We start from the raw sequence: 142834 nt of genomic DNA, 5'->3' as shown, positions 1-142834 counted from the left end.
CTGTGCACACGCGATATATGCAAAAATACCTCTCTTCAGCGGCCCTACTCAGACCCGAATTCGTTTCACAACACAGCCATATAGCCTAACGGAGTAAACTCAGACGAACTAGGCATCAGGCACACAATCTCAATCAAAACAAACCATGGTATGACATAACAAGTTAAACCACCCTTATAACGCCACATAGTATTTTCGGAAAAATAAAGAGATTTGAAAAGAAAGCCCACCTCGTTCGCTTAACAATTCACAATCCAACTTATGGCAACTCTCGTTCCTCGAGTTCACGAATACACAATCACCCTTGTCAACGACAACACAAGTCAGCCTTCCACAAAAATCATACTACTATGCATGTCCTACTCTCTCATCGTTTTTCTCAATTAACCCAACCCAAAGTTCGTCACAAAGACGGAAAAACACACCGTAATATATTTCAACTTATCACCCGTGATCACATCATTAGGCACGTTCCTTGGACATACATACATCATATAATACTTTTAAACTTGAAAATAAGTGTCATTTTATCAAGGCAGAAAACTGGCAGAACTGCGCGACCGTTTTGTAAAAATCACCATAAATTCACCCAACCTCAAAAGATGCTAAATTTTGGTAACAATACAGAGGACACATTCAAGTTCATCCACGAAAATTTTCACACTGAAATCACGTCATTTAGTCAGTCATATCATATATTGAACTCTCTGATCGGAACATACAATTTCTGACAGTATTGCGCAGTTCATTTGAAAAATTCACCATAAATTTATACGATGCCCAAAAAGGCTGAAAATTTAACACAACACAGAAGACACTTCAAGTTTTCATATAGTTCAAGAATCACATCGATCGGAGGTCATTTGGTCAGTCAAACAGAAAACGAAACATTCATGGCGAGAACTCACGTTTCTGGCAGATTTGCGCAGTCAACTTCAAAAATTTATTAAAAATTCATTTTTCGATAAAACGGCCTGAAATTCACACGAGACACAGAAAACACCTTGAAGTTTACTCAGTAAAAGTTTCGTAGCAAAATTCGTTCGTTTGATGGGTCGAATACAGATCATAAGTCACTGGTCGTGCATCACAGATTTCTGGTTCAAATTCGAAAATAGGGTTTTTAAAACTTCCACAACACAACCACCGATTTTCCATGCTCGAAAACACCAAATCATGCTTACACGTTCCTCATACACAATTTGCATACAACTCATATTATTCACCAATTAATTCAAATTCAACTTCACATGAATTCAATAAAAAAACACATAACTATCAAAGTTCTTATGAAATCACACTTTCCCACCGATTAAATTTTCGATCTATCAATCCTACACCCTCTATATGCATGTAGGATTCAAGAATGAAGTTTCAATGAAGAAGATGAGAAGAAAGACTTAGTTATACCTTCTTGAATCAAGAAAACAAACGGTAGAAACAAACGTTGACACGATTCACCGGAAATTTTTGAAAAATCCACTCCAATTGAAGCAAGAACAATGGTGGAGGAAGTTTTTGGAGAGGATGTGGAGAGGGGGAGGAGAGGCACGAAATTTTATGAGGGAGGTGGGGGCTAGGGTTTAGTTTAGGTGATTATATAGTCCTAGGTTTAATCACATTAATTAATTAATTGTGGAGGAATAAAATAGAGGCCAATAAAATAAAATCCCACAATTAAAAGGAAGACAAGTATTTCGAAAATTATGGATAGAAATTCAATAAGGAAATTATTTAGTATTTACTTGGAGATAAATAGATTCACAATTTAGGAAATAAAACGATGTATATTCCATAAACAAGGGAACAAAATAAATTAAATCTCCAAGTAGGAAATAAAAGGAAGGGGCGAAAATTAGTAGGGTGCACAAGGAAATTATTTAAATCCTCAATTAAATAATAATAGGGTTTAAATTTGGTAATTTCTTTATAGGAAAATACTCCCATAAAATAGGTAACAATTAAATAAATTTCCACAAGGAAATTATTCAACTCTTAATTTAATTGGGGTGAGGGAATAAAATGTGACAAGATTTAATTGGATTTAATTTGGATAAATATCCCAAAACAATTAATAAAATCCAAGAAAGAAAATATAGTTTCCAATAATTGGAGGGGGCCGAAAATAGCCACTTTATTTGGCTAGAACAAAATGCATGATTTACTTAATTAATCACCCACATTGAATAATATAAATAACACTTTATTCCAAATCACTCATGACAATTTATTCCACATAGTCAACTCAATCAAGTAGGAACAATTAAATTTCATAAATGAAATTTCCAATCGACATATTAAAATAAAAGTAATTTTAATTTTAATTTTTTTTTTTGGGATGTTACATTTTGGCTGCACTGTCTTTGCTCACATACCCAAACATGATCGCGATAAATTCTCACCATGTGCAGTCAAATGTGTTTTCTTGGGGTACGGGAAAGGTCAGAAAGGGTAAAGATGTTATGACCCGTCAACAGATCGCATGTATGTCACTATGAACTGTGATTTTGTTGAAAGTGAATATTTCTATAGCCAATCTAGTGGTCAGGGGGAGAGTGAGACGGGTAATTCGAATAGTGACGCACTTAATTGGCTACCTCTATGGAGAGAAACCATTCAGGGGGAGAGAAATCTGAGGGAAACCGACCAAAATATGGGGGAAACCATTCAGGGAGAGAGAAATCTGAGGGAAACCGATCAAAATCCTATCCCAAGTGTGAGTCAAACAACGCCAATTCCCCAGGAACAAAACATGTCGCCTCAGGACACTGCCGAGCTATCTGACCAGTCTTTGACTCCTGAGGTAAAAACTTTTGATTCCAATATTCCTATCCTACCCGAAACTGCTGACAATGACAGGGAAAATATAAGTGATACAGAAAAGCCACCTACAGAACAAGAGACTGGGCATGGCAGATTACCCCACAGGAGTACGAGGGGTGTTCCTCCTCGACGATATTCTCCAGACTGGAAAGGACGGAAATCAAGGTACTCAGTTGTAAACTTCACCCAGGGACACCTTACTGAAATGGCTAGAGCATTCGAAGCTGCTCTTTATGAAGAAGAAGAGATTCCGCAATCCTTCGAGATGGCAATAAAACACAAGCACTGGAGGGAAGCCATGAAGAAGGAGATTGATGCCCTGAGAAAAAATGAAACATGGGAGAAGTGTACTCTACCTCCGGGAAAGAAACCAGTAGCATGTCGTTGGATCTTCACCATAAAACGACGTGCAAATGGTTCAATCGAGAGATATAAGGCAAGATTGGTTGCTAAGAGATACACTCAAGTGTATGGAGTTGACTATGAGGAAACTTTCTCCCCGGTGGCCAAACTAAATACAGTAAGAACCCTTCTGTCTGTAGCTGCGTGCAACGAATGGCCATTATACCAGTTGGATGTTACAAATGCCTTTCTTCATGGTGAACTTGAGAAAAACAAGGAAGTCTATATGGAGGTCCCACCAGGCCTAGACGAAGTATTTGGAAAAGGGCAGGTATGTAGATTGAGGAAGACCCTCTATGGGTTAAAGCAATCACCAAGAGTATGGTTTGGAAGATTCTGTCAGGCAATGTTCAAACATGGCTTCAAACAGAGCCATTCAGATCACACACTATTTCTGAAAGAAAGGAACGGAAAAATGACATGCTTGATTATTTATGTTGATGACATGATCATAACAGGAGATGATGTTGAAGAAATCCAGAATCTGAAGAAGAATCTTTTCAAAGAATTTGAAATGAAGGACTTAGGAGCTTTGAAGTACTTCCTAGGGATTGAAGTGTTGAGATCCAAGCACGGAATCTTTTTAAGGCAGAAGAAGTATATACTTGATATGCTCACCGAGACGGGCATGCTTGACTGCAAGCCGGCTGAAACTCCAATGATACCCAACCATGGGTTGAAAATTGTGGATGGAGCTAAACCTACAGATCGTGAAAGATACCAACGACTAGTAGGAAAGCTTATCTACCTCTCTCATACGAGGCCCGACATCGCATATGCCGTTGGAGTGGTTAGTCAATTCATGCATCAGCCTCAAAAAGATCACATGGATGCTGTCATGAGAATTGTAAGATATTTAAAAGGAACCTCCAGTTATGGGATATTCCTAGAGAAAAAAGAAGATTTGGAAATTGATGGGTACACCGATGCAGATTGGGCAAGCAATCCAGTCGATAGAAAATCAACTGGAGGATATTTTACCTTTGTTGGGGGTAATTTAGTCACTTGGAGGAGCAAGAAGCAGAAAGTGGTTGCCTTGTCAAGTGCGGAAGCTGAATTCCGAGGGATCAGAAGCGGTCTTATGGAGATACTCTGGCTTCGAAGATTATTAACAGAAATTGGATTCCCACCGACAAGGAGAAGTCAGCTTTTATGTGACAATAAAGCTGCAATTAGCATTTCAGAAAATCTCGTACAGCATGATAGGACCAAACATGTGGAAGTCGATCGTCACTTTATCAAAGAAAAACTTGAAAGTGGGATTATCGAGTTCCCATTTGTCCGATCCGAGGAACAACTGGCAGACATTCTCACCAAGGCGTTGAGTCCTACAAAATTCAAAGAATTCCTTGGCAAGTTGAGTATCAGGGATACCGTTACTCAACTTGAGGGAGAGGGTTGGAAAAGAAGACCACATTAATATGCCGCCCACATTCATTATGGAGAGTTCCTAATTAGTGTAGAGTTCCTAAGTGTTGTAGAGTTCCAATCCCATTTATTGATGTACTAGAACTTTCTCATTCACCCTATAAATACTAGGGTAATGAACATTTGGAGGGTACAACAAAAAATAAACATTGGAATATTTCTCTATACACTTTATCCTTTCAAATGTCTAACCAATTTTTCTCTACCTCTCTCGATTACCATATTTAAGAGCGTGATTAGATTTCGACTTCATTCAAACAAAATAACAGAATCAGTTGAGTCAATGTCAATTTTCACAAAATGAGCACCAATTATCCAGCTCCGATGACCGCCACGTCAACGGCCAACAACAACCTTTTCGCCGCCGTAGACATGGGCACCAACTCATTCAAACTTACGCTTGCCAAGGTCGATCCATTTTCCGGCCGATTCCTCACCCTCAGCCGCCTCAAAGAACCAGTCGTCCTCGGCCTCGACACCACAACTACCTCCCCCTCCTCCGCCGCCATCTCCGCCGACTCCCTCGACAGCTCAATCTCCGCCCTCCGCACTTTCCAGAATTACCTCCACTCCCACCGCCTTCCCCCCTCCCATCTCCGCCTCGTCGCCACGTCAGCCGTCCGCGAAGCTTCCAACAAATCCCAATTCATCCAAACCATCAGCGAAACCCTAGGTCTCGACGTAGAAATCATCTCCGGCGCCGAAGAGGCGCGCCTCATTTACCTCGGAGTTCTACAGTTCTTCCCGGTTTACAGCTCTACGGTGCTTACAATTGACATCGGCGGCGGCTCTACTGAATTCACCGTAGCGGAAAGGGGAAAAGTTCTGTATTCGAAATCATTGAGCTTGGGGCATGTCACATTAACTCGGAGATATCCCGATGTTGAGCAAATGCGGGAACATATTCGTAATGTAATAGAAGCTTCTGGATTGATCGGGAAAATCAGGGAGTTCAAACTCGATATGGTGATAGGCTCCTCAGGTACGATTAATGCTATCGAGAAGGCCGTGTGCAAAGGCTGTGCAGTTAAGGCAGAGGAGGAAACTGTTGGTGTGCCTGAGGAATTTGGGAAAAGGGAGTGGAGGTTTAATAGGCACGAGCTGAGTTGTTTACTGCAGAGTTTGTATGAGGAAGACAAGGGAATGGAGGGGAGGCTTAGAAGAATGGAGTTTTTCAAGAGGCGAGGTGCGTTCATCTTGGCAGGAACTGTTTTACTTGATGAGATATTTGGGAGGCTGGGGATTGAGGAAATGGAGGTTTCAGGGTATGCATTAGGGGAGGGGGTGCTTGCAGAGATGTCGGGGCGCGTTTTTGAGGGGTTTGATTTGAATGCCAATGCACGGTGGAGGTCTGTTTTCAGGCTTGCTTTGAGGTTTAATAATAAGAAAAGGATGAAAGTTGCTACAATGTGTGCAGCAATCGCAAGGGTATATAGGAATATTTTTTTAATAGTAGATCATTCATTCTGTGTGCAACCAATCTCCTTTCCTGTTGTTTACTAACTTAGGTTTTGCAGGATCTTTGTGAAGGTTTGAGGAAATTGAATGACAATCATGACAATAAGCTCTCAGTGTCCTTGGATCATAAGGATCTTGAATGCCTAGATGCTGCTTGTTTGCTTCATAATATTGGCCTATATACTGGCAAAAAGGGTTATCACAGGCAGTCTTATCGCGTTATAATGGTTAGTGCATTTTGTGTTGTATACTTCGTTCATCTTCTGGTTGGAGGTGCTTGTTACATCTTAATTTCAATGCATATATTTGTGATGTAGTATTATAGTATAGAACTTGCAACCTTGTTGGCTGTAACTTTATAAGTCTTGTCGATTGATGGCGCAAGAATTCTCTTGTTATCTAAGATTGAGTAAAAAATTACCGTAGTATTCGTTCCTGGATCAGCTAGATAGTTTTGACTCTCAATCTCCTGCCTGTAAATATTTTAGTTGGATGTAGCCTATATCTTTTCATAATCATGGTGTTCTGGCTCTTTGTTTTCAGAATGGGGATCACCTCTGCGGATATACTGAGGAAGAGGTTAAGGTATTTACTTTTTCTATGTGAAGTAATCAAATTTTCAAGGGCTTTGCTTTTAACTCGCTGTTCAAAGCTTTCAGCTGACTGCACTGCTTGTGAGATATCATAGGAAAAAATATCCCAAAAAAGATGCTTTTGATGGACCTGCTAAACAGGTATTTAAATCTCTGTACAATACATATGTGCATTTGATTTTGTGATTTAGGTCCTTGTTAGTTTACCTTTGTGTTTGGTAAAGCAGAAATTCAGAGTTCTCTGTACGATTATGCGGTTAGCTTATGCAGTGCAGCAATGTCTCCCTGGGGATATTCAAGTCGCAGAATTTGCATATTCTCCAGAAGGTTACAAATTGGTATGTTCAGTTTATATTTATATATAACTTTTCCCATTCTTTCTAGCTTTTAATATCCTGGCATGGGATTGAATCGAATTCCTTCCATCAAGCTATGCACTGATATAAGTACATTCAGGTACTCAATGCAGGTGAGGCAAGAAATCAGTCTGCCGAGGAGGTCCAAGCATTAGCTGACATCATCCAACCATTAGATGAGGATAACAATGTGTTGATGGAGAAAGAATTGGAACATTTTAGGATGGTAGTAGTACTTACTATTCTTGTTTCCTTTGAAATTCTAGCTCTCTCTTATTCCGACAAGGCGACAACCATATCCTTCTGAATCATCATCAAAACTTGTATGCCTTTGCAGGTTTTCAGGGAAAAATTGTCTATTTTAGTTACTGGAACCGTTCCTGGCGGCTAGGATGTGAAGTGAAGCCCTTAATCAGTTTGGTTGTTTACTATCCGGGTAGAGTTTGTAACAGGCTAAAGAATATGAATTCCTCAGCATCTCCACTCCATGCTATGATCAAGAAGCTTGTTAGGTTGATTGGTTCCTGTATTCTTTACTTGTATAGCCATTATAACAAATAGAAGTTCAATACCAAATAGAGTGTAGTCAATATTGTGTATCGGTACTTGTTGAACTCAGATCGATCAATTTAGTACAAGATCTTATTTTTGCTCATCTACACACTATTTACAATTCAAGTGAGGATGTGAACCTGAAACGCATCACATCTTTGGAGAAGCGAAATGATAATTTCTCTTACTTATTTTTGTAACTTAAGGGATCTAGTTTATGCATGCTCCAATTTCGATGATAAATTTGCTTCCTTGTTGCTGGTCATACTCATTTTATTAGATAAATAAATAAATAAGATTATTGTTATTATATGAAATAGGTCGTGTTATTGATTGGAATTCTTTTTCATGTTAGTAAATAAAATAAATGATAATTATGTTTCCTGTATATAGTATACTATTATTTTCTTATTTTTAAATGGGCTTGGTAAGTAAGCCCATCCAAACGACCCAATTAATGAAAATAAAATCCAATTTGAAAGCGCGGGAAGTTCACCACTTCTGAACTCTCGTCGGCGGGAAGAAAATGGACGGCGACGATTTGGAGTTAGAGAAGACAAGATTGATAAGCTTGGCTCTGGAATTCGGATTCGACGAGGATTCCGCCCATAGCTGTTTGGATCGTCTTGTTCAACTATATGGTAAACTATTTCCCCTTTTCTTTCACGCCCAAAACCCTTATGCTATCTTTTTCTCTCATTTTACTTTGCTGTTAATGCCTGACTTGCTCATGGACACCATGTCTCCGGATATTGAACTTTAAGCAATTTTTATGCGCTATTCTAAATTTCATTTCGACGGCATGCCAAATTTCCTGGTTTCATTTTTTAAGGTGATGATGGGCGAGATTTCATCAGTGTGGAGCATTGTGGTGATGACTTTATTGCATCACTTGCTGAATTTATGCAAGAGACTCAGGCTGAAGATTGGGATGATGAGCAAGCTATGGAATCAGAAGCTTGCGGTGCTTTGACTGAGATCCTGGACAAGGATCTTCCCAGTAATTATGATTCAGAGGCTACAGAAAATAGAAGCGAAATTTATGTCATAGAAGATTCTCCTGAATCTCAAAAGCATCACACTGTAATGCATATAAATTCTTCAAGTGACAGTGAAGAGGCAAGCGAAAATATTTCCAGCAAACGATTCAAGTCGTCCTCTAATATTAGTTTAAATGGAAATGGTTGGGACCCATCTCCCAGTTCAGTAAAACCTCCATCAATTTCTGTAAGGACTTCTTATCCTTAATATCAATTACTAGGGTTATGTATAAAGCTGTTGCTTTAGAATCCTTGATTCTTTGCAGCCACCCTTCCCTTCCACGGCTCCACCCCTACAATATCTGATATTTGTGTGGATAAATATAACTACTTACAATATCCTTTAAAGCAGCTCTTACCAGGGATGAAATAGTAGAATTATGAATAGGCCTATGAATCTTTAACCTGCCTTTGTGTTTCTTCAAAGCCCATCAATTTTCCTCTAACCAAAAGGAGTAAGATAGACAAAAGTGTTTAACATTCTCTGCTTCCAAGTAATGATGTGCAATTATTTTTGCAGGCCCATCGAAATGATCCTACTCGAAGTTTAGATTCATCAGTTTCCCATGAAACATGGAACTCCAGTTTATGTGAGAATAGGCATGGATCTCTCACATATGAGGAGCTGCAAAAACTAGATGATTTTGAATTGGCAAACAATGTTGTCTTTGGTAACAGAAGTTTTCGACACTTGCAGCATCAAGCGTGTAAAGCATTTGTTGCTAATCGCGATTGTTTTGTTCTTATGCCCACTGGAGGTGGTAAAAGCCTTTGTTACCAGGTGAGTGCCAAGATGGTACACTAGGCCTTCCTCTATGAAATTTATTGGACTATCATACTGCCTGCAAAACTACTATGATATAACCCAATACGATACCCATTTTGTAGATAACTTGCATGACATAATTATGAGAAATTGCCTAGTTTTCTTATGACTTGGTCATTCTTTGCCTGTGCTAGGATGTAGGCTCTGTTTTTTTCTGTCAACTTTCTAGGGACAAACCATCTTCATAGTATAAGTATTATTATCTGAGTTCTCCATCTTCATTGCCCTCCTTATAGTTACACATTTAGTTAGTCTGTTTGTTGACCAAACAGTTTATTTTGTAAATTTTATTGACCTTGTTTTGATCATGGGTTCTCAAGGATTCATTCCATTATTGTTGGAGAAGTTCATAAGCAGTAGTCAGCCACCCACCCTAGTGTCTATACCGTTGAGGGCCACAGTTTTTCAAGTTCCCAACTAGTGATGTTAATTGTTAGTATGTTCTAAGCTATTGTAAAATTGTTTTTCATAAATAAAACATTTGCTTTATAAAATATGAAGTAATAATAACAATTTTACTATCTAAAAAATAGTTCAATCAAAAAGAGGAAAAAAGTCATTTTTTTTTACAAAAGGCCAACTAGGCCTAAGGCAGGTGTAGCTGAAGCTCTGTATAGGAACCTTTCTGCAGTACTGCATTTAGTGACTATATTAGACTTGAAACTTTGCATGCCGTTTGAAGTAAAGTGTTTATCAAAGTCCTTATACTAATAGTGAGTCGAGTGCCATAAACCTGAAAAGCATATATTAGCTGAAGTTGAACACACTAGATCCAAGTGGCTGCATCCCTCTTTTTTGTTTTAGATGAGTATGATTTTAAATTCAAACAGCAGGATATTTCAGGCCCCTAGGACTAAGAATTATGGCTTCATCTATGCGCAGGCTAATTAATTGACAGTTACATTATGCATACAATAATTCTTTTTTGGTGATAATGCTTGTTCTATATCACAATTATGCTCTCTTTCATAACAACCGTACATAATACAAACATCAATGATCACTGATCAAGATTGGTTCCTAAACTGTATAGTAGGAAACATTCTGATATGATCCACTTCCTAATTCCTTACACATAGGGATTTATATTTGTTTTCTTACTTGGTCATACCATATAGTGCAGCTTCCAGCCATTTTGCAGCCAGGTGTTACAATTGTTATATCTCCACTTCTCTCACTCATTCAAGATCAGATTGTTGCACTGAATTTCAAATTTGGTATACCAGCGACTTTCTTAAATTCTCAACAGAAGCCATCACAAGCAGCAGCTGTGCTACAAGAATTAAGGTAAACGTAAGTGTATTCTCCATGTGTATGTTTTTTTATTCTCCATGTGTATTGGTGTAATATTACATGTACCTTCCACCTCCTCATTTGTCCAGTCAAACACTCCTCTCAAGCTGTCATTATCAGGCCAGTGCCACTTAATTTTTTCATAAACTTAGAATGTGTTTCCTACAAATCCAATATCATGTAGCAATTTCATGTCCAACTCATATTATTGTTTGAATGTAACCGTCATTAGTTTTACCATCCTATGCAACAGCAAACATCTTATACACCTGGAGGAAATGAAAGAGTTAATACGAACATAACAGGGTCCATATTATTTGCATATAATAGAGCATTTTATTCTTTTTCTTTCACTTGATTGCCAAATGATCTAAATAGTGATTAAATTTATACTTAATTCTTTTACTAGCCTGTTTATTACTGTGACTTTGTTTAGAGTGCAAGACATATTATGCCAAAATTATGGATACTTTGGTCTTTATGGGATCAACTGCTGGAAGTGTACAAGGATCTCAGTCGATTTCTCAGATTATTACTTAACATCAGAGTTTTTATGTGAAATCACAGGAAAGTGGTATTACGTGCACCGCATATTGATATAGCTTCAAATTGAAGTGCAAACTGCAGCTACTCAACATAAATACATTGATTGTTCATTAAATTTTCCATCTCACATTTTGCATTTTGTTTGAATGTTTTAGGAAAGAAAAGCCTTCCTGTAAACTTCTATATGTAACTCCAGAAAGGGTTGCTGGAAATATATCATTCCAAGAGATCCTAAGAGTTCTGCATAGGAAGGTAAATCCTTTCTTTGCTGTGGGATATCAAGGCATTGTTTGATGCTTGACTCTTTCAACTTTTCCGATGCTTTCTTCATGATAATGAGTATGAAAATATTAGCATCAATGCAGGGACTTTTATCAGGATTTGTTGTTGATGAAGCTCACTGTCTGAGGTATGCTGTTCACTGAGATTTTCTAGTGACAAGTTCTAGCACGTTAAAGAATAAGGGAAAGAACTTAAAAAGTAGTAAATTTTTCGAATCAAGATAGTTATCATGGATGGCATAAATATGTTCTGAGTCCACAAAGCCTGTGCTGCATGTCTTTGAAATCGAGCCTACATGATAAAGTGTTGGATTAATGATGCGGCTAGTTTGAAGAGGAGGGTTTATTTTTTGTAATCTCTTTGCTTGGTTTCTCAGCCAGTGGGGCCATGACTTCCGTCCGGATTATAAAGTACTAGGATGCCTCAAACAGAACTTTCCATATGTTCCTGTGATGGCTTTAACTGCGACTGCAACCCCTGTAGTTCGAAAGGTTAGATTACCGGCATTTGGTTACATCTGAATTAGCTAATAGTATCTCTTAACTGTCAAGCTCTAAAGTGATCTTACGGCCAGGATATCATCAACTCGTTGCGAATCCCCCAGGCAATGGTGCTTGAAGCAAGTTTTGATAGACCAAACTTGAAGTATGAAGTGATAGGGAAAACTAAAGAACCGCTCAAACAGCTTGGGAATTTACTGAAGGATCGTTTCAAAAATTTGTGTGGAATTGTATACTGCCTTTCAAAAAACGAATGTGTGGAGGTTTCAAAATTTCTAAATGACAAATTCAAGATCAAAGCAGTGTATTACCATGCTGGTTTGTCTGCTCGTCAGAGGATTGCAGCTCAGCAAAAATGGCATAGTGGAGAAGCCCATGTTGTTTGTGCTACCATCGCTTTTGGGATGGGAATAGACAAACCTGATGTTGTGAGTCTTACTGTCTGATCTTTGAATTTTGTGTCTATTGTTCTTCATTTCCTTTCTAGGATTGAAGTTCGAAAATACACGAAAGTGAACTGTCAGCGATTAAGAGAGACATTTTCTACATTACAATTGCTGAAGGGCCAGTGAATCTGTGCATTATCCCAAAAGTCATACTGAATTTTGAAATCTTATTTTTTCAAGAATTTATAATGATGAACTTGATTTCATTGTCCCTTGTTTCAGCGTTTCGTTGTTCACAACACCATGTCCAAATCAATAGAGAGTTATTATCAGGAATCTGGAAGGGCAGGAAGAGATAATCTACCTTCCAAATGCATTCTTCTGTATCAGAAGAAGGATTTCAGTCGGATTGTATGCATGCTTAGAAGTGGACAAACTGGTAAAAGAGAAAGCTTCAAACTAGCCATGGATCAAGCTCGGAAAATGCAAACATATTGTGAACTCAAGGTACAAACTGCAACTCTATGGAGATGCCAAGATCATCTTACTTGAATTTTCTTATAAATGTAAAATTTAAACCGCTGCAGGATAAATGCCGTAGGAAAGCTTTACTAGAACACTTTGGAGAATCCTTTGACCCCAATGCCTGCAGAAATGGCTCCAATCCTTGTGATAACTGTCTCAAGTTATCTTCATGATCAGGAATGCCACATATTGAGAGATATGTGTTTGGAATATATGAAACAACTCATGCTTCATGGAGAATATTATCTTCTATACAAGCAGGTCTCTTTCTATTTCCTATCACTTGTAACCGCCTTAATTATTTCTCATGATGTATGGAACATATTTTCTAAGTAGATCCATACTTTTGAGGTGTTAACAATTATGGAGTAGAAATTAGTCAGCAATATGAGAGTTTGGTGTTGGATTATGTGGTGTGGATGATTTTTCCATTGTGTTGAAAGCAATCTGAACAGCCCAACTCCCATGTGCCCAAAAAACAGAAGAATGGGAAAACGTGTTTTGACTAATCATCTAGCAGTGTCTGTTCAAATTAATGCTAATAAAATACTCCCTCCGTCCCCGGACTACTTGTACTTATTTCCTTTCTGGGCGTCCCAAGTTATTTGCAATATTTCCATTTTTAGTAAAAAATTTCACCTACAGCCGTAATATTTGACTTTGCTATACACTCATTCCTTAATCTCCGTGCCGAAAATGAAACGTGCGAATAGTGCGGGACGGAGGGAGTATATAGGGATGGGTCATTGTTATATACTTCATCCCTCCGCTATTAGGAGTCTTATTTCTTGGCGGCACAGGTTTTAAGAAATGTTAAGAAAAATGGGTGGAAAAAAGTTAGTGGAATAAGGGTCCCACTTGTATATATTAGAGCATCCTCATCGCTGCTTGATGGGGCGGACGACGTCCGTGCCGACGGCGAGACACACTCGTGTCCGCCGCTGTGCTCGCACCGACGGCACGACGCTGCTCGATATATCGAGCACGTCCGCGTCGCTAAGCAGGGCAACGTGGCAGCGTGCGATTGGCCAAAGACAATGTTGTTGTAATTTCCTTTTTTTTAAATCGAAAATAATACCAAAAATTTAAAAAAAATCGGATTCCCAAAAAATATAGCCGTTTATTACTGTTTTTTTTAATTTTTAATTTTTTAAAAAAATTTTAATCCCAAAAACATCTATAAATACACACATTCATCTTCCATTTTTTCATACAACACATTCATCATCAATTTTTTCATACAGCTCATCTACATCTTCCTCTCTCACTCAAACCCTCTCTAAATTCAAAAATGGATCTCAACGATATCATTACGAAAGCGGAGTGCAAAGACCAAGAATACTATGAACAATATCGGGTTGCCTATGAAGCCTATGTCGCTGCCGCCACCTCCGCCCCTCCTCCTCAACCAACTAGATCAAAACGCCGCTACATTCCTCGTGACTGGGAGGGAGCCCATGAAAGGCTCTTTGCCGACTATTTTTTCGACCCGAAAGATTACTATCGGCGCCATTTTCGAATGTCAAAACGGTTGTTTATGCGTATTTTCAACACATTGTCCGTCCATGTTGAATACTTTCAATCACGTAGAGACGCAACCGGTCGACAAAGTCTCTCGGCGTTGCAAAAGTGTACTTGTGCCGTCCCACAACTTGCTACTGGAAAACGGCTGACCTCTTCGACGAGTATTTGCATGTGGGTGAGTCAACTAGAATCCTATGCCTCAAAAATTTTTGCGACGGCATTCGTTCTGCTTTCGGTGAGGAATTCCTTCGAGCTCTCACCACCGAAGATTGTCAACAGTTGCTTCATCTTCACGAAACAGTCCACGGTTATCCCGGTATGCTTGGCAGCATTGACTGCATGCATTGGAAGTAGAAGAATTGCCCGAATGCTTGGAGGGGGCAACACTTAAGCGGCCACAAAGGCGGCGGCCCAACGCTTATCCTTGAAGCAGTCGCCGACTACCGCCTATGAATTTGGCATGCATATTTCGGTGTTGCCGGATCCAACAACGACTTGAACGTGCTCTATTCTTCACCACTCTTCAATGATGTTTTGAATGGTGTAGCACCGGTGGTCGACTTCACCGTCAACGAAAATCCATACCACATGGGTTACTATCTCGCCGATGGTATCTACCCAAGGTGGTCGACTTTCGTGAAGACGCTCAGCAATCCGCAAGACTCGAGACGGATTCTTTATTCGCATCGTCAAGAGTCTGCTCGGAAAGACGTCGAAAGAGCTTTTGGGGTCCTTCAAGGCCGATTCAACATTGTGAAGACCCCGTCTCGGCTGTGGTACTCTAAGAATATTGCCAACATCATTTACACGTGTATTATCTTGCACAACATGATTATAGCTGACGAAGGACCGATGGCGGCTAACTTTTACGACGAGAATGAAGCCGGAAGCTCAACCGCAAGATCTCCCCCACACCGAGGTGTGCATACGACGGTGCGATAGAGGATCGAAACAAGACACAAAATGCGCGATACCAAAGCCCACATTGACCTACAAGAAGACCTAATCAAACAAATTTGAGCGAAATTCGGCCACGACTAGTGGGGTTTTTTTAATTTTATGAATTTAATTATGTAATTTTAAATTTTTAGGATTTAAATTATGTAATTTTTAATTTTTAGGATTTGAATTATGTAATTTTTAATTTTTTTAGTAATTTGTAATAGTATTCCGGGTATTTTTAATGCATTCTAATATTGTGGAAATGATTTTATTTAAATTGAATAATAGAATGGTGGGACCCTTGATCATGTCCTTGCGGAAGAGTATGGATGTGGGCTCTTTGGCAAGAGCATGGATGGGGATGCTCTTAATTTTAAATGAAATGTGAATGGAATGAGTTAGTGGAAGGTGAGACCCTATTACCATTTATGGTAAAGAGAATCGGGACTCTTATTCGCGGACGGACTAAAATGGCAAAACGGGACTCCTATTCTCGGACGGGGGAGTATCTAATTAGTATAAATTGGGTTTTCCAGTTAGCATCTTATGATATGGGCCCTCAATCAGAGATCTAGCCACAAGGATTTTCTTGACTATTTGTTCTAGTATGATTTTAATTTTTAATAATAACACCCACTATTTTATTTATTTATATCTTCAATATTTGCTCCCTGACCCAATTCTGCTAATCTTAGAAATCACTCGCCAAGATTTAGGGATTGGCCTCTGTTCATTCTTCAATCAATTGCTACAAATTTAACCCCTTCCCTTTATTATTGAGTTTTTTCAATATGAAAGTATATAGGAGTAATTATAGTGATTGAGATAGTGGTTGAAAATGAAGAATGGTGCCAAATAATAGATTGAACAGAATCGTTGGCCCCCAAAACCCCATTGATGTTGGCTACAGTTTGAATATTTGCCTATAATTATGGTTGGAGGGGGGCCTTAGTCAATCATGAATTTATATCCAATATCAATATGCCTTAAATATGCGACATGATGCAATTTCATTCACACAAAAGTGTATATTCAGTCAATTTTAAGTTAAAGTAATCCGCACAAAGAGAACATCTGATCGAGTATAAATTTGTACACATACCTCTATTAAAAGAATCTTCATTTGTTGTCCTATTTTATTCCTATATATATACACACCCAGTTTAATGGTAATAGCGTAATATGTAGTAGTATTAGTAGTATTTATTCTTTATGTATTTTACTGTTTCAAAAGTGTTTTCATTACAAAATTTATAAAATATTCGTATGTGTGTTTATTCTTTATGTATTTTACTGTTTCAAAAGTGTTATCATTACAAAATTTATAAAATATTCTTATGTGACTAAATCTATTGTGGTTGCATGGAAAGGATGGATAGGTATTAAATTTGTTTGTTTGTTTGTTGGTTGGTTGGTTGGCTATTCTTCCTCTCCTCGACCTTGAAAAGGGAAATCTTGTTTAGAGCATCCACAAAGTAAAAGAACACTTTAGTTACAAAACCAAGCAAAGTATGGAATTTGAAATTGCAATAAATATGGGAAATTCTCTGTCAAAGCTTTTTTATTACTATATGCGATAATATCTAACACATTTTTTTATAATAAAGTAAAAGTGTAAAACTATCCATCTTATTATCTTTATTCTGCTCATTCATATACTGAAATACATGTGAAATAACAATACGTTTACAATTGAAATTAGATAAAAATATCAACAGCAAAGATTAAAATTCGGTTTTGTTTCTCTCTCGTCTCAAAAGATTTGGTATCTGCAGTGGTTGAGACTTGAGATGATGATGAAAAGGACATGAAATAAGAATAATACGTCTCGACTTCTATGGGAATTGGGAGCTATAATGATATTCGCCGCCTTCAAAAAACATCCAAAATCCAAGGATAGGGCGACAGCCAGGAGAATAAATTTTAATTCTACTTCTTTATCCTTACCACAGTTATTTATAGAGAAAAAAATATTAAAGTATATTTAAATTTTGAAGAAAGACATTTTCATACGCCTTATCTTATTATATCTTGAATGATATTTATCTATATGAGTATACCGAAAATCAATACGAAGTATGCATATGATCAACCAACTTAATCTATTATCTATCTATCTATACATATATAAAATACGAATTTTGGGCTGATTTTGAATAATTCATAAATTTTGGATGCCATTGCAATTATTCTAAATATATATAATAATTATAAATAAAATTTAGAAATTCAATACGGCAGTTTTTATATATATAAATGCACTCCACTATGTAAAATATTAAATATCCCAATAATTATTTGTAACTGTCATGCAACATTCGCAACAATGGAGTGTGTCATTTGTCATGTACAAATTCAAATTTGGCGTTTAAATAGCAGTTAGTGTTTAATTAGCTGTTACAAACCCATAAACCTAAAAATAAAGCCAGTTATTATTTTTTTTCTTTCTTTCTTTATAATGCAACATAACGATGATATTAATAGCTGTTGACGTTATAAATTCATAAGGACTAATGATAAATACAAGAACCTCAAAATCGGTTGAGGCTCAACTCCGTCACTACCGGACATGCAAAATCGAGGTAGAGTCTCTGTTGATTATTGGGCTGGTTAATGGGTGGACTATTATTTGTGTTGGGCCTTGGTTTATTTCGGCCCAGGCAGTTTGGGGCTGTGTGTTGCCCTAGCCCACACCACTTGAAATATACTCTCCTCACTCCATCCGCCGTTTCATTATTCTCTCATTCTCACTGTGTGTTCTCTCTCTTCTCTCTCGGGTCTTTTGATTTCCCTTGAGTTCTTCTTCTCTGATGATTCTCTGAGTGTTACACGATGGTTTATCCCAGGTGTTTGAGTGTGTAATCGTGTGAGTGGGTTGCGATTAGCAACTGATTCGGTTGCTAGGGTTCTAGAGAAGGTTAGGGTTTTCTGGTGAGAGGTTTCTTGTGAGTGTAAGGTGTGAGAGAGGTCAGATCCGGTAGTGTGGAGTGGATTGGAGTAGTATTCGTGGTGTGTGAAGTATTTCACAGTTGGATTCAACGGTGCTCCCTTGGATTGTTGGTTTGGTGAATAGATCTATACTATTAGCGGGTGGCTGAGCCATAGCTTGTAGATCTATGTGATTCCTTTGTTATCTCTCTTATTACTGCATGTTTTGTGTAGATCCGAAAGGATCTTTCATTTTATACTAACAAGTTTCTTAGTGTGCAGGGTTCTTGGTGATTCTTGGAGCTTCCAGTTCAGGAAGGCTCTGGTTGTTACCTTAGCTACTTACTGTATTGTAAATTGTAATAGCTAGTGATCTCTAATTCAGTAGCTTGGTCGATGGTTTGACTGAGTCATCTTGTAAACAAGACCAAAGAGGTCTCGGTAAATAGTGAATCGGATAGTCTGATCCCTACAGTGGTATCAGAGCCACGGGGGGACTATTCCGGCACGCCGAGTCGCTAAAGGAGGTGGGCAAGTGGAACCCTCCCTCGAGTGGGGGTTTGCTCTGGTAAATTGGCTGAATCTTTTAGGATATTTCTGTTTTCTGTTTAGTGCCAACTATAGGTTTGGGATCTCGTTGCTGGTAGACAGTCTTGGCAAGACTTAGGTTTCCTTGGTGTGTTTTCTCTGTGTTTCTTGCTTCCGTGGTGTGTTCTTCCTTTGTTTCTTGCGCTCTCTGCTTGAAAATCTCTTATTGCTTGACCACCAAGCATATTGTGCTGCCTAAGTGACCCCCTGCGCCCTCCAGAAGTGAGTGATTGCGAACTGGGATAGCCTTAGCCGGCCCTGCTTGTGACAGTCAAGGATTTAAGGTTCTTTGTGTGAAAACGTGGTGAAATCTGTGAATCTGTGTATTCTGTTGCCTTGGTGATTGTCTGTGTGTTGGCTGACTGCTTGTTGTGTGTTTTGTTAGTTTTCTTGTCCTCTGTGTTGCTTGAAAACTTTTCTTGGTTTCAAAAATGGCTCAACCTGTCAGCTTGGTTCCTTTTAATGGCAAAAACGATTTTGTTATCTGGAAACATAAACTGAAGTGTGTTCTTATTCAACAAAAAATTTCCAAATGTGTTGATGGTACTGTGCCTACTGATACCCCACAAGATAAACTGGATGAAATGAATGAGTTGGCTAAGGCTACTATTATTCTTAATTTGTCTGACTATGTGATTAGGAAGGTTAATCACATTGAATCTGCTTCTGAAATGTGGAAACACCTTGTACTTTGTATACTGAAACTTCTATGTCTTCAAGGATGTATTTGCTTGAAAACCTTTTAAATTCAAGCTTGATTTGTCAAAAGATATTGATGACAATGTGGATAGATTTCAAAAGCTGGTTCAAGATATTAAAAGGTCAGGGGATAAAACAATTTATGAATATACCAGTATTGTCTTGATGAATGTCATACCTGACTCTTACAGTGATGTTAAAGCTGCTATTAAATATGGTAGAGATACTGTTCCTCTTGATTTGATTATTAGCTCTCTTAAATCTAAGAAACTTGAAATAAAGGAAAGAGCTACTGATAAATCTGCTGCTAACAAGGTGTTTAATGTTAGGGGTAGACTTAATTCTAGAGGGGGTTCTGAGTCAAATGGAAATTCTGGTTCCAGGTCCAATTCTAAGAAGAAGAACAGATCTAGGTCCAACAGTAGGGACCCTAGATTTGTGAGAAAATGCTATAACTGTGGGGAACCTGGGCACTTTAAGAAAGATTGCAATAAGCTTAAAAAGAATAAAGCTCCTAACAACAATGGAAACTTTCAGATTGAAAATGTTGCTAATATTGCAAAATTTGATGCTGAGAATGAATCTGTTTTTATGTTGCATGATATGGTATACATGAATACTTCCCATGTGTGTCAGTTTACTTCAAATGATTGGTTGTGTGACTCTGGCTGCACTTATCATGTTAGTCCCTTCAAGGAAGTGTTCTCTGAGATTAAGCATGTGGTTAATACATATGTGTCTATGGCTGATGACAAGAAGTGTGCAATTCTTGGCATAGGCAATGTGTGTTTGCAATTTGAAAATGGCTATGTGTTGAACCTGAAGGGTGTTAGATATGTGCCAGACTTATGCTACAATTTGTTGTCATGTACTGCCCTGGAAAATGATGGTATGGGTGGTAAGTGGGGGGAAATGAGCATGAAAATCTGTAAGGGTTCCATGTGTTTGTTTAAAGCTAAAAGAAAATGTGGTCTTTATGTCTGTACTGCTATGCCCCTGACTTGTGAAAAAGCTTATGTCAATGTTGTGAAATCTGATAAATTGATGTTATGGCATAATAGGCTAGGTCACATGAGTGAAAAGGGTTTACATATTCTGAAAAAACATGATATCCTAGCTGAATCTGATGTTCAAGGTGATTTGCCTTTCTGTGACACATGTGTGCTAGGCAAACAGCATATGGTTACCTTTCCTACTCCAGTGCCTGCAAATATTAGTACTAATATCTTGGAATACTTGCATATGGATGTTTGGGGCCCTGCTTCTGTGTCTACCCACTCTGGGTCAGTGTATTTTTTGTCTATCATTGATGACTTTTCAAGGAAAGTTTGGTGTTTTCTGATGAAACATAAGTATGATGTGTTTGGAAAATTTACTACTTGGAAAACTTTGATAGAAAATCAGACTGGTAAGAGGATTAAGGCAATAAGAAGGTTTAGAATTCTGCAATCATCAAATAGATGACTTGTGTGCTGGGCATGGTATTAAAAGACATAAAACTGTTCCTTATACGCCTCAGAAAAATGGAGTTGCTGAAAGAATGAATAGGACTTTGCTTGATAAAGTGAGATGCATGTTAGCTAAATCTGGTTTGTCCAAAAAGTTTTGGGGTGAAGCTTTAATGACTGTTACATATCTTGTGAATAGATCTTCTTCTGTACCTTTGCAAGGACAATGTCCTGAGTATGTTTTTACAGGGAAATCCCTTAACCTTTCTAATCTGAGAGTGTTTGGTTGCTCTGCTTTTGTTCATAATAGAACTGATAAGCTTGAACCTAGATCAAGAAAATGTGTGTTTTGGGGATACCCTGAGGGTGTGAAAGGATATAGAGTATGGCTTAGATATGAGCCTAGGTTCAAAGTCATTATTAGTAGGGATGTTGTGTTTAATGAAACTGAGTTCCCCTGCTTGAATGTGGCTGTAACCCCTGCTCCTCAGAATGTGGACAATGACCCTCTAATTGAGGTGGAGTCCACAGATAAACCCACTGATGTGGAGCATCCAGTGGATGTTCCAAGTGAGGTGGAGCAGCCATTCTGGAACTCTACTCCTATCTATATTCCTAATGAAACACCTAATGAGGGGGGCCTACAAGATAATGCTGTGAATGTGCCCTTATGTGATAATGTGGACAATGATGCTAACTTGCCTGGTAGTCCTGTCTGTAATCCTCCTGTTATGCCTGTCCAGAATGTGTTAAATTCTCCTTCAGGTGTTCAAAATGCTATTGATGCTCCAAACCTGAATGATTATATCTTATCTAGAGACAGACCTAGAATACATATCCAGAAGCCTGCTAGATATGATGGCTATGTGGGCTTGGTTGCTTTGATAAACTTGGCTTTTAATGTTCATGAAGCTGATGGGGATGAGCCTCAATCTTATAAACAGACTACTAAGTCTAAATTCTGGCATGAATGACATAAGGCTATGATAGAGGAAATGAATTCTCTAAAAATTAATCTTACTTGGATTCTTGTACCTCTGCCTCTTGGAGCTTCTGTTGTAGATTGCAGGTGGCTATATAAGCTAAAAAGTGAGGTGGAGGGTTTAAGGTACAAGGCCAGATTAGTAGCCAAAGGTTTCACTCAACAAGAGGGGGTAGATTATACTGAAATCTTTGCTTCTGTGGTTAAATTTACAACTGTGAGGTTGATGCTTGCTCTGTGTGCTCATTTTGACTGGGAACTGAAACAAATGGATGTTAAAACTGCTTTCTTGCATGGTGATTTGGATAAACCAATTTACATGAAACAGCCTGAAGGCTTTGTTGATCCAAAGTTTCCTAATCATGTGTTTTTGCTTAAAAAGGCTCTGTATGGTTTGAAACAATCTCCTAGGCAGTGGAATATCAAATTCAATACCAAATGCATAAAAAGATATGTGACCTAATTAAAAAATGATTAAGAAGATTAATAAGCCAAATACGTAAGAAAACAGAAAGATTAATAACTAAAATTACATATTTTTTAAATTATACAATTTTTATTTAAAAATAATAAATTTTATGTATAGTCATATTATCTTACTGTATTATTGAATTTAATTTAATTAAAGTTATTGACAAATTGCTATGGGGTTAGTATGTAATTTAGATAAAATATGTATATAGTATAATTGAAAAGTATAAAAAGTAAGTGGGTAGAGAATATCTATTTGGTTTGAGTTTAGTGTAAATGGTTGGAGTAAAACCACTATTTAGTGTGACATTTACACTAAAATGAGTTGGAGATGGTCTTATTCACAAATTTGACATTTTAAATATTATAAATTTTGAGATTAATTGTTTCATATGTATGGTATTTTATTATTGAACGATATATGTGCTCCTTTTAATAAATCCAATAATAATCTAATTAACATATATGCTTTTATTATATTTGATTTTATGTTTTTTAGTTGTCTAATAAAGTGTTATTAAATATTTAATTTTTATTATATTTATAGTTCGTACTATATCGTTCTCATATTTGTTGATTAATTAACAATATGATATTAACTCAAAAATAAAATAAAATAGATCGTATAACGCACGGGTGTGATACTAGTTGCCCCATAATGTGATAGTTTCTTCGCTAATCAAATATCTAATTAATATTTTATTAAAAATTGTGTCATTTTTTATGCTGCACATTTTTTTATGGATAATGATGAGTTTAAATTTAAAGGTCACAGACTTGAAACCTTTGACCTCGAACATTAACCTCTCTATCGATTAACCTATTGCACATTCTTAATAGATGGATGGATGGAGTTTTATTATTGCGTGATTTGTTTTTCTTCGCTTAAAGTCACTGCAGGGATATTCGCCAGCAAATAAATCTTGTGAATTTCCACATTGTTACTTTCGAATAATACTACATCGGTGCAACTACCTCAAGCGAAGAAGACACACATAAAATAGTCATATTTTTTTTAATGTGGGTTATTTTCCAGAAGTGACCATGATTATTTGAAGATTTTATAAGTAAGATAAAAGGTTGTATATGACCTAGATTGAATCTTAGAGCTTTAATTGATTTGAAGTGTATATCGTAAGGGTATGTAACATTTTCATTGTCAATCCAGAATAACTCTAATTGCAACAAAATGATGAGCAAAACAATACTACAAAAATTCATCAAAATATCAATGAAGTCCCAAAACTTAAAAAAGGTCAAGACAGCAAGTCATCCACAACTTGCTAAACAAAAAACAAAGTGGCACAAACTAACTGAGACCAAAGTGTAATCAGCCAAAATGAAACCTAACTCCAAATTAGTAGAGAAGGCACAAAATAAACATCAATAAACATATACTCCCTCCGTCCGCCATTAGGAGTCCCGGTCACTTTTGCGCACTCGTTTTATAAAAATGATACTCTTTCCGTCCCACAAGAATATACACTCTTTCCTTTTTAGTCCGTCCCACAAGAATATGCACTTTCCAATTTTGGAAACTCTTTTATCTCTAATGAGACGAGACCCATTTCCCACTAACAATACTTTAATTAATTTTTCTCTCCACCTTTCTCTTACTTTACCAATTTTGCATTAAAGTTGAGAAATGGTAAAGTAAGAGGGAGATTAATGTTAAGAAAATTCTTCTCAACATTATTCTCTCTCTTACTTTACCATTTCTCCAGTTTAACCATTTATTATCATTTTTATAAAATGAGTGCGCAAAAGTAACCGGGACTCTTAATGGCGGATGGAGGGAGTAAAGTAGTACTATAAATTTCTTAAAATAGAGGGATTGGTTTCATGATTTCCTCTTGATCAGCTTGTCACTTTGACTAAATTTTCACGCATTTATGTCGGCATATCCGCATATAGTTAAAATTTTGAGCATCTATCTTTTAACCCATGCTCTCAACTTTTAGAAATTGTGTTTCTTCTCAGTATTCCAATTCAAATTTCTTTTATAAAATAACCTTTTTGTAAGCCATGAATGATGCCTTCAGATCATCTTCATTCGTGCTTTTGCCAACGATCACGGATGTGGGCCCGGACCCACTTTTACTCCCTACTATTAAGAAAGAGCACAACACCCACATCCGTGCTCTTCCGCAAGGACAAGCTCAATGGTCCCACCATTCTACTATTCAATTTAAATAAAAACATTTGCACAAAATTAAAATGCACTAAAAATATCAGGAATACTATTACAAAAAAATTAAAAATTACATAATTAAAATCCTAAAAATTAAAAAGTACATAATTAAAATCCTAAAAATTAAAAATTACATAATTAAATTCATAAAATTTTAAAAAATCCACTACTCGTAGCCGAATTTCGCCCAAATGTGTTTGATTAGGTCTTCTTGTAGCTCAAAGTGGTCGAAAAAATAGTCGGCAACGAGCCTTTCGTTGGCTCCCTCCCGATCAGGATGGATGTAGCGGCGGGTTGATCTAGTTGGTCAAGGAGGAGGGGCGGGGGTATTCGCGGTGACATAGGCTTCATAGGCGGCACGATATTGTTCATAGTATTCTTGTTCTTCGCGCTCCGCTTCCGCAATGAGATTGGTGAAATCCATTTGAGAGGGTTTGAGTGAGAGAAGATGTAGATAAGTTGTATGAAAAAATATGAATGAGAGATGATTTGACGTGAAAAATGGATGATAAATGTGTGTATTTATAGGTGATTTTGGGAATAAAAATATATAAAAAATCAAAAAATTTCAGAAAAACGGTAAAAACGGCCATATTTTTTGGAATCTGATTTTTTTATTATTTTTTGGTATTATTTTCGATTTTTTAAAAAAATGAATTTCCAACGGAAATGCCGTTGACCAATCAGAACGCGCCACGTCAGCTGCTCGCTGGCACGGACGTGCTCGATGCATCGAGCAGCGTCGCGCCATTGGCACATACGGACGGACGCTTGCCCACTCACCGCTGCGGATGCTCTCATTTGATTGCTGATTTATAAGTAAATGCAAATTAATTAAAGAAAACAAATTTTCTATTATTGATTTGTAATCATATTTTTTATTCTCCCTTCGTCTCTTATCAAGAGAAACATTTCTTTTTGATACAACGAGCTAGATTTAAGAAAATGAGATTTTATTAGTTAAGTGGTGAAATAAAAAAAAGTAAGAAAGTAAATACCAAAAAAAGAAAATGGCTAATTTATTTTGGAACGTTCCAACAAAAATACAAACACTTACCTTGAAAATGCTATATAAACCAGAATTTGGCAAACATGCAAACACCCGTTTAATTATACCATCATATATTCGACAAAATAAAATCACTCAAAGGTTAATTAAACTCCAATAAATTCAAAAGTAAAAGAACAAAAGAATCATCCAAATTTCCAAGACAACATGATATTTTGTGCATATATCGAAAAGAGTAGAATGCCCATATTCTGTCTACTTGAGAAAAATTATTGTAAAAAGTTCCAAATAAATTCCTGAGACCAAGCATGTGAAGAAATTATCATCCCCTGGATTTTCAATGAATTTATTTCCCTTTTTTGAGCCTTAATTTAAACCAATAATAAATGAAAAATAAAGGTGGCGGTGGGCCATAGCATACAATATGCAGTCATATTCAAATAACCAATAATCAATTTTATATCTGACTGTGTTTTTGTGTTTGCGACACACTCTTTGTTATCACTCCTTTCTTCCACTTTTTATATTTTTCAAATCTCTCTCCTCTCTCTTTGTAAGATCGAAATTCAAAATCCATATCCACTTCTCATTTAACGTCCCAGATCTTTTCCTGTACTCGTAATTTAATGCTGCAGTTTCTGACAACAAAGATTCAAACTTTTTACGAAGACTTGTTCACACTAGTGATGTGAGAATTTAGGATATGAGGTTTGCAGGTTTGTTTCTGCAACTTCTTCTATTTGTTTGAAATAATGAAAAATTGAGGCTTTCTCAGTTGAAAGTTGCTATGTTTTATGTTCATGGATGGAATTGAATGAGATCGGATCCTTTGTTTTTTGCGCGTCTAATGTGTGTTTGTAGGAAGTGAGGTCTCCATCTTTTTCTTGAATCCTGGGTTTGTGTGTGCGCTAATGGTTTTGCCATTGAATTTGGGGATTTTTGAAAATGGCGTCTCGGCTTGATTTTTGTAGGGTGATTCGCATAGCATATTATTATCCCCTTCATGAATACTTAGAGGAGCAAAATTAACACGAATTTGTGATAATCTCCGCAAATTTGATTTGTGAAGGGTTTCGCCGATCTTAATTTGGGGTCTATTTTTGTTAGCTTAGCTATCACTGGAGTTATAATGATTTAATTTGTTTCTTTCCAATTTATGATCACTTCACATTCCTTAGGGAGTAAGATTGGAATTCACTCTATCAGATGGGTGTCACTTGATTTATCTAGTGGCTATCTAGAGAATTTCACGTTTGAGTAAAGAACTAAAATGGAGGTTGAGAAGCGAGGAAAGGGAGGCTTTCTTCAGTTGTTTGATTGGAATGGTAAATCTCGGAAGAAGCTCTTCACTAGCAAACCTGATCTACCTGGTATTCTTCTTCTTACTGTAACAGTCATATACGTTTTATTGTAGTTTTGACTGTTTCGGTGCTTGAACGTTGTTTTTGGTATTGTATGCAGAGAGTTCCAACCATGGAAAAGATAATTGTCATGGTTCAGTCATTGCACGGCGTCAGCTGGTAAATCTCTTGAATTTTCTCCACTCAAAGTGAGCTCAAAGTAGCTATGTAAGGTTTTGTTACTGACTTAATTATTTTTGTTGTGTGCTTTTATGAAGGTGCTTGATCAAGGCTTCCCTCTTAATGCCACTTGTGACAATGATTATCCTTATGCTTCTTCAGCCAGTGGCGACTCAGAACAGGGAACAAAAGCACCTGGGGTTGTCGCACGTCTTATGGGACTGGATTCTTTGCCAACTTCAAATGTTAATGAACCTTGTTCTAATCCGCTTTCTGACTCCTACTCATTCAGAGATTCTAGTTACTTAATGGCTGCTCCTGCATTTCATGGTGAACATGATATCGTAATCTTTGAGAGTGTGCGGAATAAATTGGATGGATATAGTCGGAATCCTTTAGACCTGAGGTTGCAGAAGGTGCAGAATCGACATATAGAGAGGTTTCAAAGAGAGGTATTGCCTCCCAAATCTGCTAAGCCCATGCCTGTTACTCATAACCGGATCATGTCTCCGATCAAAAGTCCTGGATTCATTCCACCTAAAAATGCGGCTTACATAATTGAGGCAGCTTCCAAGATAATTGGCCAGAGTCCAAGGTCAACCACTAAAGGCAATTTTTCGTCACTTGGATTGCCTTCTGGTCCATTTAGAGTTCGGGATTTGAAGGAGAAACTCGAGTCTGCTCAGCGATCATCTCAAGCAGCTAATGCATCCCAAAAGGTGAAAGAGGAGAATTCAAAAAATATCAAGAAACAACTTAATGCCCAGGGTAAAGGCCGATTAGAAGACAATTATCAGTATAAGGGATCTGAAGAATCCAAGGGGACTAGTTCTCAAAGATCAAAGAGTAATGGAAAACTAGTTTCTCTTGCAGTTCAGACAAAACCCAGCATCCACAAAAGAGATGGGACAACTTCTTCTGGTAGCAGAAGTTCTGAGAAGCAAAAAGAACACAATGGATGTGTAACTAGGGATCTTACACATGCACAAAAAAAAGTGGAAAAACAAAGTTCATCAAGAAAGCCTTCTGAGGCGCTCAGGTTGAATAATCAGAAGCAAAATCGTGCCTCAGGCAAAGATGAAGAAAAGTTTGAATCTTCTTGTTCCAAGTTAAAGGAGAGGCAAGTATCAAACTTGTCCTCCAATTACATTAATGGGCGTACTACTAATAGGACTGTCAATAAAATTGTTTTCAATAGTGTGGCGACATCAAGAAAGACAAATTTTGTGGCTGCTGATCCTGGAAAAGAGGCTTCTTTGGTCAGAGCAAAGACAAATTCAAAGAAAAGATTACCTATCAACAGGAATGTTCAGTCTAGTGTAGGTGTTGCTTTAAAAGCTATGGCCATTAAAAATGAAAAATCTATAAAATGTAATGTTTCCTTTGAAGGTGATTCCAAATGGGATGGAATTGACAGGAAAAGTAGTTTTGATGTTGTGTCATTCACATTCACATCTCCAATCAAGAAGTCTGTTGGATCTAATTCAAGTGTTGCAATCTTGGAAGAAACTAGCTTTCCTTCTCCCAGTTACGATCCATGTGTACGCGAATCTGATTTAAGAACTTCTGCAACATCCTCTTCAGGGTTCAATGTTATAGGTGGAGATGCTTTAAGTGTACTTCTGGAAGAAAAACTTAAAGAATTGACTTCTAGGGTCGAGTTTTCGCAGAAAGACGTGTCAGGATCATCTTCTTTGTCCATTAATAACTACGCAAACATGGGCCCTGCAGTTAACTTGGTGGAACCGGAAGCCCAGGATGCATCGGATGGTACTTCTTTTGACAAACCTTGGCTCCAATCTGAGCAAGGAAGCAAGGTACTGCACCTTCCTTTGGTATCTTCTTTGCTAGTTTATACTATATCAATAACGTATGTCCTTATAAACAATGTTTTCTTTGTCTGTTCTGGTAGCATCATACTGTAAAGAAATGAAAATTAGATAACTAATTTTTGGACATGAATTATGGGAGAGTTTAATATATGTAGAATCAGTATTCTGAGTTCAAAGGAAGTTGATTCCTGAGAAGTGATGGGATGCTTCTCTCTAGTAACTGATTTCATCCTTCTGAGACATTCCTCTCTAATTATTGATTTATTCTTCTTTTTTCTCCTGGGAATTCTGCAACATCTTTTTACCTGCCAATTTCTTGCAATAGTTAATCTTTAAATGTAATTACACAGATCTTTAACCAAGCTCTTTCCTGCTGCTTTATGTTTAGCAAAGGTGTGATAATTGACTAACCCTTTCCATGAAAGCATTAGATATGACTACCGTAGATATCAGACTGGCCCACAATTTCAACAACATAGACATCTAACTAGAGAACAATGTCATTAGTGAAATTTTCTCTATTCACTTTGAATCACTTTGCCTGGAACACTGTTTCATATTGTTGCATGCTGTTTAATTTTAGTGTTATAACTCAAGGAAAAATGACAGCAAATGTTGTTCCCTAGATCTCGCGTAGTCAGCTACTATGCAAGTGTGCATTGATTGTCGAAAGAAAAGGAAATCATATTGTTACACCTTTTGGCCAATTTTTTATGTCACTCTTTCTAATACATGGTGTTGGGGCATGGACAGATTATATGGAGCCCGTATTTATTTACCTTTTGTCCTTGGCACTACGCTGTCTTTACTGTGATCTTGGCTAATTCTTGTACTCCTGCATCAAGTAGTGAAAGTGAAACAAATTAAACCACAAATTAAACCATAAGCTTGAAACCCGTAACACACGGATTAGAATGATCTCAGAAATGGCCCAACTTGAGGTTTTCTGTGGTCAAGTGGAAATGATGAGAGTATATTGGCAAACAGAAAAAGTAGTATCATCTGAACATTGGTGAATATATCATGCTATAACATCAGACGGGGATATCTCTCACAATTATTTTCGCACAGAACTGTGTGCATAATGGGGTGTGCAGGTTTCTTCTCCTGTATTTTTCTTTACTACTAGTAAATTTGACACCTTTATTTCTGTCATTTGATTTAGGGACTAGAATACTTTGAAGGAGCTGGTGGTAGTAAAAACTTTCAGAGACACCTGTACTTGCAAGGGTCCACTTCACTCTCAAGTCAGCCTTCTCTGTCAGGAACTAGTTGTGACTCGTTTGATGTTGGCAGAAGCTCAAGTGATAAAGGTATGATACCAAATCCCGTTTGTTCATCCTTTTGATTAACTTTGTTCTCATGAAGAATAAGAATATGCAATACCTATTGCATGGATCAAATTTCAGAATGTGATCCGGTTTAACCTTGTTCTGGGAGTTTTAAGATTTTGACTTTGCGAAATGGTTTATCTATACCCCTTGTTTTTATCATATTCGGATCAAATTGATACTCTGATAATTTAGGTCAAATGTAGTGATCATCGCTTGTCTTTTGTGAAGGAATTAATTGGAGATCTACTAGGAAGCCTCACATAGCTGAAGTTGATCCAGAGATATCAGATACAGCCTCCTCACTGTCTGTTTGGTCTATGTCCGAAACTGTTACTTCCAGCTTACATGTGGTAGAATCGAAAGATTCTTCAAACTGGGAATTAAAATACATCGAAGATATTCTCAGCCATGCAGAATTGTCGCTGGAGGAGTTCTCTCTGGGACAAGCTCACAAAATCGTAGCTCCCGACCTCTTCATGCAGCTGGAGAATCAAACAATGGAGTCATACAAAGGCATGGAAGAAAATGCGGTAGAACGTAAGGTATTGTTTGACTGTGTGTGTGAATGCCTGGAACAGAGATGCGGGCGGATTCTTGATGGAGGCCCGGAGTTCTGGGGCAAGCAGGTGGCGGTGTTACATAGAAGGGAATGGCTGGCCGATGATTTGTACAGAGAGATATGGAGGTGGACGAACTCGGAGGAGCTGATGGTGGATGAGCTCGTGGACAAAGATATGAGCTCGAAGAACGGGAAATGGGTGGACTTTGAAGTTGAGGCATTTGAAGAAGGTGTAGAAATAGGAAATAGGATACTAACTTGTTTAGTAGATGAATTGATTGATGATTTCTTGTTGTAATTGCTTACTCATGTTTGCTGCCGATTTCATGATTCTTTCTAGCTTTTTAATTTGTGTCAAGAATCATGCAAAAATCACTGTAAGCCTAAAGTGGTTATTTATGATTCTTTTGCTTGATTTTCATTGTATTTGATGAAATTTACAATACGAGATGATAGTGTTTCATCATCTCTAAATTTCAAAGAATGTTTAAGTGTGGAAGTAATTTATTACTAAATTAAGTGTTGAATCCAAATTGCACGTGACTCTAAAGGTTGGCACCTAAATTGCAAATAATCTGTAAAAATGAGTGTAGGTTTGAGGAGCTCTGACAATTAATTATAATAATCATCGTTTAAATAGAAGGCTGTCAATGGTTTATAAAGAAAGCAAATAGTACTATGGTTTACTTTTAGTAAACCAATGATTAAATAATTATGAATAAGTACTGCCTCCATTGCCTTCTATTGTACTCGCATCCCAATAGCCAGAATCCTATGTTTGACGTATCCTGTCTTAAAAAATCGATTGGTGCTAATAAAAGGATTGATGTTCCTACTTCTATAAGGATTGATGTTCCTACTTCTATATATAAAGTTAACTACTTTCAAATCTGAAAAAACAATTATAACTATTTTGAAATCATATGAATGAACTCTGTATTTCTTTTTCTGATAGGCGGATATCAACATTTGATAGATATAAAATTTATTTACACGGTAATTATGGAATCAAACAATTAGGTTGACACTTCCCTGAAGAAATTACAAAGGAAAAACATTAAATAAATTTATTTAATCCTTTTAAAGGAAAATAAAAAAAGATTAATAAAGTACAAAAATATGAATGTGGATGTGGTGCAGGCAGGAGATGGGTATAATCCCCTTCCCCTATAATAAATTATTTACTCAAAGTCAATATGTCCATCTGCTCTTCGTCTTTTCACGCCAAATGCTGGATAATATAATTAATACTATCACAATATATATCAAGAATAAACTTCAAATTAAGGTGGTGAATGGTATACAGAAATGGTTGGTATTATGATTATTAATATTGGGGAATGGCATGACTATTATGGAAATGGAATGAATGAAATATAATGGCTGGTATATACGAATACAAAATATAGTATTACAATCGAAATATAATTATTAATATAAGAAGATAATGAGTATTACTTAACAATTTTTATATTATAAAAATATTACTATCATGTAACAAATTCTTAACATTCTTATGATTTTAATAATTAAATAACATTGTTTGGTTATTATTAATTATTTTTGAACATTTTATATATAGTACGAAAAAAACTACTTATTTAATTAGAAAATAAACATGTATGGATTACCTTAATTATAAAAATTATGTATATATTTAAATGGATTGCATACAGATTGCTTTTATAAATAAAAAAATACACACGCGATAAAAATTTAATAATCGAAACTATATATTCATAGTAGGAGTATAAATTAATAAAATTACATCTACAGTAGTAGTAATATTTATACAGAGATTGATGATAGCATATTACAACAAAACTTTTGGAGGAAAACTGTTAGAAACAGAGAGAAAGAGAATAGATCAAATTAAACTCATTCTTATATAAAGACAAAACACGCTACAAAGATTTACGTTGTTTGTAGGGACAATTGTCAATCTTGGAGGCAGGTCATTACACTGACATCCTCCACGTTCTCTGACATGATTATTTGTCAGTAATGATAAATTTATTTTAGTTAAATGAAAATTTCTAAATTATCCACAAATTAGTTTTTGTCGATAATTAATCAGTGTTTTTAAATTTCAATTTTAAATAACCTCATTTACACCTTTTCAATTTCAATTTTAAATAACCTCATTTACACCAAAACTTCTTTCCATCTATGTCTCACGCATGCTTCGTTTTCACCCTCAGTCCAACGTTTTAGCCTCTACCTTCATCGTCGTTTTAGTTAATCTACTAAAACCAAGTATAGTTTTATTTTTGGATTTTTTTTACCACGTAACACTACAAATGATACATGTCTCATTATCTATTGATAGTATTTGTTCTCATTCGGTAATATATATTGCCCCAAATACTTATAGAGAAGAAGTGGATAAATTTAAATACGGAAAGGAACCAAGTGTGTGTAATATTTTTGATAACGCCAATTTATATAGGGAGCTGAAACCTGGCAAGAGAAATAATCGCTGTCTTTTTTCTCAGATTCGCCGTTTGCTATATAAAATATGGGTATCTCTCATAGAAACTATACTACTATTTTGCAATAATGCATGAAGAATATAATTGTAGCATTTAATTTAATTTAATTTAATTTAATTTAATTTTCCGTAAGGTTCGGTTCGCATGAGTAATGCATTTAAGTTTGAAAGGGTCAGAACGTTCTGATTGGTGACCCAGCTTTGGCTGGCGTATTAAATGAATAATAAAATAATTTAGTCATATAAATGAGAATTGATTTTTGGTTTGCAGAATAAATTGACACCCATCAGATCACTCCGTTAATATATCTCCTCCCCACGCACACACCTCCTTCTCCCCGTCAACGTTCCCAAATCATGGAAGACGAGATCGAAAACGAAAACCCTAACGCCGTCGACGACATCGACAGCTGCTGCTCCACTCCCTACGTCAGCGCTCCTTCTAGCCCCGGCCGCGCCGCTCCTCTCTCTGGATTCTACTACAGCGCTCCCGCCAGCCCCATGCACTTCCTCCTCTCCACCACTGCTCTCAAATCCTACCCCTCCGCCGCTGCTGATTCCAGCTGCTTCGACTTCGATTTCTCCTCCACGCTCCCCTCCACCGCCGCCGCCTCACCCGAACACATGACCTCCGCCGACGAGCTCTTCTTCAACGGCCAGATCCGCCCGATGAAGCTCTCCACGCACCTCCAGCGCCCTCAGATCCTCGATCCGCTCATCGAATCGGACGACGCCTTCGACGACGACCAGATTTTCCCCCGCGGCAGGGATCTGAAGCTCCGCACCGGATCCCTGCGGCGCCGCACCAGATCCATGTCGCCATTGCGGAGCCAAACGACGCCGTTCGATTCCGCCAGATCCGACGACAAATCCGGCGAAATCCGCGCAATCGCCGCCGAGGAGGAGGAAAAAGGAGCCGACGGAGCGCCGTGCGCGTCGAGGTCGTCGTCGGCGGGGAGGAGCTCGAAGCGGTGGATTTTCCTGAAAGAGTTTCTGTACAGGAGCAAGAGCGAAGGGCGAAACGAAGGCCACAAGTTTTGGGGATCTCTGTCGTTTTCGCCGGTGAACAAGGAGAAGAAAATGACGCCGGTGGCGAGCAATGGGAAGGCGAAGGAGGTGAAAAAGAAGGCGGCGAACAGAAATGAAGGAGGTAAGAGGAGGTTGATCTCGCCATCGGCGCATTACGCGGAGAAGAGAGCGCAGGCGGAGGAGATGAAGAAGAAGACGTTCCTTCCGTACAGGCAGGGGCTGCTGGGGTGTTTGGGGTTCAGCTCGAAGAGCTATGGCGCCATGAATGGGTTTGCCAGAGCTTTCACTACTGTTTCTTCTAGGTAACAAGCTCAGTCAGTTGTTTCCAGTCACTATTTTACTAGTGGTATCTCTTATTCTAACATATACACTACATTTCACGCCATGGAGTAGCGATTGCGATACAAGATCTTGGTTGAAAATTAGTATTTGTGATTATATATTTAGCCTACCCATCCACACTTTATGCACTAGTGTTTATATGTTATAGAGAGAGACTACTCCATAATTTTCTCTTCTTTTTCAATGTTTTGTAACTTGTAATAGCAATCGTTCATCCCTGCTGTGGAGGAATAAATCAATGTCGATGGAAACAGTCGATATTTTGTTGTCTTCACCTACCACATCTATAATTGTCACATGGGATGTAATTAAATACATCATACATAATTTAAATCAACATCAATAATTCAGACTCAGTTTTTCATATACTCATGAAGCAAAACTTACGTTATAATTAAAGTCCGTACTAATCTTCAGTTATGTATTTCTCAAAGGCTTGGCTTACACAATATATCTTGGTCCACCTTTATAATGTCAAATTATATCGTACTCCATCTCATGACTATCAATCTCATCTTCACATTTATGACTAATTAAATTATAGATAGATTCTACCTTATCCCATATTATACTTTATCTCACTATTATTATCTTATTTAATGAAAGTCATCAATATCTAGGGTAGTGATAAAAGGCAAGCTCTACAAATTCCAAATTATGATCTGGACCATTAAAAAATATCAACAGATGACAAAATAGTAGTAACAGAAAATGTCAACACAACATCAACCGTTGACACTGTGTTGACATCATCTGTTGCTACTATTTTGTCATCTGTTGACATTTTTTAACGATCAAGATCATAATTTGGAGTTTGTGCAATATTTAGAATTTACATTTGATTACATTCCTCCATATCTAAAATAAATCATTGAGGTTAAAAATATCTAACATGTGCATGTGCTTTTAGTTTTTTGACACATGAATATAGGTGCTTTTTAGTAATTTAGTTGCATTTCCGGTTCTATAAAAAGTGGCAAATTTAAAGGATCTTATAATTCGTACCACTTTACAGGAGTATAAATCAATCAATTGTAGAACACATTGAGCAACACGTTATTTCCAAGATAATTAGACACATCGCATATGTGTGTGTCGCTTGGTTGAGGTCATTGAGAGGGAATAGTAACTTCACCCGTCACAGACATAGAATTTTCCTATAATAGAGGGTGCGGATTTTCGAAATCATTTTCTCATTGTTTTAATTGAATTTAACCTCACTTTCCATCCATTAATTTCACATCCTTTTTTTAGTAAAATCACTCAAAATAATCATTCAAAAATCTGATTAATTAGATCAATTATTTATGTAAATCTATTAATACTATACTATTATTCACGTGCATGATAATGTCAGATCTAAAGTTCTAAACAAGTATAGAAATTAATGGACCTTTTCAAAATTAAAAAAACAAACTAATTCGTCTTGTGCGGAAAAAAAATACATTTATCTAGAACACATGAGAGTATTCTGGATGCTTAATTTATTTTTCTGATAGATTACTGATGATACATTTAACGCACTTTACATATCAGTAATTTACATGTATATATAACTGTTATTTTACATCCTTTGGTATCAATTTTGACTAGTCCATATTAACATTATTAATTTATTTTATTTTTATTGTAATGTTTTAAAATATCAATGTTTTTAATTTTATAAATGAAAATTTTAATTTTTATTTGTTCATTTTTTAATAACTTGAAATAAATTAATAACACAACAAATTAAAATTTAAGTTTTAGATAATTTATGTATATGAATATCAATTTTAAGGTATTAAAAAAACTAAGTATATAAATCAAAACAAATAAATTGTATATTCAATTAGAACAAGGCTCACTAAAGATATGTAATCAACATATAAGATTAATGTCTCTCTATAAAGATAAACTCGCCATGAGTAATTATTTATCAATTGTAATATTGTACTATTAAACCAATTAAATTAAGTTCAAATGCAAGAAAAAAGTATGCTACGTAACATTTGATAATTGAATCACAATAAATTAATTTAAAATGTGATTTTTATGAGTGTCATATACTACGGTGGAATTACTTAAGCCCCATGAGGGGAAAATACCCCTAAAAAATTTCCATATATATATATAGTCGTGATCATATGATAACCCCTAAATATCGTAATAACCCTATAACCAAATCTGGACCACACATATTTCTAATCATGCGGTTGAGATTCAAACTTAGATTTACTTCATAAAAAAAAGTGCAGGGGTAAAACTGTCATTTCCCTCATTTAATTTCTGAATTTCGCCAAATATCACGTGAAATGATAAAATGATAAAATGATATGTTTATTGCATAGAATGATAGTTTTGCCGGATAGAATGATACTCTGAGTTGATAAAATGATATTTTTGACTGACTGATAAAATGATAGGTTTATTGCATAGAATGGTAGTTTTGCCGAATAGAATGATACTCTGAGTTGATAAAATGATACTTTTGACTGACTGATAAAATGATAGGTTTATTGCATAGAATGATAGTTTTGCTGGATAGAATGATACTCTGAGTTGATAAAATGATACTTTTGACTGACTGATAAAATGATAAAATGATATATGTTAGGTTTATTGCATAGAATGATAGTTTTTCCGGATAGAATGATACTCTGAGTTGATAAAATGATACTTTTAGCTTATAAATGTTAGGTTTACTGCATAAAATGATAGTTTTGCAGGATAGAATGATACTTTCAGCCGATAGAATGATAGTTTTGCCGGGTAGAATGATACTTTCGGCCGATAGAATGATAGGTATTTTTGGTGTATAAAATGACATTTTTGTTTAATAAAATGATACTTTTACCTGATAAAATGATAATCTAAGCGGATAAAATGACAGTAACCTTATAAAAATGATACTCTGAGTTGATAAAATTATACGTTTACTGCTTTGTAGGTTTGTATATTATATATTGTGCCGATTATATTAGGTTTATTGCATAGAATGATAGTTTTACCGGATAGAATGATACTCTGAGTTGATAAAATGATACTTTTGACTGACTAATAAAATGATATATGTTAGGTTTATTGCATAGAATGATAGTTTTGCCGGATAGAATGATACTCTGAGTTGATAAAATGATACTTTTGACTGACTGATAAAATGATAAAATGATAGGTTTATTGCATAGAATGATAGTTTTGCCGGATAGAATGATACTCTTAGTTGATAAAATAATACTTTTGACTGACTGATAAAATGATAAAATGATATATGTTAGGTTTATTGCATAGAATGATAGTTTTGCCGGATAGAATGATACTTTTGCCGGATAGAATGATACTCTGAGTTGATAAAATGATAATTTTGACTGACTGATAAAATGATAAAATGATATATGTTAGGTTTATTGCATAGAATGATAGTTTTGCCGGATAGAATGATACTCTGAGTTGATAAAATGATACTTTTGACTGACTGATAAAATGATAAAATGAGCGAAATTCAGAAATTAAATGAGCGAAATTTGGATACGTAAATTTTATCATGAGCGAAATGACATATTTACCCCCACGCTTTTTTTTATGAAGTAAATCTATATTTTAATCTAGACCACGTGATTTTAAAAATGTGTGGTCCAGATTTAGTTATAGGGTCATTACGGAAATTGGGGTTATCATTATAATGCACCCTATATATATATATATATATATATATATATATATATATATATATATATATATATATATATATATATATATATATATATATATATATATATATATTTATTTATATTCGTGAATGATGTGCACATAAATAGTGGTGGGTAGGTACAGTATACCTTACCGAAACCATCATACCGTATACTTTACCGTAAATTCGCTATGCGAAAAAATCATACCTTTATCTTACCAAAATTTTCGGTATACCGAACTTCGGTATACCTTATTTTCAGTATGGAGAATTTTCATACCGATATCGTACCTCATTTTCGGTAAGCCGTACCAAAATTCGGTATACCATACTTTTGCGGTATACCTTACTTTCAACATCAATGAAAATTAAATATTTGAGTTTTTAGAATACTATTTATATTTTATACTAATTTAAATAATATACGGGGTATTAAATACTAGTATATTTTATTCATATTATATTATATTTCACAATAAATTTTATAATTTAAAAATATATAAAATACTTTATATATTATTATATTCATATTTTACGGTATATACTGAATTTCGGTATGCCGCGGTATATAAAAATTCATACCTTTACCTTGCCGAAATATTTTAGTAAGGTATCATACCGTACCGAATATCACGGTATACCTAAAATTCGGTATTTTCGATATTTTTTCGGTACGATAAGGCCGGTATTTCGGCATTTCGGTATTTTTCCCCAGCCCTACACATAAAGCATGTAACATGCCTAATAAAGTCATAAGTAATACACTATACTACATTTCATAAATATATGTAAGAATAGATTACTTTCGGTAATTGCAGGTTTGATAGAATCATAAAAGTGAAAATAATTTAGTTGTAGAATATTTGGTGGGTGAATTATTTTGGTCTTTGGAAGTACACTCACATGCGTCTAGGAAGACTCTAAACTATATTAATTGATAGGCCAACTGTGTTTCCCAATAAAGTCATGGACCTACAATTTATGTAATCGGAGAATAGTAGTACTAAGTTACACACTATAGTAAAGCGAAATTCACCTCAATTAACTACTCACAATAGATAAAAAGAGCTGAACAAATGCATGCAGTAATATCTAACTGTTTAGTTTATTTTATAAAGCTATGCCACTATTCACAAACACACAGTATCATGCTATTCATGGTCGTATTCCTTAAATCATTCATTTTCTTTACCACTACTACTTATATATCTCACATGACACTTTTTATTACATTCTTTACTTAAAAAATAACATCCATAATCCATAATCCATTCTATTATTTTATTTTTTATTCATTTTTATTTTAATTTACTTATTATATATATTTAATTAAATAACATAGTCAATTTAAATTTAAATAATTAAAATCATATTAAAGCCAAAAATTACATAATTGATATCTTAGGAATAAGAAAAAATTACATAATTAAAATCCTGAAAAAATTGACAAAATACATAATAAAACTAGACACTCAAATATTTTCAGAGTCAAGTAATCATCAGAGTGTGCTTACATTACTTGCAGCCCCATGTTGCTCATGTCAGCATTTGTAGATTTTTGCAAAAGACTATACATAAGGCTTCTACCCGCTTCACGGACCTCTCCGGGTATCGGGTGCCCACTGCTCGAACCACTATCTTGTCCATTGCCTTTACCCTTTGTTATATTCGTTCCAATCTGACATTGTCGCGGCTCTTAGCTCATCCCTCGAAGATTCTCCTACTTTCCTCGAGAGAGTAGGCAACACAAATGTCTAATCTGTCGTTGGAGAGTTGAATTTCATCGAAAGATGTGTGGGTGCTTTAGGCATGTTGGACATATGTGATAAACTCGTAGTTTAGTAAATGTTTTGGATGTTTAAAAGTGCATATTTCAGTGTTTTGTAGCACACTACTTGAGTTTTCATCTACTATCCCCTATTTTAGTGTTTTGATGAGTTTGTCGAGTTTTTGTTGTCACAACAGGTGGAAACGGACGAAACAGCACCCAAAGTCCTCAGGTCGGGCATTTTACTGCAGCGGACCGGGCATTTTACTACCGTAGATCGGGCATTTTCACCCACAGGTCGGGCGTATCCATTGGACACGGGCATTTTTCTCTGAAAAATCTCCCGGGTCGGGCGTTTTGACCATTATCGAGGCCTGAGACAAACGCCCGGGCCGGGCGTTTTGTCAGTTCAAATCGCCCGGCCGGGCGATTTGCTTGTACGCTGCAATTGCTGTATTTTTTGCCCCGTGTATAAATATGACCTAGGGTTCAACTTCAGTACACATTCCACACGCCCCAGAAGTAGTTTTGACGCTTTGAGAGCAAATTGAAGAGATAGAGAGTCGGAATCATCAACACGATTGAAGACGAAGACGATTTGCCATTCAATACACCCATTGGGAGTATTTTCATTAGTTTTCCTATGTCCAATTCATCTTCTATGGATTCTTCTTGTGAATTTGAGTTGAATATGAGTAGCTAAATCTTTTGTAGAGTTTTGGTGAAGACTACAATGAACGCTTTTGATTAATTCAGGGACTTTTGATTACCTATGCTCGTGTGATTACTTTGTTTCATTCTTGTGCTTTTTCAATTCAATTGCTTAGCTACCAATTGGGTTTGTTGACCTAGTTTTGAGTAATCAAAAGATACCTAATTAGGATTGATAAAAGAATGAACAACACCTAGATAATTTGCATTCAAGAGAAGGGATTCTAGAGTGAGGGCTTGAGCCTTTTGTTTTAAGAAGTTAATCGTGAAGTATTAGAAGGAGACTTCAATATTAATGGTTAATCAACGGGTTGAGTGCACTCGAGAGGGGGTTTAGCCTAGACTAGCGGCTTTCCTAATAATCCTAGAGACTTTAATTGGGTAATCGAAGTTGTTGAATTGTTCGCATTGTGTTCGTTGTAGTTGGATCCAAGGCTCTACCTTGTTCTCTTATTTGAAACTTATCTTTTGTTGCGTGCCTTTAATTCGTTTATGCTTAATAGTTTTCTAAAATCAAACCAACCTCTCTGGATTCTCTAGATAGTAGTTAAAGTCGGTTCATGGTACTTGAGTTTGCACAATTTGTCTCTGTGGGATACGATACTCTTACTTATTTTATGCTACACTAGCCCCGTACACTTGCAGGTAATTCTCGTGTTAAAAATAATTCGAGTCAAGTTTTTGGCACCGTTGTCGGGGACAATTTGTGTTTTATAGCTTAATATCGTGGTAAAGATAGAGATTACTACTCTAGATTTTATTGCTTTAATTTTTATTTTATTTTTGAGCTCTCAGATCCGTGTTTCTTGTTTCCTGTTGTATGCAAACACGCTCTAAGGGTCTACCTTTAGAGCCTATCGATCTTGAGATCGAAGCATCCAACAGAAGGAGAAACGCTTTGACGAGGCTAAATCAACGGATCCGAGCTTCTTCTCCGATCCAGAGATGATCACCTTCGCCAGTTCAAGAACCACCATCACCAGTTCATTCTCCTATCTAGTTTGAGCCACATCCTCATATTCTGATGGAGGAAGGAAACGAGAACGAAAACAGGAATAATGGTCCACCACCACCTCGCAGCATTGCAGAGGCGGTTAGATCAAGGGCAGAATGGGATACCATTGCAAAATATGTTTGCCTATAATGGGGTGGCAAACCCACCAATTATTGGTAACAACGTGAATGCTAACAATTTTGAGCTCAGGAGGGGACTCATTCAGATGGTTGAGAAAAATGCTTTTAGAGGTCGACCCACGGAGGATCCTAACAAGCATATCACCAAGTTCATCCAGATCTGCAACACGACGAAAATAAATGGAGTCACAGATGAACAGGTCAGATTGAGGGCATTTTCTTTTTCTCTAGAGGATGACGCCCGGGATTGACTGGACAGTATGGAGCCCAACTCCATCCGCACGTGGGATGCCATGGTGGAGAAATTCTTAGCAAAATACTACCCCCCGAGTGAAGCTTTGAAGAGGCAGTCAGCGATTCTAGCATTTGAAATGATTCCTCAAGAGAGTATCCGAGGAGCTTGGAAAAGGTTCAAGAGTTTATTGAAGCGGTGTCCTAATCATGGTCTAAGCCCAACACATCAAATCCTCTTATTCTATAAGGAGTGTTTGCCTGAAACAAAGAGCGAGCTAAACTGGAGCGCGGGAGGAGCACTGTTAAAGATCGGTGAAACGGCAGCAATGGAAGTGATCGAGAGAGTTACCTCAAATGATGAAGGTTGGACCAACGAGAGGAGCAAGGTGCGTAGAATAGCTTCTGCCTTAGAGATCAGCCCTAACGACAGTATGACCAAACAATTGGAGCTAATCCACAAGAAGCTAGACCTTATGGGGGTGGGAACATCGGTGCAAGAGAATCAAGAAGATGTCAACTACATACATTAAGGGGACAATAGATACTATAACAACTCATGCCCCAATCAAGGGGGTGGAGGTTACAACTATTTTGGGAACAAGACACATCCTAACCTATCATATGGGAACCCCAACAATACCCTGCAGCCACCTCCGGGGTTCACAGTTTCTCAAGGATTGATCAATGAGCCGCAGAAGAAAAGTTCAGAGGACATACTGAATGCATTCATGACACAGTCACATAAGAATATGGAGCATTCAAACAAGAGGCTTGAGAAGGTAGAGAATGATATGCACAGCATGGCAACACATATGAGAACCTAGAGGTGCAAATGAGTCAGATTGCTCAAGTTGTGAGCGGCCAGCATAAGCCAGGGCAATTCCCAGGCAGCCAGTTGTAAATCCTAAGGATTGCAAGGAGATTCACTTAAGGAGTTGGAAGAGTTATGAGGGTCCTTCTATGCCTGAGACCCCACCAAAGCCTGTAGCTGAGCCAAAGACTGCACCAGTGGAAGAAGCCGAGTCAGAAAATGATGAACCTGAAGCATCACCTCCTGCAGTTCACCCTGAGGTGAACACACTAGTCAAGCCACCAGAGGTCAGGGTACCATTCCCCCAAGTGCTGCAGAAGAAGAAGGATGATCAGTTCTCCAAATTCTGGGAGATCTTCAAGAAGGTGCAGATTAACATTCCGCTGATTGAGGCACTGCAGCAAATGCCTGGATATGTTAAGTTTCTCAAGGAGGCTGTCTCCAAAAAGAAGAAGTGGGATCATCATGAGACCGTCAATTTGACGGAAAACTGTAGTGCAATTTTGCAAAGGAAGTTTCCGGCCAAGATGCATGATCCGGGAAGCTTTACTATTGAGTGCACTATGGGAGATCATTTTGTGGAGAATTCCTTGTGCGACCTTGGAGCCAGCATTAACCTCATGCCCTTGTTCTTTTATAACAAGATGAAGATTGGCCAGTTGAAACCCATATCCATCAACGCTGCAGATGGCTGATAGATCAGTGTCCTATCCGGTGGGCGTTGTGGAGGATATATTAGTGAGAGTGAATGAGTTCGTCTTCCCAGTTGACTTTGTGATATTGGACATGGAGGAGGATAGAAAGGTACCTCTCATTCTAGGAAAACCTTTCCTAGCCACAGGGAAGGCCTTAATCAATGTTGACAATGGATAGCTCACTTTTCGCTTCAATGGTGAAAGTGTGACTTTTTCCATCTATGAGACCTTGAAGAGGCACGACGTGGAACCAAGAGGAAGCCTATAGCATTGCAATGTAGTGACTATAGTGGATGAGTGTGTCAGAAAGGTGGCCTACATCAACTCACCAGCAGACCAACTAGAGGGGTGTATCTTTAATTCAATTCATTCCTCTCATCTTATTGCTATGTTTGATGCTAATCCTGAGTTAATTGAGTTTGTAGGTGCTCTAGATTCAGCGAAGAAGATTCCCAGATCACGGCGTCAACAGTTCCTACCTCTTAGGAATGAAGAAGAAGACAACAAAGATGAAGAGAAGAACAAGAAAGTAGAGTTGAAACCTCTACCACCACATCTGCAGTATTCATTCTTAGGACAAGGTGACACACTGCCTGTAATTGTATCATCATCTCTCTCTACCTCCGAATTAGATAAATTGTTGAGAGTCCTCAGGAAATTCAAGGGAACAATAGGGTGGTCAATCTCGGACTTGAAGGGAATAAGTCCAACACTTTGTATGCATAGGATCCATTTAGAGGATGACCATAAGCCTAAGGCCCAAAACTAAAGACGACTTAATCCTATCATGCAGAATGTGGTAAGGAAGGAAGTGATAAAATTGTTAGATGCCGACATCATATATGCCATTTCTGATAGTGAGTGGGTGAGTCCCACCCAAGTGGTAGCCAAGAAGGGGGGTACGACTGTAGTGAAGGGAGAGAACGAAGAGTTAAAAGCCACTAGGACGGTCACGTGGAGAGTGTATTGACTAACGTGCCTTAAATGCTTCAACTAGGAAGGACCATTTCCCACTCCCCTCTATTGACCAAATGTTGGATAGGTTGGCTGGTCATGAATTCTACTGTTTCCTAGATGGGTACTCGGGGTACAACCAAATCCATATAGCACCCGAAGACCAACATAAGTCAGCCTTAATTTATCCTTATGGTGTCTATGCCTATAGGAGGATGTCCTTCGGTTTGTGTAATGCTCCAGCCACGCTCTAAAGATGCATGATGTCCATATTTCATGACTTGATTGAAAATATTGTGAAAGTGTTTATGGATGACTTTTCTGTCTTTAGTGATTCGTTTGATAACTGCCTTGACAATTTATCTCAAGTTTTGCAGCGATGTGAGGAGACTAACCTCGTGCTTAATTGGGAGAAATGCGATTTTATGGTTAGGGATGGCATTGTGCTTGGACATAAGATTTCTGCAGGTGGCTTGGAGGTCGATAGGGCCAAAATCATTGCTATTGAACAAGTGCCTCCGCCCACAAATGAGAAGGGAGTAAGGAGCTTCTTGGGACATGTCGATTTCTACAGAAGATTTATCAGGGAATTCTCGAGAATTGCTAAACCTCTTTGCATTTTGTTAGCTTAAGATGTGAAATTTAATTTTTCCCCTGATTGCTTGTAGGCTTTCGAGAAGCCTAAGGGGGCATTGGCGAACGCTCCTATCCTTATCTCGCCGGATTGGTCTCAACCTTTTGAGATTATGTGTGATGCGAGTGACGTGGCAGTAGGCTCTATCTCATCGGGGCTAAGACCATCATTTTCACTGATCATGCCGCAATCCGGCACCTCTTTGGGAAGCAAGACGCGAAGCCAAGGCTTATTAGGTGGATCTTGCTCCTTCAGGAGTTCAATTTGGAGATCTAAGATCGAAGAGGATGTGAAAATGTGGTGGCAGACCACTTGTCAAGGTTGGAGCACATGAATGAAGATGAGAAGTTGAAATTGGCAATCAATGAAGAGTTCCCGGATGAGCATTTGTTCTTTGTGGCTAAAGGGAAAGTGGCATGGTATGCCAACATTGTGAACTACCTAGTTGCCAAGGTGGTTCCTGAAGGACTTGAAGACTATCAAAAGAAGAAATTTTTCCATGACGCGAAGTTCTACTTTTGGGATGACCCGTGCTTGTTTAGGAGGTGTGTTGACATGGTGATTAGAAGATGTGTCCCTCAAGAGGAGTGGGAGTCCGTCATTATGCATTGCCAGGCCGCACCTAGCGGAGGGCATTTTGGAGCTAACCGAACTACCATGAAAGTGCTACAAAGTGGCATATTTTGGCCAAGCATTACCAAAGATTGTCAAGAATTTGTGAAGAATTGTGATGAATGTCAGAGAATGGGGGGCATTTCTAAGAAGAAGGAGATGCCGATGACGACAATTGTGGAAGTCGAGCTATTTGATGTGTGGGGCATCGACTTCATGGGGCCCTTCCCTCCATCTAATGGGTTCCAATACATTCTTTTGGCCGTGGACTATGTATCAAGGTGGGTGGAAGTTATTCCTACCACAACCAATGATTCGAAGGTGGTGATAAAATTTGTTCAAAAGAACATTTTCACGCGATTTGGCACACCACATGCAATTATAAGTGATGGAGGTTCCCACTTTCGCAATAGGTGGCTCGAGGCGGTGTTAGCAACACATGGAGTAAAGCATTGGGTGACAACTCCTTATCACCCTCAAGCTAATGGTCAAAACGAGTTGGCCAACAGAGAGATCAAGCAAATTCTTCAAAACAGTGTCAAAGCAAACTGGAAGGATTGGGCGCTCAAGCTTGACGATGCTTTATGGGCGTATAGGACGGCCTACAAGACCCCCATCGAAATGTCACCTTACCAATTGGTGTTTGGGAAGTCGTGCCACCTCCCGGTTAAAATGGAGCACTCATCGTATTGGGCAGTGAGGCAATTGAACATGGATTTCACCAAGGCCCGCAAGGAGAGGATGCTTCACCTCAACTTACTTGATGAGTTTAGGAATGAAGCATATGCTAATTCCTCCATATACAAGGCGAGGATGAAAGCTCACCATGACAAGATGATTGAGAGGCATGAATTCCACCCGGGAGATGTCGTGTTGCTATTCAACCACAAGTTGAGGTTTTTCCCGGGCAAGCTGAAATCTAAGTGGTCCGGACCCTTCACTATCAAGGAAGTTATGAGCAATGGCACAATGGAGCTCATTGGACCCGATGGAAGCACTTTCAAGGCTAATGGTCAAAATCTAAAGAGGTTCTACACTAAGGAGCAACAAGACGAGGTCTTTGTTGTTGCCTTGATCGAGTAGATGGAGCTTGCAGAGCATCGAGCATAAGACGGTAAAAAGTTTTGCTATAGGGGAGACTACCCCTCGTAGGTACATTTATTGCTTTTGTGTGCTTGTGTGTGTTTTGGTTTTTATTTTGGTGTGTTTTGAGTGTTTACTTTGATTTAGTGCTTGTTTTTATTTCCCTAAATTTGTTTGAGTTGGGTATATTGGTTTCTGAGTTTGGTGTAGAGAAAACACAAAAAAAATCGCGGAAAGAGAAACGCCCAGGGTGCAGCTCAAAAATGCCCGGGCCAGGCGTTTTTCACCCTCAAATCGTCCGGCTCCAGAACAAACGCCCGGTGAACGAGCAAAACGCCCAGGTACAGCGCACGAGCGGGCTTTTTTCACGGATATAAAAATCGCGCCCAGGTCAGTTTCTAACCCTAATTCTTCTCCCTTCCTCGCGATTTCTCCGCCTCAAACCCCTTTCCCTCTTAAATTTCTTCCACAAATTTCACTCTAGCACACACCCTACTCAATTTATCCTTCCAATTCAAGTTTTGGACCAAACAATTGGTGGATTTGCTCAAGCACAAGCAAAACTTGGAAATTTCAAAATTGTCACATCCTAAGCTACAAAGGTATGACTTTTCCTCTTCTTTCCTTGATTTCACTTAGTCTATGATGGGTATTGATGAATTGTTTCTTGGGCTAGCTTAATTTTTGAATTTGTGAGGAATTTAGTGATAAATTGCTAGTCCAAAGATGACTTGAGTTTGAATGGTTGCTTTGAGCTTGAAATTGGTTGAATTGTCACATGGGTTTGTGGTTTATGTCTTGGAATCTAGAATGCTTTGTGTTGTGATGAATTTTGGTAGTGAATTGCTAGTATGAATAATCAATGTTGGTGAATGTTTGTGTCTTGAGCATGATTTTGGTTGTTTCACATGGACTAAAATGATAAAGGGATCGAGTCTATCTCCCAGTTATGAATGTTTGTGCAATTGTTGAGGATGATGTGTAATGGGGGTGAAAGCTTGCTTTGTTTGTGGTATTGTGATGTTAGGACTGGAGTCTATCGTCCTAAGCTCTTTTGTCTGCACACTTTACATGATTTGTTTTGATTGAGACATATATGAATCGAGTCTATCTTCCTATTGTTAGTGCAATATGTGCAAGACTTTTGGTTTGAATAAAGTTTGGGGGAGTTGGGTATCTTGTGAATATCTGTTTGGTTTATTGCAGAACGAATCTAATATTTCCAATTTCTAGGTACCACTTGCACATCTTGGTTCCCAGTACCAGCGGTGTCACTCTCACCTCCACACAGAAAAAGAAATGGATCATTCTTGCCAAACTACCTTACCAAGTGGCTAGACTCTCGTGCCCGTTTACACTTCGTCAGCTCGGGATCAAGCAATCCATTCTAGAGTTGTGTGAAGTAGGGCAACTTTCGGGTTTGTTGTTTGCACATGGCCATCCTTCATATCATCGGCTCACCCTCGAATTCTTATCTACATTGACGGTGAACAAGACTAGGCAGGTGATCGTCTCTATCACCTTTCAGCTGAAGAATACCACATATGATATGCCGATAGAACAGTTTAATGAAATATTTGGGTTCACGGGGGTGGTGACCAAAATGCCATTTGAGTTCAGCCACGGTACAGACAATTTTTGGCAGGACATTACTACCGAAAAGTAGTTTTCTGCCAACAGGGCAAAGGGTTCTTCCATCAGGAATCCTGTCTTGCGCATCCTTCAGAAGGCATGCGTTTGCTACCCCTTCGCCCGTGTAGAGCATGGAAGCATTACTAGAGAAGAGCTCTTCCTGTTGTGGTAGATTTTGTACAAATAGCCACTCTTCATGATCAAGCATCTAGAGCGGGCTACGAAGAAGAAGAAATGGACGTTGTGTGTTGGTGCAGTGGTATCTGCCATAGCCCTCCATCTCGGGGTGCAAGTGGAAGGCCTGGTAGCCGACATTGGTGAGCTTAGCACGTCGCCAACCCCGTTGTTGGACATCACATTCTTGAAGAGAACCGTTGTGATCGCCTTAGATAGGCATGGCCAAATATACTTGAAGCAAAAGGCCGGAGATCACTTTCCCCTCCCCGACCCCGACAATACTTATGTCGGCGGGCTGGAGCAAAGGGCGAATTGGTTGATGAACAGTTCGGCCCACCGCCAAATCACATCGAGGAACCCGGGGAATGTCAATGTGCTCCCGAGCTCAAGTGACGAAGGAGAATACGGAGATGAGGAAGAAGAAGAGGAGAATGAAGAAGCACCGACCCAACAAGGAGGAGATGGGGCAGGGACAAGCACCTCAAGACGGAGGAACCGCGGGGACAAACTGGAGGAGGATATCGACGCGATCAACAATCGGCTGGACAATGTGGAGTTGAATATGCTGCAGCTGCGGGAGAACAATGACGCTCAATGGGCTAAGTGGCACCAACAGAGCAGTGATCAGTGGGCGAGCATCAATGCACTATTTGGGAATTTCTATGCCCAGTACGATGAAAGATGGGCCACTTTTGTGCAACATCGGAAGGATTTCATGGCAGATGGCGACCACCTCATCACCCGCCGAATCAGTAGAGGTCTGCCCCAATTCCACATTCTTTCAAACTTATTCTTGTCTTGGCTTGGAATAAGTTTGGGGCATGTCTAGTGGAATTGGGTCTCTTTCTCCTCTCCTCTCCCTATTTGGTGACTCCCCGTGATGTAATTCGTGGTGATTTGAGTGATCTTGGCATGTACCCTAATTTGATATGATGACATTTTATGTGGGTGATAGTAGGATAGTTTATTTTATTTTATTTAATCTTTTTGGCGTTTCACTTTTGTGTGATTTTGTTGGTCGAGTATTCCTTGGGTGAAATTGAAATGGGAAATGGGTGATTTGGCAAGATGAACTAAGCATGTTTGTTGGATGAGTTGCCTATGATGATTGTGGTTAAAAATATTTGCGGAAACTTGTTGATTTAGCTAAGTGACTTGTGTTTCCTATTTGTGATTTGTCTAAAGTGAATTGCTCGTTGCCTTGTCTATAGCCAAAAAAATACCTTGTGAGGATTGAGACCATCTCCTTTTCTAAAAAATATATATGTGTGATTTTTCATCAACTATGTCATATGTTTCTAGAACTTGCTCGCGGTCTGTTTGAATCTGCAAAGTGGTTATAGTGATACGAGAGGACGTTTGGCCATCCCTTCGAGCCTTATCTTAACCTTGAACCAAATTGCGAATCATAATCCTTTGCTAGCCAATTTTGAGGATTGGGAAGTTGAGAAGAGCTTAGGCAAAGTCTAAGTCTACTGAGATTTGTAATACACATGGGCAGAGTAGTTGTAGTTTCATTTTGGGATTATAAGTCACTTCGGCCAAATATTCCTCACCTAACCAAAATTCTTTTCATTACAACCTTTAGAAAAGACCTTTCGGATCTTAGATCTATAGTCACAACATAGCAGATGAGAGTCTAGACTTCGAGCAAGCCTATGGTAAACTATATATTGTTGATTGACTTGAGAGTTACATACTTTACCCATACACTTTGAGTGTGAGAGAATGTTAAAATAGATTACAGTATATATATCCCGTGAGGGGAATTGACAAGGTGGAATACGTGCTAGTAGCTTGAAGCAATGTTCGATATGGTTCTACTTGTTTGCGAAGCTATTGATACATGATGTCTTATTTTCTTTTACTGAGGCAATGGTGAAAATCTAACATACTTGCAAGAGTTTATTTTCTTTGTTTTCTTCTTGTTTGAGGACAAACAAGTGCTTAAGTTTGGAGTTTAGCAAGTGTTTTGGATGTTTAAAAGTGCATATTTCAGTGTTTTGTAGCACACTACTTGAATTTTCATCTGCTATCCGCTATTTTAGTGTTTTGAAGAGTTTGTCGAGTTTTTGTAGTCACAACAGGTGGAAATGGAAGAAACAACACCCAAAGACCTCAGGTAGGGCGTTTTACTGCAGCGGACCCGGCATTTTACTACCGTAGACCTGGCATTTTCACCCACAGGCCGGGCGTATCCACTGGACCCAGGCATTTTTCTCTGAAAATCGCCTGGATCAGGCTTTTTCACCATTATCGAGACCTGAGCCAAACGCCCGGGTGTTTTGTCACTTAAAATCGCCCGATCGGGCGATTTGCTTGTACGCTGTAATTGCTGTATTTTTCACCCCGGGTACAAATACGACCTAGGGTTCGACTTCAGTACACATTCCACACGCCCCAGAAGTAGTTTTGACGCTTTGAGAGTAGATTGAAGAGACAGAGAGTCAGAATCATCAACAGGATTGAAGACTAAGACGATTTGCCATTCAATCCACCCTTGGGAGTATTTTCATTAGTTTTCCTATGTCCAATTCATCTTCTATGGATTCTTCTTGTGAATTTGAGTTGAATATGAGTAGCTAAATCTTTTATAGAGTTTTGGTGAAAACTACAATGAACGCTTTTGATTAATTCAGGGACTTTTGATTACCTATGCTCTTGTGATTTCTTTGTTTCATTCTTGTGCTTTTTTCAATTCAATTGCTTAGCTACCAATTGGGTTTGTTGACCTAGTTTTGAGTAATCGAGAGATACCTAATTAGGATTGATAAAAGAATGAACAACACCTAGATAATTTGCATTCGAGAGAAGGGATTCTAGAGTGATGGCTTGAGCCTTTTGTTTTAAGGAGTTAATCGTGAAGTATTAGAAGGAGACTTCAATATTAATGGTTAATCAACAGGTTGAGTGCACTCGAGAGGGGGCTTAGCCTAGACTAGCTGCTTTCCTAGTAATCCTAGAGACTTCAATTGGGTAATCGAAGTTGTTGAATTGTTTCGCATTGTGTTCGTTGTAGTTGGATCCAAGGCTCTACCTTGTTCTCTTATTTGAAACTTATCATTTGTTGCGTGCCTTTAATTCGTTTATGCTTAATAGTTTTCTAAAATCAAACCAACCTCTCTGGATTCTCTAGATAGTAGTTAAAGTCGGTTCATGGTACTTGAGTTTGCACAATTTGTCTCTGTGGAATACGATACTCTTACTTGTTTTATGCTACACTAGCCCCGTACACTTGCGGGTAATTCTCGTGTTAAAAATAATTCGAGTCAATATGGGAGATGTAGTCATCTTGGAGTGTCAATGGGTGGGGTGTCGAGGATTCATGAGTGCCAATTGTCACCGGAAACTTGGGGACATCCGACTTGTTGGCATACCATTGCCGCCATTGGTCGTCGTCGCTGGACATAGTGCAAGAATTAAAAGTGAAAATTAAGGGTAAGAGAGATCTTTTAAGTGCGAAAAAAAATTATGGGCTGAATGTAGTATTTGTAGATGATAGCAGAAGAATTTTGGAAATAAATAATATTAGTAAAAAGATAAAAATGTGGATAGAACAGACATAGTATGTATGTATATAAGTATGATACGTATGTTAAATGCATTTGATTTTGCATATTAAGAAATGAATTAAACACAATTGTCTTTTCATGGGCCTTAGTCTACTGAAGTTGTAATGAACAATCACATGGTATTGATTGTAATCTGTCCATTGTTTGTAGACCTAATTGTCTTTTAATTATTGCTAAATGCTAATAGGCATCTACCACTTTCGTAAGCATTTTTGTTTTTGTCCCATTAGCCTTTTGCTACACATTCGCACAGTGTGTGTTCAGTTTAGAAAAACAGATAGAGAGAGGGTTGAGGAGATATATCACATTAATATGTGAGGAACAGGGATATGAGGAATATTAAATATGAAAAAGAAAGCTAATTTTCGATCAAGACATATTGTCTCTTGGACAATAATCACATAAACAAGTTGTTTTCTGAGATGTTGACATTTGCAAAGAAAATTAAATGATACATTTTCGTAAGTAATAAGAAAATGGGACTATAAAATCTTTATCTTTTCTAAAGGTGGTATAATTCTAAATATATGCTCCAATAGATTCAAATATGAGATGTTTGGCTTTAGAAATTAAATAAGCACAATATTATACACCATACTTGATCTTATGCAAATGCCCAAAATATAAGTAGTGCCTTTTATTCGATCCAAAGCCCACTTGAGGCTTGAGAAGTTATTTTTGGATGAATGATGGTACATATATATTTTGTTATGATGTGGTGTACGTGATGGATAGCCACACAATTTTACAAGCTTTTAGGGTGATGATTGATTGTAACATTTCAACCCCCACAAACTTGCAATTATCACTATGCAACAAATAGAGTGTTATGATTCTGTTTTTGTGTGACGGTAAGAGAAGCAATAACTTTGTCCATTTCCATAACTTCTTTAATAGTCCTTTATAAATTTGAGACCACTCCTAGTCTTCCGCATATATACATAACTCTCTCCACCTTTTCTTTTCAACTTATCCGCACATCTCATTTGGCAGTTTTTTCATAATAAGCTAAATGCTTAAACCATTTCATTTCATCTACAAGTTCAAATAAAATAAGAAAACAAGAAACTAAGCAAGTCACAAACCCTTGCTAGCAATATACTCCATATAAAAATAAAATGACAACCAAAAGAAGCCATAAAGGGTTCTCCAATATCAAACCAAGACCACAAGCAAGGTTCCACACCAGAAACCCCAACACCAACCAAACTTATGCGACAAGTCAATGTATTATTAGTATTCATTATCTCAATGTGTCTCGTCTTGGCTTAATTGAGCTACAACGATATTTTGAGAGCAAAAAAGTGGATGCAATATATTTTAGTACTATAAGCAATAGTTGATGACTTACATGGATAGTTCTCTCAAATATTAGGACGTACATTTTTCATGAAAAGGATATAATTTGAGGTTTAATAGTAGTATTACATTAATCATATAAATTTTAGCTGTATTTTGTTCTTGAAAAAAGTAGTTCACGCCGAGAAGTTATATGAAGAGACTTGGCTAAGAAAGTGTACTGCAATTGATATTTCTCAATCTAATAGGTCCAGAGGATTCGCTAGATCACAGGGTTTAGGAGATCATGAATCTATCAGAAATGGTAGTTGGACACACTTTTCCTGCTTCAAAACCTCAACCCACTATACTATTGGCTAGTATAGGGAAGTAAAGGATCGATCCGACGAGGACAGACGTGCTACGAAACTGCATTCGAGATGTTTTGGAAAGGGTTGGCTGCTGCCACGCAACAAGTGGGTCGAGTATTTAAACTACTGGACTTGGGAAATAAAAACTAGACTACTCTATCTACTGGGTCCAGGAAACGAACACGTACGGCGCATGCAGGACTCGGAATGAAAAAAATTAACTTGAGAAACAAAATCGAACAAACTGGAGACTAAACTGACTTTCCTAAAGTAGCCAAACAAACTAGCACAGAAAGTGGGGACCAAATTTCCCTAAGTGACTAGGTTCTGGAAAAGTTGTAGAAAGTACAAAAGACAAGCAGAAAGCACAAACATGAGCAGACATGATCCTAACTACCAACAAACTTCATCTTCTTCAGGATTTCAACGGGAAAATAGAATAAATCAGAGTAATAAACACCATGAAAACATAGCAAGTTCCAGATCTGAATTTAAACAAGAAATTAAAGACTAAACTCAACAGATCTAAACTACTGGGCCTAGCAGATACGAGAACAAACAGTAAACAGCCATAACCATGCAGAATTTAAACAACAAACTCCAGATCCACTACAATTCACAAAATCCCAACGTCTCCACAATCAGATCCACAACCTCCAACAATAATCCAACAGATCTCAACTCCAAACATCCAACAAACAGCAAAAATGAGATACAAAAACAACAAACAAACATCAACTCAGCAAGATCCAGCAAAAACCAACGAAACCTCCATAATATTTAGAACTAAGTTTGATTCCAGCAGATCCAAGTCAGAAACAGAAACTACTAAGCTAAAAACAGCAAGTACTTAAAAACAAAAAGTAATCTAAAGCAGGAAATGAAATATTGTTTTTCGCCCACGTAGGACAGTGTTACACAGCAGCAAAACGAACTAGAACCACCACGGTAGCCGGAAATCACCCTATATCCAAGTGCGTAGTAAACTGAAGTGTATTTTTGAAGTGAATGTGTAGAAATGGATGAGAGATGGATGATGGTTGAAGAGAAAGATGATGTCTCCTTCTTCAATGTTGAGGTCTTTATATAGGTGAGGCTCTGATCCCTAGGGTATCCTCTCCGTGAATTGACGCTTGTACCCCTTAGTAGGATCTTTTAAAGCCTGCTCTTGCTCCATTTTGCTTTTGTCGCCATCTTCTTGATTCTCCTAGGTCCAAGCGACGACTTCTGGTTTTCCACTTCAAATTCAACACTTTTGCATCTGCCAGGTCAATCAACACAAACTCCTGGGTCCGGCAGATTTCTTACGCACCTGAACTTAGAAACATACATTAGATTCCAAAAAGACGGAATTTTAACCCAAAACCAATGCATGAGGCGAGCCTTATCATTATACTACCTAAATTCAAATGAAGATGATCCATTTCTTGATAACACGAGATTTTGTAGTGTTGTTTTATATAGTACTCCCTACGTCCCTGAAAATTTGTCACTTATTTTTATTTTTATCCGTCCCTAATAATTTGTCACATTTCCCTTTTACCATATTTGGTAGTGGATCGATCACATATTCCACTAACTCATTACCCCTCACATTTTATTATAAAACTAATATATAAAAATAGGACTCACATGTCACTAACATTTTCAACTCACTTTCTATTACATTTCTTAAAATTCGTGTCGGGTCAAATGATGACAAATTATAAGGTACGTAGGGAATAGTATTATATTATGGAGAGAATAAAATAGATACTTAGTAGTGGAGTAGTATTTTATTTTTTTAATAAATGAGTCATTTTTGTTGGGATGGACAAAAAAAATAGGTCTTCTTCGTTGGTATAGAATCTATAGATAATATACTGTAAGGATCAGACTACTTTGGATTCACTATTTACCGAGACCTCTTTGGTCCTGTACAAGATAGCACAGTCAAACTATCAACCAAGCGACTGATATTACAAAAAAATACAAGCTATTACAATAGTAACTAGCTAAAATCTCGAACACAGCACTCCTGGACCAAAAGCTCCAAGAACCACCGAGAACCTTGCACACTAGAAACCCTAGTTATTAGCAAAATACAAGATCCTCTCGGATCTAAACAAATAATGCAGGGAAAAAGAGAGAAATCAAAGGAATCGCATACATCTTGTAGCTATGGTACAGCCACCCGCTAATAATACATATCTATTCACCAAAACCACGATCCAAGGGAGCAACGTTGAATCCAACCGTGAAAACACTTCACAAACCACAGATTCCAACCCCAAACCACTCCACTACACTTGATCTATTCACTCTCAGAACCTCACTTCTCAAGAAACCTCTCAACAAGAAACCTCTCAACAAGAAACCCTAACTTCTCTGGAACCCAAGCAACCGAAGCAGTTGCTTATCTCCCACTCACACACACGTTTAATCACTCAAACACTCGTAATAAACCATCGTGTAACACTCAGAGAATCATCAGAGAAGAAGAAACACCAGGGAAACTAAATCGCCAGAAAGCAGAGAGAGAGAAGTGAGAGACAGAAGATTGAGGCGGTGGAGTGGAGTGAGGGGTGTATATCATCCAAGTAAACGGGCTACGGCAAAGCATAAGCCCAAACAATCTGGGCCAGAATTAATCCTAGGCCAAAATAATAGTCCACCAACATAACAACCCATTTAATCAACATACTCTACCTTGGAAATTATTTTGGGAAACCAATTGCACTATTAGCTAAGGTTTTAATTCATCATTGCCTACAAGGCAGTCCCACAGCACCAAAGAACCAAGTTCACTTGCTTAGGGAAACCATCAGGTTTGCCTACTAGGCTCCAGAGGGGCTGACACCCATTAGCCTATAGGACTTAGTGCCTCCAGCCACCACACACCCTTACCACAGTAGTCAGGTGGCTGAGGTCTTTTTATACCCCGGGACATGCAGCTATCCTAGGTCAAAATGCAAATACTTAATGCAGAAAAGAAGTTTTTCAAGTGGTAAGCATTTAGTCCCCATGTCAGCTGGGTTTTTATCAGTGTGCACTTTCAAAAGAGAAACCTCATTCTTTTCTACAATGTCCCTGATGTAATGGAATCTCACATCAATGTGCTTAGTTCTATCATGGAAAACTGGATTTTTACATAATTGAATGGCAGACCGTGAATTTGAAAACACAACAGGAGGAGTTTTCACAAAATTGAGTTCAGAAAGTACTCCCTTTAACCATACAGCTTCTTTCATTGCCTCAGTAATTGCAATGTACTCAGATTCAGTAGTGGACAGAGCCACAATATGCTGCAGCTGTGATTTCCAACTTATGCAAGATCTGCATACAGTAAAGACATAGGAAGTGGTGGACTTCCTCTTATCTCTATCATTAGCATAATTAGAATCAACATAACCAGTCAATTTAACACCATCTTCATATCTAGAATAGCACAATCCATACTTAGAAGTATTTTTCAGATATCTCAGCAACCATTTCAAGGCTTCCCAATGAACAGGACCAGGATTAGACATGTATCTACTCAAGCAAGACACAACATAAGTGATAAGTCGTATTCTAGGCCTCGGTTACTGGTCAGTATGACAGGTTAAAATGATTATATTTGCAAAGCGGTTGCTCAAAGTGTGCAGGATAAGTGTTCTGGCCAGTAGGGAAGTTCCGGAGTGTTCGGGTAGAAAAAGCGCTAGCATGGTCTCATACTGATCCGTATACGTGCTAAAACGGCTTGAGATGAAGAAGACGGATAGCTGGGACGGATTACCCACAATTAAGGGCAAAGAAGTCAAATTGCAGCGAGGATTTACCCTAAAAATCAAGGGTAGCCTCCCTATAAAAGGTAGCCAAGTTGGAGAGAGAAGGAGCATCCGGGAGGAATTCACCATCATCCTTAGGTAGAGAGTTCTCTCGGTAATTTCAGTCTTTCAGCCGTGTCCACTTCTTGCCTCGCCGAGCCATGATCACCTGACGTTCAGAATGTTCCCGAGTTCCAGCCATCGTCCGTTCCAGTTAGCTAGATCGTAGTTCCAGTCAGAGATTTTATCGCCCGGAGTGGCAAACAATCTTTAAATTGCTTTCGTAGTTTAATTAGTTCTCCGTCTTTACGTTGGATTTCTGTTACATTTTGGGATTTTGTTGTTTTGAAATGCTTGCTTGGATATCCGAACGTGTTAATGCTATGAAGTTGATTTCCGTTTCGTTCATTGTAGTGTTCTTTTCTTTCCTTGTCTAGTTAGCTTAGATCTAAGATTTCTCGGTGTTTTAAGTGCTAAATCTCTAAATTCTGTTACGTAACAAATTTCTTTAGGATAGGTAAACATGTACTATTTGATCTGGAAGTAGATCGTTGCATGCAAGGCTTCGTTTTATTTTCTGAATCGATCTTTCATGTTGACCAGCATGCAGAAGTCCAGTTTCAGTGTTTGATTTCAGATTTGATTTCTTAGTTTTAGATCTGTGTTCGCGAGTTGTTAATCTGCGTTTGCCGGGTTGGATCTGGAATTGTTATCTGAGTTTAAGTTGTGTTGTTGGAGAAGACGATGTCCACATCCAGATTGGGGACCACCTTACTTTTATTTACTTTTGCTTTCTTTTGTCCTTCACCTCTGGTTGTACCTGCAGATCTGTCAGCCTAGTCACCACTACCTCCACTACACTCTGAATATTCTGTTTAGCCAAAAATAGAAATACCGTCCTTTCCAAACAATTTCTGTTACACCATGTCCCCTCATTTCCACGTACACAGTTGCATTCCATGATCTGCTCCCCCATCCTAGTCAGTAGGACGTCACCCTTTAATTACTCGCCTAGGTAGAAACTCAACCCGAGCGTGGTAGCTAACCAACCCTCCAAAACATCACCGCAGTAGTTTAAAACGCACCATCTCTGTGGGATTCGACCCTTACCTCCACTATACTGATCAGTAGAAGTGGGTTGAGGAATCTTTGAAGACGAGGTCTAGGCTTAGTTAGGATCTTTATCCTGCCAGTAGGATATATCCTCACTTGAACGACACCTACGCACCTCGTAGACCTCTTCAATAAGCAATATCAGGCCTAGTGCTAACCATCAAATACATCACAGATCCAATAGCATTAGCATAGAGAACCTTCTTTGGCTTTGAACAAAGACATGGAACCCTTACAGATTTTCATGCACCCTTCCCCCCATTTTCCACCCATGCCAGAGTTTTCTAAAGCAGTGCATGACATCAAATTATAGCACAATTCAGGCACATATCTAACATCCTTTAAATTCAACACATAGCCATTCTCAAATTTCAAACAAACAGTGTCAATACCAAGTACTTCACACTTCTTGCCATCAGCCATTGGCACATAAGTATTGGTTATAGGCGTTATCTCAGTGAACACTTCCTTGAATGGACTAACATGATATGTACAACCAGAATCACTCAGCCAATCATTTGATGAGAAGGGACACATAGGGGAAGCATTTATGTACATCAAATCATGCAACATAAACACAGAATCATTTTCAGCATCAAACTTTGCAATATTTGCAACACTTTTAATCTGAGGGTTTCCATTGTTATTAGGAGGTTTATACTTTTTAGGCTTACTACAGTCCTTTTTAAAGTGCCCATGCTCTCCACAATTATAGCATTTCTTGATAAATCTGGGGTGCCTACTGTTGGACCTAGATCTGAATTTTTCTTGGAATTTAATCCTCCATTAGATTCATTACCCCCTCTTGATTTAGACCTTCCCCTAACATTTAAAATCTTATTAGGAGCAGATTTGTCAGAAGCCATTTCCCTTAATTCAAGTTCCTTAGATTTAAGAGAGTTATTTATCAAATCAAGAGGAGCAGTATCTCTACCATATTTAATAGCAATTTTCACATCACTGTAAGAATCAGGTATGACATTCATCAAAGCAATACTAGTATATTCATCAATAGTTTTATCACCTGATCTCTTAATGTCTTGCACAAGCTTTTGAAATCTATCCACATTGTCATCAATATCTTTTGACAAATCAAGCTTAAATTTGAAAAGTTTTTCAAGCAGATACATCCTTGAAGACATAGAAGTTTCAGTATACAAAGTATCAAGGTGTTTCCACATTTCAGAAGCAGATTCAATGTGATTAACTTTCCTAATCACAAAGTCAGATAAATTGAGAATAATAGTAGCTTTAGCCAATTCATTCATTTCATCCAGTTTATCTTGTGGAGTATCATCAGGCACAGTACCATCAACAGATTTAAAAACCTTTTGTTGAATAAAAATACATTTCAGCTTCTGTTTCCAAATGACAAAATCATTTTTGTCATTAAATAGGAGCAGGCTAACAGGTTGGGCCATTTTAAAAACCAAAAAATTTTCAAAAAACACAGAGAGCAAGAAAACACACACAAACTCACAACCTTGCAATCAGCCAACACAGAGACAATCACACAGACAACAGAACACAAAATCACACAGGTTTCACCCAAATTTTCACACAAATAGACCTCAAACCGCTGACTGTCACGAGCAAGGCTGCGGTTGCATCGACTACTGATCAGGAGAACAAGCTGGAGCAGAAAATGGACTTGAAGATGGATGAACTGAAGAAGTCACTTTTGAGTGCCATCGAGAAGAGCACTCCACCACCTCTCCCAACTGGGAACTACAAGGGTGCAGAGCAGGGGAATCAAGGGGCCCAATACGAGCATCCGAATGACTTGATCAGTACGGAGCAAGCTAATGCTGCTGGGTATTTTAACCAGAATGGGAATTGGATCCAGGGGAGACAACGGGACGCACCATGGAGGGACCACCCGAATTTTCGATGGGGAGAAGGGAACCAAAACCAGAACCAAGGTCAAGGCCAGAACCAATATAACCCTTACCCGAACCAAAACCCTAACCGTGGACCAGCAAACCCAGACTTCCAGCCCAACTGGTCAGGAAGAAACCAACAAGCCCAAAACTGTAACCCACAAAGCTCAAACTCGAACCCTGTTTACGTGCCACCCCATCAGAGAAATTTCCAAAACTACCAAAATCAACCAAACCAAGCATCCCAACACCATCACAACCAGAATCAATTCCAAGCCCAGCACCAGAATCAATATCCTCAAGATCAGTACACTCCTCCTGCCCAATATAACCAATACCCGCCTAATCCAGGACAGCAAACCTCCCAGAACTATCAACACCAAGGGCCGGGTCATTTCCAAAACTCGAACAGGCCGAGGAGATCCGTTGAGGACATGATGAGTGAAATGCTAGCATCACAACAGAACATCAAAGGAGAATTGCAAGCCCATAATGAGGTCGTGCAGGGGATGCAAAATGCCCAGAAAGAACATAAGGCGAACATGGATATGATGAATAGGCAGTTAGCTCAACTGGCCAGTTCGATGGGTGATTTGAAGGGAAATGCAGGAAAACTCCCATCTACAGTCCAAATGCCCGAGAAGGCAAATGTGAGTAAGGTCACGTTGAGGTCAGGAACTACTTATGATGCACCTCAACCGAAACAGCCGAGTGAAGGATCGAATGGAGCGAAGATAGGAGGCGAGACAATTTCAGCTGAGGAAATAGGGAATTTCATGCCTCGAACGCAGGATCCATTCTTCCTGGATGATACACCAAGTATAAGAGGTGAACCCGATGCCTTACTGACCAGGAAGGAACCTCCTCAAGAGAAAAATCCCAGAATGGAGGCTCGGACCCAAGAGCTACCAAAGAAAGTTGCTGAGGAACCCGTAGAAGAGAAAAAAGGGGAGAAACCATTCCCATTCCGATTTGTTACAAAGAGGAAGAAAGAGAACCCGGTCGACTACTTGTCGATTTTTGGAAGGTTGGACGTCACCATACCATTCCTCCAAGCCGTGAAACTACCCCCGTTCGGAAAATTCATTAAGGATTTCATAGCCGGGAAAGCTCAAAAAGATGGACAAATCATGGTGGAAGGGATCGCATCCGTAATTGTGCAAGAGAAACTGCCGCCCAAAAGGGCCGATCCAGGTATGTTCACTTTACCCATAACTATAGGGGATGTGAAGGTTGAACATGCGATGTGTGATCTTGGAGCTTCCATTAATGTCATGCCATTATCAATCTATAACCGACTGAAAGGAGTGAGGCTGTCAAACACTAGGGTGTTGATCCAGCTGGCTGATAGGTCGTGCATAAGCCCTGAGGGAGTTTTAGAGAACGTGTTGGTTAGAGTACAGGAGTTCACATACCCTGCTGATTTTTATGTGATCAAAATGAGTGAGCATGAAGCGAGAGAGTCTAGTGGAGTCTTGTTAGGGAGACCTTTTTTGAGAACGGCTAAGACAATAGTGGATATGGCCGAGGGGACTATTTGCATTGATTTTAATGGTGAGAAGTTTACTTTTGATATAAATGATGCCATGAAGAAACCCATTGATTCTGAAAATCTATGCTTTGTTGATGTGATTGACCCTCTAGTCCAAGATTTTCTTGAGACCGAACTATTACAGGAAAAACTCCAGGCTTTAGATGCTTGTGATCAGGCCGACGAAGAAGCTGCTGCGTGGTGTGAGTTGATCAGTAGCCAGGGGTTGACCGACGAAGAAATAGAAGGAGCGATCAAGGAATTCTGTCAAAAGTCGGCGTTCATTGGAGCCGCAGGGGCCAAGCTTCCAGTCAGTACGGAAGAACCTTCAGGGGAAGACTTAAAGAAAGACGGGGAGGCCCAGAAAAACCCTCTACCCGAAGACACACTTCCACCCCAAGTCGAGCTAAAAAAGTTACCATCGAACTTGAAGTATGCCTACCTCGGGGAGGAGAACTCATATCCCGTAATCATCAACAGCAGTCTCACAAAAGAACAAGAAGCGCGGCTACTGACTGTGTTGAATAGGAATAAGAAGGCAATCGGATGGAGCCTTACAGATCTAGTAGGGATAAGCCCCGACGTTTGCATGCACCACATCAGGCTAGAAGAGGGAGCGAAGGCTCATCGAGATGCTCAAAGGAAGGTAAACCCTAACATGCGAGAGGAAATTTTAAAGGAAATCTTGAAGTTGTTGTCGCTAGGGATTATCTATTCAGTGCCGGACAGTGAGTGGGTCAGCCCGATCCACATGGTTCCAAAGAAATCCGGGATCCAAGTTGTCAAGAATGAGAGGAACGAGCTGATTCCAACAAGGCTGGTCACGGGTTGGCGAATGTGCATCGACTACCGGAAGCTGAACAACGCAACAAGGAAGGACCATTTTCCTTTGCCTTTCATCGACCAGATATTAGAGAGATTAGCTGGAAAAAAATTTTTCTGCTTCCTAGATGGGTACAGCGGGTACTTCCAAATTCACGTGGATCCTGAGGACCAGGACAAAACCACTTTTACTTGCCCGTTTGGAACCTATGCATACCGTCGCATGCCCTTCGGTTTATGCAACGCTCCAGGTACGTTTCAACGATGCATGATGAGCATATTTTCCGATCTGATTGAGGAGTGCATAGAAATATTTATGGATGACTTCACGGTTTACGGAGACTCGTTCGACTCTTGCCTTCATCATTTGGACATAGTTTTGGAAAGGTGTCAAGCAAAGAGTCTGGTTTTGAACTTCGAGAAGTGCCATTTTATGGTCACCGAAGGGATAGTCCTAGGACACGTAGTCTCAGAAAGAGGTATCCAGGTGGATCGAGCCAAGGTGGATGTCATATCCAAATTACCATTCCCTACTGATCAGAAGGGAATAAGGGGTTTCCTGGGACATGCTGGATTTTATCGAAGATTTATAAAGGATTTCTCCAAAATCGCCCAACCCCTTACCAGACTACTTCAAAATGATGTGGAGTTCGTTTTTGATGAGCAATGCAAGGCAGCTTTCGATCTTCTCAAAGAAAAATTAGTATCCGCACCTATCATACGAGCTCCTGATTGGAACCATCCTTTCGAAGTAATGTGCGACGCCAGCGACTTTGCGGTAGGGGCCGTGCTGGGTCAGAAGATCGATGGGAGGAGGCACGTAATTTTTTATGCGTCCAAGACTCTAAATCAAGCCCAGCGGAATTACGATACCACCGAAAAGGAGATGCTGGCAGTGGTGTTTTCTTTCGAGAAGTTCCGGCCATATTTGCTGGGATCTAAGGTCGTAGTATACACTGACCATGCAGCCCTTAAGTATCTAGTTACCAAGAGAGAATCAAAACCACGCTTGATCCGATGGGTGCTCTTGTTGCAAGAATTTGATTGGGAGGTGGAAGATAAGAGAGGAGTCGAAAACAAGGTGGCAGACCATTTGAGCAGAATAGTGCAAGAAGGAAACAGCGAGGAGGTGCACGACCAGTTTCCAGAGGAACACTTATGTGAGGTGATTTTTGCACCCAGAAAAATTGATTGGGAAGAAGTGTACAAACTTACTGGTCAGAATGATGCAGCAAAAGGAAAAGAGAAGGTAGGGCAGGAGCCATGGTATGCGGACCTGGCCAACTACCTAGTAACTGGAGAACTTCCAGAGGTACCAAGTGTTACCAAAGCCCAACGAATGAAGATCAAGAGTGAGGCAAAATATTATTTTTGGGACGACCCTTACCTATGGAGGGTAGGATCCGATCAAGTGATAAGAAGGTGCATTCCTGACTGGGAACAGCGGGATGTGTTGACCCACTGCCATTCGTTAGCATGTGGAGGGCATTTCGGATCCAAGAAGACGGCAAGGAAGATTCTGGATAGCGGCTTTTACTGGCCAACTCTCAACAAAGATGCATACGAGTTCTGCCGGAGCTGTGAGCGTTGCCAACTGACCGGTGGAATATCTGCCCAAGATGAGATGCCGCAAGTACCGATTATTGTTTGTGAATTATTCGACATATGGGGAATGGATTTCATGGGGCCTTTTCCCTCGTCCTATGGCAATTTGTATATCCTAGTCGCGGTGGATTACGTCTCCAAATGGGTAGAAGCGACGGCCACAAGTACGTGTGAAGCAAAGGAGGTGGCCAAATTCTTAAAGAGTCACATCTTCAGCCGTTTCGGAGTCCCAAGGGCGATCATCTCTGATCAAGGTACACACTTTTGTAATCGTACAATTGAAGCTTTAATGAAAAAGTACGGTGTGCACCATAGACTTTCAAGCCCCTACCACCCGCAAGCTAACGGCCAAGCCGAGATCTCTAATCGAGAGATAAAGAAGATTTTGGAGAAAACTGTAAATCCTTCTCGGAAGGATTGGAGCGTGAGATTAGAGGATGCTCTCTGGGCATATCGAACAGCCTACAAGACCCCCATTGGTATGTCCCCTTACCGAATAGTTTTTGGAAAAATGTGCCACTTACCTGTAGGGATCGAGCACCGAGCATACTGGGCAGTACAGAAAGTGAATATGGATGCTACAGCCTGTGAGGAGGAAAGGAAGCTGCAATTACAGGAGCTTGAAGAACTTAGATTGGAATCTTTCGACTCGGCCATGTGGTACAAGGAGCGAACGAAATTATGGCATGATAGAAATCTGAGAACCAAGGAGCTCCATGTTGGCCAGAAAGTACTACTCTTCCAGTCGAGATTGAAGTTAATGCCCGGGAAACTCAAATCTAAGTGGACAGGACCGTACATCGTAACAGCCCTCCGAGCTAATGGAGCGGTAGAGATTTCAGGGAGTCTTTCTAACTCTGAGCCTTTTGTTGTGAATGGACATAGGTTGAAAATCTTTAGGGATAATAGTGAGGTGGGGGTAGTGGATGAAATTCCACTACTACCACATACTAAGGTCACATACTGATTAGTAAGATAGGAATTTGGAATTCCACGTGGCTAGTTTCATTTTGATAATATTCTGCATATACTGGCCAGGTAGGATTCCAAATTACCTAAGGAGAATGTAAATACTGTATATACGTAATGAATTTTTGCATGCTTGAAAATTTTCTAAAAATCCAAAAATATATTTTCGGGCCTTAAATTTAGGTTGGGGTACACTTTGACCAAGAGACTACCTATTTAGTGTCACTCCAATTTGTATTTAAGTGCCATTTTGAATTATTTTCCGTAATAGGTAAGTATAGAGGGAAATGGTGGATAGGACGTAAATTTGAATTAAGCGTGTGCAGCTTTTGCAGGGTGGCAGTGCTGGAATGGTGTGGAGCAGAGAGAGTACACACGCTAGCCAATCAAGAACCAACACCTGTCGCCCAACCACTTTTCAGATGAAGCGGCATGACCGGTAACCAGTGATAGCCGGTTGAAACCACCTGCAACTGCCATTTCTAATCCGAACTAAACCAACCGACCCTCCCTTTTTCCCTCAAAAACCCTCATTTCCAAAATACCTTTCAAGAAATTCTCCTATATCCCTCTCACAGAACCATCGTTCTCAAACCAAACCCTAATTTCTACCGTCAAATCACAAATTACAGTCATGGGTAAGAAAGCTATCGCGAGGAAAATCAAGCCCCGTCGTGCGAACACCCAAGATACGCAGCCGCTGCGAGAAGATACCCCGGAGGCCCAACCACAGTCGAACCAACCACCCGCACCGACTGCTCAACCGCCGGCCACTATTTCTTTGGATGCCGTAATGGTATTCCTTCGCCAACAAGACCCGACTAGGGACTGGACGGCGGCATTGACCAATTTCGGCCACACGGGGGGCATAGGGACCGCACCCAGTGAAATTCCTCATGCACAGGTCAGACACGCAGAACTACAGTCGGAGGAAGGATCTCCCTCAGCCGTCGCGGCATCGGAACCCTCGGTACCAGATTCGGCAGACCTGGAAGCTATCGCCGCGTTTTACAGCTCCGACTCTGAGGAGCGAAAGAAAAGGTCCAGCCAAGTAAGGGAAACCCAGGGAGAGAGTGGCGGAGCAAAAATGACGCCCGAGAAGGACCCAGTATTTCAAGAAGTAAGACGGCCAGAGATAGATCTGAACGAATCAGCCAAGAAACAGGGCCTCATGACGGACGAGGAGTTTGACTCGATAATGAACAGGGTAAACCGAAGAGAGGAGACAACTGACTTGGTGGCTGAGGGTCTGGACCTCGCACCAAGATCAGTAGGAGAGAATGAACAAGCTTTTAGAGAACCCATACCGAAGGATAAGACATCCCAGTCTGAAGGAGAAGAGGAGAGGGAAAAGCAGAGTGTAGCCAGGGAAGCAGGAACAGAGACAACAGAACCAGAGGTAGAGGCATCCACCCTAGGGGCACCTCCGGTAGTTAAACCGATCCCCGTCAGAAGGAAACTGGTAGTGAAGACAGGCTCCAAGGCAGAGCCACCCAAACCGCAGAGGAAATCGCAACGTTGTTTGGGGAAGTGGGCACCCAACAGGGCAGAACCGAACACGGCGGAGGATCCCCTAGAGATCGGGAGTGATGACGAACCCTGTCCGGCGCAAGAGGATCAGGGTGTGGAAGCCGAGCGGGTGGCTGAGGGACTGGACCTCGCACCCGAGTCAGTGAGCCCCGAACAATTGGAGAAGGAAGATGCCGAGAAAGAGTGTAGATCCCAGGAGACGCCACCAACCGAGGCGGAAGAGGAAGCTAGATACCAAGTAGAAAGGAAAAGAAAGGGCAAGACCGTTGTGGAGAAAAAATCAAAAACCAAAAGAATGCGTACCCCGAACACAGGCATAGTGATCACTGAGACTGCCCGGAGGACCCCATCAAACCGGCAGACACAGAGCGATAGTGAGTACGAGGCCAGTGAAGAATCTGAATCAGATAGCGACACAACCATGGAAGAGGAGGAATACAAGGAGCGGGGACTCCCCAACGATCATCGAGAACTGTTGCATCGAGAATTGTTCGACATCCCTCTGTTCGTCCGAACGAACACGGTGTACATGAGGCAGGGCGTGCCCTACTTTTATGCGATGGGAGAAGAGGCAATACCCACTGCTCGGTTAACAACAGCTCAGGAAGCACCAGGACATGACCAGAGGCGAGACAGAATTGAACAATCTGTGGAAAAGATGGCTGAGGAAAATAGACAGATGAGGGAAGAGATGATTCGTTTAGCGTCAGACATGGAACAGGTATTGAAGGAGTCTGCGGAGCAGAGAATACTGACTCAGAAGCAAGCCGCTCTAGAAAGGACAGTCACTGAAATGGCAGAGGAGAATCAGCAATTGAAGGCAGAGGTGATCAAGCTGGCAGGAGTTGTGGAAAGGATGTTGAAGGGCTCTGCAGAGCAGGATATGATGCATCAGAGGCAGGCGGCCATGGAAGCTATAGTATCAGATCTCGGGGAGGAAAACTCCAAGATGCAAAAAGCAATGAACAGAATGTTAACCAATATGGATAACATCTTAGAAGAAATGACCTACCTGAGGAAGGAGCAAGCTGCAGGACCGAGTGGCCATGGTGGCCGGACTGATGAACCACATATCCAAGAGACCGGAGTAGAAGATGAGCAAGAGACAGCGGACGCCGAGGTGCCGGCAAGAGCCGAGGAGCCGGCGAAGGAAAATGAAACTGGAACGGAAGAGGACAACCCGAAGGAACAACCTGCACCACCTGCCCCACGAAGGAGCAGGCGACTTCGATAGACCCCCCCCCCTACTGACCAAGTTAGTTTTTTTTAAGCTTTTTTAACTTTTCGTATTTTTGTTATGTTGTGGTATTCGGTTAGGTAGTATAATCTGTGTTTGCGAGCAAACCCCACTTCATAACACTTAGCCTATTCCATAGTCTAAGTGTGAGAAGTTAGGGTTTGTTTCTTGGTAGCATGTTTTCTGTGTTTCTTTTGTATATACGTGTTTCTTTGTTTAGTGGATTTTGTCCGGTGTTCAAACCTCTCCCACTTAGCCTATTCCATAGCCTAAGTGTGAGAAGTTTCTGTTTGAGTTGTTATTTTTGTTTGTTATTTTGTTGTCTGTGTGTCTACCATACTGGCCAGTACTTTTTCCACTTCACAGCCTTATCTGGGGCAGACACTTGTGAAGTAGGAGGGGGGACGTAATGGCCAGTATGATGTATATATGTGTGTTCTGTGTTTGTGCTCGTTTTGTGTTTTTTTTTTTAGGTCTAGTTTTTTTATGTTGTGTGCTGATTTGGGCTTAAAACTCAACCGTCCTGAGCTGGAGGTGAGGGGAATTGAGGGAGATAAGACAAGCTGGAAAACCGAAACCACTCTCCTTAGTACCTCCTGACCAGTATGGATGATGTGAGTATGAGAGAAAAGCCCACACTTAGAGCCAAACACGAAAGCCCCCTAAAATGTGAGTTATAAGCCTTAAAGTGGAACCACTTTCCACATACACTTAAAGAAAAGAGAGGCTGCCACAATTTGCCTAGGGTGAAGTGATCACGGGTAGCAAATACTGAAGGCAGTAGGAACCCCCCCTTTAAAAAAAAAAAAAAAAAAAAAAAAAAAAAAAAAAAAAAACCACCACCTTTAGAACCCTTTTTTTTCTTAACCTTTTATACCCAGATAAACACCCCTAGCCCCTGGGACTGTGTGTAAGGCATGAAACAAATGGAGCTTACTGGCTAGGAAGAAGTGTGAAAAAAGCAGAAACCAGCTGGGCAGGAAAGTTAGAAGAAAATCGACCAGGGAGACATTCCAGGTCCCAAAAAAAGGAAGGGATAAGGGTGGCAAAGCCACGAAAAAAAAGAGGAAGAAAGAAAGAAAAGAAGAAAATGGTCAGAGATTTGACCACACAAAAAAATGAAGGAATAAGGGTGGCGAAGCCACAAGAAGCCTACTAACCAGTTGTAAACTCAAGCCAGAAGCACCAGCTAAGAAAGGCAGCTGATCAGAAGCCTGATGCACACAATCCCCCTTCATAAATTAAATAGAAGTTTTTGAACCTTAGAGCCTTAGGAACATCTACCCAAAACACTACAACCCAACAGCCCCGTTACAAGCCTTAAAGTCCTTCAGTAGCTGCACGTGAGATCTAAATCCAAAGCAATTGTGGTTGAGCATGATGAGAGAATTCAGTCCTAACGTTCCTGGTGAGGTGCGAGTGACTGAGTGAATCTAGTGGTTGACCGAGAGTGTGGGCGATCTTGACAAGCAGATGTACTGACTGGGAGAGAAAGAGGGGGGCGGCAGAAGTTCAAGGCTGTCTAAGGCCGGATTGCACCTGATCCCGAGGGGAGGGATGGTTGAAAATGTAGCCCAATCTGTTAGTGTTTTATGTATTTCTGTGTTTGTGTTTGTGTTTTCTTTCTTCGTCGTTGTAGTCTAGAGTCCAGTTTTAGGTAGAGTCGGGCAGGGAAGTAACCAGGCTAGAATGCGACTTATTGCTTTTTGTTTGTTCTTCACGCTTGAGGGCAAGCATGTGGTAAGTGTGAGCAGTTTGATAAGTCGTATTCTAGGCCTCGGTTACTGGTCAGTATGACAGGTTAAAATGATTATATTTGCAAAGCGGTTGCTCAAAGTGTGCAGGATAAGTGTTCTGGCCAGTAGGGAAGTTCCGGAGTGTTCGGGTAGAAAAAGCGCTAGCATGGTCTCATACTGATCCGTATACGTGCTAAAACGGCTTGAGATGAAGAAGACGGATAGCTGGGACGGATTACCCACAATTAAGGGCAAAGAAGTCAAATTGCAGCGAGGATTTACCCTAAAAATCAAGGGTAGCCTCCCTATAAAAGGTAGCCAAGTTGGAGAGAGAAGGAGCATCCGGGAGGAATTCACCATCATCCTTAGGTAGAGAGTTCTCTCGGTAATTTCAGTCTTTCAGCCGTGTCCACTTCTTGCCTCGTCGAGCCATGATCACCTGACGTTCAGAATGTTCCCGAGTTCCAGCCATCGTCCGTTCCAGTTAGCTAGATCGTAGTTCCAGTCAGAGATTTTATCGCCCGGAGTGGCAAACAATCTTTAAATTGCTTTCGTAGTTTAATTAGTTCTCCGTCTTTACGTTGGATTTCTGTTACATTTTGGGATTTTGTTGTTTTGAAATGCTTGCTTGGATATCCGAACGTGTTAATGCTATGAAGTTGATTTCCGTTTCGTTCATTGTAGTGTTCTTTTCTTTCCTTGTCTAGTTAGCTTAGATCTAAGATTTCTCGGTGTTTTAAGTGCTAAATCTCTAAATTCTGTTACGTAACAAATTTCTTTAGGATAGGTAAACATGTACTATTTGATCTGGAAGTAGATCGTTGCATGCAAGGCTTCGTTTTATTTTCTGAATCGATCTTTCATGTTGACCAGCATGCAGAAGTCCAGTTTCAGTGTTTGATTTCAGATTTGATTTCTTAGTTTTAGATCTGTGTTCGCGAGTTGTTAATCTGCGTTTGCCGGGTTGGATCTGGAATTGTTATCTGAGTTTAAGTTGTGTTGTTGGAGAAGACGATGTCCACATCCAGATTGGGGACCACCTTACTTTTATTTACTTTTGCTTTCTTTTGTCCTTCACCTCTGGTTGTACCTGCAGATCTGTCAGCCTAGTCACCACTACCTCCACTACACTCTGAATATTCTGTTTAGCCAAAAATAGAAATACCATCCTTTCCAAACAATTTCTGTTACACCATGTCCCCTCATTTCCACGTACACAGTTGCATTCCATGATCTGCTCCCCCATCCTAGTCAGTAGGACGTCACCCTTTAATTACTCGCCTAGGTAGAAACTCAACCCGAGCGTGGTAGCTAACCAACCCTCCAAAACATCACCGCAGTAGTTTAAACGCACCATCTCTGTGGGATTCGACCCTTACCTCCACTATACTGATCAGTAGAAGTGGGTTGAGGAATCTTTGAAGACGAGGTCTAGGCTTAGTTAGGATCTTTATCCTGCCAGTAGGATATATCCTCACTTGAACGACACCTACGCACCTCGTAGACCTCTTCAATAAGCAATATCAGGCCTAGTGCTAACCATCAAATACATCACAGATCCAATAGCATTAGCATAGAGAACCTTCTTTGGCTTTGAACAAAGACATGGAACCCTTACAGATTTTCATGCACCCTTCCCCCCATTTTCCACCCATGCCAGAGTTTTCTAAAGCAGTGCATGACATCAAATTATAGCACAATTCAGGCACATATCTAACATCCTTTAAATTCAACACATAGCCATTCTCAAATTTCAAACAAACAGTGTCAATACCAAGTACTTCACACTTCTTGCCATCAGCCATTGGCACATAAGTATTGGTTATAGGCGTTATCTCAGTGAACACTTCCTTGAATGGACTAACATGATATGTACAACCAGAATCACTCAGCCAATCATTTGATGAGAAGGGACACATAGGGGAAGCATTTATGTACATCAAATCATGCAACATAAACACAGAATCATTTTCAGCATCAAACTTTGCAATATTTGCAACACTTTTAATCTGAGGGTTTCCATTGTTATTAGGAGGTTTATACTTTTTAGGCTTACTACAGTCCTTTTTAAAGTGCCCATGCTCTCCACAATTATAGCATTTCTTGATAAATCTGGGGTGCCTACTGTTGGACCTAGATCTGAATTTTTTCTTGGAATTTAATCCTCCATTAGATTCATTACCCCCTCTTGATTTAGACCTTCCCCTAACATTTAAAATCTTATTAGGAGCAGATTTGTCAGAAGCCATTTCCCTTAATTCAAGTTCCTTAGATTTAAGAGAGTTATTTATCAAATCAAGAGGAGCAGTATCTCTACCATATTTAATAGCAATTTTCACATCACTGTAAGAATCAGGTATGACATTCATCAAAGCAATACTAGTATATTCATCAATAGTTTTATCACCTGATCTCTTAATGTCTTGCACAAGCTTTTGAAATCTATCCACATTGTCATCAATATCTTTTGACAAATCAAGCTTAAATTTGAAAAGTTTTTCAAGCAGATACATCCTTGAAGACATAGAAGTTTCAGTATACAAAGTATCAAGGTGTTTCCACATTTCAGAAGCAGATTCAATGTGATTAACTTTCCTAATCACAAAGTCAGATAAATTGAGAATAATAGTAGCTTTAGCCAATTCATTCATTTCATCCAGTTTATCTTGTGGAGTATCATCAGGCACAGTACCATCAACAGATTTAAAAACCTTTTGTTGAATAAAAATACATTTCAGCTTCTGTTTCCAAATGACAAAATCATTTTTGTCATTAAATAGGAGCAGGCTAACAGGTTGGGCCATTTTAAAAACCAAAAAATTTTCAAAAAACACAGAGAGCAAGAAAACACACACAAACTCACAACCTTGCAATCAGCCAACACAGAGACAATCACACAGACAACAGAACACAAAATCACACAGGTTTCACCCAAATTTTCACACAAATAGACCTCAAACCGCTGACTGTCACGAGCAAGGCTGGCTAAGGCTATCCCAGTTCGCAATCACTCACTTCTGGAGGGCGTAGGGGGTCACTTAGGCAGCACAATATGCTGGGTGGTCAAGTAATAAGAGATCAAGAAACAGAGAGCATCAAGAAACCACGGAAGCACAAACCACAGAGTGAAAAAACACCAGAGAGAAACCCTAAGTCTTGCCAAGACTGTCTACCAGCAACAAAGATCCCAATCCTATATTTGGCACTATACAGAAACAAAAAACCAGAGAGTTTCAGCCAATGTACCAGAGCAAACCCCCACTCGAGGGAGGGTTCCACTTGCCCACCTCCTTAAGCGACTCGGCGTGCCAAAGCAGTCCCCCGTAGCTCTGATACCACTGTAAGGATCAGACTACTTTAGATTCACTATTTACCGAGACCTCTTTGGTCTTGTACAAGATAGCTCAGTCAAACTATCAACCAAGCGACTGATATTACAAACAAATACAAGCTATTACAACAGTAACTAGCTAAGATCTCGAACACAGCACTCCTGGACCAGAAGCTCCAAGAACCACCGAGAACCCTGCACACTAGAAACCCTAGTTAGTAGCAAAATACAAGATCCTCTCGGATCTAAACAAATAATGCAGGGAAAAAGAGAGAAATCAAAGGAATCGCATAGATCTTGTAGCTATGGCTCAGCCACCCGCTAATAGTACATATCTATTCACCAAAACCACGATCCAAGGGAGCAACGTTGAATCCAACCGTGAAAACACTTCACAAACCACGGATTCCAACCCCAAACCACTCCACTACACTTGATCTATTCACTCTCAGAACCTCACTTCACAAGAAACCTCTCAACAAGAAACCCTAACTTCTCTGGAACCCAAGCAACCGAAGCAGTTGCTTATCTCCCACTCTCACACACGTTTAATCACTCAAACACTCGTGATAAACCATCGTGTAACACTCAGAGAATCATCAGAGAAGAAGAAACACCGGAGAAACTAAATCGCCAGAAAGCAGAGAGAGAGAGAAGTGAGAGACAGAAGATGAGGCGGTGGAGTGGAGTGAGGGGTGTATATCATCCAAGTAAACGGGCTAGGGCAAAGCAGAAGCCCAAACAATCTGGGCCAGAATTAATCCCAGGCCCAAATTATAGTCCAGCAACATATAAGCCCATTTAATCAACATATACCATATATGCATATTTGTATTTTATTATATTATGCGTTATAATGTACTGTTACTATTTGTGACTTATCCTATGAATTATAGAGGGTTACAAATAACCTAAGCTGGAATTTGTTAAGGGGAGATGAGAGTTGGTGAATTACGCCGGCAAAAATAGCTGGTTACACAGCTGATAGGGCCCAACTAGTAGCAGGCATATGGGTCTCACTATTACTTGGAGTATTTTATATTTATTAGAAACCTATTGTCTTCTTATGCACAAATACTATATATTAATGGATGAAATCAGATATCAAATTTTCATAATATAATCCATCCACAACTTCCAATTGCATGTCCTTATCTCTTATCTTGCCTTGACGATATATAAAAATAAATAAATAAGTCTATGCATACTTTATTAGATTCAGACTGAGGAACATATATACAAAATTTCATTTCTAATTTTAATACCACCAGTATACTATTATAAATGTATATAAAATTATATCTTTCTATATATACTATATGCATATTTTCTTAACGTAAAGTTTCATTTCCAAATTTAATACGACTACTATATACTATAAAATTATATCTCTCGGCACATATTTACTTAATACTTCTAATATGAATGATATGAAATATAATCACTTTGCAAAATATGTTCAAGTGTGAAGGAAATATTTTGGAGAATATTATATTTGATGAATGCAAAATCTCACGAAAGTGAACTAAATAGTGTTGTGCAATAGGGGTCCTGGATAACTAACAAATTCTGTAATCTTGTTTGCACCAAACGTTTTTTGGAATTTTTAACTTTAATTGATGTTGATGTTAGTATACATCTAACAAAATGTAGTAAATGTACAGATTTCTTCACCAACTCTATCTCATTATCTTAGGGCTCTATTGTAAAGAATGCAGAAGCATGGATTGGTTAAAACGGAAACACTTCACTAAACATATAAAGATACCGCATTCGCACTACCAGTTTTAATTGCATTCATTAAGAACGATTGAAGAACTGAAAATGGTTTTTATAATAAAAGGGTTCTTTTTTTAAAAAACATAAGTTTTGTTTAACATATATATGTACAATAGTTTTCACAATACTATTATTAATACACTTTATATAGTTTTAGTGAGATGTAAAGGTAAAAATGTCTAATAATTAATAAATACGCATGTAATTACTAAGTACTATAAATGGATGGGATTCATGTATTGTGTTTGGAGAGTGGTCACGAAATTCCTGATGCAGCATTGGCCCATTATTGTGATTAAGATCGGCCCAATTTGTACTGGGTTGTATTCCTTTTTGTGATTCGAATCGTTTTTCTCTATTTTCATCATTTTCTTCTCAATTTAATCTTCTTTAGAAACCCAGCATAAGAACTTGATTGCTTCCACAGACAAAGATTATTTGCTTTTCCTCCAAAGTAAACTATAAGCTAGTATTATTGATGATATGATTTCCTTCTTTGAAATCAACCCTAAACATCCATATAAACATATGGACACTGTCTTTGTAAACCAACTCATCTCCTATCCTAATATAAGATATCCATTTCTGAACATAGTTTTATGGAATATGAAGTAGCCAATTCTTTTCAATCTATTGTGTTACAACTCAAAGACTGACGTAAAGCAACAACCAATTATCGATCTAAAAAAACAAGAAATTGGTAAATAATTGGGTTAAATGAGCATGGTATGATATTTGTGAAATCAATCCCTAGCCATGCTTTCCTGCATTGGACCCATTCTATAATCTAAATGTCTGATGAGCTTTTCTTCACATACCTTTTTCCATCCAACATGATTTAGTAAGTGTTTGCTTGTTGGGGTATTAATATTATTTCCAATTTTCTAACTATTTTTTTCTTCTTGTGATAAATCTTAGGCAATTGATCACATCATAGGCAAGTTTAGGGATTCCTAACAATATCATAGTTTATAATATGGACATTATCCTTGAAGATAATTAAATGAATGTGGTCTTTTCTTTTGAAATAAGAGCATCCCCATTTCTTAAGTAGTCTTTAATTCATTGTTAGATTTAAACCCTAACTCTGGTTTCATCACTTTGCAAAATCTAACCATCTCTATTAAACTTGTGATAAACTAAAAACTGTATGACTAGACATAGATAGATGACTTTGGAGTTCAATCTCATGATGACAGGTCCTTGGAATTGTTTGGAACACTTCACTAATTTCATTGTGAGAGTGAGTTTCAATCCTGAACTATTATTTCATGACTTGAATATTATGCATGCCAATTAAATTTGAATAATGTACTTAGAAATAAAAGTTGTTTTTTTTTCTATTTAAAAGATGAATCAGTTTTGGGGTTATCATGAGTTTGGTTGGCATAGGATTACTTGCTTTCGAGAATAAACTAAAATTAATAAGTAATATATTAGTGGATAAAAAAATTACACATAAAAGTGGCATTTTTATGAGTTCATGAAATAGCATGCATGAGAGCATATGTTACTTTATGATCCCACATATGATGTTTAGTTTTGCTAAAGCATGAAAATAAAATTGACTTTTTTAGTTAGGGTATTAATTTATTTTCCACAATTAATTTTGGTAATATATGAAACTTATAGTTGTATTTAATAATTAATTAAATTACTAGTTGTTGATAATTATTGATCAATTTTCTATAGACCGAATAAGCTTCATCCAACCAGGTTCTTAATTCTGACTAATATCCCAATGTTTATAAACATTCATATAATTAACAATATATTTGTAGTTATTGTATCAATGTATCTGTTGTGGGATAACGATAAAGTCATGATTCCTAGTGGTGGGATCATTAAGAAGCTTACTTGTTTAATAAGATGGATAAATCATATTTTTTATTTTGTAGTATGTTGGGCTTAAAAAGTAGGCCCTGGAATCTTGGGGCTTTAAACCAGCAGGCTTTGTTAAATTGTCGTGACATGATTTTTGTAGTATTAGATGAACAATATTGGGCCAGGATTTGGCAGCAGCTTTGCCACTTTCCAATCGTTAATCTTTATATGATTAATTACTACTACTACTACTGGATTATAGCATCACTACAACATCTTATACTTAACCTGTTTTACTTTGAAATATCTTTTGTTACAGCTTCTATTATAGCGATGAACTAGCATATAATTATTGGACTCCTTTCACCATTTCTTTTTATAAAACAGAGACAAGGTCCAATGTTCGAGCCATAACGCTAGGCAAGCGAAACAACGAGCAAGATAAAAACCAAAGAAAAAGTCCCGCCCACTCTACCCAAAAGATACCCACAAAAGAAAAACTGAATAAAAATAAGTCGCAGAACCACACACTTTGGAGACTCCACTAAACACAACAAGGCAACAAACCAAACTAACAAGAGAACCTCAAACAGCAAGCCAAGAGATCAAGTCAAGAGCGAAGTAATGTAACAAGGTATCAACTGGCTAACTAACCCCTTTCCAGCTTCTGCAGTCACAACGAATCTGAAATTTCATCCAAGCTATCAGTTAAGAGACCCTTTGTGAGGGGGGTTCCAGCACCAACCCTTTGTTCGGGTACCTTGAAGTCTTTCATAGTCTGTTGTCACTAAAATTTTCCATTGCTTGCGCCGGGGTGAATGGAAAATCCGCGCACCATCCTTTCACCCACATGCCTAAACACCAAAAAAGTTGTCTCTCTTCGAACTTCCAATTAATCATGAAAAGTAATCTTATTTCGAATATCCCAAATGGACTCTTTTCAGTCTTTCACTTTTCTCATATATCCGAAGACCAAAACCAAGGACAAACCTCGTCCAAAATAATTGTTACACAAGATGAATGTATGATAGTAAAATAATTCAAGCAATTTGATTCATCAAGATTATGTTTTGGATATGTTTTTGCATAAGAGTATACTTTCAACACCCACAAATTTATGAGCAAAGTACAATCAGATTATCGATCTATGTATGAATTAATGATCCAGTTAGATATTGTTGGTGAAAATGACAAACTAAATAATTTAGCTTGGTATTGCAGATAGCTAGAAAAAGATAGTGTCCCCTATCTAACATGGAATAAGGAATTAGGAATTAGGAATTAGGAAGTTATGAGTTGAGTTGATATAATAGAATTGTAAATGGATGGAGCCCTGCTACACATGACATGAGTTGGTTGCAAAGAGACATCTAACTCCAAAAGCATCTGCTTTTCAAACATTATAATTTATCTTAATTAATTATATATCATTTAATAAGTAATTAACTACTTATATATCTTCCCCTACTTTTCAATCATTATTAGTTCGGCATTATTTGGATAGGAGTTAGTCATCTACAATGGAATATTATGATTTCACTTGAGTAAATCAAGCTTTGAACCTTCATTTCTATTTTGTATTTCTAATATCCAAAAAATAAATTCTTTATGTTTTGTTTACATGCAGATTCAGTAAAAATATTGAGATATTCTATGTCATTAAATATAGAGGGAACATCATTTTAGGTCCACGAACTTTGCCAAAGTATCATTTTAGGTTCGTGAACTTTGAAAATATCATTTTAGGTCTGTGAACTTTGAGTTAGTATCATTTGAGGTACTTTTTACTATTTCCAAGTTTTTTTGAACGAAAATACCCTCAATACCTTAAAATGTATATATTTTTAATAAATTTATCATATACCCATATTTTTTTATAAATATCTTTACAATATATTTTTGATAAATTTTCTAAATATAAATTGACCTTAATATTATCACTTAATTTTGTGACATGCACGTAAAATTGGAGAATTCTTCAATTTTTTATATTAATTTTTTTTAAATTGAATAAAGAACTTTTCTTTAATAATAAAAAATTGAATAAAGATCTTTTTATAAATATCTTTACAATATATTTTTGATAAATTTTCTAAATATAATTTGACCTTCAATATTATCATTTAATTTCGTGACATGTAAGAAAAGATCTTTATTCAATTTTTTATTATTAAAGAAAAGTTCTTTATTCAATTTTTTAAAAAAATTAATATAAAAAATTGAAGAATTCTTCAATTTTACGTGCATGTCACAAAATTAAGTGATAATATTTAAAGTCAAATTATATTTAGAAAATTTATCAAAAATATATTGTAAAGATATTTATAAAAAAATATGAGTATATGATAAATTTATTAAAAATATATACATTTTTAGTAGGGCTGGCAAATCGTGCAGATTGGGTCGTTATCGGGTCAACCTGATAATGACCCAATCCAATAAGGCCTAACCTGAACCCGACCTGTTAAGGAAACTGTAAATCCGAACACGAACCCGACCTGCTACCTTCAAATCCGAACACGACCCGCACCCGACACGAACCCGTTATCGACACGATATAATATGGGTTGACACGATACGATAACAACCCGAACCTGATATTACACGATTAAAATCTAATATTACACGATTAAACCTTAATTTTTAACCTAATTTACACAATTAAAATTCGTTTTATACTATTTAAATCTAATTTATAAGAAATTAAAAAATTAAAGTAATATATATATTTTTAAATAATAATAAAAATAATAATATTATTTCTTAATGGGTTACCCGTATCCGACCCGAACCCAACCTGAAATTATCGGGTTCTTAATGGGTCAACCATATAAGGACACGGATCCAATAAGACTTGACCCACACCCAATAATTTCGTGCGGATTCGTGTCAGATTATCGTGTCGTGTCGAAAATTGCCAGCCCTAATTTTTAGGTATTGAGGGTATTTTCGTCCAAAAAAGCTTGGAAATAGTAAAAAGTACCTCAAATGATACTAACTCAAAGTTCACGGAGCTAAAATGATATTTTCAAAATTCACGGACCAAAAATGATACTTTGGCAAAGTTCGTGGACCTAAAATGATGTTCCCTCAAATATATTTAGCAAGTTAGGCGAATCAAACAAAGCTTCAGTATTACTTTTGAAATTCTGTAACTATCCAAATTAACAATGCTGATTAATTAGTTGCATGTCAATTAACTCTAAGCAATTGTCGAACCAAATCACTTATAGCAAATTAGCAATGATAGCATCAAACGTCTCTACAGTGCTTTATTCGTTATAATTTGCCATAAACTTGCTCTTATTGTGACAATGATAAATTTATAAATTAGGCATAAATATTATCTAAATCAGAACCATCATGATATCGAACATTTCGATCCGGAAAGAATTTGGGGTGTTGAAAAAAGTAATAAATTTAAACAACAAAATTGACTAAAAAGGAAAGCAAGGAAAATGAAATCAAATAAGATCTGTCAAAATTATCATCAAATCTAAAAAACAAGATATTTTAGAATTATTGACATTTTCCTCTTCGAATAGGCGGTTGCGGGTTTCTCTTCTTCTTTCAATCTTCCCTCTCTATAACTTCCCCGCCGATTCTCTCCTTCTCTGCTCCCATCTTCAAACAAGATTGTTCTCTGCAATCTCTCCTCACATGTTAACAATCCAGCACTTAATGGTGGAAATACATGGGAATCTCGTGAGTACATGTACCAAACAGCATGCATTGCATTCTAATTTTTGAAAGTTGAAGAAACACACTCTTTTAAATGGCGGATGGAATGTTGCGAATCGACGCCGCAGCGGCAGAGGAGGACGCGCTAGGGAAGAGTCCGAACGACATGGATTTGGCCTCAAGAAAAGCAGAAGAAGCTTGTATGATGATAAGCCATTTCCACCATTCTCTATCATGTTAATTAATTGTTTATAATGTTTGTAATCGGCCATTTCAATATTGATGTTGATCCATGTATTGTGCATTGATGATAATTAACAATTCTGTTCTCGGTTGTTAATTAAATGTCAGTTTCAATTGCTGCATTCATTGTTGATTGATTGAGAGACACTTTGTTGCAGCATTGAGAAGATATGATGCGGCCGGATGGTTGAGGAAGATGGTAGGTGTGCTTACAGCAAGGGATTTCTGTTACGGACGTTCTCCGTAACGAGGCCGGATGGCTAACTTCTCGGAGAGATAAGGTGATCAAACCTTCGACGTGCTCGAAGGAAAGCTCACGAATTGCTGATTTTCGGACGTTCTCCGATGAACAACAATTTGGAAACGAAATATGATATTCTTGTTACTCAAGACAAGTTGTGGAAAATAATATATTCATTGAATTAATAAAGTGATAACAATAACTCCTATTTATAATGCTACTAACTTAATGAACAAGAAACAAATATCTAAACAAATATGGAAAAGATATGGTAAATCAAATATGCAACTAAATAATTGGGATATGGATATGATCGTATCAACTCCCCCACGGTTGAAATACACCTTGTCCTCAAGGTGGGAACCACGAACCACTTATGAGAGTTGAAAGCCAAAGCTTTGGCGAGGCGTCTCCTCCTGGATCAAACACATATCGAACAACTGAATATCTCCATTTATCACCTTTGTCAAAAATCAACAAAGGAGACCCGATTTTTTTGGAAAAATTCCTTGCCAAATCGAAAAGGTTGTTCACGCCTCCAAGAATGTTCGAATCCAACATGTCATTGCGCGGAGGGATCAACCTTGCATCGGTATCGGGCGATGTTGATCGATGATTCATACTTGTAACATCACTAATACTCAAATCCACATAGACACCAACAATTATGCACAAACCGGCGTAAGCATTATCTCCTTTCTTGCCCCAACAATTCTCAACAATAGATTTGGATTGCACTTGAACAACAGGGAATGAGGAGATGACCTTCAGCACTTCCTCTATGGAATCGTCCTCCTCTACATATGCCTCTTCCTCATTCTTTTTACTTGAATCATGAAGACCATCATCGTCATCAATTTTATCCACCTCTATAGCTCGTACTTCATCATCTACTAATTTCTTTTCATTGAGCCGCAAGTCAACTTGATTCAACACTTTTGCATCACTCTCCAAGTATTTCTCTTCACAAGAAACAAGCTTCGTAGCGGAGTGGAGGCTCGGGGAACGCAGGCAGGAGGGCGGGCGTTGGAGCAGGGGCTGCTTCACAGTAGTGGGCAATTCGAGGTAGGCCGCAGCTTGACGGAGGTGAGTCGTAGGATGGCCGCAGGATGACGATCGTTGCTGATCCATGTGCAGCGGCGGGGGCGGTGCAGCGCGGTGGCGACTTGGCCGTGGTTGTTGGTCGAGCACGTGCTGCAGCGGTGGCTTCTGGTCGAGAACGAGCTGTGGATGTGCGGGGGTACGAGGGCTTGGGAATGTGGGGTGCAGGTGCCGGTTCCAGGTTTGGGGCTGCTCTCGCTGCTGTCCAGTATACGAGCTAGGTGGGAATCGCGACGGCACGTCTGAATCAGCGTGAAGAAAGCCCCGGGGGCCGAAAGAGGGGCGCGTCGTGTATTTTGACGCGGGAGTGTCAGATGCTCCACGATGCGTCGGGCCATAGAACAGTTCTGGTTCTGGTACAAGCTGTGGCGGTGGTTCTGACAGCGGAGGAGCGCGAATCTCTTCCACACGTCCACCGGATGTGCGGGAGGGCGGATCCCAGCAAGTCCGGCGACGCCTCGATCCGGAATAGAAGTCCACATAGTGTTGTTGTTCGGACTCGTCCATCCCCAGGTACCGGTCCTGCGGCCTGTCCCAGCACGTGCGGTGCCGAGGCTCGGGGCGATCGCGGTACGACGCCCGATGAACGTTCTGCTGCGGAAAACGGCCGTCGCGCCAATGTAATGCGCGGGCAGCGCCTCGTCGACGATGGATATCCCCACCACGGTCTCGTTGTCCGTGGATGAAAGGCCGGTGGACATCGTCTTCTGCCGCCCAAGCGTCGCGCGGGGAGTGATACCCTTCGTCATCAAGTTCGTCCGAGAAATAGGGGGGATCAGGTTCGGGCGCTTCCAACTTCTCCAGCCTGAGTTCCATTCTGTCAAATCGCGCCAAGATCTTCTCCAACCCGGTGGAGAAAATCGCGGTTGTTCCTGCCACATCGTGCGGCGCCTCGGAGGCCGCCTGGAAATCGCGCCGCGGATATCGCGACTGATCGTCGCCGCGTGAAGCGCTTGTGGACGCGCGGCGCGAAGAGTCTCTGATTGTGACTTGCGCATTGCCTCCGGTGAGGAACCCCGTCGGCGGTATACGTTCATCCGATCCAGCGCTGGACGTCCTCATGTTAGGAGGCCCTCGAGGAGATTGCCATTGAGCTACTTCTATTAAGGATATTGGTGGTGAATAGGTTATTGATGAAGAAGGTGGAGGATTAGGCGTGGCTGTGATGGTGGTGCTGCGACTGTTTTTTTTTTTTTTTTTTTTTGATATGGAGGATGAGTACGGGATGAAAGCACCAGTTGTTACGGACGTTCTCCGCAACGGCTCCGTGATCTTCCTTCTCGGCGGAACCACGAGCAATTTCCACGATAAACTCGCGGCAATTGATCGAACCCCTGCTGATTTGGTGGACGTCTTCCACAAAGCAACAAGAAACGTAAGGATAATTGCTTGTTTCACAAGATAGGTTTAGGGAAAATATTTCATTCATTGAATGATTAAAACGATAACAACCTAGCCCTATTTATAATACTAGAATACTAGCTTAGGAAACAAGAAACAAATATAAGAAAAGATATGCAAATCCCTAATATATCTAAACTAATAAATAATGGTAGAATACTCGTATCAACTCCCCCACGGTTAAAATCCACCTTGTCCTCAAGGTGGGAACCACGAACCAAAGACGAGAGTTGAAAGCACAAGCTTGGCGAGGCGTCTCCTCCTGGATCAAACGCATACCGAATAGTTGGACGTGTCACTTCACCTTCTCCATAAAAAATCATCAAGGTAGGATCAAAACAGTCGTCAAAATTCAGCGCTAAAACGTGAAGCTTGTTAACACGTCCACGAACTCCCAAACACGCCGTGTAATTTCGCGGCGGGACCATCCGTGCATCGATGGCAAGCAATGTCGGTCGCTGAAATATTCTTGCAACATCACTATCACGCAACTCTCCCTTTTCACCCAAACAATTCCCAACAACATCTTGGGATGTCACTCGAGCAACGACAGCCTTCTTCACTTCCTCAATGGAATCAACCTCCTCTACATCGTCTAATAATGTCTCTTCCTCCGTCTCTTTACTCATATCGGGGCTGCACGGTGGGTCAATTTCATCAAAAGATGGAACTTGTTGGTCTTCGAGTCTGCCATCTCTACCTTCCCTAGATCCCCAATTCTCACTAGGCAAGCCACGATCCATGAGTTTCTTTGCTACTGCCTCTAATATGGAGTTCTCTGAATCACAAAGCTCTGCATCTAATATGGAGTCCTCTGAATCACACAGCTCCCCGTCGCCGTCTCGTGTTGGCGAATGCGTGTGAGTAATGACCTCTCCATAGTCGAAGGGTTGATAGTGTTCGGGCAGTGGATAACGAGTTTGGTGGAGGTGGTACGGCCGGCGTCTATCCGGCTGATACGGAGGCGGCGGTGGGTACCTATCCGACTGGTGGTGTTGTGGCCGCCGGTACGTAGGCTGGGTGTAACGTCGATGCTGCTTGTCCCAATCAGCGCCACCACGATCAGGAAGACCGTAAGGTGGTTCCGGATCAGGCCGTTGTGGCGGTCGAAGCTTCCCTAGTCGCCGGTCGTTCGTGTTCATACGCGACTCCAATATGTCCACCCGTCGATCCATACTGTCGAGGCGTGCATTTAATTTGGCAAACCCTAATGTGATTGGGTCGACCGAAGCCTTCCCCGATTGGTCGGGACGACGCGGCTGGCCTATATGCAGCGCCGGCGTCGCTTCCCTCGTCGGCCGTTCCGACGTAGATGGGCCATGGTATGTTGACGGCATGAGTACGGGATGAAAGCACCAGTTGTTACGGACGTTCTCCGTAACGAGGCCGGATGGCTAACTTCTCGGAGAGATAAGGTGATCAAACCTTCGACGTGCTCGAAGGAAAGCTCACGAATTGTTGATTTTCGGACGTTCTCCGATGAACAACAATTTGGAAACGAAATATGATATTCTTGTTACTCAAGACAAGTTGTGGAAAATAATATATTCATTGAATTAATAAAGTGATAACAATAACTCCTATTTATAATGCTACTAACTTAATGAACAAGAAACAAATATCTAAACAAATATGGAAAAGATATGGTAAATCAAATATGCAACTAAATAATTGGGATATGGATATGATCGTATCAATTTCTCTGGTCAGCCCTCCGAGGAAGATTTTCGACTTGCTTTGCGAAGTGGTATTATACTATGCAATGCATTAAACATGATTCAGCCAGGCGCCGTGCCAAAAGTAGGTCTTATCTTTAACTTTCATGTTGTATTGTATTATTGGATGTTGCAATTTGATTGCTGGGATTGCATCTAGGTAGCCGAGGTACCTTCAGGTAGTGTGATTTTTCCGGATGGGGCTGTTTCGGCCTTTTAGTATTTCGAGAATGTTAGGAACTTTCTTAATTCTGCAGAGGAAATAGGGATCCCAGTGTTTGAAGCTTCTGATCTGGAACAGGTGTTTAGTTGTTAACTTTTCAGTTAGTTTTTTCACCAATAGAAAGGTCCCTATGTAGATAACATGGATCTGATTGAACTTTTGCAATGTGTGACAATAATATTAGGGAGGGAAGAGTTCTAGAATTGTGAATTGTGTGCTGGCCCTCAAGTCTTACTGTGAATGGAAGGAAGGAGGTGGCAAAGGAGTGTGGAAATTTACTGGAACTTGGAAGCCTCATTCGGCATCCAAGAAATTTGTCAGAAAGAGTTCTGGTCAACATGCGAATCCACTCTCGAGGACCTCATCCATTGTTGAGCAGAACAGTCATGACTTTAATGAAATGGTTTGTATGCTTACTGCTCTAAATATGTATCGCATTAGCCTTTTTTAATGGACAGAGGTGATCCCGTGCATTGATTTTCAGGGTACACCTGATGACTTCCACTTATTTGTGCGCGAGCTTCTTTCTGGTAAGAAGCAAGAAGATGTCCCTCTGGTATGTGCTACTGAAAACTTTTTTATCATAATGTTTCATCACTCACTGCAAAATGTATTGTCTTCCATTCTTTCTGTCATCACTCATCAGCATTTGCTTTCTGGTATTGTAGATAGCATTTTTCTATTTCTGAGAAACTCAAGGAGTTTGTTTTTGCAGATTGTTGGGAGTATGCTAAGCAAAGTTATGGAACAATTTGAACAGCAGTTAGCAAGGCAAAACGAGCAGGTGGGACTGATGATTGTATTCAATCAAAGCTTTACTTCTGCTGGTTACTGTTTGATAGTTCACAATGCTTATGCACATGCAATAGTGTAACTCGACTTAGTTAAAATGATTTCTATAAAATGGATGAACTAAGTTCTAATTAATTTGCATTTGTTAGTACAATAGGCTGGAGCAAGTTCGAGATGTGTGGATGTCCCAAGTTCTGACCAGCATCAAGTTGTCGAGGTCTGATGGATTGTTTCATCTTTATGTTTTTTTTACTTATCTTAAGCTCAATTCAGTATCTTGGTACACCAGATTGGAACAAGTTCAAGCGACACAGATGTTCTAAGTTCCTACGGGACTTCTGAGGTAAAGGTCTAATTAGATTCTGCATCTTGGTGATTTGTGTATTACAAACCTCAAACTACAAGGGCTGAGTTTTCTCGGTTTTATGCAAGGCCTCAAACAATACGAAAGGTAAGAGTTGGTCCAGGAATGATTTGCGTGATGGCAATCCAAAACGACATGGTTCCAAGCGTCATGACTTGGTTGAATACTATCAAAGAAGCGTACAGGTCCTTCAAATAAGAGATTGGATGTTGTAACCAACTCCCACTCTCCACTTTGGACCCTTTTAAGAACATATATTTCGTTTTATAGGAACTCAAAAGTACACTTCACTCGACAAAGGAAGACCTGCATTTTCTACACATGAAGTATCAAGAAGAAATCCAATATTTAGGTATCTATTTGTTATCTTCTAAACCAAACCCTCCATTAGAGAAAACAGAGAGCTAGAAGTTAATCTTGTTTGATGATAGGTAAACACTTGAATGGTCTTGCTGGTGCGGCTTCTCGATACCAGAAGGTTCTTGAGGAGAATCGTAAACTTTATAATCAAGTGCAGGACCTCAAAGGTAAGTTTCTATTGGTTTCAATATTACTGGAGCAGTGTCCATGCAATGTGATGGTGGGATTTTGTTAGGGAATATAAGGGTATATTGCCGAATACGACCTTTTTGCCGGGACAGCTACCTGGTTTGAGCACTGCAGAAGCTCTGGATGGGCAGACTATCTCAATAATCACTCCTGCAAAAAATGGCAAGGGAAAAAAGTTGTTCACTTTCAACAAAGTTTTCGGTCCATCTGCCAGCCAAGGTATGTGATTAATCTCTGGTTCATAAACTTCTTCTCATAAGTACTAATTTTTTCTTGATTCTGGAGAAGGAGTTTTTTAAGATACACAGCCGCTGATTCGTTCTGTGCTTGACGGGTATAATGTTTGCATATTTGCTTATGGCCAAACTGGTTCAGGAAAAACATATACTATGGTAAGAGATAATTATAATTCTGTCAGTTAAAATCTTTCAGAAATTGATTCTATTTAATTCATCTTTTTCTTTAATCTGCAGACTGGCCCTAAGGAACTTACACCCGAAAGCTTAGGTGTAAATTACCGAGCTCTGAGTGATTTATTTGCCATCTCTAAGCAGAGAAAAGACAGCATGTCGTATGATGTCTCTGTCCAGATGATAGAAATCTACAATGAGCAAGTTAGAGACCTCCTCGTCTCTGATGGTGTCAATGAAAAATATCCTTGGATAAAGTGCTTCTTTTCATATCTTTGTTATGATTTTATTGCATACTTTGTGAGCTCTTGTTTTTGTCCTTAAACTCCGTTAATACATTAGAAATCCGCAACAGCTCCCAGAACGGTATCAACCTACCAAATGCAAATATTGTGCCTGTTTCATCGATATCTGATGTCATCGAGCTGATGAACATTGGGCTTAAAAATCGTGCAGTTGGTTCCACTCCAATGAATGACCGAAGTAGTCGCTCTCACAGGCACAATTTCTTACTCTCTTTTCTTGATTCTGTTTTCCATTATTTTGTTAATGTCTTAAACTTACCTTGAATCTATGCATGCGTCTGCAGTTGCGTGACTGTTCATGTTCAAGGAAGAAATCTGACTTTTGGCTCGATTACTCATGGTAGTATGCATCTGGTTGACCTGGCAGGAAGCGAACGAGCTGATAAAACTGGTGCGGTTGGTGACAGGTTGACGGAGGCTCAACATATTAACCATTCCCTATCTGCTTTAGGCGACGTGATAGCCTCTCTTGCCCAAAAGCAATCGCATGTACCTTACAGAAACAGTAAGCTCACGCAACTGCTTAAAGATTCCCTAGGTAAGACTACGACAGCATCCGGGGCCGCCTACATTGTTACTCTCTCGTAGCTCTTACTGATATCTGAATCATTCATGTTTCTGTAGGGGGTCAGTCAAAGACTCTAATGTTCATTCACATCAGCCCTGAACCCGAAGCTCTAGGAGAAACATTTAGCACATTGAAGTTCGCTGAACGTGTGTCTACTGTCGAGCTTGGTGCTGCTCGAGCAAACAAAGATAGTCCGGATGTCAGAGAACTAAAAGAACAGGTTTGACACCTTTCCTTTTCCACTTGTTACGTGCTTTAATGACATAACGCCTTAATCCATCATTGGTGTCCAACTACATTCAGATAGCTAATCTTAAAGCAGCCTTGTTTCGGAAAGAGAGTGGATCCATAAATGGATCTGTTATGTCTTCTCCAGCGCCATCTTGGCAAAGTATAGGAGATGTTAGTAAGGGAGAGGTAGGAAATTCAGACCATGAAATGATCTTTGGAAACTTTTCTTTGCAGTTGTTTTACGTTTCTGCATTGTCCACGGCAGGGACAGACCGAGTCCCTAGCAGTATCCAGAATGCAAAGCTTTGATGGTGTGGACTTTATGGCTTCTCCCATCAGTGTAGTGTCAACAGAAGATGAAAGAAGCGTCTCTGGGGATTGGGTCGATAAGGTTATGGTGAAGAGCCACCTAGGTGAAGATGGCGGTCATTCACCAGATATTGTGTATCAGATTAGTAGACGTGATACTTCGAAGGTATATCCAGAACAGTCTTTGAGTAAAATTGCAACTCTTAGACGAGACGACAGTTCGGGTCGAATTCAATTTGGGGTGCAGAGGCCGGTGCCAGTGATGAATTAGAATACACAGAAGTAGAAGCTACTGATGAATCAGATTACCAATGCCAAACAAATGGTGCTAAGCAAAAAGGAGGGGGAGGAACAAAAGCCAAGAAACCTGCTCCAAATCAAAGGCAGATGAAAAGCCCAGAAATAAGGTAAATGTGGATACTGATCAACTTATAATGCTCAAGTTTAAGATACAACACAGCAAGTTGATATCAAAGCATGAGCGCTTATGTCTTTACTCTTTGTAACTTGTAGGAGCCTGATTCCCCAACCACCAACGAGGAAAGTCGGGAATGGATCTCATTCACCATTGAATAAAAATGGAAAGAAACCAGCTACAGTTGATGGGAGGCGAAAGCCGACCTCCACGGGTGGGAAGTGATGTCTTGCACAGGATGCATCTGTGTTTTTCTGTTTAGATATGCATACATGGATTGGAATGTGTTCATAGAAATGGCAATGGCAATGCCAATGCTTCTCATTGTCATATGTTCTTGTTTTCCATTTTGCAGTGGTGATTCTTAGGCTTTCTGTTTTATTTACTTTTTAAAAATCCCACAGATGTGTGTTGGCGGTGTATAGTATACAAGGGCTTGATTTTTGCTCTCTTTGTATATTGTTTTTCATTCTTTTTTGTAATTGTAATTCTCTCACTGTACAAGAAGAGAGAAACACGGCATATTAAAAGAAGTTTATACCATAGTTATTTGCAGTGCCTTTCTTAAATTATTACAGTCATTCCAATCTTAGGTGAACTAATAAGATTAAACAGTTTTATCAACTGAGGAATTTATATATCAAGAGTAAGATTGGACAAGAATTGAGGGAAGATGAAATGTTGTTGCTTTGTTTTACTTTTGCCAACAGAAGCAAGTATTCTTCTGCAAATGTTATTGAGTCAGTGTTGAAGAAAATAAGTCAGTGTTTAACTGAATACTTGTAAGATACTATTAGGCTATAAAAACTTTAATGATTACTTGAAAGATTTTGGCTTTACAACGCAATGTTTCTCCTATTTTAATCATTCCTTATTAAGATAAAACAGTATATTTTGCTGTAAGTTTTTCAGTTGGATGGAAATGATTGGAAATGGGTTATCTTGCCAATTAAACTGCACTTTATCTTTAGTTTCCTACCTATGAATATCAGTGGTTGAAAAAGAATAATCAACATTCATCAATATAATGACGCAGATTGAGTAAAAGGAGGGATACTTCTAAAAATAAAAGGAGATTTTTAGGTGTATTTGGTTTTGAATAGGTCACAGATGAGTAGATGCAATTTTATATGGGTAACAGCTGTTCTTCCTTCCATAAAATAACCATAATTATTTTTTTTAATAATTATTTTTTTTAATAATTATTTTTTAAAAGGATTTTTCGCAAATTGTCTTTTTTTTCTATTACAAAATCTGCTAAATTTGCGTTTGTGGACTTATTTTATTGTTGCTCCTTTCTTAACTACTTTTTCAATGCCATTGTTTTTTTGAGTATATATCCCTTTACAAAATAAAATAAAATAAAATAAAATAAAATAAAAAGGCTATTAATCGGATCAATCGGGATCCCGGTCGTTGCCCGAAACGCGCTCCTGACTCTCTCTCTCTCTCTCTAGATTTTGATATTCCGATCAAATTAATTCCTGTAAATCATAGAGTTAAAAATTCCTTGATTTCTCTCTCCGTGGCTTTCAGCACTCCACCTGCGGCGATCTACTGCAGTTTACCTCCTCGCCATCTGCAATGTAAGCTTCTCGATTTGATTCCTTTTTTTCTTTTCTTTTTTTGTTAAATAATGCTCTTTTTCAGTTCTCTACAGCACTTAAGCTGCATTTCTGTTTAATGCTGGTAAATGTGTGTGAAAACATAAAAATCTATGCAATTTGGGGCCACATGCACGCTAATTGCTCCTTTTCCGGAAATTTTTCGAATTTTTGGGGTTTATTTTTTAAATAAAATCAATTTTAGTAGTGGGCAATCTGCATCCTTTCGGTAGTCGGAGCTAATTGCGGATTACCGAACACGTCGTTTACTTTTTTTCCCATTTTATTTTGTGACTGTTGTTTTCTAGTGAAATTGTTTATTTTTTTAGTATTTGTGTGATTTAAAACTCTCTCTCTCTTTTTCTCTCTCACGTTGCTTATGATAAACTTCAGGCGTCATTATTTTCTGGTTGCAGATTACGTGGATAAAATTTGGTTTCTGTTCAATCACTTTTCCTGAACTTTATGTGAATGAACTGGAGAATGTCCTCTAATTCTGGCTGTGGTTGGGGATCGAACCTTGGAGAATGAGAACTGCTAATGTGTTGAAAGCCTGATATATGCCACATTGAAGTATTACCAAAATGAGGCACAAACAACAGCTGGTTCCACTTGGGACTCTGATTGGTCGCGAGTTGAGAAATGACAAGTTGGAGAATCCGGCAGTGAAGTATGGTCAGGCTGCTCTGGCTAAGAAAGGAGAGGACTATTTTCTCATTAAGCTTGATTGCCAAAGAGTTCCGGGAGATACATCAACTTCTTTTTCAGTATTTGCAGTATGTGTTAACTTTCAGCTGTTTGCATTGATATCTGGTTTATAACAGTGCCATTGATGTATTTTCTGAATTTCTATTTCTTTGTAGATTTTTGATGGGCATAACGGAATATCAGCTGCTATTTTCACCAAAGAAAATTTACTGAACAATGTATTATGCGCTATTCCCCCAGCAATTGGGAGGGAAGAGTGGCTTCAAGCCCTTCCCAGGGCATTAGTGGCAGGCTTTGTGAAAACTGACATAGAGTTTCAGCAGCGAGGCACGTATATATCATGGTTTTAAAATTGATTATATTGTGACAGAAACTTTACTTTTGTTTAATGTGTCACTCTGGGATCACTACAACTGGCAGGTGAGACATCTGGAACTACTGTGACATTTGTCGTTATTGATGGTTGGACTGTGACTGTTGCATCTGTTGGAGATTCTCGGTGCATATTGGACACTCAAGGAGGGGTCGTATCTCTTTTGACGGTTGACCATCGACTAGAAGAGAATGTTGAGGAACGGGAGCGTATAACTGCAAGTGGGGCTGCTGTAGCAAGGCTCAATATTTTTGGAGGAAATGAGGTAGTTTGCTTAGTCCCATCTTAGTTTTCTCCTCTCAAATTCAAGTTGTAAGAATATAGTATTAGTGAGGGATTCTTTCTCTTGATCTGGGAAGATTTTGTGGTTGGGTATAGGTTGGTCCATTACGTTGCTGGCCTGGCGGATTATGTCTTTCAAGGTCAATTGGTGATACAGACGTTGGGGAGTTTATCATCCCAATTCCTCATGTTAAGCAAGTCAAGGTTCTTATACTGTCATCCTTAACGATGATTGGAAGTCCTACCTCTGTTATACCAAAATGATTTATTTCATAACTATTCTGTGGCTATCAGCTTTCAAATGCTGGAGGGAGACTTATAATTGCCTCTGATGGAATATGGGATGCTTTGTCTTCTGATATTGCTGCTCAGTCTTGCCGGGGTTTACCGGCAGAGCTTGCTGCAAAGTTGGTTGTTAAGGTATTTTATCATTTTGTAAACCAGATATTTGCAAATTGGTCTCTTAGTGTTCTGGTTGAAAATTTTATTTCGTTGCATTTTTATTTTAGGAAGCCCTCAGGTCAAGAGGTTTGAAGGATGATACAACCTGCTTGGTTGTTGATATTATTCCTTTCGACCCCCCTGTCTTGGCCCTACCGCCTAAAAAGAAGCAAAATTTGCTTTATTCACTTATATTTGGGAAAAAATTTCAAAATTCTAGTAAAGGAGCTAATAAGCTATCTGCAGTTGGAGTTGTTGAGGAATTATTTGAGGAGGGTTCTGCAATGCTTGCTGATAGGTACTTTTAGGTTTATATTCATTTTGAATTTTGCTCCTTTTATGGAGTAATTAAAACTCTTGGTGCTTCCTTTAAACAAGGGTCCTTCTTAAACTCCAACCAACTACATGCAGGCTGGGCAAGGACTTTCCTCTGGAGTCGAACACTGGGCTCTTTAGATGTGCAATCTGCCAGGTTGATCAGCTCCCCAGTGAGGGCTTATCCGTTAATTCAGGCCCATTTTTCTCACCTGGATCCAAGCCTTGGGAAGGTCCCTTTCTCTGTGTAAGTTGCCGCAGGAAGAAAGATGCCATGGAAGGGAAGAGGCCTACATCGCCTGCCGTGACTGCATAAATCTGGTAACCTAGCAAATTATTCGTAATATCTTTCAGTGATACTGTTAACGTGCTCCATTTTCCCTCTGGGAGGATCATTACGTGTGTGTGTGTGTGTGTAAGAAGTGATCTAGTGGTTTCGTCCATTATAGGGAGCACTCCTTTTTTTTTGCTGCGGTTCCTATCTGTGTCTGAGCTCGGCTATCTCACTGATGCTCGACCCTACTGACACAGTAATTCATTAGTATGTAACAACTACCAGTTCTGAGTATGTAAGAGAAATGATGTTTGCAAACGGAAATTATTCATTGGATATGTTTGCTGTTTCTCGTCTTTCATAATTTTCAATGTTTTATGTCTTTTTAAGCTTGACAGATATGAACTCATCTTTCTCCTTAATGTATCTTGCTCATCTGCTGTACAATAACTGCCAAACTGCAAGCTGTGTAAATTAGCAGATATATGTAAATGTAAATTTGGGGCTATTTTCATGTTTCATTACATGACATTTTTTAATTAACTTCTCTGTGTTTGTGTTTGTGTTTGTTCTCGTAGTAGCTTAAACCTCAAATGTCAATGTCGGTGAATAAGTTGATGTCCAAGCATTCTCTTCAGGTTGCATCTAGATCAAACTATTTCAGTCATGATCTTAAAACTTAATACCACTAATAGTATATAGTTGACAGTTCGATTTATTCATTTTGCTTAATTGTTTTCATTTTTTTTGGCTTAATTGTTTTCATTCTTTGAGGTCTTCTGATTCAGATTTTACTAGTAATAGTATTGCTTTGATTTGCACGTATGTTGAGTCTTGTTAGCTAGAAAATTTTGATTCGGTATTAGTTACTTTAATGATAACTATATCAGAAAAAAAACTCAATTTTGAAAAAGAAAGACTGAAAAAATTTGTGTATACTAACGACCATGTGTATTTCCCTCGTATGCCGTGAGATTTAAATGAGACTAGGATGCTACCTATCCAATATGACAAAAATAGATGCTTATTATTTAACTCATCATCAATGCACCGTATTGCAAGACACAGTTTAAAGCTCAGACAATCCTATGTCTGCCTATTTAAGATTGGAATAATAAAACGTAAATTTGCTGTACCTGTAACAATCGTTAGTATATATGTAGCTTGACTCGATCAGATCAATGCACCAAGTGTTGTGTGGAGATGCTGAGATTCGTGTATTGACCTCAAGGCCATACAAAGTGGAACTTGAGTGCGTTTGGCGCTGACCAACTCGCCCATCTCTGCCTCCGAACCCATGCACTCGAGAGGGATGATGACACGATTGATATCATGGCAAAAGTTTCTTATGATTTATGATTCTCCTAACAGTACTAATAAGCAAAGGGTCAAGTAATATGCATTCTACTGCAGTGCAGGCTCAGTCATTAAAATTCAAATATGACACCAGCATGATCTATCAAATACTATGAATTATATCTATTCTAAGTTCTAACCGCTGCAAGCTAAAAATTTAAGAAAAATATCAATAGAAAGGAGAAACGTATTCAAGACACAGGCTACTGGACAGGACATCACTAAAATAATCCTTCACCTGCAGACAAATATATATCCCCCAATAAGAGCTATGTATAACAAATCTTAAAACTGGAAGAAATTGATTGCAGCTGAACAAGTATATATGATAACTTACGTAGCTCATCAATGGAAATACTGTCCATGCTTTCCCCTGCTTTTATAAGCCGAACCCTTCCTGCAAAATTAGGTTACCACAATTGGGTTAACATGAAAAGAAATGAATGTTCAGGACTGAGCAGTGAGCAGTGAGATAATACTAACATGCAAAATATACGTACAAAATGAACACTAGTTTTGTACTCCATGAAATAGACTTCGTCGTACACAATAGCTCATACTGGTTATCTTATACTCAAACTATTTGAATCCCCCAATTGACAACTTCAAAATTTACAATGATTATCATCCTATCTTAGTTATAAAAGAACTTAAATCATGTGATCCATAGGCTTTAAAGATATTAATCATCCTAGTGTCTAATCATTGATGCTTTAGGTGTCAACGTGAAGTATAAACTCTTGAAGAGAAACACAATGGTAAGATGATGTGAACTAAAATGCAACATATGCTCCTATAAGAGCAGATAAATTTTACCAAAAATAAGTAGTTAATCGCACTAGAAAATGTTATGGCTGATAATGTTTGAATAAATTTAGATTCAACACTTCTATGGAATGGAAATGCTGGTCTAGATCAACGAGAAAACTCTAGGTAGCCCCCAACTTTCTGGAGACAAGTTGGTCATAGAACAAGCCAAATGCCTGCCCAATTAGAGATCACAATGCTTGCAGATAAGTCCACATGTTCTGACTGATACAATATGATAAACTACAAGCAGGACAAATCAATCTTCACTCCGAGGCATATATATGTTTGTAGCAATTTTTTAGCAGCTTCACTGTTTAATTAGTTACTCCACTTTGCAATAACAACGTATGTTTGATCTCCAGTCAGTAAGCAATAGAGATTCAAGTTCACATACCATCACGGCGCACACAAATTTCTGGTATGCTTTTTACGTCTCCATTGATGCTGTCATTGTAGACTCTTGTTTCAATATCACCCCCAACATAAACTGAAGAACTGGAAGTGAGTCATTTATTAGATGGTACTCCAAGAAAAAGACAGGAATTTAATACAGTATTTAATATTATAAATTTGCAAAAAAGAAAACAACTTCCTACTTTTTCACAACTTGTTGCACTGAATAGGCTGCAAGCATAGGGTTATGAACTGCAATACGATGCCACTGAGCTGGTTTTGGCAAGTCATGCGAACCTATGGTTCTCTGATCAAACATACCTCCAGTTCCTACAGTGAACGTGGTTACAGTTCTACCATTCCTCAAGATCTTCTGGATGGGGGCTTGACCAACTTTTCCGCATATAATAGCCTGGTGAAAACAGATGTCCTAGTGATTAGTGAATAACTGAATAACCAAATCTTCATACAAAATATTTGAGAAATCAAGCAAATAAACAACATAATTGACTAAGCTCCTATGCAAGATAAGAGATTCCACGAATGTATTCCAAACTTGATAGTTCTCGATTAATAATGCAGTTTTCCGATAAAGCTCCTCATTGGGTAATATCCAGGATCACATGATAACAATCTCAAATGAACAATGCAAAACTCAAAAATAGAAAGCTAAACCTAGGAAATGAGTAGAGTAGTCTCAATTTGACCAAAATGTATCTCAAATTCTGAATATAATAAAGTATAGCTGAGGTGATCATTCAATAGAATCAGAAGCATACATGGTGCACGCCGCGGAAATTCCAGCCTTTCCCGGGATCAACGCCATGGAGCTGTAACTCCGGCCTCTCTGAAAGGAAATCGGCATCCTCAAATTCCGGGGCCGAGTTGAATGAATCAGTCGAGAAGAAAACCTTCGAGCTCCTCTGCAGACACGCCGCTGTTTTACAATCCCAAAAACTATCATCTCTAAATCCCCAATTTTTGTGTAAGGAGACAAAATCACAGGCTTTATTATACCATTAAATCATTGAAAATTGAAAATAAATCCAAAAGCACATTTGAAGCAGTTATGCAAGTAGCTAGGTAAAAATCTGAACTAAGATTGTGAAAAATGAAACTGAGAGAATGCAGAGCTAAAAATTACCGGTGGAAAAAATTAGGAACATTGCGGAATTTAGGGGCTAGAGAAGCCATTGGCGATGAATTGAGTTGACAAGGGTTTAAGACAGGAACATAGGCACCCACATCCCATCGAAAGGGTTTATGTATCATACTATTCAAATAAATTCAAATTTTATATCAGTCTTTTTAAGATTCAACCTTTATTTTTTTTCATCTCTTTTATTTTCTCTCCATTAACACTTTTAATATTATGTTCTTAAATCATGTGCCCAACAAATGCTTCACTTATAACCAAACGTAAAAGTACATTATAGTAGTGTTTATGAATTATGATTTGCAATATATTCTGACTCATTTGGTGGAGTTCGCATCCATATTAGTGTTTACTTCGTCTCATTCAAGATTTGCAATATATTCTGACCCATTTGGTGGAGTTCGCATCCATATTAGTGTTTACTTCGTCTCATTCAAGATGACTACATTTTCATTTTTTAAAGAGTAAAGGTCAAAAATGGTCTTAAACATATGACGATTTTATGATTTTGGTCCAAAACATTATCTTTTGAATTATTTCGTCCCTCACAAATGAAAACGGATCGAATTTAGTCCTTTTTGGACGGTGCCGTTAAAAATTAACGGTCAACTACAGTTTAAACTATTTTGACTAAATTAGAGATTTAAATTAGAATATTTAATTTTTTCTTATTTTAAAAACAAATTTGACTCTCTCTCCCAACACCCTCTTCTATCCTCCTCTTAACACCCTCTTCTTCCCCTTCCACTCCACCACCCTCCGCCGCCGCCGTTGCCCGCCCCAACCTTTGCCGCCGCTCCTGGTTTGCTTCCCTCTGCTGCCTGCTCTTCTCCTGGGTTTCATCTGGGCCATCCGGCACAAGACCAACGCCGAATCCCATCTCGAGAAGATGCTGGCCCGGGAGAAAGAGGGCTCGACGCTCCTGGTGTTCAATTCGCCGTCGCTGCTTCTCCAATCCAACCATGTAATTCCTTACCTCCGCCCGAATTATCTCATGCATCACTCATATCGATTCCGCGCTGAAGGGCACGAACCCCCGCTTGTCGTTGCATCGGTTGAATTGGCTGCGATGGCAGCAATTGTACAGAATTAGGTTGAATTTTTGGGGAATGAGTTGTACGTGAGTCAGTGTTGTGATTAACAATGTCGATCTCGGCGAGCGAGAGACTAAGTCTCGTGGGCGGATCGGTGAGCAGAGAGCTGGTGTGGGTAGAACCGGAGGTGGAGGGACTGGGCAGGGTGAAATAAGTGGCAGAGGTGGAGCCGGCACTGACGGATCTCTTCAAGGGAGGAGTCGTCGTCTTTGGTGAAAGAGGAGCACTTGCGCTTGAGGGTAGAATTGTAGTGGTTTTTTATTGCGTTGCCGGTGCGGCCGGAGAGGGGGGGACAATGGTGGCCCATTTGTTGACGAAGCGGGCGTGGGAGTGAATGATGGTGTCTTCCTCGTCGGGGTGAAGGCGCGATGCTTGACCTGAGGGGAGAGCTGGTTGCACCGGCGGAGGCGGCAGCTCTTACCAGAGGGGCGGGTGAATGGGGGATTTAGGAATGTGGCGACAGGCAATAAATCGCGTCGGAATCACCATAGTAATTGATTTGAATTGATGGGCTAGCTTTATGTGTTTGATTTTTGCTGTAAGGAAATATGAAGGAGAAGAACGAAGAAACGTAATCTCTAACCTAAAAAATTAAGTTATAATTTAATTGATAATAAAACGTAATTAGTAACATAATCCAGTCAAAATAGTTTAAACTGCTGTTGACCGTCATTTTTAAATGGTGTCGTCCAAAAAGGATTAAATTCGGGTCGTTTTCAATTGTGAGTGACCAAATAATTCAAAAGATAATGTTTTGGACCAAAATCGTAAAATCGTCATATGTTTAGGACTATTTTTGACCTTTAGTCTTTTTTAAATCCCAATCAAAATGACTATTTTTCTTTTTATTTTTTATTCCAATCAAGATGATCGCTTTCTATTATTAAAATAAACCCTCTCTTTTCTTTCTTCTCAATGAAATATTCAATTATATTTTCTCTCTATCTTACTACATTTAAAAACTCCACCTAAAATCTCCAGTCACTTAAGATTCAAGAATGTAGTCATCTTGAATGGAATGAAGAGAATAGTGTAATTGTGATACACATTTTGTGCTACTTTTATGCATTGTATTTATATTTCAATCTTTTGAACGATACAACACAGTTCTCATTAGCATTTTTATTTTGCGAGACTGTATATATAAACATGCATAAACAAACATTCAATTTTATTGTAGTACGTATTTGTTTCTCTTTCTTTCTTTTTTTTCATAAATTTCTTTTGATTCTGATAGTGAAGCGTTATCCCAGAAGGCCGTATTAACTAAAATATAATAACAAACTCATCCCTCGAGATATAGAATACATGTGAATTATTTCCCAATAGTGATAGTTTGATATCCTTCCTTGTATTATACACGATAGGATATAAAAGTAATTAATGTTCATCAATATACGTCATTAGTGATTAAATTTTTGGAGTAAATTGCGACTCTTAATTATAAGGTAGGAACATAAGCAAATAAAAATAGGCAGCCTATCAACATCCACTTCCACCACCCACAATCACAAGTCACAAATATGTCTTGTGCATTTCAAAAGCAACCACTTCTTACTATGTAGCAGAAGAAGAAGCAATCAAGTGTTGAGTACAAGGCAAGCAGATGCATCAACTAAATGATGGAAGCAGCAAGACTCGAATTCACAAAATTGGTGCCATCTTCTCCACCGCCCGTGGCATCGTCAGATCTCCAGACATGCCTTTCGGGTTCGGCATTGCTGCTGCCGATGACGAGAGCAAGACTCAGCAAATCACAAACCATGTTGTGCTGCCATGCCAACGACGACGTCCCATCGCAGTTGCCTCTGCCATCCTCACTAGCAAGTGGAAGATCAGTTTAAAGAAGGTCAAGCTTAGGCTCAAAAGAACAAAGACGGCAACCAGCACCGAGGCTATGGAGCTCTGCAAGAAGAGGATACTGATGGGAGACAAGTGCAGAACCTTGAATCTATCAGGTGTTCTTCAATATGATAAACATGGAATACTCCTACCTGAAGATTGATTTTTCATGTATTTGAGAATTCACACGTCTAATCAATGTCTTTCTAATTTGACCATTTTCATGAAAAACTTGTGTACTGATGAACAAACTGAAGCATCATATCAATACAAATTCAAGATTCATCCATCTACATTACTAGCATTAATTGATTGTTTCAGACCCTCAAAGGCTTCAATCCTAGAGACAATCGAAGCCTGTTCTGCTCTGCAATCTCAGGATCTGGATGATCTGTTCCGTCATCTTTCTTTGCTGCCTTCTTCTCTTTCTTCTTCTTTGGTGCCTCATCCTCAGGTGCCTCTCCTCGTCTTTTGGGGCTCGTGCTGGAGTGGTGCCGTCTGCGACGCTCATCACCATCATGATCCTTGCGATCTCTACTTCTACTGCGGCTCCTTGAATGGCTCCTCCTCCTCCCGCGGTCCCTCTCTCGTCTTTCACGGTCTCTACCTTCTCTATCTCGCTCTCTATCACGCCCATAATCTTTCTCGTCTCTTAGGCGATATCTGTCCCTGTCTCGGTCTCTGTCTCGTCTTCCACCGTCTCTATCATAATCTCTTTCGTAGTCCCTATCTCTATCTCTGTCATAGTCCCGATCCCTGTCATAGTCACGGTCCCTGAAAATTTGTAAAGATAGACCGTCAGTTCTTGTCAATACACCTTTAACTTTCTCCTTCTGTACTTCACTAGATAATATCACAAAAAAAATAATTGAAGGTAAACCGAAGGGTAATAATGCAACTGGTTGGCACAAAAACCCCTCTTTAACTGAGAGTTTAAACGGACCAAATAGGAAAGGATACTCTTAAGTCATAAAAATCAGTCAACATTTGAAAATTACTAGGTAGAAATAGTGGATCTTCGTATCTTGATTCCTGAACAATAGAGGAGCTTAAAACCAATCCAAACGGACACGAAATACCACAATGACATACTCCATATAAGATGCATATAATACGTTATTGTATTGCACTAAGGATCAATTGGATAACGAACAAAATAAACACACAGGCAAGTTCTTCGCAATGTCACAACCTCTAAGTTTTTGTTACCTCAAAAGTGAGATTCTGTAAATGTAGGTACAGCAGCTATACAATTGGAGATGGAGTGCAACAAAAAAAAGTAAAGGGAAAATATTGCGCTGAACACTTCAGTTTTACAGAGTACAATTGTACGATCCACCATACTTCTCAGCTGCACACTGCCAGTGCAGAGAAACCTGGCAGGACCGCAATGTTTTAATCTAGGTTGCTGTTATAAGCCATCAGAGGCTTGAAATGCCATGTTGGTCAGGCAATCACAATAATGTGATATGTACGATCAAGTACATTCGTGTTTTAATAGCATCCAACTCACTCAGAACTCCCATTAAAAACATAGAAGTTAAACACCACATAAAGTAAAATTAATTGCTTCACTATAGTTGCAAAAAATGAAACATGAGTAACACTCGACCCAAATCACCAAACAAATTGCTATTGACAAGCAATATTTGAATGTACAACGAAGTACTTGGTTGTACCTATATCTGTGACTATCACGTTTTCTATCTCGATCTTTTTCCCTGGTTGGACTTCGTGCCCGGTAGTAATCCTGGTGTAAAATAAACAAATAAGAGAAGGTCTACAGACAAGAAATAATCAGGCAAATTAAAGTCATATGCTATGTATAGAGATTTGACCTTGTCATCGGCAGCAGAATCTAATCCATCAGCAAGTTGGTCATCTTCTTCTTTTTCCTCTTCCTCTTCAAAATCGTCTTCAAGAGCACTTCTTCGAGGCTCAAGCGAACCAAGTCCTTCAAGAGTCCATCTGCAAGCAGAAAATATTGCTGATATTGAGGACTTCAAACAAATAAATTACAACACATACCATCAAACAAGAGAAAGTACCAATGAGAGAATAAGAGTTATCAAACATGGACTAGTTATTTTTCATATACTCAAAGAAATGGGTTACTTGGTTTAACAAATACAGATGCAAGTATGTATTGTTCACATAAAAGGATCACATGATAGAATAAAAATCTACGGAAGTCAGAAGTCAGATATGCTCAACGTAGTGGGTCAAGCATGAATTGTTCACATGATAGAATAACATTTGTACCAGTTCATATGATACCCGATCATAACTTTAAAACGAAAAATAAAGCATTACATTATGTCCACTAAAAAAATAAAATTATTATGTAGTAATCATAACATAATACTACCTCCGTAGCCTGTCCCTTATAAATGTAAACTTTCTACACTTTATATTTTAGGATGTGGACCCCACAATTCACTAACACTACTTCCACTAGTTTTTTTCTTCATCTCTCTTACTTTACCCATTTTTCTATCCATCTCTCTTACTTTACCTATTGTGCATTAGCACCCGTGTCGTTTCAAAGTTTCTATTTTTCAAAGATGGAGGGAGTAAGAAACTATATTATATTCTCAAGCTACCTGTTCGACCTTTAGAGAACCACTGATACGGGAATATCTCTACGAATATCCCCAAATCTCTCTTATTTAGTTTAGTATTGATTTAGCATATATTTCCCATATATTATTAGGATCTTTATTTTCTTGTTCTCTAAGTCATGGTAGTCTTATAAATAGGAGGCATTGTATTCTTCCCATTCAATCAAGAAATATCATAATTTTCCTATTTTTATCGTCTTCTTTATTTCCTGCAAACACTAGTTTTGGAGCTGATCCCGGGAAAAGCCCGTGACATCCACCTTTATCCTTCCGTCGTCGACCGCTAGTCGTCGCCGGAATCTTGTTAAGGGAGTGCACCCTTAACAATTGGTGCTTTCATTGAACTCATGTCAGACTTCCAGGCAACAAGTGGGCGTACGGAACCCATGTGTTCCCTACCCACGATTTCAAACCCGGTGCTTTCGCTGGCGGCGGGTTCACCACCCCTGGACCCAATTAGATCGATGTTCGAACAGATGATGGTCGGTATGGCTAAGTTACAGTCGCGCATGGATGAGCATGATCGTCGCCCGTCTTCGTCGCGACCACCTCCGTTAACTGATCTGGACCCCCCATATGATCTCGTGGCACTCGATCAATTGGATGGGCAGCAGCACTCCTACTATCAGCCGCCGCACCTACCCTACAACGAATCATACGGACAGTCGTGGTACCATCCCTACACCGACACTAATCCGTCTTGGGGTAACTCGTTCAACTACGGACTTAACCCTTATCAGCAACCAGGCAATGCCGGACAGCCATACCAACAGCCCCACAGCCCCCATTGGTGTACCCCCCATTGGTGTCTGTCGGCGTCGCCACAACAACTACAGTTGTCTCACACTCGAAGCCTGACCTGCTGGGATCCACCACAGGCGCGACAGCCATACGGTTGGGAACCGCAAGCTCGTCCCCTCGAAACTTTTGAATCGCAGCGTCCCCAGCATCCCTGCAACCAAGATTCAGAGCCCTTCCGGCAGCTGCAAAACTCACGCCCGAGTGCACATCCCTGGCAACTTGATTGCACGGTGTTCTCTCCACCGAGTAACCACCACTCAGTAGCGTCGCTGCCCGTTGCTGTCCCACAACCACCACCAGTGTAGTTAGGGTCGAGGGTCGCACCGGATCGATGATGTGAAAATTCGGGTCGCAGGTCGGCGGGTCGACTGGGTCGAGAGACCCACTATTCTAGGCTAATTTTTTTGCCTTTTAATATTAAATCAAATAAATATATTACTCTAATGTTTACAATATATCAAATAAAGTTTCAATACATATAGCCTATAGGTAGATAAAGTGGTACAAGCTGCTTGTAGAGGCCAAATTAGAATTAAAATCTGCACACAAAATTCAAAAAGATGAAAGTTTGAACAATACCTTGATTAAACAAAGGAAGGAATAGATGACGGGTGGCTCTGTATATTTGTTTAGGAATGAAGAGGATGAATTTAGGGTTTGAAAAGCTTGATGTGGTTCATGCATATATATAGATAATTGAGATTGAGAAACAAAGGAGAACGTAGAAAAAACGTGCTGAGATTTTTGAAAATCAGAATAAAAGTGTGAGAGATCTGAGGAACATAGGAGAAAAAACGTGTGCTGAGATTAGAGAAAATCAGAACAAAAGTGTGAAAGATATGAGAAAATCAGCAGACTTTTAGGTAAGTTTTACCTTTATACTTATGTTTATTTTAGTAAAAACAAATCAGCATTAAAAAGGAAAAGATTCAAAGAATAAAGGTTTAGGAATTACTTGTATCTCGACCCAGGCGACCCTCTCGACCCAGCGGCGACCTCGTACCTCGATCAACCCACCCACGTTGGGGCGGTGACGGTCTCGACCCGGGCGACCCGAGCGACCCGAGCGCCATTTTGACAACACTGGCCACCACAACCATGTCAACTATCCTGCGGGCCTCCAACGAGTTCCCACCATTCAGCAACAGCCCCGCTGCCTTCTGTTGCGGCTGTCCCTCCACCAGTTGCTATTTCTCTCTTGTGCAGCCCCGATGCCAGTGGAGCGGAAGGGGAATTGTTGGAAGATGAACCACCCCAACCCGATTACACCCTTAAGCAGCCGATACTTGACTATCTGTTAGCGGCCCCCGCCGTATTTGAGACACGGTTGGAAACCATGGACCGCCGCCTCGAGATAGAAATGGATGCACTTGATCATGATGCTTCTGGTGTATCGCGTCCTTCTTCCATTGCTCTGCTTTGTGATAATCATGGAGTTGAGGAGGATAGAGATGTAAGCCTTGACCACCGACAAGTTCCATCTATTGAGAAAATATATACATTGTGCGGCTCTGATGCTTTCTTGCCAGTTATCGAAAGGGATTTCAAGGTTTTGCTTCAAGGAAATGTGCATGATTGGTTGGATATTTTGAAGTTGAGGAAGATGATGAACTCTTCTTTGTTAAAAGAGGAAAGAGATGGTTTCTATGTGGAATGCGGATTTGCATATCATAATGTTACAAGTATGAATTATCGTTCAGCATTGCTCGACGCAGATGCACGATTGATCCCTCCTCGGATGGACATGCGTTGTTTGAGCATTCGTGGTTGCGTTGACAAGATCCTCGTTTTAGCGTTGAATTATCACGAGCCCGCCTTGGTAATTTTTTATGGAGATAATGAAGGGAGACGCTCAGGTGTTCGGTGTGCGTTTGATCCAGGAGGAGATGATCTCGTCAAGCTTATGTTATCAGCGACTCTCTTTCGTGCTTCTTCATGTTTCCACCTTGAGGACAAGGTGGATTTTAACAGAGGGGGAGTTGATACGGGAATATCTCTACAAATATCCCCAAATCTCTCTTATTTAGTTTAGTATTGATTTAGCATATATTTCCCATATATGATTAGGATCTTTATTTTCTTGTTCTCTAAGTCAGGGTAGTCTTATAAATATGAGGCATTGTATTCTTCCCATTCAATCAAGAAATATCATAATTTTCCTATTTTTATCGTCTTCTTTATTTTCTGCAAACACTAGTTTTGGAGCTGATCCCGGGAAAAGCCCGTGACGTCCACCTTTATCCTTCCGTTGTCGACCGCTCGTCGTCGCCGGAATCTTGTTAAGGGAGTGCACCCTTAACAACCACACTCACCATTCATAGCAACTAACAGGCCTAGACAAAAGATTAAGTTCTATGCGATAATTCTACAAATTTACAGAGCTAGTGGGTTTCAAAATTAGTATTCTGGCAGTAGCTGGTAGCATCACCTAACTTAACACTAACAAGCAAAAAGGGCCAACGTGACTAACATATTATCATACAAAGGTGGAGATACTAAAACAAAATTAAAAATAAACACAGAAACACCATCAGAACCTTGCCCACATTGCATTTCAGATACCTTTTTTTGATTCGCGGTAGTGCGATATCACATGAGTAGTCTTTCGTCAAAAGCTCATCAATGTACTCATCAACATGCGTCAATGTGAATTCTGTGGCAATCAAGTCAGAAAAAGAAAAGTTATCACACAGTAGAACAATCGACAGTTCAAAGAATTAGAACCAAATAAACAAACTGATTGAGATTGACCAATAAATCTCAAATAAGGGTTAGATAATCTTACTTCCATCATTTAGCTTGAGCCTCAGCTTTCGGTAATCATTGTATAAAGGTTCCAAGTAATGGTAAACATCAACATCCATTCCCGTTAGACGCAGATAAAAAGCTCCAAGCACACGAACATATCTATATCAAAGACCACGAGAAATTAGTTAAGAATTACAGAAACAGAATCGTGTGGCATATGAAAAGTATTTAGCAACAAACATGTTAGTAGAATAAAGCAAGAAACTGAAATTAGTCAGGAATAAGAAGGAAACAATAAGGTAAACTCTTTCTTAGAATTTGAAGTTCGTGCTATTTCACCAATCACAATCAATTTAACCCATATCACATAACTAAAATTCAGTAGTTATGTCGATGCAGAAATTAATTCCTTCTGCTCGGACTTCGACCAAGCTATCACGCATTTTTCCGCATCCATGTATTACGGCCACGTGATAGAAATTTGTAAGACACCCGGCACTACTTGAATAGATATTTTAACAAATTTAAACGCAGTACGTCTAATCAAACTAGACACCAGCTTTTCACTGAGCTGAAATAGATATGAAACGCCTCTCTCTGTATTCGTTAAAATGTTACACACAAACACTATAATTTAAGAGGATGAGGAGAATCGAGCATGAAATAGAATAGATTACTTGTACTCGGGATTTTTTATGAACTCGACGACGATTTCCTTGTCGGGCTGAATCTGGAGCATCTTCATAACAAGGCACATAAAAGGAGTGGGTTTCCGGGTGCCGCTGTGAGTTCCGCCGAGGTGGTCTAGCTCCATGGCCTTGTCGACGAGCGTCTCCGCCGTCAGCCCGAAGCATTGCTCCTTCCAGTAAGTGTGCTGGTATATTTTGGTCCGCAAAATCTTCTCCACCAGATTTTGGGGGTTTGTACCCCTTATGCTCTTGGCGAGGGGATCTGTTCGATTCGCCATGAGAGAGAGACAGAGCGATGGAGAATTTGGCCGAAAACCTAATTCCCAATTTCAGAGAGATGTTGTACTAGTACTTTTTATGATGCCTGAAGAGTTTCTTAATCGAACAGCTTTGTCTTACTAAAACCATAATTTTATTCGTAAATCTCAAATAATTATATTAGTAGGTTTATTTATGGGAACAATAGCATACTATCAATTGAGATTTTTTTAACCAGAATTTAGATGCATTGTCAGCCAATTTTTATTAAATAAGTGGTCCAGAATTTGCCACATGAAAAATGATTTTAGATTAATTAATTATAAAAGGGCAAAATGGTAATTTCACGATAATTTGCCAATCTCGCCCGCTCCTTGTGCGATTTCGTCGGAGTAATCACGTAAGGCGGCGGAGTTTTTGGCGGTGCTCGTGATTCTGAAGTGGCTGATGTTGCTCCTCCTCTTCCTCCTCCCGCTGTGGCTCTCCTCTTCCAAATCCATGGCGAATGATTTGGACTATTTCTTTTTCTTCTTCTTCTTCTTTTTTTTCTTCAACGATGATTGGCTGAAGATAGAGTTTAAGAAGCTGGCGAGGCAGCCGCCGAGGGAGCTCGGCTGCTTGAATTTTTTTATCTGGTCTTTGATTGGTTGCTTTTGATCTGTGATTTGGTGATGGTAGTCGGGAGGAATTGGATTTGGTCGCATGACCGTGACGTCCAGGCTCCGGCGAGGGAGGTGGTGACGGTTTGAATCTCTGACGAAGTTGTTATAGGATTTGAACTTTTTGCAATCTTAATTATTGATTTATTTATGGAATTGGAAGTTTTAGGGTTTGGATTATCAATTTGTGTTGGGTGTGAGCTGGATTGGGGAATCAAGCTTAATTATAATGCATTCTAGGTGTTTGGTGATATTCCCCAGTTGGGAATTAGTTGCTAAGAGTTAGATTCAAGATTTAACTATCATATACAATTCATGTCAACTACACACATATAATGTCAACTGTGTGTACAATCCATATCAACTACATATACAATTCATGTCAACTATACACATATAATGTCAATTATGTGTACAATCCATGACAATTACATATATAATCCATGTCAACTACATACATATAATGTCAACTATATATATTATATGTAAAACGTTGTTGTTGACGTAAATAATATAGGTCGTTGACATGAAAATATTTGTTGTTGACATTATAATAGTTGACATAAATAACGTTTGATGTTGGCATCGTAGTTGACAATAATGTCTCTGTAGTTGACATCGCGCGAAAATGACAATTATGCCCCCTATTTGACATAATGTATACGTAGTTGATATTGCGCGAAAATTGTGAATGAGTGGCTGAAAATGCATCTTAAATCTCAATTAGGCCGAAAAATCTCAACCTAACAGGACCCTAGCGGACTATAGTATAATTAAATTAGTAGGTTAACTAATGAAGACAATAGCACAATTAAAATATACTTAAATAAATCCCATCAATTTATAATTTATATACATAGACCCTATCACATTTAAAATACCAATTTCTTGTGATGCATAATTTTAGGTGAAAATTTGAGTATAGTAAATAGAAAGAGAGATGTAATTGATTATTTTAATGATAAAAGAAACTTTATTTCCAAAAAACTTATATTCCAAATCTCTTAAATGATTGCAGTAAGGCGTGGACAAATAACAGAGGTGTAACGACGAGGAAGGGCGGACGTGCGATGTGAGGAACAACCCGAAGAGTATTCCTTTAGTCACTTTTGTGCAGATTTAGGTGAAAAACATTTGTGTGTTCATAGAGCATACTCCATAATCCATTTTGGTTATTTTCTCCCTTGAATCTGATAAATGGGGTTATGGAGATGCCCTCTTACAGATTCGTTTTCATTCTTTTTCAAATTTGGAATGGTAAATTTATCCTCTTTGTTTTTAACAATTAACCGGTAGCGAGCGCAAAAAAATGCAAAAAAAGATAAGTTGCCAAAGAGTTTGAACAAATCAAGGAAAAGTTGAATAAATATCGAATCAAGTAGCAGATGTTATTGAAGCCGAATCAAGTAGTAGAAGTTATTGAAGCGATATTTCAAAGAGATGAATTCGAAATTGCATAAACAGTATCTTCCGTCCCTAATAATTTATCACCATTTGACATGACACGGATTTTAAGAAATGTAATAGAAGGTGAGTTTTTAAAAAATGTAATAAAAGGTCAGTTGAAAAAATTAGTGGCACATGATTCTACCTTTATATAGTATTAGTTTTAATGTTTTATTATAAAATACTAGTGAGAACGAGTTAGTGGATATCTGTCAAACAGGGTAAAAGTAAATTGTGAATTTTTTTTTAGAGAATGATAAAAGTAAAAACAAGTGATAAATTTGCAGAAACTATATTTTTTTAAGACTTTGTCTCCGGTATCAACTATATATTCAGATAATTTCAGTTTAGTATGGAGTTACTTATTTGATAGTGTTTATTTAAGAAAATAATTGGAGAAAATCCAAGATCTTAACTTACAAAGATGACAAATCCAAGCCCCTTGGCCTAGCGGTAAAGGGTGCTGGATACCGCGTCCATCGTTATAAGAGTTGATTTGTAATTTCCTGCTTCATATATATGATATAAATATATGAAGTTAATTTAAAAAAAAAAAAAAAAACTTACAAAGATGACAAATGACATGTCGGCACAAGCACAGACTATCCGATGATGATCTCCCCAACCCCACACCATCTATGATCTATCGATTAATTAATTCTACCGTCGCCTTTCTGGATATTCTTTTTACTAGTATTTCATTTCATTTGATTCATTGCTTCTTGGCGCTTCTTAATTTCCGGTCGAAGCAATCGCAAACCCTAACCTCCCTTTCTCGATAGCCTTCTCCTCTAATTGTTTCCCATTGCCATTTTGTCCGAGGTTGCAGAATTATTGGGATCCTGAGGATAATTTTTGATGCCGCACTGAAGTAATCGGTGATCGCTACCTCTTTAAAGGATGTGGTTTTCCTTTTGGCGATCCAGGGATAGACTGTCGTTAGATGAACTCAGGTACTTCTATACAAACTGCATATTTTTATGCTACTTTTCGTTGGTTTACTTGTGATTTCTCCTTCTTCGGATCGAAATTAGCTTAGGAGCCATAGGATACCTTTTGTTGAACGGATGATATCTTATGGAGTAGAAATTTATGCTTCTGTTACTCAAGTGAATAGAACCCCTTAGACTGAGACTGAAATTAAATTTCTTCCCGAAAGTGACACCCTTTTAGGGACCAAACTATATTGAGATCTGACGGTGAAATGGTAAGACGCTTCTCCTCTATCCAATAGGTTGAGGGAATCGATGTCTTTGTAAAAAAACTCTATTGAGATCTGTCAAAACAACTTAAGCGTCTTCCTTCATAAGAAGGAATGGATAGGTGGTTTGAATTTGTTCTTTGAGGGTGCAAATCCCATGTATATCCCCAAAGAAAATGGTGTAGTATATGCAACTAGTGTACCATGACAGCTTATATTTACTGCCTTTTGGCAAGTCCTTGACTAGGCAAACTAGACAGTTTGTGCAATCCTAATGCATAGTGACTCATATATTCTGCAGATTGAAGCTTGCAAGAAACGCTAATCTTTTAGCTTAGTTTCTTATTGAGGGTATTTCTGTTTGGGTTTACTTTTTTATGCATTAAGGCATAGGTTATAGCTTATCTTTTCAAGGAATAAGACCAGATGAAATGGGCTTTAGGAAATTGTTTGTACTTCTTTGATTTATCTTAGAAAGATACTGAAGATTTATGGAACACCGGGTTATATACTTAAATTTCATTAAGAATATGGGATTTACACAATGGTTGGACCCCTTATATGGTGTTCTGATTCTTGGGAAGCTTGGAATTTTAGATGTGGAATCATAACTGAGATTGGCATTTTGGTGCTGTGAAGGAAGTGAGTATAATGTTTAATTAAAGTAGTTTAGCTGTATCAGATTAAATCTTTTTTACCCACCAAGCTTAGAATGCATCATCCCCATGAGCTTAAGATGATTTCTTTGTGTTCTGACTGATAATATCGTTGGCACCATCTGTATGTGACTGTGTGTATAATCCCGAATGCAATTTGGCTCTCAAAATCTCTGTCTTTTATTTCCTTGTGTTTGTTGTCTTCCCCAGATTCATTGTTGATCAACTGATAAAAGTTCAAGTCGTAAATGAGGTTAACAAAGTAAGTCATTGTCTTGCTCTCACTGTTGGGTGTTCCAGATTCTGTTTCTTAACCTCATCGTTATGTGGTACATGGCCAGGAGTTTGTTATTGAGGCTTTGAGATCTATTGCGGAGTTGATAACATATGGTGACCAGCATGATGCTGCCTATTTTGAGTGGGACTTCAATCCATTGTGTTTGATATGCTCATATATCCTCTTAAAGTTTATACCATGTTCTTTTTCATTCAATTCTTATCACTTTGGTACCTTTTAGGGTTTTCATGGAGAAGCAGGTCATGGGCGAGTTTGTACGCATATTAAGAATATGTAAATCTCTGATCGTCTCACGCCAGCTATTGCAGACAATGAGCATAATGATCCAGAACCTGAAAAGTGATCATTCCATATGTAAGCTCGCATAATAACTTCTGAATCTTAAGCAGCCATATTTTCCAAGTCTGTCCAGCTCATGGATTCTCTAAGAAGTTTTTCTTTGCATATTGTGCAGACTATATGTTTAGCAATGAACATGTTAACTACCTCATTGCATATCCTTTTGACTTCAGAAATGAAGAGTTGTTATCTTACTACATATCCTTCCTAAGGTGTGTTATAAAGTAGCTTTCTCTTGCAGTTCTTTCTCAACTACTTGGTATATGTTTTTGATTTCTGACTTTGGTTTTGGCACTGCATCTGGACTGAGAAGAGCGATAAGTGGGAAGTTGAACAAGGATACAATTTCACTCCTTGTTAAGACAGAAAGTGTAAGTTTACAAGTCTTTTACTAATACCAATGGCAGTGTTGTTTTTCCTAGCACCTTCTCTGTAATTCAGTTGTTGTCAGTTTTCACTTGTTTCAAGCATGGATTGAATGATATGCATATGCACATATCTTCAACCTGGCCTTTGAACTTGATTTATGAATCATCTTTTATATTCTATTATTCTTAGTTTATTATTTCCAGAATAAGTTGATTACTAGTACCCACAATTTTTACCATTTGTTTTGTATAGAAGAGTTTTGAACATAAATACATAATAGTTACAGGGAGTACCTTTGGATTAGTTCATCTGGTAATCCATTGTTAGAAATGCTAAAAGCTTATCTTTCTGTTATAAATCTAAGTTCATTGGTTTAGTTAATTAGTTGACCTCTAAATTGAACACTTGTCCGAAGTATGTTTAAAAGAAAGTTTAGAGCTAGGTGTATTTCTCCACAAGCTCAAGTAGACTATCAAATCAATTGTAGCATTAGATTAGCTAGGCCTAGGACAACTAAAACCAGTACAAATGGGGTATGCTACACTGCACATCTTACTATTTTCGTGCATATCAGAGTGTGCATAGTTAGTAATTATGGTGTCACCCTGGCCTTCTCATCTTAGGAACCAGAAATAAAAGGAAAGTGAGTATCTTGATTCTACAAGAGATTTTCTTTTGGAAATGTTTTGGATTATCTTACAATATCCACATGACACTACCAACAATTAGTACGAAATTGCCTTTAAGAGTCTTGCATCTATTGAGTAGAATATAGTAGAGAATTTCTAAAGAAAACTGAAATTGAAACAGGCCATTGATGGCTATGTTTTCAACACCTGTGCCACTGCCAATTTTGTCTTAGTAAATGTGGAGCAAAAAAAATTGAATGGAAAAAATATACTCCATGTTGTTTTCACATATCTCATTTTCTTTGTTCTTCCCCCTTTTGTTCCTATTGGTTTTAGGAGGAAGTAGTTGATTTCCCTCTTTATGTTGAGGCGATACGGTTTGCATTTCATGAAGAAAGTATGATCCGAACTGCTGTTCGTGCTTTAACCTTGAATGTTTATCATGGTGAGCTTTTCTTAGTTTGACTTTGGTTTCATAACCAATATGGTTTAACTCATAATGACCCAATGTATTAAACAATAAGCTTGGACTGATTTGCAGTTGGAGATGACACTGTAAATAGATTTGTATCCAAGGCCCCACATTCAGATTATTTTGTGAACTTGATCGAATTTTTTCGAGATCGGTGTATCCATTTGAACTCAATTGTTTCAAATGCTAAAAAGTAAGATGTGGAATGTCATATTTCCCTATGATTTTTTCTGTTGTTACTCACATGAATAATTATTTCTTGAATAGGAGCCGAAGTGCAGAACTTTCGTCTTCCATTCTTTCTGCTGTTGACGAGATTGAAGACAATCTCTATTATTTTAGTGATGTTGTTTCTGCTGGAATCCCTGATGTTGGGAGGTTGATAATGGACAAAGTTCTGAGGATTCTGATATTTCCGTTGATCTTCCCATCCTTTAGTAGGACTGAAGCAGTCAAAGTACACTCACCACTCTCTTCATTTTCCCTAATTTATGTTTGTGTTTTAATTTTCTACGCTTCTGGGAATTGTTATGAGCTCTTTATATTTGGTTGATTGCTGGTTTTATGGGTCTATATAAATATTTTTGTGACTATCTTAGTCGTATACATGCAGGAATCAAGTCTTGGGGCCGTCACTTCTTTATATTTACTTTGTTGCATTCTGCGCATAGTAAAAATCAAAGATCTGGCAAATATTGTTGCTGCTGCTCTTATATGTTATCCAGATATCTTTCCTGAGAGTTCGGAGGCTAAGCTCAACGGTAATCTGCCGAGCCATGCTTCTTCAGATGTACAAAGCCAAAATAATGACGCAAGCAGTCAAAATTCTGAATCTGATACCGAAAATCATACACCTCTCAGTGCCTTCAATCATAACTATAGCAATATGAGATTTGCTCTGAGGTATTTAATCCTTTTTTCTCACATATAGCTTCGTTTATTTATTAGTTATTTTTTCCTCAAGGCATTATTGCATTTGATTGCTGAGCAGCTCTTCCATTGAAAATGTTATTTTTGATATAGATTGGTGATCTCCTGTCAGTCTGTAGTTGAGTTTAATGTTAGATGATCACTGGGATAGGAACCTATGTAGCACATTGAACATGCCTCTAATGTATGCCTTCTGTCATTATTGCATTATTTGGAAATAGTCTTGTAACTATCAGGTAGCATAGCGCAATAGAGAATGATGATCCCCTGTGTCTGAATCTTTGTGGGACCAAAGTATTTTAACTATTTCATGACTCAAATCAATGACATGGATTCAGGAAATTCACATGAATTGCTGTTGCCTGTTTAAGTTCTTAGAGATCCTTTTCCTTTCCAGAGTATTGCTTAACATGCCATCGATAACCAGTTAACTATATTTGCTACCACACGATGCTTTTGAAATATTGGCATGCTCACTCATTTGGTTTTGTGCTTGCTGGAGAGATTCCTATATTTAAGTGAAAGGTAAAGATAAGAATGATCTATGCTTGGAAATAGTTGAATATAATGGAAGTATGGAATGCTATTTGGGTTTTAAATGACTAAATGGATTTAGAAGTATACTTTATGGAACGAATGGTGAGAAAAATTCTACTATAATGATTACTGGTCATGACACTGGACTCTTAGTTGTAGTATTTCATTTTCTCCATTGTTCCTCTAGCTGATTGTTTGGTGAATTATTGCTGAATAAGGTGGAACGAGTGATAATTTGTTGCTAAAAATTTCCGGTTTATTCAATGAAACTCATTGAGATATTGTTAGCCTTCACTACTGCCAGAAAATAAGAGATTTGCATGGTACCTTCTGCATTAAACTCTAATATGTTTATTTGTGCAATTGTACAGGGAAACTTTGCTTTCATTTGTTGTCAGTGGAGATGAAGTTCAAGTTGCAGGCTCCTTAAATGTTCTAGCAACATTGTTGCAGACAAAAGGTCCTACAACTCAGATTCTCTAGCTATTGGCTGATAAACCTCATTAGCACTTAACTAACTCAATCTATGCATTTGCAGAACTAGACGAGTCAATGGTTGATGCTCTTGGCATACTTCCACAACGCAAACAACATAAAAAGAAACTGCTGGTATGTGGTTGGAAGTATTATCCTCTGTTCTCTTGACTAGTTGAGAAATATTAGCCAGTAGCATGCATAATATGTGCTGCGGCCTGCTTTTATTTAGTTCAAGTTACTTATGGTGATGTAGTCTTTTACCGCTGATAGACCAGCATGTACGATATGTGCACATTTCAGTAATGCCTGCTTTCTTGTGTGCCTACAGCAAGCCTTGGTTGGGGAAGATTCTGCAGAAGAGCAACTTTTCTCATCAGAAGGTGCTAAGGTCAAAGATGGCATTAGTGGCGAACTTGACCTCTATCTGCAAAAATTGAAGGTATAGAAATTTTTACGTCTGCTTTTCCTTGTTTAACTTGTTTTTTTGCTTTCTTGAGTGACACATCAATGTTTGAAAGAAAGAGATAAACATCTTTTTTCAAGTGATATACTGGTATTTAGCTCTCTGGAATTGATTTAGCGACTGCCTCTCCAAGTTACTTGATGCTTGAGAGCGCTCAGAGCAGTTTTGCTTGCTTGTATTTTCCTATTGATAAAAATTCTAATCAGTTTATTTTAGACATTGTTTCCACATCCTCTTTGTTTTTCTTGACTTTGCATTTTAGCTTGATAAGTTCTGACTCTGGCTGCTATTGTCTGTTACTTTTAAGTCTACTGGATCAATTCAATCTTAACTTTATCAATAGTATACTCCCTCTGTCCCATAAAAATATGTGCACTTCCATTTTCGTCCATCAAAGAAAAATATTGTCATTCCATTTTTGGAAAGTTATTCAATTCAATAATGTAGGTCCCACTATCCACTTACACTACTTTAACTACCATTCTCCTCCTCTCTCTTACTTTACCATACCATTCTCCTCCTCTCTCTTACTTTACCAATTTTATCTTAATTCCCGTGCCATACACATTGCCCATATTTTTATGGGATGGAGGGAGTATAACTTATCATACCTTGTTACGTCCAGCAGGAGTATGCGGGAATTTCATGTGCACACCCAGAGGTTGGAGCGAGTCCTCGCGTGCATAGATTTCAAGTATGTACTTTTTACATTCCAGAAAATAATATTTGTTGTGTGTGCCTATATATTATGCTGGTGTCATAACGTGCTAGGGCTCACTAGGTAGCATCCAATCTTGTGGGTGCAAGTATATTTTTAGTAGTGTCTTCGCCTCTTCGGGCAATAATCTTAATAATGAAATCATAAATTGTATGCTGTCCATTTGATGAATTTGTTAAATTTGCTGCTGCAAACAGATAAAGTATTCTGAGTCTCAGCCACAAAAGTTAACTTTCCCTTGTATAATCATCTTGTATTTCCCTTTACATCCTGGTCTAATTCTTCCGAGGAGGCCGAATCAATTTATACACTTAAGTGTATCCCTTGGTACTGCTTAATAAACAGTGAACGAAACTGACTTTGAGAGAAGAATTCTTAATTATAAATTATACTATAATATTTTCTTGTTATATAATATGAAGGGTCATTGTTTATTTCACGCTTTTAGTTCAAATGCTCTTTTAAGTTTTAACGGATTATTACTCTTTTAGGTACTCGATTCGTTGGTTAGTCTCTTCTGCAGATCAAATATCTCTGCAGAAACATTGTGGGATGGTGGTTGGCTTTTGCGGCAGTTGTTACCTTACAGCAAAGCGGAGTTCAACAGCCATCATCTTACTTTGCTCAGAGTAAGTAAAAAAATATGGAAACTGAAGCTTACTTGCAGATGGATATCTGCTTGCCTAGTTGTGAGGAAGTTTTAGTTGTCCTTGGCCTTTGAGGCATCTTACATACAGTACTATCTCAGAGCCTTGATTAGTGATAATGAGAAAACTCTCTTAAGTAGATCTCTGGAAAATGTTACTCTATTGACATAACCATTTCCTGTGATATTGTTTATCCTCCTTATGGTCATGCTGAAATCTGAATGAGAACTTCACTAACCAAACCGTATACTTCTAATAAGTATCTTGTGGTATTCCTTTGGTTATAAGTGGAGTATAAGCCATCAGCAAGTAGTTAAGTACTTAAGCATATAATGAGAGGTTCTGTCTGTAGGATTCGTTTCACCATTGCACTGCTCGTGTTCTAGAGGAGGCTAGAGGAACGTGGTCTGATTTATTATTGGGAGTTATTTGTGATGAGTGGAGAAAGTGCAAAAGAGGTATGCCATTTCTCACCTTTCTCCTATTTAACTAAGAATGATTTGTTTTGTATTGCATATTAATTCATGGTAAACAATCGATCTGTTCAGCAATCGAGGCATCTTCTCCGCGAAAAGATCCAAAGTGTATTCTATTGCCGCCATTCAAATCTGCCAATGACGGTCACTCTCTCTCTATCTCCTCCTCCCCCTGCATGAATGATCTATGAACATTTTTAGAAACATGCATCTTATTGTTATTCTTCTGTCTTACAGAGCATGCATCATCTGAATCATCATTTGCTGCTGGAGAGAGAATGTGTGAAGCAGTGAAGGTTGTCCTTCAGTTATGATATTTTCATTAATATGAGGATAAAGTCTATAACATCTGCTTCAGTAGGCATAGAATGTGCACAAATACTATGTACTCTGTAGCACCTAGACCTGTGCTCACACGTGTAAATGACATGCACTTTCGTAGACAATCATTGTATATTATTGACAAATTTCTCACCTCCATAGGTTTTTGCGCTGCTTCATCATCTCCACATTTTCTCGCTTGGTAAAGTTTTGCCAGATCAACCTCCTGTATTCTGTTCTGTTGATACTCCAGAGAAGTCCAGAGCAAGGATTGCTGGTTTACATCTTCCAGAACTTAAACCAAATGCTGAAATAAACCTTGGTAAATCAGATTTTAATTGCATCTTGTTTGTGAGTTTCCATCATCGTTCCTGGCGTTGCATTACCAGAAGCGTCATAGGCCATATACGGACTGAGCTTGCATGTGAATAATTAGTTGAGTCAGGGTTTTGATTTCACTTGTTTTCTTTTAATGGACTTGGTTTCCCATTTATCTTCAGTTGGTGCAATTCCTTGTCGAATTGCATTTGAAAGGGGTAAAGAACGCCATTTCTACTTTCTAGCCCTCTCTATGGGTAGCTCAGGTTGGCTTGTCCTTGCGGAGGAATTACCAGTGAAACCAGGACGAGGATTGGTACGAGTTGTGGCACCATTGGCCGGATGTAAGGTGAGTTGCTATCTCAAATAAATCTTTTACCCCATGATTAAAAATTAGTGTTTCAGTGAATCATGCTGAGAAACTGTAATAGTGAACCCTGTTCAGTAAAAATGGAGGGTTGCATGAGAGACGAGAGAAGCCTTCCCTCATCTTATTACTATGGCGTGTAGGACTAGGGTAAATGATCTCTTAACATCTGAAGTACTAAAGCTGAGTAGCTTTTCAAGTTGTATCTTTTTGTGCTTTCAATTACAGATAATGCACTTGGTATCTTATCCATTTATTTATAGTGCCCTGTGTAAGGACATACTATTTCTTACCTAACACAAAATTATTGAACTTGAAGGATATGGCAGCTGCTTGATCCCATATTCACATGCTTCCCTTTTCTGTTTCAGCCAAGAGTAGACGATAAACATTTAAGGTGGCTGCACCTTCGAATCCGTCCTTCCTCATTCCCATTTACTGATACTGCTACGTATACTGCCCATGGCAAGGTAAAATCTAAAGCTTTGGTTGATGGAAGGTGGACTCTGGCGTTCCGGGATGAGAAATCCTGCAAGAATGCAATGTCCATGGTTGAAGAGGAAATGGAGTTGCAGAGTTGCATGGTGGAGAAAAGCCTAGAACCTGTACTCGAACTAGAACAAAGTACAGACCATTCGCAACTGTCTGAGCATGTAGAGGATGACAACACAGTGTGAAAGCGGAGCTCATGTTATTTTTTTGCAGAGGTTTCAAACGCTCGGTTAGTTTTCAGTGTCTCAGCCTCATGTATGTGAGTTGTTCAAAAGGAATCATCAGGCACAGAAATGTATAATAGGGCATGTAGTAGTTAGTGCCATTCTTTGTATGTAAATATATATACGCTGTGTCTTTTGTATTTGAGATTCTGTGACTAATTAATCTGATCTGAGGGAGCCCAGTTTAGATGTTGCTTCAACCTATTTATGAGCTTTTGTAACATTACAGAGTTTTTCAAGAGCTAATAAAAGAGAAGTTCATTTTTGTCACCTCTTTCTCTAGCAAGCTGTGTCTGTCATTCACAGTCTCTCTCTCTCTCAAACATTTTGTTAATCGTTTATGTGATAAAGGTTCTGGATTAGCTGGGCTGCATAATTTTTTTTAATTGATTTTGGACGGAAAGGAAATGATAGGTATCAAAGTGATGAGTATCTTATATATATACACACTATTATTAAGATTATTTTTTTGGATGGAGGCAGTATGTTTTTATTCCAATTTTATTACGTATACCAGATGATAATGGTCAATGAAATTTAAAAGACTTCAATTTCAAAAATCACAAAATTCTAATTACTAGATTGCACTAGAGACTCGTAGACTTGCAAGATTCATAATCCCTCCGTCCCGTAATAGGAGTCTTATTTAGTTATGATACGGGTTTTAAAAAATGTAAGAAAAAATGGGTTGAATAAGTTAGAGTGGAATATGAGTCTTATTTATATATATTCGTTTTATAATAAAATGTGAGTGAAATAAGTTGATAGAATATGAGACCTACTTATCATTTATGGTAAAAGTGAAATAAGACTCTTATTGTGGGACCTATCGAAATGGCAAAACATGATTCTTATTATGGGATGGAGCGAGCAACAAGACAAGAAAAAATATCATGTATACAAATTATTCTCATAAATAAATAATCAAAATATCCTGTATAAATTTTGTTAATGATGAGTCAGTTTGTCTCTCTTCCACTGCGCCGTACGATCCCCACTCACAGGTTTCCGTTGCTCACTTTGACTTTCGTACGCCCAACCGTACGCCACACTCGCTTCCCACATCTCGCCGTTGATCATTGCTGGCCTGGCCCAATCAACGGTCACGATGCCACTTCACCGAGTCCATTTTCATCATTCGTGACGTCACTCTTCACATGCTATTATCATAAACATTTTCAAACCCAACTTGTATCGTTAAAATACAAAATAGAAATAAGAAGTTATCGTTAAAATTCTGTGTGTTCCTTTTCGAGTTATATCATGAGTCAATGCCGAATCAAGTAGTAGTACGGTTGATCGAGTTTGAGTTGAAATGAAGATGAAGTCGCCAATCCTTCTCCTCACAGACGATCTCCTCCTCAAAATAATCTCCCTCCTAACCGACGACACCGATCGCAAATCACTCCGCTCCACATGCAAACCCTTCCTCCACCTCGACTCCCTCCTCCGCACCCACCTCCGCCTCCTCCACCCCGACTTCCTCCCTTCCCTCCTCCCTAAACTCCCCTCCCTCTCCTCCCTCGACCTCTCCGTCTGCCCCCGCATCGACGCCGCCGCCGTCTCCCTCCTCCTCCCCTCCGCCCCCCGCCTCACCCGCCTCCACCTCGCCCGCTGCTCCGCCCTCCCGCCCCACTCCCTCCGCGCCCTCGCCACCGCCTGCGCCAATTTACAAACCCTCGACCTCTCCTACTGCACGTCCTTCGGCGATCTCGAGGCGGCCGCGATCTCCGCCGCCGCGTGCCTCAGGGACCTCAATCTCGACAAGTGTCTCAACGTCACTGATGTGGGGCTGGCTCAGGTCGCTGCGGGATGCCCCGAGCTCGAGAGGCTCTCCCTCAAATGGTGCTTCGATGTGACCGACATTGGGATTTGGTTTCTCTCTAAGAAATGCCTGCATTTGAAACGCCTTGATATTTCATACCTCAAGGTAACCGATTCATCTTTGATTTTTGTGAAAAATCTGTAAAAAATGATGATGATTGATGCCAATAGCAATATGGAATGTATTGATAGTCTCATCTATTCTTATCATTGACTTGGATTTGGATTAAGGTTTCGAATGAGTCGTTTCGTTGGATTAGTGGAATGGAGAAGCTGGAGGCGCTGCAAATGGTTGGGTGTGGATCGGTGGATGATAATGGCTTGCTGCATATTGCAAATGGATGTGCTTCGCTTAAGGTTAGTCACTTCATTCATTATCACGGTTATAATGTTGTGACTTGTGAGGGTTCAGGCGATTCAAACCTGAACTACACATTAGTATGATATTATCCGTTTTGGGCTAGGTTTTGTTTTTGGGACACTTCACAAAAGGCCTCACACTAATGGAGGTTTTGGTAGCTTTTATATATTGCTTGCAACTTTACTCATTGCCAGATGTGGAATGTGGTTTTGCACCCCAACAAGTGCAATTCACAATTAAATACAATATTGATTTTATGCTTAAGTAATCTGAATTGTATGTCTCCTTCTACATTCTTGGCAACTGCATATATAGTTAGTTACTTTTATAATGAATAAGAGAGTAAGTTGTTCCTCCTTATTTGCAGTACGTATTTTGTGCTATTTGTGATTACAATGTTAAATGTAAATTGACTTTGTAGCATTCAGAACTAATGTTTCTATCTGAGGTTGTAGTTTTATCTGAGTTTTTATTTAAGGAGATGATTTCAAATGACCCCCATTAATGGAGTGTAACTTTTCTAAAATTGATAAACCGACAGTCAGAAATAATGCTTTCCTTAAATGCTTAACAGGATGAGAGAATCTAAACTATATTCGATTTGCCGAATCCTTCATGCCCTTTTGAACTAATTCACTCCGGGCTTCAGCGGGCCGAGATGGGCTTTGAAGGCCTAACATGGCCTTATTTTATCTACCAAACAGCCAAATAATCCTTATAACTATATTCGATTGTCTCTATCTGCTGGTTGAATTGTCATAACTTCTTAATACAATTGAACCTTCGGTTCTAGTACATATTTGTCTATTTGGAAAATTCAAGAATCATCTAGCATCAGCACCTATATTTTGATCTCAAAATAGGTGTTTATAGGCGCAGGTTTTCCATGTTACCTTGATTTATATTTTTCAGGTAATTAACTTTTTTTTATCTGTGTGATGAGTCAATATATGGTAATGGTACTAATATTTTGCCTCCATCTTAATATCTGTGATCATCAGCAGTTTCAGTTCTTACCTTCTCTGTGTTTACTTAATTAGCTGCATTTCTTTAATTCTTTTATATCTATATGAGATATTTATAGTCGAATGTGATGGTTTATTGCTTGTGGTCTTGAACATGGTTATTCCAGCTACCTCATAGAGTCGTAGTCGAATATATATAGTTTAATTCCTGATCCATGCACCAAAGCCATTCACCTTTTGTTTTAGTTAGTCCATCAATACCAACTAAATAAGAACATGTAATACCGTAAATCTCTGGTTCTTGAATGGTGTCCAGGTATTGGATATATCAAGATGTGACAGATTGAGCATGGATGCACTATGTTCCGTTATCCATGGACATAATCGTTTATTAGAGCTTCACGCAGGCTACTGTTTTCCAGTAAGTGCTGTCCTCTTTTTATCTCTGAGCTATCGAGAAGATCTTTCTGTGCACCAACTATATGTAAAACGTGCCATTGGACTGCCAGGAGCTTTCTATGTCTTTTGTCGACCAGCTCAAGGACCTAAAGAGCCTTAAAATGCTGAGAATTGATGGGGCACGAGTTCGAGATTCTATGTTAAAATTCATCAGCAACAACTGCAAGTGTTTGACAGAAGTGGGACTTGGAAAATGCAGAGTGACGGACACGGGCATCTTGCATCTTGTGACGGGCTGTGTTAATCTCAAGGTACTTGATTTAACATGTTGCAGCGACCTCACTGATTCAGCCATACTAGCTATTGCACGTTCTTGTCGGGATCTCTTGTGTCTTAAGTTGGAATGTTGCAACTTGCTTGGTGAGGGTAGTCTCAACCATCTCGGGTCTCACTGCAGATTTCTTGAAGAGATTGATCTTACAGATTGTTCTGGAATAAACGATATAGGTAAATCTAAACGAACACAAATGTTAGTTTTCTTATTCGACACTGCATGCTTCACTCACGACCCCTGATTGTGCTTATTTTCTCTGTTTAATACTCGTTTTAAACTTTTTTTGTGCTGAATTTGGCAGGCTTGAAGTATCTATCAAGATGCTCGGAGCTTGTATCGTTGAAACTTGGACTATGTGTTAACATTTCAGACAAAGGATTGTCTTATATGGCTTCAAATTGCTCAAAGATTCGAGAACTTGATTTATACAGGTACGACATTATAATTTCGCCCACGATATTATTTGAGGGTACAGCTTGTGGTATGATATACTGTATTTAACTCCATCCAATGTAGGTGTGAAGGAATAGGCGATGGAGGTTTAGCTTCTATATCGCGTGGCTGCAAAAAACTGAAGGGGCTAAATTTGTCATACTGCGATGGAGTCACTGACGAAGGGATGGCGTATTTAAGCTCGCTTGAAGAACTCTCCAGCCTTGAAATGCGATCTCTTCGAAACATCACTGCTACTGGCTTGACAAAGCTTGCTGCAGGTTGCCGGAGATTAGCTGAATTGGATGTAAAAAATTGCAAGGGAATTGATGACTCGGGATTTTGGGCGTTGGCTTACTACTCGAGGAATTTACAACAGGTATGTACTTATGCTTGGTGATAACACGTTTCAAATTCAAAGATGATAAAAGATAAGACAAAATAAAATAATGATCATATTGTAGTATAGTTTAGTAGATAGAGAGGGTAGAGTTTCTTGTTATAGTATGTCGTCACAGAGTTGAACAATGGTTTTTTTGTGTTGTCGAAGAATATTTTGATTTGTGAGTATTTACCAAGGCTGAGTCTGAGGTTGGTTTGAAAATTGATGGTGGCAGATAAATTTGAGTGGGTGTGCGATCTCGGACGTGGGGCTGTGCATGGTGATGGGGAACTTAACTCGGCTGCAGGATGCGAAGCTGCTGGACCTTGCCCGTGTATCAGCAGATGGTGTAGAGGTCGCCCTCCGAGCATGCTGCGCGTGCCTCAAAAAGGTTAAGCTTAGTGCATCTCTTAGGCGATTGCTTTCACCTCAAATAATACAGACCTTGGAAGCAAATGGATGCAAGATTAGATGGGATTGATGCTTTTAAATTGTATCAAAATCATTATGTAATGTTTTTATATTTTTAAGAGGTTCAAATATAAGCTAGCTACGTAACGAATGACAAGACTGGGGCCGGTTTTTGACATTTTCGAGGACGACATTTTTGACATTCAACTCGACTCCCCCAACAAAAAAGGGATTGGATTAGCAAATGCTTGATAAGTAGAGTTTCCAATCAAAATTCAAGAATGATTATCCTATATTTTTCATCTCCCAACTAATCAACTTTTGTTTAAAAAATTTCTTCAACTTTTGTTAAAAATTTCTTCGTCAAGATTCAAGTTCCTTATATTATTAAGCGTTAGGTAGGCATAAGACTAATTATATAAGTGGTTGTGTTGTGGACTAATTATGCCAACCATATTCGCAATTATTTTGCTTGTCACAATTTGTTACTTTCATCAGTTGCTGATCATATCATCTAGTTTCTAGCTATATTTCGAAAATTGTCGCGTTACTCATGAGCTATCAACTCTTGTTTTATTATATAAAAAAACTATTCAAAGAACAAACTATACAAGTACTTCAAACAGTAGTACTATAGATAACATAGAGAAAGAACTACAGTTTTTTCTAAATAAATAACATAAACTCATATATGAACTCAATTCCCAAATCTTTGCTTGAATTAATTCAAACTCCATATGTTAAGTCTACACGCGTCAAATTTTACACGTCTCCTGTATGAACCCACAAATTAATTTATAGCCTCAAATGCATATGAATTCACTATAAAAATCACATGTTAATTTTTTTTTTAGATTTTTTTATAATTATATCCCGTATTTGACTATTACTCCGTATGATACACATCAACTAGTATAATAATACTACTATATCAATAGAAACATTCCAAGAAAAATAGGGTAAAAGGTTCACACTAGTTAGAACCACGTTTGATTAATTATATACTAGCTAGTACTATGCTGCGTGATATTTTAGAATTCTATAAAGCAAAGCAAACAAAAGAAACATAAAAATTAAGGTAGAATTGTGTGGTAGTAGTTGAGAAGGACTACTACATCTACATCCTTATAATTTGCCTCTATCTTTCATTTCATTTGTTCCACTCCAAACATGGACACACTTGTTTTCTTCATTGGCGTCATAGGTAATACCACCAAATCTTAATTTCTTTCTTTCGATTATGGAGTATATACTAATTGTATATATGTATGTGTTGTTTAAATAATTTCAGGGAATGTGATCTCGGTTCTTATGTTTCTTTCTCCGGGGTAAGTTGAGTAATATTTACATGAATTAATCAAGATACTATTTGATTTATAATGAATGAAAAAAAATTGGTTGCAGGAAGACTTTTGTTCGAATAGTGAAGAAGAAAGAAGTCGACGGAGGAATTCGAGAGCTTTCCTTACATATGCACCCTCCTCAATTCTTCCCTTTGGACTTACTACGGGATCATCAAGCCCGGGAGCTACCTCGTTGCCACTGTCAATGGCTTTGGAGTTATCGTGGAGATCGTATACGTTTAGGCATGCACACGGCATGAACCTGAACTGGCCCGCCAAGGGTTTAGGCGGTTCCGGTTCCGGTTCAAAAAAACCGCCGGTTCGGGCGACGGTTCAAAACCGCCGGTTCCGCGGTTTAGTTTTTTTTTTTTGGCATTTTCTTCTTTATTTATCTATGGAATGTGCGTAAATAAAATTCAAAAAATCACGAAGAAAATTGCTTTATTGATATAAATTTAAACGATGCTACAAGTTACAACACTTACAAATCACTAAAGACTTGAAGTCTTAAACAATAAATTTAAATATTGGTTATTTTTTTAATCGTCTATTTTTATCATTCTTATACAAATTATATTAATTGTTGCTTTTTTGCACATTTTAATCAATACATTGAGAAAAATGAGTAACATACCTACATTTAAATCCAATTATTTGAACATGTCCAGTTTTTTATTTTTATTTGAACCGCCGGTTCAAACCGTTGAACCGACGGTTCCGGTTTCTGAAAATTGTGAACCCGAACCGAACCGTCCGGCGGTTCAAACCGCCGCCGCCGATTCCGGGTTATGAGCCGGCGGTTAACCGTCGGTTCGATTTGTACATGCCTATATACGTTGCTTTGTTCCTTATCTTCTGTCCCCCTAACAAAAGGGTTAGGACAGCAGTAGTTGTGGGAATATTGAATGGGGGTGGGATCCTCTGCTGTGCATTTCAGCACAGCAGCCCCTGCTGCTCCATACAAACAATTAAAATAATATATATATATATATATATATTATTTTATTTAATTTCTTTAATTATTTTATTTCTTTGTGTGGAGCAGCAGGGGTCGCTGTGCTAAAATGCACAGCAGAGGATCCCCACCCTATTGAATGTTGGGTTTCTAGCAGCAACTTTGTTAGCTACTTATTTTCTTTTGGAAATAGAGCTAAGGATTGATGCTATTGGATTCATAAGCTCAGGCCTTAACATCCTCATGTATGCTTCTCCTCTTTCTGCGATGGTATGATCATCCATTATTTCATTTCCATTATACTAACTTATAGTATTAACAATAATTCAAGACTGCTTAAACTGAGAAATTTAAATAGGCTAATTCTATAACTACCTTATATGCATTGCCAACATCTCAATTAATAATTCAATTTATGTACTTATTAGATAGTAACACATTAGTTATATAGTATTAGGTTAGAGGGCTTCGTCTATTATAAGAAATAGTTATTGATGAAGATATTATATTTATTGATGCAGAAAACAGTGGTGACAACAAAGAGTGTGGAGTATATGCCGTTTCTTCTCTCATTTTTTCTTTTTCTAAATGGTGGAGTTTGGACTTTTTATGCAATACTTGTGGACGACTGGTTTCTTGGAGTAAGTCTTTATTTCTAATCTTCAGTTACTACATTGCATATAAAAAACTTTATTTTAATTGTTCTATCTTAAAATCTTAATTAATACTAGTATAACAAAATTTTACTAGGTGTTTCTTTTAAGTTCCGTGTTGATATGCTATATGCAAATAGCCTAGGTATGTAATTGGATAATTAAATCTAAAAACCCTCACAAAATTCCAGGAGCATCTTTACTTAATTTATGTACTGTATATGCTTTTAAAGAGTAATTATTATTATTATTCGAGTGATGCAGTTTGTCCACTTGAGTTGATGCATGCAACATAATTGAATGGGATGAGATTATGCCGTGGAAAATGAATGGTAAAATATGAGGTTGCAAGAAAATTAAATCAAAATTTTGGGTATGAATATAATCTTGAAGGACCGACTATGGATACAGAATATATGGAGAAATTAAAACAAATCAATCACATCAACTACTTCATAATAAATCCCCCCCCCCCCCCCCACTAGTGTTAGCTGGTGACTATCTATTATTTAGAAGGAAATTATTTCATTACATGGACCCCATATATAATTTGGACATGCAAAATCCACCTTAAAAATTAGCACGTTTGTAATTGTTCTTGAAATTGACTGCTATATGCAGCTAGCATGATAGAGACTTCAACATATATTCTCTCTCTAATTATGGTAGCTTATTAATCAAATCACCTTCTCTTCTCAATTACGTAGAAAACTAGAATGGAAATAATGTAATCATTTGCCCATATTTAATCTGTGAAATATGCAGGTTCCAAATTCCATAGGATTTGCATTAGGAGCTCTGCAGCTGCTGCTTTATGCCATTTATAGAAACACTAAAAATTCACATAAATCTTCACCCGAATTTGATACCAATCAAATTTCACACACAGAGCCACTTCTGCCAAACTGTTGATTTCTACCTTTTATTTCTAAGTTATTATTATTTTTATTAAAAAAAAGGTTCGGTAAGAGATGCAAGAGAGTAGAAGAACAGATGTGAGTGTCCTTTTTACATTATATATTTTTGTATATTTTGCAGTCACATATTTTTGTATTGATTTAGATGTGTGTACTGGGTTTGTCAAAAGCATATACCACCAAAAAGACATATTCTTATTTGATTAAAGAAGTTTTATTTTATGGTGCACAATTAACATTTCTCAAACTGAACTTCCACAACTACTTGCCTTCAAAATTTTAGAGGACATAGAATTGCTGCTGCTGCTGCATTGATGATCACAATGGATGTACAAATGATGCAAGAAATCACACTAGCATTTGGAATAAGTTGCAGCAACCCAAATGTTAACAACACAATGGCTTTCTTTGAATAATATCCCAACACTAAGAGGATTCTAATTCGATCAAAGGGAAACAGCTCGGTCCCCCAGTTTACAGATCTTGTTTGCCTGCTAATCCGTTACTCGTTAGTATGGATTCTCCTCAAGTTCCCAGCTTCCAAGCTTTCTAAGATACGGGTACCGCACATTCTCTACGAGACAGCTTATGAACAAAGAAATACTAGCCACCCGTTCACTGAAACAAACTTGTAAATGCATTTCGTGGTGCATCAATTTTAGGGGGCTGTGAATAGAAATCATCAAATATAAAACTTGAAGACCTCAAAAACAAGTCAATAGAGTTCTATGCCAAGCAAGTATAAGGAGAAGAGAATGAATTGACAAAAATATGGGTTTCAATATCTCAAAGGAACACACTAGTGATTCATCAACACTCAAAAGAGCACCTGCATTCTCAAACTCTCCACCATAATTTGGAGCAGAGAATATGGTAACCAGTCTTCTTTTGGCAAAGAACTCATACCCATCCTCCACCACCTGCAATGAATGGCATGTGGTCAATCTTCATTCCAAAAATATTTAACAGCAGTATGACACAGAATTCTAAGTTATATCCTAAACTTCCAATGGCTTTAGAATCAATGATCTAGTTCTGAGTCATGAACTAAAAGTCCAAGAATATCTAAAGAAAAGAGAATAAACGTGTACAGCCAAATGAGCACAAGCTGATAGTAGGCAACCATGATGTTCCATGACAATATATTTTATTATCAAGATCTAAATGTGTTTCTCGTACTCCAACACAGGTACAAGAATGACAAGAGAGAAAAATAGCCTGAAAGTTCAAGAAGATAGTCTTATACCTGATGACCACGGCAAATCATTTTTTTCTAAGAATTCTGCAACAAACACATGAAATAACTCTATCACTATCAGTCCAACCACGTATCCTAGGATCGGGATCAGACCAAAGCAAATCACAGAGGAGACCACTATCTGGTATGTCAGTTGGCCTCTTAATCTCATTAATCTGGTCTAACTGTTTGAGGTCAGGAGAAAGTCCTCCATGCATGCAAATTATCTTTCCATCTATGAGGGCAGAGACAGGCAAGCAATTAAAGCACTCGCAAACACTGACATTCATCATAAAACCCATAAATACGGTTGATCTTGGCATCAATTCATGGTTTCCCCCGAAAAGGTGGACTCTATCTGGATACCTTATCTTGTAAGCCAGTAGTAAGCATATCTGCCTCGATCAACATAGTGTCCTAGAAATAGGTAGTCTGCGCTAGGAGGCTGAAATAGCCTTAATCGGGATACTGATGGGAAGATCACTGTTTTTGCGGCGGCGTCGATTTGGAATTTTATTTCATATTTTAAATGAATATTTATTAAAATAATTAAGAAAATAATTAGGGAGTAAAAAATTATAATTAACGGTCTAATTTGGTCAAAATCAGGATTAAACCCGTTGACTGTTAGTTTTTAACGGAACAGTTAGTCTAGGACCAATTGTGATCCGATTTGAAATGTTCAGGATGCAAAAAAATTCAAAAGATAAAGTTTATGACCAAAATTGTAAAATGAGCATATGTTCAGGACCAATTTTGGCATTACTCTTAAATGAATGTAAGGAAAGTATGAGCATTTTGACATGGAAAAGGCAAGTTAGTAGTGTTCATAATTGAAAAAACTTCTTTTATGGTGCAATGAAGCGTTCAAAGACAGCTCGCATAAATCCACAGAATGAGACAAAGTTCACGAGACTTTCCATGTAGAATCTGATAAGGTAACGGACTGGAATCATGATCATTAGCAATTCCTATAAGACACTAAATAACCTCAATTACTTACTAAATCATAGAATTAAAACGTCTAGCATGTCAAACAAAAATATCAACAAATCCAGCATAATTAAGGATAATAATTGGCGAAGTGCATGAAGCAAAAAGCTCCACCAAAAACCCACTTAAAAATCCGGGAGACCTAAATTGGATTCCAACGCTACACACATGCAAAAATTAATCATAAAGAATGGGCGAAGACAGGAGAAGGAGAGAGAGAGAGAGACCGCAGATCCGAATATTTGGCGGAGTTGGAGTTGGAGTCGGAGTCGGAGTTGGAGTCGGAGTCGGAGTCGGAGTCGGAGAGAAATATTTGGCGGATCTCCGCCTCCGAAAGCTGCACTTGTTTTGCTGCTTTGCCTTCTTCCAACACCCCCTTAATTATCCATATGTCCTTCTATTGTCATCATTTTTTGCTTCTTACTCAAAAAGACTTACTCCATCATCAAATTTTAACATTGGAATGCTGCTGCATAATAAAAGAGTGAGTTGCGTCAGTATGGGCATTCACATTTTCCTCCACTTTTTCTCTTACTTTGCAATTCCACTCTTTTCTTCTTCTATTTTTATTTTATTTTTATCTTTCCTTCTATTTTGCATTTTTTTTAACTTCACCAGTATTCGTCAAAAATGGTCAAATACCATCAACTTTGGCAAAATCTTACTTATTTCTCATTAACTTTAAACTTACTCATAAATATTTATGAATTTAGGCTTTTGTACACATTCTCACAATATTGATCTCTGGCCAGTCAAAATTGACTAGTCCAAATTTAACATCACTAGATTTTGTCATGGAGTATTTTATAATTTGTCTTAAAACTCACGTTATCTATGATTGGGACTATTTTCATGGACAAGTATATTAGTGTGAGTACAGTAATTGTTTATCTACATGTACAAATACTCGCAAAAAATTGTATACATAAATTTATTCTGGCAGTCAGTGGGTTAAGGCCTCCCCCTTAACGGGCTACTGCGTACCCTGATTTAACCTCCTCACGTGATGTCTGGCTGAAGTGTGGGGGCCGCCGAGACGCCGGAATCACCTTTTTCTTGCTGCAATGCTTTGAAATGTCTCAGACAATGCATAGAAAAAATAGTCATATAAGTTATAAACTTTAGAAAAAGCCGCATATATTTGAGAAATTAGCGTAGAAAAGCTGTTGAATTTGGCACACCTAATTTGACTTATAAATTGCATTCTCTCCCTCCCCAAAAATTGTCTCACTTTAATCGGGCATAAATTTTAAGAAATGTAATAAAAAGTGAATTTAAAAAGCTAGTCAAATGTGGATCCTACTTTTATATTTAAGTTTTATAATAAAATGTGAATATGAATGATTTAGTGGAATATGTAGTCTATTACAAAAAATGGTAAAAAGTAAAATGAGATAAGTTTTGTGGGACGGACGAAAATAGAAAAATGAGATAATCTTTGCGGGACGGAGGGAGTGACAGAATATTTATTTTCATGCAACTTGCAATTTTACAGTTCATTAGTAAAACGGATAAAACATGTTGCCTCAAATTTAAACGTCAGAAATAGTAAAAACAAAAGAAGAAAAAAAAAGTGGTTCACAATTTTCGTCATCTCATTTACGTCTCAGAAGCAAGTTTCCAAATTCCTATCCAATTTTCATCTGAATTCGTTGATAATTCGGTTCCAACTCTATTTAGTTTCGAACATTTTTTGTTCGCGGAAGCAGTTAGTTGCTAGATCGTTATACGGTGGTGGGTTTTTTTGCGAATTTTGGGTTGTAATATCAAATTATGGGGTTGGGCGATGCGGATCTTCTCGACGACGGCGACGGTGGTGGCGGAGGATGCAAGGCGTCAGCTGCATCTGTGCCGTGCTCGATTTGCTTGGATGTGGTGACGGATGCCGGCGATAGATCTTGGGCGAAGCTTCAATGCGGCCATCAATTCCATCTCGGTGGGTGATGAATTTCGCGATTTGATCCATTATGAATTAAGATCTGACCGCTTGTATCTGCCTGACTCCATTACAACTGTTGAAATTTTTTTCATTATTTTTTGGGAGCAAATAGAACAGAATTTGATTTATAATTTAGTTTAGACGAAAAGATCGTCTTGCTTCAAACATAGGAGTTTCTGTGATTGCAAATTTAGAGAAAGGGATTAATTGTACGGGATTGTGCAGTTTCGAGTATTATTTCATGGGTTTAGCTGACCTGTTTAAGGAACTGGCATCAAGTTGTAGACCGAAAATTAGTTGTAAAAATGACCTGTAAATTGGAAAACAAAGTTTACATGGCATCAGGCAGGGAATGGGAGGTTAGTTCTGTGTAGCATTTCAGATTTATCAAATTAATACAATTGTGAGAGACCTGAGCTCACATGTCATTCTGAGGCCGTCCCGATGAATAATTGGGTCATTATTAACGATTTCCATCTTTAGTGTGTGCAAGTGTGTTTCTTTGTCTGGGGTTGCAATGGAATTTTAATGCAAATATATAAATCTCAAGGGGTATTTGGCACTTAGGGAATTTTGCTTTTTTCGAAACCATGGTTGTAACCTGTAATGTAAACAGGTTAGATCCCATGACCGATTTGATCGTTTTGATATTTACTTCCTCTTTAAACTCATTGACCATCCTCTTGTTTTTGTTCTGGCAACTATGTCTAGTCATGTGAAGCATGAGGTGTACACTGATTGATGACAATGATGATGAGTGTTTCAAGAATCAGAATGCTTTTGTTGATGTTTGTATGCGTGGTTGTGATATTATATGTTCATCCATTGCATGTGATCTGGCAGATTGCATAGGTTCAGCATTTAACATAAAGGGAGCAATGCAGTGCCCTAACTGCCGGAAAATTGAGAAAGGGCAATGGCTCTATGCAAATGGTGGTCGTCAGTTACCTGAGTTTAACATGGATGATTGGCTGCATGATGAGGATCTGCATGATCTAAGTTATTCTGAAATGGTAATTTCCTGGATTTAATTCATGACTGTGAGGGTATATTTATATTTGCTATTGGGAAATACCATTTGTTGTCCTTAGTCAAGTATGCTCAGCCCTTTCCATTAAACCTCATTATTGAAATATGAAGGTTATTATTTATATGCTTTCACAGACATATACTTATCCAGTTTCATCTGTATGAGTTCATTTTTGTTCTAATGAGACTGCATTTTATGATGTTCTATGTCATCAACTTCTTGCATGGTTTTGGATTATTTGAAAATGTGGGGGTACTAATCTGTTGGCTTGTGCGACTTGTAAAAAATAGTGGTGGCTGTAGATTGTAGCATTGAGTTCTATCCTTTGTCCACTTTACTTGTTCTCCACAAGGATAAGTCTAGAATAATAATCTTGTTTTCTTTGATTCTGCAGTCGGTTGGAGTTCACTGGTGTCCTTACAATGGTTTGACTAGACTTCCGTCATCTTCCGAGTAAGCCTCTTCTAACCTTATGAGTTCATTGTTGATTAGTCCCAACTTCCAAAGTATGTCTCCTTTTGGTGTTACAGTCGGTATCTCTTTTAACCATTTTCAGATTCCGATTTCTTTCTGTTTTTCAACCAGCTGGGAACTGCTCATACATGTACCCAGTATAACTGGATTATGTGGAGTCTGGAATATGATATTTTTAATTCCTGAAAGAGCATGTCTGTCAGCTGTGTGAGGATCATGAAATTTTCTCTGTTAAAATCACTAGGGTTGGAATAACCATGTTTTGTATCACTGAATCACTAGGGCTGGAATAAATTTTGCACTTTCCCTAGATATTATGAAGCCTGAAGTGAGTTTGTGTTTGCATAATTTCCTTCTGCTGATATTCTGCTAGTAAATTGTCTGCGCTGCATGTTTACAAAGTTCTGGAAATCTTCATATATTGAACAACACCCTATTCCATGTAATGGTTCTCCCTCTCCGTTGTAGTTGGATATTTTATCTACAAAGGTGACGTTTGGTTCGTTAGACAATAGAATAGTGAGATAGAATATGGGATAAGCCACAACTGGATTTGTCTAGGATTGAATTAGTCATAGGGGTTGAAGGTGATAAGCATATAAGATAGGAAGCACTAACTTAACCCAAAACCATGGTCAAAGGTAAAGGGTTGAGATGATTAATCATAAGAAACAATCTAATCTTGGCATTATGGAGGCGGGTCAAAGTACATTGTCAAGGGCCGAGCTTTTGAGAAAAATGCAACTGAAAAAGAGATAAGATTATTCATAGCCTTTAATCACAAGTAATCAAGACCTCTAATTGCAGACGTACTAATCATTTGTTCATTCTTGTCAATCCAAATAAGTCATACAGGTCTACTGTGCCAGTATGGTGGATGCTAGAAAGTATTCAAATCTCACTTTTTTCTAAAGATTTTACCTTTTTGCATATTTTTTCATTAGTGTTGCATTACACATTCTGTGGCAGTCAGTACATCTATAATCTCTTTCTACTCTCTTTTCTGTTATGTGATATAGTATGTGTTTGCAACCCAACATTTTCCCCATTTAGTACTCAGCTAACAAGGTTTTTGTCTATATTTTGTATTTGCAGTGAAGGTGAATTTTCATCAAGTGCGTGTAAGATTTCATTCTTCAAGTAACTGTAAAGGCTTACCTCAAAGTTTTTAATAACACGATGGTAATTTGTATTGTAGACCAAGATCTTGTCGGACACCATGCTATCTTTGCGGAACATGCACCCATGTCCTCTGCAACTCATCCTTGTCCATATATTGCATATGTTGGAACATTCCACCCACCCTTTTCAACATCAAGTGGGAATACGCCTGATGGATCCAGTTTTAGTAATCACTGGAGCGGGCTGTCTTCTGCTCCAAGTGAAGTACCAAACTCCTATGCATTCCCTTCAATGGATGGCAATTATCACCACAATTGGGAACACCCTTCTCATTTAGCTGCAAGCAACCGAATTGGTAGTGCAGATCAACCGCCTATTCCATCTCTCGCTCAGAGGACAGCTAGGAGTTCTGACATTCCAAGACCTGGAATGCATCCTTTTATTGTTGGTCGCAGGTTAGTAATAGATCAAACTTTATTTTTTGGTATCAAATCTAGGGAATTATGAGTGAAAATGTGTTGATAGCGGGTGCAACTCGTTGGTATTAGCCTTATTGACTTGATTTTGTGGGTAAGAAAAACTGGGAATAAGGATACAGTTTCCATCAGAGTAATTTCCAAAAAATAATTAGTAAAAGAAGCTTTAAATTTGTTGATTCAGAAATTTGGGAAGTAGTGACATTGGCATGTTTTCTGACAGCTCCGCTAGTAGAGCTCCCGGCTCTATCACATCATCAGTGCTTCCACCTTACCCTGGACCTGTTGCCCGCCTCCGTGACCGTCCTCCCGTTCAAGCGTATTTCCAGCAATCCATTGGTGCGCCAGTAGCACGCACCTCTTTAGTTTCCACCGGACGAAGATCCGGCGGCCATAGGGGTTTGCCTCAAGTTAGCCCAGTGGCCTCATCAGCAGATGGGTTTTATTTCTTTTCCTCGAATCCATCTGGAAGAAGTTTTCAAGATGCAGAAAATCCCCAACACGATCACTATTATGGTTGGGACCGTGAGCAGCAGCCAGGCTTCACCTTGAATCAGCTTGATAGGGATGCAATATGGGCGTCTTTTCACCCTTCATCTGATTCTGGAGTCAGACCAGGCAATTTCCGGCAGAGGCATGGGTCTGAGAGGATGCCATCTCAAAATCGAGCGTAAGTGTTATATCGTGTTGGGATGAAACTTTGATGCCTCTGGCTCACAACTAAGGACTGAGAACCCAACCCGAACACATATATGCTTGAGCTAAGGACAGTCTGTCTATAATGTCTAAAATTATGGTGATGGAATTCTTCTTGTTTCTATGCCGTTGAGGTAAATAACACATGTTTTTATATCATTTGGGATTCTATATCATCGGACCACTAAACAAACATAACAAAATAAGGATACGTCCATTATTATATGTCGTTGAATTGTAACCTTTGAAAAAGTGCTTTTACCAACATCAGTAATGATTGTGCCCGAATGATGCATCAAACGCCATAACAGAACAGATGGCCAACATATGAAGAAAATGTATTGGCAAAAATATTAGACAATCCATTAATCTGACAAATGACTCACCCAAATCCTCCTGAATGTAGCTAAAACTTTTGAAGTCTTTGTTTGATGAACTAGACACAATCTTTCATTTCAATCTTCCATCAGAATGCACCTGCCAACCACAATATTAAGACACAACATCACCATCCCAAAACTGACGATAATTCTCACAGGCACAAGAATTTTATCTCAAAACAGGCACTCATCCACAGGGAAAATAGGATACCGATCTAGATCTCGATCTGCTCCTGCTTCGGCATGCCTGGATTGATTGATGGGGCTACAGCATCAACAGTTAGTGAAGGGATAAAATAAGCATGGCTGATGTCTGTAACAGCCTGACAATAATCTTACTGAGGACAATATTTATCTACTACAAATATGGTGGTAGAATATATACGTACTGGTGGTGACACTGCAGGTCTAGATTTCCTTGGGGATCTGGATCTGCAATTTTCATGAACTGTAAATTTAAGCTCAGGAAGATGACCTCAACTCAAGCAAAAAAAACATTTACTGCTCAACGTGTGAAGTAATACTGTCTGTAATGTTGAAATATATTACTCATGTTACCTCATATAGTCCTTAACAAAAAAGACTCCATCCTGAAGCACCATCTATATTCTAATAGGAAATACTACTAGATAGTGATTCTACCACTGATCCAACTTCTGTTTAATGCACATAAATTGAGAAAATTAACGTGAGTTCAAGTAGGTGAAGTTGTGGAAGCAACCTAGATTTCAAGCATTAACTTAGTTTTCCTCACATCTTTTGTTACTTAAATAAAATTTACCATCTGGGTCTTGCAGTCCACTTGCAGCCTATTGCCAGAAAGAAATGAGTCGCAAGAAACTGAGCACCATAAGCCATCAAGTCCCTAACATGCAATCCCCAGATCGCCACATAAGGCCAAATCTAGAAACAAAAGGGCAATCTTCATGATCAAGTAGTACTTATATCCCACATATCCTTTAACCAATACACTCCCCATCAACTTCAAAAGATTGGAACCACAATGAAACCAGAAGGGGAGGATAACACAAACGCATGTAAAAAGTCAAAATTCAACCCCAAACTGAATAGCAGTCAAACCAACAGTTCACAAAACCTGTTCTCTTTCTTTCAAAATGTTGGATAGTTTGGAAGTAAAAAGGGATATATCTCACTGCAATTACAAATATATACATGATTTCCCCATCTGTGGAGTAGCTACACATATTCTATAAACAGATCATCAAAGCACACCTGATCAACCAGCTATTTGTACTCTAATTTGGTATATCACATCCATCATGTTAATACGGATTCTTATGTTTCTTTGGGAAGAAAGGTTATTTTGGAGCTCTCACGAAATGATTCAATACCTTGATAAGAGTTAGGGGGGCCAGATTCTGACTTGGATGCAACAGACCTTGAACGGGATCTAGAAAGAGATTGATGAGAACTTTTCTTCCTTGGAGAAGCACTGCTTGTGAATATAAGAGGCAAAGATAAATACATGGGGTACAAAATAACATGTCAAAATTATGAAAGAAAGTTAACCTTCCACTCCTAGCCCGATCATCAGGGCTGCGAGAGATACTTCTGCTTCTTGAGTAAGGACTCTTAGAAGGACTCCTGGAGTAACTACGTCTCCTCTCATACTCCTCCACCTAGATATAAAGTTGTGTCAGTAACCATAAAAAATGAAATAAAACAACAAAAGAACAAAAAACAAACTTAAAGCTTCTTCAAATGTACCCTTATATATGCCTTTGAAAATTGGTTACGGAAGAGAGAATCATCAAGCTTCCTTATCTGCACAGAGAACCAGATCACTTAAAGGGAGAAATTGATTAAAAATTTGCCAAAATTCAAATAAAAATCAAAATGAGCAAGCCAAGAGAGAAGTTATTAGACCCACCGCATATTTCATGTCATCGTAGTTGTTATAGTCGACAACTCCACGCATGCCTGCATGGATTACAAATTAATATATATCCACACCCCTAGTACAACTACCATCAGCAAAATACTCCATATAAGTAAGATATCTACAGCTAAACCATCATCCTTGAGGATGGTTTGTGCACAGACATGAGTTATAACTTTTTTACTGGCAATATGTAAACCGAAACCAAGGCTGCAAGGGTAGTAGTTTCAAAATATCTCACCGTCACGCTCACGGTAAACTTGAGAAAAACAAACATCACCAGCTCGACGCATGTGATCCTAAGATCAGGAGTGGCAAATAAGGTGCTAGCATTAGCATGTCAGTTGATACACTTGTAATGATAGGAGAGACATCATGATAGACACAAGAGAAAGTAAAAAGTGAACCATTACCTTCAAGTCTTGCCAAGAAGCAGAAGAAGGAAGTCCACTAAACAGCACTGAAATATCAAGAATTTTACTAGATGTGGACCAGAAAATAATAAGATTAAATCAAACCAACTACATCTACCCAGGTAGTCAGAATGTTTTGAAACTCCACCACGACTACTTCCACTGTTGTGACTACTGTGACGGTCATATGATGATGATCCTCTCCCTCCATGAGCTAGTTCAACCTGCTTATTAAATGGAGTATAGATTAAAGAGTAAAGACAGACACAATATAACATATGAGGCACACAGGGACAAGCAACTTTTTCATTATAGAAATAGGATATAACTCACCTGTAAACGACATCCATCAAAATCATAACCATCACGACCACGTATCGCGAGAATTTTCAAACTGGGGGACAAAACCATTTGAGAATCTTTGGTAAAGCAGAATCACAAACAAACTAGCCTAGCATCTAAATGGGCAAGTTAATATCTTCTGAAAATCAGTAATTGATAAGGGCAAGAAATACAGCATTAAATAGTTTGCTGGCTCAAAATTGTACTTACCTCAACAAAAGCATAACCAGGAGGTCTTGGAGGCATTTTCAAATCTATATCAACAATACGGCCATACTAGAGGAAGAGAATAAAAAAGAAAAATATTAAGCACAACAAAATCATAACAACCAAACCAAAACAAAGGGAAAGTTGTTGGAAATAATCCAAACAACTAATTATCACCAGCACGGTGAGACTGTTTCAGATGATTTTATCCATAAAGAAAAGCAAAGGATTGTTCAGCAACTAGTTATAACTTAAGGAACATAAAGGATTATTACGGGAAGAAAAAGTGCTTTCGTTCCTTGGCCTTGTACATTTTGGATAAGTAAAAAATAATTTCTAAATGTGGTGTGATAACATCAGATAAATCAAATGATCGACGTTGATGTGAAAAAAAAATTGTGGATAATCTTGATAGGCAAATTTCATAGGGACCAGTGTTGTTAGGGTCGCGGGTCGGTCTGGGGCGATGACGCTGGACCCGGGTCGCGGGGCGATGGGGCGCCGGGCGAGGGACCCACGAATCAGGGCGCAAAATTAGTTATTATTTATATATTAGTAATAATAATGACTAAATATAAGTCACTAATATATAAATACTTATACTTCACTTACATAACAGGAAGAAAAAATATTTAAAATTCAATCTGACATTGGGTAGAAAATAATTATTGAAGGAATTATAGTTTATTTACTTGTTTTGATATTTAATTAATGAATTTTATAATTAATTTATTTTGGGAAAACATGAAAAGTTGGCAATAATAATAAATTAAGTATAAAAAAGAGGAAAAGTAAAAAGTAGAAATGATTAGAAGCAAAAAGAGTCGTGGGTGCCTAGGTTTTATCAAAAGAAGGACTCCATATTAAAATACTAATAAAATAAAATAAAGTTTCAGCTTCCTCCCTCTTTACACAAAAACGGATTCACGCCCCATTCGTCGACCCACGTATCTCGCTCGGCTCACCCATGTTGGGGCGAAGCCGGACTCGACCATGGCGACCCGCGCCCCGAGCGCGTTTTTAACAACACTGATAGGAACGTCGACAAATGTCCCTAAAATATGTGCATTTTTCCTAACATTTGCAAATAATTCTTTTATGAATAAAGTGTGTGCATATGTTAAGAGTTTTGTATTTGTTATGAACAAGTATTTAAAAAAATCGTAAACATATTTGCACAAACATGCGAATATGAATATCAACAATAAACATAACATAGTTATATATACAGTTGAATATGTACATAAGGTACACGTTTTATAAATAAAAATGCATATTATTATGTTATAAAGGAAATGCTAAGGTTCCAAAAAGATTCAGCAGATTAGTATAGTATACATAATACATTCAAGGTAATGGAAATTGGCAGTAATGATTCCAAGATTTTATTCGAAAAACTCTCAGTTACTTATAGCTAAACCTTGTAAAAGATATCTTCACTTCACTCTGGCGAACATCACCAGGAAGATTGCCCACATACATTGTTCTGGTTGATCTGCCCATTTAAGCTGTAATACACAAAGACATCCATATATCAGCATCTGCGCATGACATTTTATGGGCAATTTTGGAAAGGCAAAATCTATGAAATGGATACATGCAATCTAGTAGTAAAAGGAAAAGGAACTCAGCACGAACAAAAACCCTAAAAAGCAGCGAATATTCTGTTTCAGTAAATTGAATTCAACAACACCAGAAGATAGGTCTAAAACTGAAAGCCATCGGATTATCAATAACCAAATTTCACACAGGAAATTGGAAAAAGAAAGCGTTCGGCAGAATAGTTTTAAATATGGAAATACATTGAAATGAGAAAGAGGGGCATACCTGTGACTCTGCGAGCAGCGGAGGTCGGCAGAGAGCGAGTATGAAAGGTGTAGTAGAACGTTCGAGAGGGAAGCGAATGAATCGAAAGTTGGTAGTATTTATTTGATGAAGTCCCCCTTGATTATAAAATTTTTAATATTCAATACTACGACTTGTTAGAATTTTTAATATAATTTGATATCCAGAATGGAGTAGTTAATACTCATTTTTCTGTTTCTCTCACAAATTTCAAAATTGTTTGATAAAATCCTTATTAGTTTCTGTTGATATACATGTACAACAATACAAGAGAATTTAATTAAACGATATTGTTTAATATTAAAATTTAAAAATACTGTAATAATACCATTTATAGTAATAATAAATCGGGATTCCTATCACGGACAAAGGGAGTAGTTATTATAATAAAAATAGTAGTAATGATTATATAGATGCTTATAGTTTATGCATTAAGGGCGTGATTGGTTCGCTGAAAAGGTTTTATTGAGTTTACAGATAACACGTTTTATCCATGATTAGGGATAGCAATTCTTTGTGTTGTTTGGTAGAAATACTTCATTGTTTGGTATGATTTACGTGTTGTAGACCAACATTATATTACATTATGTGATGATTAAAATGGCCTTACTTTTGGGAAGGAAATGACAGCAACACCCTCCATCGTCCTTGACAGCAAGCAAATAATAATAGAAAACTATTTTTTTTTTTTTTGCCCGCACGGGCTTAACTCAGTTGGTTCCTGGGTGGTAGATTGTCCCTAAGCAGACAAGATCGAATGCTGGCAGCCGCAGTGTGGGAGTTTCACCACTGTGGTGGCTTCTTGTGTGCTGGTTACCAGTGTAAGTTCCTCCCACCTAATGGGCCGCTGAGGTACCGTGTTTGAACCCCTCCATAGCGATGTCGGACCGGGTTATGGGGGCGCCTGGGGTGAGCGAATCACCTTTTGTCCCTAAGAAAACTATTTTTTCTCTCTCCTCTGCGCAACCCCTCTTCTCTCCCATTTCCGCATCCCCTTAATTTCTTTCTGAACGCGCCCCTCTCCCTTCCCCTACCACATATTCAACTCTCCTATCCTATGTATAAATGGGCG

At 38.5% G+C, this 142834-nt stretch overlaps 11 protein-coding genes, 1 long non-coding RNA gene and 4 pseudogenes across 18 annotated transcripts; 11 read left to right on the top strand and 5 right to left on the bottom strand.

Annotated features, from left to right (window-relative positions):
* Window positions 1-4900: 4900 nt before the first annotated feature.
* Window positions 4901-7715, top strand: LOC121800287 (exopolyphosphatase-like). 2 transcript variants are annotated; one of them, XM_042199865.1, is made up of 7 exons: window positions 4903-6081; window positions 6171-6338; window positions 6655-6696; window positions 6771-6845; window positions 6932-7042; window positions 7161-7286; window positions 7398-7715. In XM_042199865.1, the coding sequence occupies exons 1-7, from the start codon at window positions 4954-4956 to the stop codon at window positions 7449-7451; spliced, it is 1704 nt and encodes a 567-aa protein (XP_042055799.1). In that variant the 5' UTR covers window positions 4903-4953; the 3' UTR covers window positions 7452-7715. The 2 variants fall into 2 exon arrangements, with proteins under 2 accessions (XP_042055805.1, XP_042055799.1); XM_042199871.1 differs by lacking the exons at window positions 6932-7042; window positions 7161-7286; window positions 7398-7715 and having other exon boundaries at window positions 4901-6081; window positions 6764-6844.
* A 389-nt stretch (window positions 7716-8104) lies between these two features.
* LOC121800278 (ATP-dependent DNA helicase Q-like 1) lies at window positions 8105-13485 on the top strand. The gene is made up of 10 exons (XM_042199856.1): window positions 8105-8253; window positions 8445-8839; window positions 9173-9433; window positions 10602-10765; window positions 11473-11569; window positions 11683-11726; window positions 11976-12090; window positions 12174-12527; window positions 12768-12992; window positions 13073-13485. The coding sequence occupies exons 1-10, from the start codon at window positions 8139-8141 to the stop codon at window positions 13181-13183; spliced, it is 1881 nt and encodes a 626-aa protein (XP_042055790.1). The 5' UTR covers window positions 8105-8138; the 3' UTR covers window positions 13184-13485.
* A 12792-nt stretch (window positions 13486-26277) lies between these two features.
* On the top strand, window positions 26278-31518 carry LOC121751607 (serine-rich adhesin for platelets-like). Of its 2 annotated transcripts, none has more exons than XM_042146394.1 (6): window positions 26278-26508; window positions 26999-27162; window positions 27254-27312; window positions 27411-29129; window positions 30310-30457; window positions 30707-31518. In XM_042146394.1, the coding sequence occupies exons 2-6, from the start codon at window positions 27063-27065 to the stop codon at window positions 31333-31335; spliced, it is 2655 nt and encodes an 884-aa protein (XP_042002328.1). In that variant the 5' UTR covers window positions 26278-26508; window positions 26999-27062; the 3' UTR covers window positions 31336-31518. The 2 variants fall into 2 exon arrangements, with proteins under 2 accessions (XP_042002328.1, XP_042002321.1); XM_042146387.1 differs by having other exon boundaries at window positions 26971-27162.
* A 2367-nt stretch (window positions 31519-33885) lies between these two features.
* On the top strand, window positions 33886-34863 carry LOC121789741. Its single transcript, XM_042188137.1, has one exon. The coding sequence runs from the start codon at window positions 33886-33888 to the stop codon at window positions 34861-34863; it is 978 nt and encodes a 325-aa protein (XP_042044071.1).
* An 8513-nt stretch (window positions 34864-43376) lies between these two features.
* On the top strand, window positions 43377-43922 carry LOC121789646. The gene has a single exon (XM_042188072.1). The coding sequence runs from the start codon at window positions 43377-43379 to the stop codon at window positions 43920-43922; it is 546 nt and encodes a 181-aa protein (XP_042044006.1).
* A 41804-nt stretch (window positions 43923-85726) lies between these two features.
* Window positions 85727-90477, top strand: LOC121751598 (annotated as a pseudogene).
* An 823-nt stretch (window positions 90478-91300) lies between these two features.
* Window positions 91301-94263, top strand: LOC121751578 (probable protein phosphatase 2C 5). 2 transcript variants are annotated; one of them, XM_042146347.1, is made up of 8 exons: window positions 91301-91514; window positions 91949-92308; window positions 92396-92567; window positions 92661-92878; window positions 92992-93099; window positions 93190-93315; window positions 93405-93634; window positions 93748-94263. In XM_042146347.1, the coding sequence occupies exons 2-8, from the start codon at window positions 92117-92119 to the stop codon at window positions 93965-93967; spliced, it is 1266 nt and encodes a 421-aa protein (XP_042002281.1). In that variant the 5' UTR covers window positions 91301-91514; window positions 91949-92116; the 3' UTR covers window positions 93968-94263. The 2 variants fall into 2 exon arrangements, with proteins under 2 accessions (XP_042002281.1, XP_042002288.1); XM_042146354.1 differs by having other exon boundaries at window positions 91926-92308.
* A 1039-nt stretch (window positions 94264-95302) lies between these two features.
* LOC121751591 (single-stranded DNA-binding protein, mitochondrial-like) lies at window positions 95303-97749 on the bottom strand. The gene is made up of 6 exons (XM_042146367.1): window positions 97629-97749; window positions 97264-97421; window positions 96688-96896; window positions 96486-96586; window positions 95619-95678; window positions 95303-95519 (listed from the first exon to the last, which is right to left on the bottom strand). Exons 1-6 carry the CDS (start codon window positions 97648-97650, stop codon window positions 95503-95505), a joined length of 567 nt encoding a protein of 188 aa, XP_042002301.1. The 5' UTR covers window positions 97651-97749; the 3' UTR covers window positions 95303-95502.
* Window positions 97750-98313: 564 nt separating this feature from the next.
* LOC121789452 lies at window positions 98314-99201 on the bottom strand (annotated as a pseudogene).
* Window positions 99202-100768: 1567 nt separating this feature from the next.
* On the bottom strand, window positions 100769-107808 carry LOC121751571 (pre-mRNA-splicing factor 38-like). The gene is made up of 6 exons (XM_042146336.1): window positions 107424-107808; window positions 106784-106905; window positions 106561-106651; window positions 102415-102544; window positions 102256-102326; window positions 100769-101350 (listed from the first exon to the last, which is right to left on the bottom strand). The coding sequence occupies exons 1-6, from the start codon at window positions 107711-107713 to the stop codon at window positions 100894-100896; spliced, it is 1161 nt and encodes a 386-aa protein (XP_042002270.1). The 5' UTR covers window positions 107714-107808; the 3' UTR covers window positions 100769-100893.
* Window positions 107809-110384: 2576 nt separating this feature from the next.
* LOC121751554 (protein TRANSPARENT TESTA 9-like) lies at window positions 110385-120002 on the top strand. Of its 3 annotated transcripts, none has more exons than XM_042146317.1 (21): window positions 110385-110751; window positions 111866-111917; window positions 111997-112073; window positions 112174-112307; window positions 112408-112504; window positions 112606-112663; window positions 113627-113735; window positions 113832-113955; window positions 114030-114219; window positions 114376-114665; window positions 115601-115689; window positions 115768-115838; window positions 116035-116145; window positions 116798-116863; window positions 117379-117516; window positions 117887-117992; window positions 118083-118154; window positions 118248-118306; window positions 118494-118653; window positions 118832-118998; window positions 119388-120002. In XM_042146317.1, the coding sequence occupies exons 1-21, from the start codon at window positions 110699-110701 to the stop codon at window positions 119691-119693; spliced, it is 2529 nt and encodes an 842-aa protein (XP_042002251.1). In that variant the 5' UTR covers window positions 110385-110698; the 3' UTR covers window positions 119694-120002. The 3 variants fall into 3 exon arrangements, with proteins under 3 accessions (XP_042002251.1, XP_042002244.1, XP_042002256.1); XM_042146310.1 differs by having other exon boundaries at window positions 116795-116863; XM_042146322.1 differs by lacking the exons at window positions 110385-110751; window positions 111866-111917; window positions 111997-112073 and having other exon boundaries at window positions 112175-112307; window positions 112386-112504; window positions 116795-116863.
* Window positions 120003-120977: 975 nt separating this feature from the next.
* Window positions 120978-125047, top strand: LOC121751531 (F-box/LRR-repeat protein 3-like). Its single transcript, XM_042146286.1, has 7 exons — window positions 120978-121662; window positions 121788-121913; window positions 123199-123303; window positions 123392-123788; window positions 123917-124046; window positions 124132-124426; window positions 124665-125047. Exons 1-7 carry the CDS (start codon window positions 121048-121050, stop codon window positions 124908-124910), a joined length of 1914 nt encoding a protein of 637 aa, XP_042002220.1. The 5' UTR covers window positions 120978-121047; the 3' UTR covers window positions 124911-125047.
* Window positions 125048-125940: 893 nt separating this feature from the next.
* Window positions 125941-128940, top strand: LOC121751538 (annotated as a pseudogene).
* On the bottom strand, window positions 128911-131480 carry LOC121751546. Its single transcript, XR_006040115.1, has 2 exons — window positions 131166-131480; window positions 128911-129628 (listed from the first exon to the last, which is right to left on the bottom strand). It is a non-coding gene; the product is annotated as an uncharacterized LOC121751546 (long non-coding RNA).
* Window positions 131481-132471: 991 nt separating this feature from the next.
* Window positions 132472-136834, top strand: LOC121751507 (E3 ubiquitin-protein ligase RFI2-like). Of its 2 annotated transcripts, none has more exons than XM_042146263.1 (6): window positions 132472-132874; window positions 133721-133890; window positions 134302-134360; window positions 135477-135496; window positions 135580-135958; window positions 136203-136834. In XM_042146263.1, the coding sequence occupies exons 1-6, from the start codon at window positions 132712-132714 to the stop codon at window positions 136651-136653; spliced, it is 1242 nt and encodes a 413-aa protein (XP_042002197.1). In that variant the 5' UTR covers window positions 132472-132711; the 3' UTR covers window positions 136654-136834. The 2 variants fall into 2 exon arrangements, with proteins under 2 accessions (XP_042002197.1, XP_042002189.1); XM_042146255.1 differs by having other exon boundaries at window positions 132473-132874; window positions 135477-135502.
* Window positions 136835-136870: 36 nt separating this feature from the next.
* Window positions 136871-141425, bottom strand: LOC121751522 (annotated as a pseudogene).
* Between the last annotated feature and the right edge of the window lie 1409 nt (window positions 141426-142834).

This window comes from Salvia splendens, chromosome 1 (genome assembly GCF_004379255.2).
Source record: "Salvia splendens isolate huo1 chromosome 1, SspV2, whole genome shotgun sequence".
NCBI classification, from domain to species: domain Eukaryota; kingdom Viridiplantae; phylum Streptophyta; class Magnoliopsida; order Lamiales; family Lamiaceae; genus Salvia; species Salvia splendens.
The sequence above is the reverse complement of the archived record's forward strand: the minus strand, read 5'-3'. Positions and strand labels throughout refer to the sequence as shown.

Coding starts and splice junctions, on each gene's coding strand:
- LOC121800287 (XM_042199865.1), top strand. CDS start 4,954: ATGAGCACCAATTATCCAGCTCCGATGACCGCCACGTCAACGGCCAAC. Junction 6,082..6,170: donor TGTGTGCAGCAATCGCAAGG/GTATATAGGAAT, acceptor TAGGTTTTGCAG/GATCTTTGTGAAGGTTTGAG. Junction 6,846..6,931: donor TTGATGGACCTGCTAAACAG/GTATTTAAATCT, acceptor TTGGTAAAGCAG/AAATTCAGAGTTCTCTGTAC.
- LOC121800278 (XM_042199856.1), top strand. CDS start 8,139: ATGGACGGCGACGATTTGGAGTTAGAGAAGACAAGATTGATAAGCTTG. Junction 11,570..11,682: donor TAAGAGTTCTGCATAGGAAG/GTAAATCCTTTC, acceptor GCATCAATGCAG/GGACTTTTATCAGGATTTGT. Junction 12,993..13,072: donor AAACATATTGTGAACTCAAG/GTACAAACTGCA, acceptor AAACCGCTGCAG/GATAAATGCCGTAGGAAAGC.
- LOC121751607 (XM_042146394.1), top strand. CDS start 27,063: ATGGAGGTTGAGAAGCGAGGAAAGGGAGGCTTTCTTCAGTTGTTTGAT. Junction 27,163..27,253: donor TAGCAAACCTGATCTACCTG/GTATTCTTCTTC, acceptor TATTGTATGCAG/AGAGTTCCAACCATGGAAAA. Junction 27,313..27,410: donor TCATTGCACGGCGTCAGCTG/GTAAATCTCTTG, acceptor GCTTTTATGAAG/GTGCTTGATCAAGGCTTCCC.
- LOC121789741 (XM_042188137.1), top strand. CDS start 33,886: ATGGAAGACGAGATCGAAAACGAAAACCCTAACGCCGTCGACGACATC.
- LOC121789646 (XM_042188072.1), top strand. CDS start 43,377: ATGCCTGAGACCCCACCAAAGCCTGTAGCTGAGCCAAAGACTGCACCA.
- LOC121751578 (XM_042146347.1), top strand. CDS start 92,117: ATGAGGCACAAACAACAGCTGGTTCCACTTGGGACTCTGATTGGTCGC. Junction 92,309..92,395: donor CTTCTTTTTCAGTATTTGCA/GTATGTGTTAAC, acceptor ATTTCTTTGTAG/ATTTTTGATGGGCATAACGG. Junction 92,879..92,991: donor ATATTTTTGGAGGAAATGAG/GTAGTTTGCTTA, acceptor GGTTGGGTATAG/GTTGGTCCATTACGTTGCTG.
- LOC121751591 (XM_042146367.1), bottom strand. CDS start 97,650: ATGTTCCTAATTTTTTCCACCG. Junction 97,422..97,628: donor GTTCCTAATTTTTTCCACCG/GTAATTTTTAGC, acceptor ATTGTAAAACAG/CGGCGTGTCTGCAGAGGAGC. Junction 96,587..96,687: donor GTGCAACAAGTTGTGAAAAA/GTAGGAAGTTGT, acceptor ACTCACTTCCAG/TTCTTCAGTTTATGTTGGGG.
- LOC121751571 (XM_042146336.1), bottom strand. CDS start 107,713: ATGGCGAATCGAACAGATCCCCTCGCCAAGAGCATAAGGGGTACAAAC. Junction 106,652..106,783: donor GCTCAAGCTAAATGATGGAA/GTAAGATTATCT, acceptor TGATTGCCACAG/AATTCACATTGACGCATGTT. Junction 101,351..102,255: donor CGTGATAGTCACAGATATAG/GTACAACCAAGT, acceptor ACAAATTTTCAG/GGACCGTGACTATGACAGGG.
- LOC121751554 (XM_042146310.1), top strand. CDS start 110,699: ATGTGGTTTTCCTTTTGGCGATCCAGGGATAGACTGTCGTTAGATGAA. Junction 113,956..114,029: donor ATTGTTTCAAATGCTAAAAA/GTAAGATGTGGA, acceptor TTTCTTGAATAG/GAGCCGAAGTGCAGAACTTT. Junction 118,999..119,387: donor CACCATTGGCCGGATGTAAG/GTGAGTTGCTAT, acceptor TTTCTGTTTCAG/CCAAGAGTAGACGATAAACA.
- LOC121751531 (XM_042146286.1), top strand. CDS start 121,048: ATGAAGATGAAGTCGCCAATCCTTCTCCTCACAGACGATCTCCTCCTC. Junction 121,914..123,198: donor ATGGATGTGCTTCGCTTAAG/GTTAGTCACTTC, acceptor AATGGTGTCCAG/GTATTGGATATATCAAGATG. Junction 124,427..124,664: donor ACTCGAGGAATTTACAACAG/GTATGTACTTAT, acceptor TGATGGTGGCAG/ATAAATTTGAGTGGGTGTGC.
- LOC121751507 (XM_042146255.1), top strand. CDS start 132,712: ATGGGGTTGGGCGATGCGGATCTTCTCGACGACGGCGACGGTGGTGGC. Junction 133,891..134,301: donor ATCTAAGTTATTCTGAAATG/GTAATTTCCTGG, acceptor TTGATTCTGCAG/TCGGTTGGAGTTCACTGGTG. Junction 135,503..135,579: donor TGAATTTTCATCAAGTGCGT/GTAAGATTTCAT, acceptor TTTGTATTGTAG/ACCAAGATCTTGTCGGACAC.